The 113436-nt window shown below is 42.6% G+C and overlaps 1 protein-coding gene across 2 annotated transcripts; it reads right to left on the reverse strand.

Moving 5' to 3' along the window:
• Nucleotides 1-28396: 28396 nt before the first annotated feature.
• MSANTD4 (Myb/SANT DNA binding domain containing 4 with coiled-coils) lies at nt 28397-72295 on the reverse strand. 2 transcript variants are annotated; one of them, XM_073613121.1, is made up of 4 exons: nt 72060-72288; nt 42259-42843; nt 41911-42012; nt 28397-30799 (listed from the first exon to the last, which is right to left on the reverse strand). In XM_073613121.1, the coding sequence occupies exons 2-4, from the start codon at nt 42724-42726 to the stop codon at nt 30224-30226; spliced, it is 1146 nt and encodes a 381-aa protein (XP_073469222.1). In that variant the 5' UTR covers nt 42727-42843; nt 72060-72288; the 3' UTR covers nt 28397-30223. The 2 variants fall into 2 exon arrangements, with proteins under 2 accessions (XP_073469222.1, XP_073469223.1); XM_073613122.1 differs by lacking the exon at nt 41911-42012 and having other exon boundaries at nt 72060-72295.
• Nucleotides 72296-113436: the final 41141 nt, after the last annotated feature.

Consider the following 113436-nt stretch of genomic DNA (forward strand, 5'->3'; position numbering starts at 1 on the left):
TCTCCTCCCTCTTTCACAAACTCAATAGAACACTTGAGAAAAAATCAGCACTGTTTTGGCACATTAAAACTTTAAATAGATACAAAGAAGATAAAATTAATCCTTTGGGTCTACGGATCCAAATATTTCCCAATTTGGACCAAATTAGTGCTGAATGTAAAAATGAATGGGAGGCCAATCTAAATGCCTGTTCCCAGGAAATGATGGCCATTCTCACTAGAGAATATAACAAACAAATGGGGTCATTAGATAAAGAGATTGACAGCATAGACACCGCTTTGAGAACGAATCCTTCAGTGTGATCAATTTGTCCTCCCATTCGCTATCTGTAGCGGAAACTAACGTGTTGTCACGCGGTTTGACTTTCTGCCCACAAGGAAACTTCGATTTATTCGAAGTAATCACTGATCTACAATTATTCGCACGTCGGCTACTCTTGAAGAGCCTACATGCAAAGACTGACACTAACTTAGATATGACAGATTGGGCCACCTTCACCATGAAGGAATGTAAAGCCTTACGTGACTTAACACTTCAGAGAATGGTTGAAATTGGCAACCAGGTCCTGTTCCCTCCTTATGCAGTTTTTACTGCTCCACCCCCTCCCTGTTGTTGTTGATCCAATGATATCTACCATTACTCTGTCTTGATCTGTTTTTGTTGTTGTTTTCCTGTTTTATTTTTATTTTTAAGCGATGGGATAAAATTATCCACACATATGATTGAGTTGTTCCTGTTTTTTCACTGAAGCTCCACATACGATCTTATATATATAAGATATACAACAATGTTGTTAATTTTGAACTGTGAACAAATGCATTGTGTATATTCTGTATCAATTCTCCTTTTTTTTTTTTTTTTTTTTTTTTTTTTCCCCTTTGAAGTTGCTCCTCTTTTTTTCGCCACTGGGGGAGCTCGAGCACCCTCCCTGCTGTCATCCCCGGGGCGGGGGTGATTTATGACGTGCCTTCCCGGCAGGGTGAGGGAGGTGGGACGAGCCTACCCGCTATTAGGCGGCTCCTCCCCCCCCCCCATGTTTTTCCCCTTGGACGCCCGGCCGGCCACCGAGCGCTGCATTGGGAATTTCTTTCTCCCTGCCGGCGGCATTCCGGAACATCCTCGGATGCCTGGCGTCACCGCGCGTGCGCGGGGCCCCGCGCGAGCGTCGTGACGTCATAGACATCGCGAGTTTTCGGCGAGGATGACGAGAACTCGGAGCGTAGCTTTTCCGGAACGCCGGGGAGACCACACTTGGCTGCCATGTTTGGCCGCCTTACCGCCCACCAGGTGACCATCACCGGACTGCACACACCTGGAGAGATAAGAGTCAAGGTATACACGCCCCTTTAATCATGGGTATAAAAGCCTACATCTGTGATATAGTTTCAATTTCCTCCTGCCTGGCGAACTGCAAACACATCTTGCTGTCTGTCACTCCCTTTGCTGCTCCTTGCGTTCTATCACACAGTAAGTACACTTTTATAGCCCTGTGTTGTATAGCATCATGCTGCCCCAAATTATAGGGGTTATCTACCCCTATGATTTATAACAACATACAGTCTTTTGACCACCTATGATATATGTGGCTAGACTCTTTACAACTATATACTCTCTTTATTTTTAGACTGGCTGACTCAGCTTTTGGATACCATCACCTGAGTCTTATACAGCCTATGACCACTTTCATGTTGGCCAGTAGGCAACAGTTTAGATATATGGGATAACTTGATGCATCCACATGTGCCATCTAGCACTTTTTTAAGGTAATGCCACTACAATACAACCCTCCCCTTTCCTTCCCCTTCCCTCCCTTCCTTCCCCCTCCTCCTTTCCTCCCCCCTCTCTCCCCTCTCCCCTTCCCTTGTCCTTCCCTCACTTTTTCTCCCCTCCACACAAACCACCCCCCCCCCCATCCCTCCTCCCCCCCTTGTTTCACGCACTGGCACTCAATTGTATTTCACACACTTCCCCCCTTTTTTCAAGCACCACTACACCTCTTTTTAGTGTTCCCCTACTACCATCATCACTCCCCTTTTTTAGCACAGGCACAATGTCTATTGCCTTTACCACATTTGTTCTTTGTGGTTCAGAATTCCCCAGCTGGCTTGGGCTATATATATATCATACTTACAAAGTCTTTGATACCATAAAGGCTTTCTTAGACCATAGATAACACCCAATTATCTTTATACGGATTTTTTAGTTATTATGTTTCTTTCTTTGCCAATTTCCATCACAGGTAATTGGTGCTCTCCCGTTGGTTGTCTGCTCTGGTGGGCGGTGCTCCAAAGTGTGGCCTCTCGTAAGCCACGTTGTCTCTCGCCATCCCGGTCTGGGTTGTGGCAGCGGTAGAGGAGGTTGGAATCACCCTCTGGCGGAAGAGGATAAAGCATTTTAAACTTTTAAAAGGGACATCCATGTGGGAATTTATGTTTTTCATTGGACATACGTTTATTTGGTAACTATACTATACTGTACTGTTGCATTGCACAATTAATGTAGTTTCTGCTAGATATATACTTTTTAGAATATGTATATGTAGACCAACCTTATTCTTATGTTCTTCCCAGCAGACCTATCCTCTGAAGAAGACCCCAGTCATAGGGGTTGAAACGCGTCAGGTCTAATGTTCATGACACAATATTGCTATGAACAAATGTCTGCTTTGTATGTTCAGCTTAAAATCTTTAGATAAATACCCACTGAAGCTCATGGCTTTTTAACTCTGATGATACATGTTATCTATTCAATAAAAGTGTATATTTTTTCATACTATAGTGACTAATTTTTTTTCTTGTGCTGCCTAAAAACCCCAATGCGGGGAAACATTTCTTTTCGTTCCAATTTCTAAGGGGTGAGCAGCAATCCTTTCTTCCCCTCCCTAGTGTCTCTCCATTTTTTCGAATATATTTGGGTGGTTAAACACCCTTTCCCCAATGACACATGAGAGTGGAAACATGAGCTTCAGTATATAGGACTAATTGTCTATGTGTTGTGATAATTTTTGCAAAAGTACTCTGTTTTCATTGTTAATATGAGTCATTTTCAAGGTACAGAATGGGTAAACCTAATGTCAGGCTTCGAAACAGATTTCGAACAAGGGGACAGAGCAAAAACCCAGATCTCCTCCCTCTTTCACAAACTCAATAGAACACTTGAGAAAAAATCAGCACTGTTTTGGCACATTAAAACTTTAAATAGATACAAAGAAGATAAAATTAATCCTTTGGGTCTACGGATCCAAATATTTCCCAATTTGGACCAAATTAGTGCTGAATGTAAAAATGAATGGGAGGCCAATCTAAATGCCTGTTCCCAGGAAATGATGGCCATTCTCACTAGAGAATATAACAAACAAATGGGGTCATTAGATAAAGAGATTGACAGCATAGACACCGCTTTGAGAACGAATCCTTCAGTGTGATCAATTTGTCCTCCCATTCGCTATCTGTAGCGGAAACTAACGTGTTGTCACGCGGTTTGACTTTCTGCCCACAAGGAAACTTCGATTTATTCGAAGTAATCACTGATCTACAATTATTCGCACGTCGGCTACTCTTGAAGAGCCTACATGCAAAGACTGACACTAACTTAGATATGACAGATTGGGCCACCTTCACCATGAAGGAATGTAAAGCCTTACGTGACTTAACACTTCAGAGAATGGTTGAAATTGGCAACCAGGTCCTGTTCCCTCCTTATGCAGTTTTTACTGCTCCACCCCCTCCCTGTTGTTGTTGATCCAATGATATCTACCATTACTCTGTCTTGATCTGTTTTTGTTGTTGTTTTCCTGTTTTATTTTTATTTTTAAGCGATGGGATAAAATTATCCACACATATGATTGAGTTGTTCCTGTTTTTTCACTGAAGCTCCACATACGATCTTATATATATAAGATATACAACAATGTTGTTAATTTTGAACTGTGAACAAATGCATTGTGTATATTCTGTATCAATTCTCCTTTTTTTTTTTTTTTTTTTTTTTTTTTCCCCTTTGAAGTTGCTCCTCTTTTTTTCGCCACTGGGGGAGCTCGAGCACCCTCCCTGCTGTCATCCCCGGGGCGGGGGTGATTTATGACGTGCCTTCCCGGCAGGGTGAGGGAGGTGGGACGAGCCTACCCGCTATTAGGCGGCTCCTCCCCCCCCCCCATGTTTTTCCCCTTGGACGCCCGGCCGGCCACCGAGCGCTGCATTGGGAATTTCTTTCTCCCTGCCGGCGGCATTCCGGAACATCCTCGGATGCCTGGCGTCACCGCGCGTGCGCGGGGCCCCGCGCGAGCGTCGTGACGTCATAGACATCGCGAGTTTTCGGCGAGGATGACGAGAACTCGGAGCGTAGCTTTTCCGGAACGCCGGGGAGACCACACTTGGCTGCCATGTTTGGCCGCCTTACCGCCCACCAGGTGACCATCACCGGACTGCACACACCTGGAGAGATAAGAGTCAAGGTATACACGCCCCTTTAATCATGGGTATAAAAGCCTACATCTGTGATATAGTTTCAATTTCCTCCTGCCTGGCGAACTGCAAACACATCTTGCTGTCTGTCACTCCCTTTGCTGCTCCTTGCGTTCTATCACACAGTAAGTACACTTTTATAGCCCTGTGTTGTATAGCATCATGCTGCCCCAAATTATAGGGGTTATCTACCCCTATGATTTATAACAACATACAGTCTTTTGACCACCTATGATATATGTGGCTAGACTCTTTACAACTATATACTCTCTTTATTTTTAGACTGGCTGACTCAGCTTTTGGATACCATCACCTGAGTCTTATACAGCCTATGACCACTTTCATGTTGGCCAGTAGGCAACAGTTTAGATATATGGGATAACTTGATGCATCCACATGTGCCATCTAGCACTTTTTTAAGGTAATGCCACTACAATACAACCCTCCCCTTTCCTTCCCCTTCCCTCCCTTCCTTCCCCCTCCTCCTTTCCTCCCCCCTCTCTCCCCTCTCCCCTTCCCTTGTCCTTCCCTCACTTTTTCTCCCCTCCACACAAACCACCCCCCCCCCCCATCCCTCCTCCCCCCCTTGTTTCACGCACTGGCACTCAATTGTATTTCACACACTTCCCCCCTTTTTTCAAGCACCACTACACCTCTTTTTAGTGTTCCCCTACTACCATCATCACTCCCCTTTTTTAGCACAGGCACAATGTCTATTGCCTTTACCACATTTGTTCTTTGTGGTTCAGAATTCCCCAGCTGGCTTGGGCTATATATATATCATACTTACAAAGTCTTTGATACCATAAAGGCTTTCTTAGACCATAGATAACACCCAATTATCTTTATACGGATTTTTTAGTTATTATGTTTCTTTCTTTGCCAATTTCCATCACAGGTAATTGGTGCTCTCCCGTTGGTTGTCTGCTCTGGTGGGCGGTGCTCCAAAGTGTGGCCTCTCGTAAGCCACGTTGTCTCTCGCCATCCCGGTCTGGGTTGTGGCAGCGGTAGAGGAGGTTGGAATCACCCTCTGGCGGAAGAGGATAAAGCATTTTAAACTTTTAAAAGGGACATCCATGTGGGAATTTATGTTTTTCATTGGACATACGTTTATTTGGTAACTATACTATACTGTACTGTTGCATTGCACAATTAATGTAGTTTCTGCTAGATATATACTTTTTAGAATATGTATATGTAGACCAACCTTATTCTTATGTTCTTCCCAGCAGACCTATCCTCTGAAGAAGACCCCAGTCATAGGGGTTGAAACGCGTCAGGTCTAATGTTCATGACACAATATTGCTATGAACAAATGTCTGCTTTGTATGTTCAGCTTAAAATCTTTAGATAAATACCCACTGAAGCTCATGGCTTTTTAACTCTGATGATACATGTTATCTATTCAATAAAAGTGTATATTTTTTCATACTATAGTGACTAATTTTTTTTTCTTGTGCTGCCTAAAAACCCCAATGCGGGGAAACATTTCTTTTCGTTCCAATTTCTAAGGGGTGAGCAGCAATCCTTTCTTCCCCTCCCTAGTGTCTCTCCATTTTTTTGCAATTATAACCTCGACTTTTGTGTCAGTGAATGTAAAAAAAGCCCCCTACATTGGTGTCACTGAATGCAATATTAACACCTGACATTGATGTGGACACAATATTAATCCCTAACATTGGTGTCAGTAGACTCGATATTAATCCCCCAAAATTGTTGTCAGTGAATGCAATAATAACTCTCAGCATTGGTGTCAGTGGAGACAATAGTAACCTGCAACATTGGTGTCAGCAGATGCAAAATGAACCCCCAACATTGGTATCAGTGCTTGTTGACACAATAAAAAACCCCAACATTAATGTCAGTGCTTGTTGACACAATGATAACCCCCAACATTGTTGTCAGTGGATGCAGTATTAACCCACAACGTTGATGTTAGTGAACGCAATACTAACCCCCAACATTGGTGTCAGTGGACTCAATACCAAACCCCAACATTGGTGTCAGTGGACTCAATAATAACCCCCAACATTTGTGTTAGTGGACCCAATAATAATCCCCAACATTTGTGTTAGTGGACCCAATAATAATCCCCAACATTTGTGTTAGTGGACCCAATAATAATCCCCAACATTGGTGTCAGTGGACACAATGATAACTCTCAGCATTGGTGTCATTTGACACAATAATCCCCCACACTGATGTCAGCGAACACAATAATGACCTGGAGCTGGATATCCACAGGGGCTAGGTGACTCTCCTGGGAGACGTTAAGTGTTGCTTTTGGGTACCTACAGCCCTTATTCCTCTCTCCTTGTGTGCTAAGCAATAAAATCCTTGAAAACACACTTAAAGTGACTGACGCTCAATGTTTCCCAATCCTTTTTAGCTATGGACTCAGCCCTGGGGTAAATATCAGCCCACCCAGGCACTAGGAGTCCCGTGGGCATTGGGTGGAGGGGAGCTACAGACATAAGCCCTTAAATCTGGTACACACGATGAGATTATCGGACGAATGATCGTCTGTTTTTTTTTCTTGTCAGTCTCCATATCGAAAATGAAGAGGTTACTAAAGTTTGAAAATTCTCGAACGACAGAATAAAAATTCAAAACTGATGTAATATATTGTATTGTGTTTGTATTGTGTTTTCAGACAAAAGTGCTGATTAAATGAAAATCATATGATCTGGTATCGTACAAGAAAATTTTTCGTGTTTGTCCCTTTGGATAATTTCGGACGAAAGCTGTGTACTAACGATTAGATAATCGTACAATTGCTTTGAAAGCGGTATTTTTTGTACGATTTTCTGATTGTGTGTACGGTCCTTTAGTCAGCTGGTAAAATCAGACCTGTCCACCAAGTTATCTTCACTACTGTAGATGAATTCAAGTAAAGTGATATAGACACGGCAGACACATCCAACCACTGATGCCTGCAACATAGTGTTCTGAAGGTTATCAACAAGTGAACCACAAAGGATCTCCCACAAGAATGTATTTAGTGGAAAGTGAAGACATCCAGCCTGATGAAGTGGAATATTACTAAATAAAGTCCATATATGTAACATGGATCTTTCCAAACAGCAAAGGCCCCAAGAAGTGGACCATGTGTTCCACAGTCACTGTACAAGTCCGCTCAAGAGTACATACATACATGTGATACTCGTGCTGCATATACCTTGCATGTCTATTATTTGTTTTATCTCCGAGTTCCTCAATGAACTCCTAGAAATTAATTTGACAGTACAGTACTGAACCCTGTTCTCATTTATAATGAAAGACTTATGCCCTGTACACACGATCGGACATTGATCAGACATTCCGACAACAAAATCCATGGATTTTTTCAGACGGATGTTGGCTCAAACTTGTCTTGCATACACACGGTCGCACAAAGTTGTTGGAAAATCCGATCTTTCTGAACGTGGTAACGTAAAACACATACGTCGGGACTATAAACGGGGCAGTAGCCAATAGCTTTCTTCTCTTAATTTATTCTGAGCATGCGTGGCACTTTGTGCGTCGGATTTCTGTACACACGATCGGAATTTAACCGATCGGATTTTGTTGTTGGAAAATTTTATAGCCCGCTCTCAAACTTTGTGTGTCGGAAATTCAGACGGAAAAAGTGCGATGGAGCCCACACAGGATCGGAATTTCCGACAACACAATCCAATCGCACTTTTTCAATCGGAAAATCCGACCGTGTGTACAGGGCATAAGGCTCGGTTCTCACTGGAACCGGCTGCGGACCACACAGGAACGCTGTATGTCCCCATTCTCTGGTTCAGGGACGAATCAGGGCCGAATCTGTGCCTGAATTTGGCCCTGAAACTGAGCCAAAGACACACTGTGCTGTGCGATCCGCAGCCGCCCCGGAAATATGTGAACTGGCTCCATAGAGAGCTGATCACATTCTCCTGCTATGCGAACTTGATGCGGGGAAACCCGCATCCAATTCACATAGGTGTGAACCCAGCCTCAGGCTGACATGAACGTTATCAACAGATGGGAGCTACGTATTTTTGGAGTGGCGATCCATGGAGTTATCCAGTTGCTGTCAGGGGTCAGGAGGGATTTTTTTTCCCTCATTGTAGCAAATTGGTTCATGCTTCATAAGATCCAAGTTCACACTGAGGCAGCACGACTTGCAGCGCGACTGCCTCAGGTGACCTGCACACGACAGCAGCGGCGACTTGAAAAACGACTTCTATATAGAAGTCAATGCAAGTCGCCTCAAGTCGCCCCAAAGTAGTACAGGAACCTTTTTCTAAGTTGGAGCGACTTGAGTTCCATTGTACAGAAGGGAACGCGACTTGTCAGGCGGCTAAGTCGCCTGACAAGTCGTCCCAGTGTGAACCGGCTGTAAGGGTTTTTTCACCTTCCTCTGGATGTGGCTATGTAACAGCAATCCAGCAGTTGTTGCATACTTGACCTAAATTTAAAAAAAAATCTTAATGTATTTATGAATATTGGAAACTTATTTGTAGAATACATGAATCGTCTGATTTTCTAGAATACAAAGGGAACTAAAGTAAACCCATGTGCTCATCAAGCTCTAGGTATCCAATTATGTTAAGGGGAATCTAAAACAAAAACAAATTCTTTGCATTCAGGAGAAAAGGAGTCTGCACTGGACAATAAATGTCCATCCGTGGAGGCCTGCCACGTAATTGTTTGATGGAGTTCAACCAAAGCAAAGTAAAGCTAGCCGTAGACGGATCAAAACTCTGCCAGTTCAGCAGGGATCGGCTGAATTTTGATCCATCTATGGCCGCATCCGCCACAGAGAAGTCAATCAGCTTTTCTCGAATGGAATTGTTGGAAAAGTTTCACTTGGTCAGTGCATACAGTCAGTGCATATAGCCAATGGCTGCAGAGCTGATCAGTGTATTCTGCTGTCTGAATGCAATAACACAGTGGGGAGGATTCCTTTATCCACATCGAATGTGTTGATGGAGGAATCTGTTTTTTTTTGTGATCAGCCAGCCAGTTGATAAAAAGAAAGGTCCATCTTTGGACAGCTTAATGCTACTATTGCTCCAAGATCACGGGGTGTTCTATGTTGAAAAGTTATCAGTTAAAGTTTCTTAGCATGATGGAAAGTTTGTGCCTGTATGTTGGATTCAGAGCTGTAAAACAAAGAATCTTTTCTGTAGAAAGTGGATGACAAATAGGGGATGGGAATCGGGCCAGATGCAAGGTGTTCAGCAGCCATACAGTAGTGTCCAGTCCACATTGACAGAGGGCAGTACACCTCTCCAAGTGAAAGTCACAATGGACTAGACACCTGGAGTAGGAGATATAACACCTCACAAGTAAAGAGATCAGTGTGGGAACTGTGTCTGCCGAGGACGGAGCTGAGTCTCATGCACCCTCATTGGACCATTGGACACTAGAGGATGTAGCCTGCAGGACTGGCTAATTATGCAGTCCATAGGTGCCTGCTGTGCCTCAGAAAATAACTGTGTAACTGTGCTACAATAAAAAATGTGCATTTTTGCAAATGTCTAAAAAATTTAAAACTGGTCCTGCAGTGAAAGGCTTAAGTTATATGTAAACCTTTACATACAGTGCCTTGAAAAAGTATTCCCCTTGAAATTTTCCACATATTGTCATGTTACAACGTAACGCCTAAATGTATTTTATTTGGGATTTTATGTGATAGATGAACACAAAGTGGCGCATAACTGTGAAGTGGAAGGAAAATGATAAATGGTTTTTAAAATTTTTTACAAATAAATTCCTGAAAAGTGTGGCGTGAATTTATATTCAGTCCTCTTTACCCTGATACCCCTAACTAAAGTCTAGTGGAACCAATTGCCTTCGGAAGTCACCTAATTACGGTAGTAAATAGAGTCCACCTGTGTGTAATTTAATCTCATTATAAGGATATTCTGTGAAGCCCTCAGAGGTTTGTTAGAGAACCTTAGTGAACCAACAGCATCATGAAGGAACACATGAGACAGGTCAGGGATAAAGTTGTGGAGAAGTTTAAAGCAGGGTTAGGTTATAAAAAATATCCCAAGCTTTGAACATCTCATGGAGCACTGTTCAATCCAGCATCTGAAAATTGAAAGAGTATGGCACAACTGCAAACCTACCAAGACATCACCGTCCACCTAAACTGAGAAGCAACCAAAAGGCCCATGGTAACTCTGGAGGAGCTGCAGAGAGCCACAGCTCAGGTAGGAGAATCTGTCCACAGGACAACTATTAGTCATGCACTCCACAAATCTGGCCTTTATGGAAGAGTGGCAAGAAGAAAGCCATTGTTGAAAGAAAGCCATAAGAAGTTCTGTTTGCAGTTTGTGAGAAGCCATGTGGGGGACACAGCAAACATGTGGAAGAAATTGCTCTGGTCAGATGAGACCAAAATTGACATTTTTGGCCTAAAAGCCAAATGCTACGTGTGGCGGAAAACTAACACTGCACATGACCCTGAACACACCATTCCCACCGTGAAACATGGTGGTCGCAGCATCATGTTGTAGGTTACATAGTTACATAGTAGGTTACATAGTAGGTGAGGTTGAAAAAAGACACACGTCCATCAAGTCCAACCTATGTGTGTGATTATGTGTCAGTATTACCTTACATATCCCTGTATGTTGCGGTCATTCAGGTGATTATCTAATAGTTTCTTGAAGCTATCAATGCTCCCCGCTGAGACCACCGCCTGTGGAAGGGAATTCCACATCCTTACCGCTCTTACAGTAAAGAACCCTCTACGTAGTTTAAGGTTAAACCTCTTTTCTTCTAATTGTAATGAGTGGCCCCGAGTCTTATTAAACTCTCTTCTGCGAAAAAGTTTTATCCCTATTGTGGGGTCACCAGTACAGTATTTGTAAATTGAAATCATATCCCCTCTCAAGCGTCTCTTCTCCAGAGAGAATAAGTTCAACGCTCGCAACCTTTCCTCATAACTAAGATCCTCCAGACCCTTTATTAGCTTTGTTGCCCTTCTTTGTACTCGCTCCATTTCCAGTACATCCTTCCTGAGGACTGGTGCCCAGAACTGGACAGCATACTCCAGGTGCGGCCGGACCAGAGTCTTGTAGAGCGGGAGAATTATCGTTTTATCTCTGGAGTTGATCCCCCTTTTAATACATGCCAATATTCTGTTTGCCTTATTAGCAGCAGCTTGGCATTGCATGCCATTGCTGAGCCTATCATCTACTAGGACCCCCAGGTCCTTTTCCATCCTAGATTCCCCCAGAGGTTCTCCCCCCAGTGTATAGATTGCATTCATATTTTTGCCAACCAAATGCATTATTTTACATTTTTCTACATTGAACCTCATTTGCCATGTAGTCGCCCACCCCATTAATTTGTTCAGGTCTTTTTGCAAGGTTTCCACATCCTGCGGAGAAGTTATTGCCCTGCTTAGCTTAGTATCGTCTGCAAATACAGAGATTGAACTGTTTATCCCATCCTCCAGATCGTTTATAAACAAATTAAATAGGATTGGTCCCAGCACAGAACCCTGGGGAACCCCACTACCCACCCCTGACCATTCTGAGTACTCCCTATTTATCACCACCCTCTGAACACGCCCTTGTAGCCAGTTTTCAATCCAGGTACTCACCCTATGGTCCATGCCAACGGACCCTATTTTGTACAGTAAACGTTTATGGGGAACTGTGTCAAATGCTTTTGCAAAATCCAGATACACCACATCTACGGGCCTTCCTTTATCTAGATGGCAACTCACCTCCTCATAGAAGGTTAATAGATTGGTTTGGCAAGAACGATTCTTCATGAATCCATGCTGATTACTGCTAATGACATCGTTCTTATTACTAAAATCTTGTATATAGTCCCTTATCATCCCCTCCAAGATTTTACATACTATTGATGTTAGGCTAACTGGTCTGTAATTCCCAGGGATGTATTTTGGGCCCTTTTTAAATATTGGTGCTACATTGGCTTTTCTCCAATCAGCTGGTACCATTCCAGTCAATAGACTGTCTGTAAAAATTAGGAACAACGGTCTGGCAATCACCTGACTGAGTTCCCTAAGTACCCTCGGATGCAAGCCATCTGGTCCCGGTGATTTATTAATGTTAAGTTTCTCAAGTCTAATTTTAATTCCGTCCTCCGTTAACCATGGAGGTGCTTCCTGTGTTGTGTCATGAGGATAAACACTGCAGTTTTGGTTACTGAAGCCCCCCGATTCACTCGTGAAGACTGAGGAGAAGAATAAATTCAATACCTTTGCCATCTCCCCATCCTTTGTAACCAGATGTCCTTCCTCGTTCTTTATGGGGCCAATATGGTCTGTCCTCCCTTTTTTACTGTTTACATACTTAAAGAATTTCTTGGGATTTTTTTTGCTCTCCTCCGCTATGTGTCTTTCATGTTCTATCTTAGCCGTCCTAATTGCACCCTTACATTTCTTATTGCATTCTTTATAAAGTCTGAATGCTGAGGATGATCCCTCAACCTTGTATTTTTTGAAGGCCTTCTCCTTTGCTTTTATATGCATTTTTACATTGGAGTTAAGCCATCCAGGATTTTTGTTCGCTCTTTTAAATTTATTACCCAATGGGATACATTGGCTAAACCCATCTCTCCTCCGTATTCTTTGTTCCTAATATTTTATCCCAATTTATGCCTTATAGCAAGGTTTGTAGTTTAGTGAAGTTGGCTCTTTTGAAATTCAGTGTCTTTGTATTCCCTTTATGTTTCCTATTTGTGTGATTTATACTGAAACGAATTGACCTGTGATCGCTGTTACCTAAATTGCCCCGTATTTCCACATCTGTGATCAGGTCTGTATTGTTGGTAATCAGTAGATCCAGTAATGTTTTATTTCTAGTTGGTGCGTCTACCATCTGACCCATAAAATTGTCCTGCAAGACATTAAGGAACTGGCGAGCCTTAAATGAATGCGCGGTTCCCTCCGCCCAGTCTATGTCTGGATAATTAAAATCCCCCATTATGATAACACTTCCCATCCTTGCTGCTAATCCAATTTGTGATAGGAAATCCGTCTCCACTTCCTCCCTCAGGTTAGGGGGCCTATAGCATACTCCCAGTATTATTTTCCCCTTACCTTCATCCCTTTGGAGCTCTACCCATAAGGATTCCACCTCCTCTCTAGCTCCCTCAGTGATGTCATCTCTCACATTCGCTTGTACATTATTCTTGATATATAGGCATACCCCTCCCCCTTTTTTACCCTCTCTATCCTTGCGGTATAGGGTATACCCTTGAATGTTTGCCAGCCAATCATGAGAGCTGTTGAACCAGGTCTCTGAAATTCCCACAAAATCCAAATCCTCCTTGTACAACAGTATCTCTAGTTCACCCATCTTGTCTGCCATGCTCCTGGCATTGGTGAGCATGCCACATATTTTATCCCCATATTGTGGGGATGCTTTTCTTCAGCAGGGACAGGGAAGCTGGTCAGAGTTGATAAAAAGATGGATGGAGCAAAATACAGGGCAATCTTAAAAGAAAACCTGTTAGAGTCTGCAAAAGACTTGAGACTGGGGCGGAAGTGGTTCACCTTCCAGCAGGACAACGACCCTAAACATACAGCCAGAGCTACAATGGAATGCATTAGATCAAAGCATATTCATGTCTTAAATGGCCCAGACCTAAATCCAATTGAGAATCTGTGGCAAGACTTGAAAATTGCTGTTCACATATGCTCTCCATCCAATCTGACAGAGGTTAAGCTATTTTGCAAAGAAGAATGGGCAAAAATGTAAATCTTTAGATGTGTAAAGCTGGCAGAGATATCCCCAAAAAGACTTGTATGTGTAATTGCAGTGAAAGGTGGTTCTACAAAGTATTGACTCAGGGGACTGAATACAAATGCACGCCACACTTTTCAGATATTTATTTGTAAAAAAATATTGAAAACCATTTATCGTTTTCCTTCCACTTCACAATTATGTGCCACTATGTGTTGGTTTATCACATACATTTCCAGTAAAATACATTTAGGTTTTTGGTTGTAACATGACAAAATGTGGAAAATTTCAAAGGTTGTGAATACTTTTTCAAGGCACTGTATAACTTATCTTTTTTAATTTATGTTAAACTATTAATATATAAACTGAATGTATTTTGTTATATCTAAATGGAAACAATGTCTGGATGATCCTGCCAGAAATCTAGAGCTGTACCGTGTATTTGGCAGGTATAGCAATTCTGTATAGTCACAGGACCAGGGGAAAGCTGAGGAGCAGCAAAGGGTACCAGTCTTTACCAGCTGGTCGGACATGAATGCTCATTAAAGGGTAACCAGGCTTTCCCCTTGTCCCCTTATGGTGTAAACAGACCTGTGCTGCTGATAACCCTAGACAGTGAAGTGATGATTACTTTGCTGGCAGCGGGATGTGGCACACAGGGTTAATCCAGGGAGTAGTTGGGGAAAGGCCATAGGTAAAAACCAAAGAAACAAACCAGAATGAGGTACTCGGGAGCAAGAGTGAGAGTAGTCAATGAGGCTAGCCAAGGTCTTTGGTGGGGGTAATGAGCCAAATGATAAGTCACATAGCTTGAGCAGAGAGTAGTCTTTAATTAAGCCAAGGTCAGGTCAGGAGGCATTCTAGTGGGGTCAAGTCAAGTGGGTGATCAAATCCAGGGTGACCAGCAGGTCAGGGACAACAGGCAAGGCTGATAACAGGGATTAGAATGATACAACATATCAGGAACAGAATCTAGCTTAACAGTATAACGGACAACTGTAGCATTGATAGTTGTGTCCTTTTAACTTTGTAGAGCAATCAGGAGGTGTGTTCTCAGCCCTACCCAAAGTTCATCTGAACAGATAAAGGGGCAGGAGCTCTTGTGCCAGAACACAGTGAGAAGATAAAAGAGCAACTCCATCACGACATGTCATTGGGACACTGATCACTCATCACTGACGAGAATACTGAGTAATGCAGAGTAGTGCACTCCTGTCCCTTCACTGTATACCTCCGGTCCTCTTCTCCAATATACAGACATCCCAGGCTGCTACTGTTGCAGTGGATACAAGCTCACCTCTCTTAAACCCCATCAATATTAATAACTATAAATATAATAAATATTTGTTGGTAATAACTTCACTCTAACAACTATCCACCGTTCCTTGTTCACTTGCTGCTGTGTCACTTTCCACTTTGTTTACATCTCCCCCATGGTGAAAAGCTGGCTTTGCCAAGAACGATCCAGTAAGTTCCCAGGTATGTGTATTTAAATATATCTTTATTTACAGTCGTGTCACAAAGTAAACACATTTAACTTGTTCCCTTTTTACAGTCACATGGAAAAGTAAGTAAATGGAAATTGTTGACTGGTTCAATATATTTGACAGGCCTACAGATAAATGTGATATACCTAAACAAAAATATATGAAATTAGCATTGTGTATTCATTTTCATAATATAAATGAACAAAATACAGGCATGTCATATTGAAAAATAATTGGAGTTTTGGCTTACATGTAAATTCCTTCTATTGGAGTACAGTACAGGACACAGGACTTGTATTCATAGAATATGTATATGCAGTTTTTTTTTCAAGTGAATGGACACTAGCAAATAATTTGCTAGGGTCACCCCTAGAATGTATTCATATAACCAGGCCACACCATGAGACTCCAGTTTTTTAGCAAGCACAAATAAATTATCAAAACACAGAGGGGAAAGGCCTGTGTTTTGTACTGTACTCCAGGATAAGGGATTTACTGGCAAGTCAAAATTCCTATTATCTTAATCGTACAGACCATGGGACATACCCAAGCAATAAACTGTGGGGTGGGCAACAACATAACAAATAGAGATGCCAACAGGCCTACAAAGAGGCCAAAACAAAACACTAAGATAACAACTGGAAGCACCTGTGGCTGAAGTTCGCATCAGCTTAGGCCTGAACATCCATCTAGTAGAACTTGGAGAATGTGTGATCAGAGGACCTGGTGGTGGGCTTGCAAATTTGGAAAGCAGAAGCTTGATGCTGAAAGGCCCTAGAGACACCAACAGCCCTGGTAAAATAGGCTCCGAAAAAGGAGGAACTCTGTCTCTAATGGTACAAATCCTGGAGATAAGTTGCCTGATCCACCTGGCAATGGGGGAGCAGAAAGCAGAATGCCCTCTACGAGCGCCCACTGGCAAAACAAAGGGCAATTACCCTGTCATGTTTTAAAGCAGGGCAAAGGGAAGGAAGAACAATGTCCTTATTGAGTTGGAAAGAAGAGACCACTTTAGGTAGCAAAATATCAGTCTCAACCACCTTGTCCTTGTGTAAAACAAGAAAAGACTCTTTAAAATAAAGACCTGCCAACTTCAAAACATGCCCAATGTAACGTAATGCCCACCAGGAAGGCAACCTTACAAGTGAGGTCTTCCAATGAAATGTCTCAAAAAAATCTGGATTAGCAATTGAGGTTTCTGTAATAAAATGAATAAGACATAAACCTGTCCCTTAAGGGTACTCAGGGCCAGACGCTGTTCAAGACCAGACTGAAGAAATGCCAAAATATGAATGATAGAGTATTCCCTGGGACTCAGCTTTCTGTCCTTGCACCAGACAAAGTAAGCCTTTCGTGTATAATGGTAAGTCTTGCAGGAGTAAGGTGGGAATAACAGTCAGAAATACCCATATCCTTCAGGGCTTGGATTCCAACAGCCACGCCAAAATGCCAAAGCCAGTGACTAGGAAGCAGGATGGAATGAGGGGGCCCTGGGTCAGTATGTCTTGTCTGTTTGGAAGAGACCAAAGCCTGTGCACCAGAAGTCTGTGTATGTATAAGATTTGTTTCTCTTAGGACAGTTTAGCTTCCGATGCCCCCCCCCCAGGTAGGCCACTGCAGTGACATCATCCAACGGTACTGGGTGACCCTAATGTTGAAGAATTATTTGATGGCTCTCAGTTCCAGAATGTTGATTGGGATTTTCGACTCCTCTAAGGATCATGTCCCCTGGACAGTTAGGAAATTGTATACTCTGCCCCAACCTGTAAGGTTGGCATCCATCGTCATCACCTTACAGGCTATGTGAAGGAATGACTTTTACAATTCCAGGGCAGAAATGGAGATCCACTAGACATGTGAAATTTGTTTTGGTCCGAATCTACAATCTGACAAATTTTCGGTTATTCGTAGATTTGGATGTATCCAAATCTCCGAATGACAATAGTAATGAATTTCATTGAAATTCATTTAGTTTAGTTTCATTTATTTATTTTCCAACCAATTCCAAACTTTTAGAACGATTCAAATTCAGAACGGTCGAAAAATCATCTACTGACCTGAATTCTGTGTGAATAACTGGTTGTTCAGGAGCGTGCATGGAAGCTGGCTGCCATGTCCTTAACCGATGACTCATCAGATTTTAAGAGGAACCCCACGCCAAAATGAAAAAAAATTGTGTGGGGACCCCACCAAAATCCATACCAGACCCTTATCCGAACATGCAACCTGGCATACCAGGCCGCATACACTGAACATGGAGGGGTGCTTTGGAGCAGGGGGCCCCCCAAAGCACATTGTCCCCATACTGATGGGGAAAAGGACCCCTTTCCCACAACCCTGGCCGGTGGTTGTGGGGGTGCGGGTGGTGACTTATCGAAATCTGGAGGCCCCTATTAACAAGGGGGTCCCCAGATCCTGGCCCCCCATGTGAATTTATAAAAAGATTTATAAAGTCCCATTAGGTGATGAAACAAAGTGCTCGTGCTTAAATTGACATAACCTGTGCAATGGTGGTCAGACTGGGTGCCCCACATAGATGTACACTCACCCTGGATGTTGACCAACTATCGCTAGTATGGTCGCTTAGGCATGTGGAGATATCCTAGGGAGCCTGTTGAAATGATGTCTCATGCATGAATGCACCTCATAAGTATGGATGGAAATGACAAAGGAGAACCTTCATTGCGCAATGCCGTAAAATTGGGTTTATTAAATACAAAAATTAAAATAATTCACTCACATTTAAAAGTGCCTTATAGTCCTGGCACTCGGTGTGTGTAGCAGGTGATTATTAAGGGTAATCAAGGTAATAAGGGTATCAGAATCTGATAGGAAAAGTTGCTGTTTGCGGCGTTCAGCTCAACTTCCTGATGATGGCTTTGTGATAGGCCGAAACGTCGAAGGTTACAACACGTCATTGCGTTACTTCCGCCCATATGTAACTACCCGGGAATTAAGCTGAATGCCGCAAATGGTGGCTTTTCCTATCAGGGCCGATTACCCTTAATGATCACAAGCTACACACGCCGAGTGCCAGGACTATAAGGCACTTTTCAATGTGAGTGAATTATTTTAATTTGTGTATTGCGCAATGAAGGTTCTCCTTTGTCATTTCCATCCATATTTATGAGGTGCATTCATGCATGAGACGTCATTTCAACAGGCTCCCTAGGGGTATCCCCACATTGCCTAAGTGACCATACTAGCGATAGTTGGTCAACATCCAGGGTAAGTGTACATCTATGTGGGGTACCCAGTCTGAACACCATTGCACAGGAGATGTCAATTTAAGCACGAGCACTTTGTTTCATCACCTAATGGGACTTTATAAATTTTTGTGTGTTCTGCATGTTTACATGAATGTGATCAACCCTAAGCACAGCAAAGTTTTTATAGTCGTGTTTGGCTGGCTTTTTTTTTTTTTTTTAAGCTCGGATCAAGGTTTTAATGTTTCTTTTTTTATAAAGGACTTGTCAAAAACTGAAGTTGTGTTTTTATTAACTCTCCCAGCATTTTTTTGCGAATGAGTAGGGGTATTATGTACCTCATAATAATTCACATAGGGGGGGCTGTGATATGAGGGGCCCCTTGTTAAAGGGGGCTTCCAGATTCTGATAACTGGGCCAGGGTTGTGGGAAAGAAGCTCCTTAACAACCAGCTTTTCATCACACAGAATTCGGATCAATCAATCATTTTTGGAAATTCATTAGAAAATTAATAAACGAATTACGAAACAAAATTAGTAACATAACAAATCTATCTCAAACTAAACTAAACAAAATTTTTGGTTCTGCATATGTCTAAGGTCCACTATGCCAGTGAAAACTTTGTCTGGCTGGATGGCAGCAATGGACAATCCAGGGATTGGATTTGCTTGATTCATTTTGTGAACATGTTGGATTAAGAAGTCTGGAGTGAAATTGGGCAAATGAACTGCTACCATTAAGCCCAGAACCCTTATGTAAAAGTAAATTTGGAGCGGCAGTTTTGACCTGAGGGACCTTGGGAAAACAACTTTCTCCTGAAGAGGAAGATTCTGGCTTAGGCAGTGTACAAGATGAGATCCTGGTACCCCATATGGAGCTTTCAGAGCAGACTTTGGAAAATTCATTATCTAGCCAAAGGTATAAAGGAACTGAATCGTCCTTGGGATGTTATTAGCCAAGGTGAGGAGTCTTTCAGTAGGGGGTCATCCAGGTAATCTGGACATATCAGAAGTTAAGGCCTTGTCTGTTATGGTGGGTATATTCCCAAAGATATCTTCAGAGTCTGGGAACCATAGAAATGGACCACTGTCTTGGACATACAGTGGGGCAAAAAAGTATTTAGTCAGTCACCAATTGTGCAAATTCTCCCACTTAAAAAGATGAGAGAGGCCTGTAATTGTCATCATAGGTATACCTCAACTATGAGAGATAAAATGTGGAAACAAATCCAGATAATCACATTGTCTGATTTTTTAAAGAATTTATTTGCAAATTATGGTGGAAAATAAGTATTTGGTCAATATCAAAAGTTCATCTCAATACTTTGTTATATATCCTTTGTTGGCAATGACAGAGGTCAAACGTTTTCTGTAAGTCTTCACAAGGTTGTCACACACTGTTGCTGGTATGTTGGCCCATTCCTCCATGCAGATCTCCTCTAGAACAGTGATGTTTTGGGGCTGTCGCAGGGCAACACGGACTTTCAACTCCCTCCAAAGGTTTTCTATGAGGTTGAGATCTGGAGACTGGCTAGGCCACTCCAGGACCTTGAAATGCTTCTTACAAAGCCACTTCTTCGTTGCCCGGGCAGTGTGTTTGGGATCATTGTCATGCTGAAAGACCTAGCCACGTTTCATCCTCAATGCCCTTGCTGATGGGAGAAGGTTTGCAGTCAAAATCTCACGATACATGGCCCCATTCATTCTTTCATGTACACAGATCAGTCATCCTGTTCCCTTTGCAGAGAAACAGCCCCAAAGCATGATGTTGCCACCCCCAGGCTTCACAGTAGGTATGGTGTTCTTTGGTTGCAACTCAGCAACCAAAGCGTTCTACTTTGGTTTCATCTGACCATATGACATTCTCCCAATCCTCTTCTGGATCATCCAAATGCTCTCTAGCAAACCTCAGACGGACCCGGACATGTAATGGCTTAAGCAGGGGGACACGTCTGGCACTGCAGGATCTGAGTCCCTGGCGGCGTAGTGTGTTACTGATGGTAGCCTTTGTTACGTTGGTCCCACCTCTCTGCAGGTCATTCAATAGGTCCCCCCGTGTGGTTCTGGGATTTTTGCTCATCGTTCTTGTGATCATTTTGACCCCACGGGGTGAGATCTTGCGTGGAGCCCCAGATGGAGGGATATTATCAGTGGTCTTGTATGTCTTCCATTTTCTAATTATTGCTCCCACTGTTGATTTCTTCACACCAAGCTGCTTGCCTATTGCAGATTCAGTCTTCCCAGCCTGGTGCAGGTCTACAATCTTGTTTCTGGTGTCCTTTGATAGCTCTTTGGTCTTCACCATAGTGGAGTTTGGAGTGTGACTGTTTGAGGTTGTGGACAGGTGTCTTTTATACTGATAACAAGTTCAAACAGGTGCCATTAATACAGGTAATGAGTGGAGGACAGAGGAGCCTCTTAAAGAAAAAGATACAGGTCTGTGAGAGCCAGAAATCTTGCTTGTTTGTAGGTGACCAAATACTTATTTTCCACCATAATATTGCAAATAAATTCTTTCAAAAATCAGACAATGTGATTATCTGGATTTGATTCCACATTTTGTCTCTCATAGTTGAGGTATACCTATGATAACAATTACAGGCCTCTCTCATCTTTTTAAGTGGGAGAATTTGCACAATTGGTGACTGACTAAATACTTTTTTGCCCCACTGTATATAGCACCCTGCAGCTAACTACACATGCTGCACTACGTACCAAGATAAATACTTAACACCAGATCTAGTGCCTGAAGCAAGCATTACAAGCCAGCCACACACAGTGGGGTCCAGGTACAGCAAGGTCCCAAGGGTACACACTGAGGATAACCGATCTGGAAACTGCCAGATATAGTCCAGGGCAATAAGCAGTGAGATCTTAGATTGTAAGCTCCTTGAGGGTAGGGATTGATGTGAATGTATAATATATATGTAAAGCGCTGCGTAAATTGACTGCGCTATATAAGTACCTGAAATAAATAAAATAAATAAATAAGATCTTGATAGGATTCAGGAATAAAATTGAATTGTTAGAAAAAAAACAGACCAATTACCTAAAGAAACTAGGAAAAAATTGGAGCCTCGCTGAGTTGGCAGGGTTATTTATTGTGCTCTGAGGGTGGCCCTAGAAAATTTTCTGCCAGTGTCCAATCCCTGAAGGTAGCTATATATATAACCCATGGTCTACTATTAGGATTAAGATTTAAAAGCTTGTTTTAATGTGTTTCATGATTGTATATGTGTTTGATCTCTCTCTTTGGGGACAGGATCTTTTTTTATTCTCTAAGTGAGCGAAATACATTAGATATTTTTTTTTTTAAACATTAAACTCTTCTCCAAATTTCTCTGGTTTTAGCCTCTATATGACATATTAGTTTGCGAAATATAGAGTGTTGATTCCTCGTGTATGCTTACCTTTGTGTAGATCTGTGACTTTACAGAGTTTTCCATGTACATTCTGAATTTAAGAATTGAATTCAAGAATAAATAAAAAAAAAAAGCACTAGAATAGAAAATAATGGATATAAATCTTTCAATTTTATCTACTTTTAATACTCCAGGATTTTGGATGGCTAGTTGTAAAAAGCTGGATATTACACACTAACCCAGCAGAATACAGTGCTTTGTAAAAGTATTCACCCCCTTGGCATTTTTCGTGTTTTGTTGCCTCATAACCTGGAATTAACATGGATTGTTTGAGGATTTGCATCATTTAATTTACAGAACATGCCCACAACTTTGAAGATTTTTTTTTTTTATTGTGAAGCAAACAACAAATAGGACAAAATAACAGAAAAAAGTCAATATGCATAACTATTCACCCTCCTAAAGTCAATACTTTGTAGAGCCACCTTTTGCGGCTATCACAGCTCCAAGTCGCTTTGGATAAGTCTCTATGAGCTTGCCACATCTTACCACTGGGATTTTTGCCCATTCCTCCTTGCAAAATTGCTCCAGCTCCTTCAAGTTGGATGGTTTGTGCTTGTGAACAGCAATCTTTAAGTCTGACCACAGATTTTCTATTGGATTGAGGTCTGGGCTTTGACTAGGCCATTCCAACACATTTACATGTTTCCCCTTAAACCACTCAAGTGTTGCTTTAGCAGTGTGTTGGGGTCATTGTCCTGCTGGAAGGTGAACCTCCGTCCTAGCCTCAAATCATACACAGAGTGGTACAGGTTTTGCTAAAGAATATCCCTGTATTTAGCACCATCCATCTTTCCCTCAACTCTGACCAGTTTGCCAGTCCCGACTGCTGAAAAACATCCCCACAGCATGATTCTGCCACCACCATGTTTCACTGTGAGGATGGTGTTCTTTGGATGATGTGTTGGGTTTGCGCCAGACATAGCGTTTTCTTTGATGGCCAAAAAGTAAAATTTTAGTCTCATCAGACCAGAGCACCTTCCTCCAAACATTTTGGGAGCCTCCCACATGCCTTTTTGCAAACTCAAAACGTGCCATTTTGTTTTTTGCTGAAAGTAATGGCTTTCTTCTGGCCACTCTGCCATAAAGCCCAACTCTGTGGAGCGTACGGCTTATTGTCGTCCTATGTACAGATACTCCATTCTCTGCTTTGGAACTCTGCAGCTCCCCCAGGGTTACCTTAGGTCTCTGTGCTGCCTCTCTGATTAATGCCCTCCTTGCCCGGTCCGTGAGTTTTGGTGTGCGGCCATCTCTTGGCAGGTTTGCTGTTGTGCCATGTTCTTTCCATTTGGTTTTGATAGATTTGATGGTGCTCCTAGGGATCATCAAAGATTTGGATATTTTTTTATAACCTAACTCTGACTTGTACTTCTCAACAACATTGTCCCTTACTTGTTTGGAGAGTTCCTTGGTCTTCATGGCAGTGTTTGGTTAGTGGTGCCTCTTGCTTAGATGTTGCAGCCTCTGGGGCCTTTCAAAAAGGTGCGTATATGTGATAACAGATCATGTGACACTTAGATTGCACACAGGTGGACATCATTTCACGAATTATGTGACTTCTGAAGGTAATTGGTTGCACCAGAGCTTTTTTTGGGCTTCATAACAAAGGGGGTGAATACATAAGCACATGCCAATTATCAGTTTTTTATTCCTGAAAAATAGTTTTATGTATATATTTTTCTAATTTTACTTCACCAACTTAGACTATTGTGTTCTGATCCATCACATATAATTAAGATTAAAAAAACACCGAACTAAAGGCTGTAATGTAACAAAATAGGTAAAAAGCCAAGGGGGGGTGAATACTTTTGCAAGGCACTGTAACTCATAAGAGAGACACCCAATTTACCCCTTTCACCAAGCAAAGATAAGAAAAGAGCTAGCTTTGGAAGTTTTCAAATGAATGAAAGCACATTTGACCAAAATGCACACTGTTTTCACTTTGAAAATACACTCTACCCAAATTTCTTAATTAAAGTCATTAAATCAAAATGTTTTTTTACCTTAATGCATGCTCTACATTAAGGTAAAAAATGCACCACTGCCTGTCCTACTACCTCCATCCCTAAACATTTTTTTTTTTTTGCCACTTCAGCGAATTCACTTGAGGGGTTTAATTCACCATTATAGTTCATTTTTATCCCATCTCATCATCACATCATAGTAGCTTGGCCTTTTCTTTCCTTATTTATTTACTTGTTTTTTCTTATTTTTTATTTATTCAATTATTATTTCCCTTCCCCTTTTCTTTCTCCAAGAGTTGATAAGTCAATTAAAAAGCAAGTACACAAACATTCTCTTTCACAGTAAGGCTAATAAATAATCAAAAAGCGAGGGCATATTGTACTAAAAGACAGCAAGACGAGTGACAAAAACCAAAGGGATCAAAGAGCTCCTCCATCCCACTCTCCCCACCTGTTAGCGCAACAAACCCCGCACCACCCCTTAATCCCTCCCCTCTCTCCCACCCCTCGCATTACCACTCCAATTATCTCAAAGTAGGTTCATAAATCGAGTCTCATCATTTCCATAATTCCACGTATTTTACAAAAAAATGCTTAAATGAAGTGTGATATCTAATAAATAATTTTCCTGTCAATAAGTCTGTTTTTTTGTTATTCTCTGAGGTTATTGTTCATTTTTCACTCTATAGGGGGGAACCCATTTTTCCCAACCAACGACTCCACATCGCGTAGAATTCCTTGAGATTACCTCTCTTTGTATATACCGCCCTTTCTTTACATATAGTCTCATTTATTTCCCTAATCCAATCTCTCACAGTAGGGGCTATTCTAGACTGCCATCTAGTTGCAATGATTTTTCTGGCATGAAACAAGCGCCTTAATATTGCAATTGTGGTACTCTTCCTCTCTCCCCGTTCCTTCCTGTACCCCAGAATGCATCCATCTTCAGTGTTATTTCAAATGTATTGCTTATGGTTTTAAGCACTTCCTCCCAGTAACGATACAGTTTGGGGCATCTCCACACCATGAGTATAAGATCGTTGGTTCCCTGACATCTAGGGCATTTGTCATCTGATCTCCTGACAAACTTAAACAACCTCTTAGGGGTGTAATAAGCTCTATTTATCAACATCAGGTGGGATATCCTCTGCGGGGGTGAGACCGATACCATCGGGCCCGTTTCTAGAATTCTTCTCCACTGTTTCTGTGTTATTACCCCTATATCCTCTTCCCATCTTTTTTTCTCTTTACGGAGTATCACCTCCCCATTGGCTTCTTTGCTTATCTGTCCATATAATTCAGATATAAGTCCCTTAGTGGAACCTACCTGCAGTATACTATGAAAAAGGGGCATTTTATTCCATACTAGGGGCTGCTCCCTAAATTTAGCTTCAAGAGCGTGCCTCAGCTGCAAGTAGGTATAAAATGAACGCTGCGATATATTGAACTCTCGTCTCAAATCTAAGAATTTTTTAAAGATATTACCCACATACAGTTGACTCAACCTTCTGATGCCACATATTTCCCATTCCCTTGCTTTTCCTATCAGAAGGGTTTCCCGCAACTTATAGTTATTCCAAAGGGGAGTGTATTCATTTAACCCCTTATATCCCATCTGCTTTTTAACAGTTTTCCATATTTTAATTATCATTACAGGACTGAAGGAAATCCAACACTTTTAGACAACCAATTGTATGACTCTTTCAGATCAGTGACTCAAAAGCATTGATGCCAGACACAGCTAGGCAAGCAGCATTTTGGGAGGTGGTCAGTAACCACATTTCTCATGACAAATTGGCAGTGTTAGCTTCTGCATTAGCAACTACCTGTGCAGAAAGTACATCAATACAGGAAAAATGCATACAGAAACCATTAGGATTATTCATTTATTGTACATCTTTCTCAAAAATCACAAACAACATTGTCCAGGCATGTTGTATATATTTTTTAAATATATATGTATTTTTTTTATATCTAAACAGAAAGGTGCACATTTTTACTGAACATTCCATGTTAGTAAGCTTGTATCTATCTTTCTGCATGGTAATCTACAGATGAGGATAAATTCACAGCTTGAAAAGGTGTAGTAACTACAAAACCACAAAGGTTTAGTGCTCTAGATAACAAATATAAATATCTTATTACTTACTACATGGAATACTGCACCCATAACAGCTTATTATTACTGAATGCAAAACACCTATCATGGTGGCATGTTTTGGCGAAAATATGTATCCATTTAGCAACAAATGACACACAGATTTCATGGTTTAGACAGTTAAGCTATTGACTGTTGCAAAAGCTTATCTACCCAGATGTCCAAAAAGTCTGGCATTAATAATAAAATACGTTGAAACAAACTAAAACATGACTTAAAATATGGAAGCCAACAGCTACCGGTACCTGTCACTATACAACTTTTCTATAAGAAAATCCAGTACCAGATTAACCTGTTCCCACACGTACAGGGCTTTATAACAGTCAAATCAGCATTGCTTTTCTGCTAGCAATCAGAAATCAGCTTTTATCAGTATAACATAGTCATTGGTGGGCAAAACTTGAAACATGCTTCCAGTTATCAGATTTTTGTTGTAAGGGCTCTTAATTTAAAGTTTCTCCTGTAGTTCACTTAGGGGAGGCTTTAAAATAGGCTTGAAATCTACAGGTGAAATTGTTCAAAAAGTATTACAACATAGGATGTTGTGGACACTTACATTTACACAAACCACATTACCATGTTGGTTGTGATCCCTGTGCTTCAAGTAGATTCATCTACATGTAGGAGATACCAGTCAATTGCTGATGCAAGCATAGTAGTCATACAGCCATGCTGAGGAATCCTCTCTTTCTTGCATGTTCCCGTGTTGCTAAGGCAGGAGAGGCCGTAACGTACCATTGCTACATGCCAAGGCCACTGAAGCAAACTCCTGTAGACATGTTGACTGTCTAATAATCGAATCAGACTGGTTACCTAAATACAGATAGTTTATACTCTAGAACTGAAACTCCAGTTTTCTGAGGTAAAGAGTTACTAGCTGAGCAGTTCTGCCTACACAGGCACATCATAATCCAAAGGTCCTTTGCCTGGCTTAAGATAGCCCCTCCAAGCCCTGGTGATATCCCATGTGATCACACTCCTTTGTTGTAGAAAAAATATTTTTGGGCAAAATTAAATTGGAAGCACTTTTAGGATAATTAGCTGGGTGACTAATTAAAAAATGCATACTTTTTATGCACTTTAGGCCCACTTTGAAAAAAGAGAACAATGTCTATAAGAACAATGACAATAGACATTGCAGGCTTTGTTCACTATACTACCAATTAGTTGAGAAATATTTACAAAGTATTTGTCAACTGTTCATTAAGTTCCCAAAACTCTTAAGGTTATGGCACTTCTGTGCATTTGGCAGGTATTATGAACACACACTGGCTTACTGTTATGTTAGTATGTATGATGTCTAATACTAACTCTGCTTTCTCTGGTCCAGCTGGAATCTGGGTATCTTGTTTGTAACTAATTCCAACCCCCAAAGTCTATGCCAACATCTCCTGCACCCCCTAGTAGCACTGGGAGGAACACCAATTGTAGATGGATAAATCTTCACGCACATTTAAGACTGAATGCTGTTCACTTAGGGACGGTTGCCTGAAAAATTGTACTTCTTGCATCCTGCTGTAACCAAAAAGTAGCTAGCAAGGATCCACTGACACTTCTGAAACGGCTGGAAACCAAATCAAGGATTGAAAGAGAAAGATACAGTAAAATAAATAATAGTTTTAGAGTTTAGTGGTCTCTCAGTGTTACAAAGTCGTAGTTTGTCCTCTCATTATTAGTAGCATCATAAAAAACACAAATCCACTTTTGGAGGTCTGCAGAGAAGACTCTGCTCTTAGTTTCTATTTCTAAGACGCCAGAATCTTTGTGCTGGTCCAGAGGATCCATTTACATCTTTGACAGTTAAACTGTTAGAAGCTGATCTGTGATAGTATATTTAGATGCTGCTCTACCCTACTGCATCATTAAAGGCAAAATAAATAATAGGGTGCAATGTGTTATGTATCCATGACCCCAAGAAGTGCTATTGTTTAATTTCTTATGCCAAAATAAATATATACTGCATTTTTTTTTCTTGGTGGTAAAGCATTTTTGGTTTATCTTTAAATTACAGCAAAAATTCTACTTTTCAAGAAATTCAGGAATACGGTATTTCAACGGAATAGTGTAATGTTCTTTCTTTTCCAGTCAGGTTGGATCCCTAGCTTTGGAGGGGGGATCCAGCCTCCATCCATGGTCCTGCAACCTCTACATGCCTTAGAGGAAAGCACTTAAGGTCTCCTTTAAACAGTCTGCACAGGAAACTAATATATGACAAAGTTCATATTTAAAACTAACCTTTGTGGCCTGTTCCAAAAGGTTAATACCAATCATAAAAAAGGTGTACTTTAAAACAAGTTAACCTGATATGAAAATATTTTATAACACACAAATACAAGTCTTTAGCATACATTCTAATAATGAGAAAGAATTGTAAAAACTTAAAATTGTACAGTAGGCTTGCTGTTATCAAAAATAACCGTCTGCATTTAATGCATTTGCGAAAATATTCAAATATTTTAATGGCAATTATGCCTCCCTATGGTCCTGGTATACCTCAAACTGACTTTGTCAAAGCTGTTGACAGGGGTAAAAGTGTAAACCAGAGGTGCCTGCATACATCTGCAATAGCTTTCAGTCCTCCCTGTCCACCCAAACGCTGAGATGTTGTATATTAGAGCTTTTCCCTTATGAAAACAGTCCAGCGTTCTGGCACAACAAGAAGCTTAAAAAAGCTAGTACAGATATGTGTACCTCTAGGCGCCTGCTCTTTATAATGGTCAACAACTTCTTTGGTTCGAGTTACAGAGTCATTTTAATGACTAGATTTTTGTCAATAGAACCATATCAGTACAGGTATATTTGTACTTATTATTCATTGTCCCTTTACATAGCACCGATTTGCCAACATTTTGCTAAAGTCCGCTGTCAACTTGGAAATTCTCTGGAGATCTTTTATGGGAAGATGTGATGAAAGTGCGGATGTGCATTATCTCATGGAAACCTATCAGCACAGTCTCTCGTACTTGGTTCTCCTGTTTTTTTTTTTAATGCTATTAACACCACTTTCTGAAAGATCCAGCATCCAATTGATGTTCTCTCAAAATGGCCATCAAAGCCAAAGAGGGCACATTTGGTCTGGTGTATAAAACTCCATGATCTGTCGAATACTTGGTGGTATATACTATAGCGAATGAGAATAATTTCACTTTTGTTATAGTTGCCGGTCTGGAAAGAAACTCTATAATAAAACTGAACACTAGAAGTGTCTTTTCTACGGGCTCCTTTCTGTCCTCATAGAGATGACAAGCTCCACCAAACCACCCGGATTCTGTCTGTGTGACACCAGTGGTATATATCCCTAATTCACTGGATTTTTACTGCTCTATTGTCAAGATCTCCCTGTTAGAGTTCCGTTGTCTGCCATTGGCCTGTTATAAGCCATACTTTCACAATTTTCTGATGGGGGCTATCTGAGGGACAAAAAGAAGTATTCAAGCAATTCAATTTGTCATTGTTTACAGAAAACTGAAATATAATTTTGGGCGGACCTGGTCTCTAATATGTGGTTCTAGTTGGTAGTATCATTAGAAGAGGAGTGTGGGAAATAGAACAGTCTAATTGTGCACACAGTCTAACACATATATGCAGGCACATCATAGAATTTAAGAACACCATTTGGCTGAACGCTACACACTACGGTGTTTCGTGTTCACTGTTTGGCTACACAGTAAACTATATCTGTCAATAACACCAAAGGAACGTACCTGCATAAGGCTTTCTTGGTTGACAAACAAAGATCAAAGTCTACAGACTAAGCAACAAAGACAATGCTAAACAAAGTCACTAGAAAACTGATGTAACTCTATGACACATTACTCTTTTATTGTAGGTGCCCCCCTTCTCTTTGAATTCGTAGGCGTTCCTTCTCGACCTGCAGACGCTCCTTCTCTATGTGAAGCTTCTCAGATTCAAATTTTAAGAGCTGAAGCCTCTCCTTTTCTAGCTGCAGGTGCTCTCTTTCCAGTTTTAATTTTTCTGCTTCTATGTCCAAGGGCTGCAAAACATTTTTTTCTGCTGAAGCAAAATCATTCTCCATGTTGGCTTTCTCAGCGTGCATGACTTGGAGCCTCAGCTTTTCTCTTTCAATTTGCAGACGCTCTTTTTCAACCTGTAGTCTCTCATGCTCCATGTCTAAGTGTCTCAAACGCTCTCTTTCAATTTGAAGTCTTTCTTTTTCCACTTGGAGCCTTTCAGCTTCAATGCTTAATCGCTGTCTTTCTAGCTCTAGCTTCTGCTTCTCTAGTGTTATGAGGAGGTGGGAATCCTTGTATGGGATTCTGGCTATAGAACTCAGGGTGCCAAACTCCTCAATTCTGGGAAATTCCTCGGGAAGATCATTCTCCTCTCTAGAGTCAGGTAAGACCGCAGACAACATTTCATCCTCTTCCATCTCAAACTATATGTGAAACACAGAAAAATAGTTTATACAGAAAAGTGCAAAATTGAATAAAAAACATAGTATCCAAGTTTCACTATGAAAAGCCTCCAGTATCAACATAAAATGTGTTGAGAAATATCCTTATCCTTTATTATTTGTGTGCCTGGTCTGCAATTTGCCTAAGGATGTAATGTTAAAGTTAAAGCTGAACTCCAGCCTTACCTTCAGTCTTGCACAGCTGTACAGGGTCTTCTAATACAGGTGTGTATTAGAAGCCCCAGCAAGTTAGATATAGCCCACCTCATTTCCTGGCTGGAGGATGTCCAGCGTCATCTCACTATTTCTTCCCCACTCTTAAACTAGAAAAATTTGGTTAGAAAACTTTTGTTTTAGGAATGTTTTTTCGATTTTGTAATCCATAGTGGGGTCCAATGGACATTTGTTTTCGACTGCAGTGATGAGAAAATTCCAAACAACAGAATGGCAAATTGTTCTTTAACGGGTTTCTAACAGTAAATGTGGTTTTCATTCTGAAAATTACATTAATTCCAAAACAAATCTAAAAGGCAAACTAAATTTTGAAGCACTTTCAAACGACATTCATCCCGTCATTGAATGTAATGATAATACGAATGTTTGTATGATGGTTCGAAAAATATACTAATATATTGGCCAGCTTTAAGCCTAGTACACACAATGAGTTTTTTTTTTCGGTCAACTCTCGATAGGAGCTGCTGTACTAACAATTTGAATTTAGTACAGTGTTCTCCTTGCTAGGCTATTGTGTTCTGACAGGGAGACAGCTCCCCTGCCAGAACACACCGGTCAGCGCTCTCAGCCATTGGCTGTCAGCGCTGACCGGATGCCAATTGGCAGACCTTTTTCGGTCAAGCCCCTTTGACAGAATCTGGCCGAATAGCTTGCTTCTGTTGGACCAGCTGCCGTACGCATGGGCCTAATGTCGGCCGGTTTCTATTGAGCTGGCCGATGTCCCCCGATATTCGGCCCTTTACCGTCCCTGGCCTGCCCTCTTCATTCATTGGATTTCACTTTTTTTGAATCACAAATACTTAGCATTACATGTGGGCATTAACCATGGCAGTCTACAAGCAAATGCAGCATGCCAAGGAATGCCCACTCCTCCAGGCTGATGTCCACCCATCAAGACATTTTTATATTTGCATAACTCCTTCCAAGAGTCAGCCCACTGCTTGCATCAGGGCCAAGGGCTCTTCAGACAAGTACTTTGGCAGGGAGCTGTGGCAAATTCAGAAAACTATGTATAACAACCTGTATAACATTATAAAAATATAAAAAACTTAGGGTCCTTTCACACGGGCGGTCTGCCTGGTGGACTCTGCTTTGAGACAGATTGGATGAAAACAGACCGCTTGTCCATTTTCACCCGATCTGATTCGCCAGATGGATGGAAAATAGGGTCTCCATTCGTCTGGATTTCATGGACAGGATCAAATCGGATAGCAGCCGGTGTCAGCGGACATGTCACCGCTGACATCCGCCACTCCATAGGAGTGAATGAAGGCTCTGATCAGCTCCAAAGAAAAAAAGCAGTACAGCGCATAAATTAAATTGAAAAAAAATATATAAATAAACAAAGCTAAAAGTCCAGTATAAACAAGATGCAGGCAAAATCCAGTGATTCTTCCAGTGACACTAGTGACATGAGAAAAAAAATGCAGGGTGACTGTGGTGACAAACGTGGACCTCCACCTTCGGTGATACTAGCCGCTCACCTCAATAGATGGACCCCTGAGTGAATCAGTCAGGTCAAACACAGCGGTTCCCTCACAAGGGAATTAACAGGAGGAGATGAGTGCACGGTAAGGCATCAGCAGCAGCAGCTTTCAGTAACCAACATACAGGCAGTATTCACATGTAAAAGATAAGGAAGGAATCTAGTGCTCTCTGATTCACTTCCGATCAGAGGTTGGTTTGCAAAATGTTGAATAAATTCTTTTATAGATGAGAATTCATTGAATCCAAACTTAAGACTTGTTCCACATTGGTAGACTTGAAAGTGTTTCACTGAGTCCTTGTCCCTTACTGACAATGAGTACACGTTGGCCTTGGAGTCACTTTTCCTCAACAGATAACTGCCATCCTGTCCATTGGTAAGCAAAAGAGCTTCTGCTGAATGTCGGGTCAGATTCTCATGAAACCACCATGAAACCACCAGCATGCCCCATGCTCCAGTGGTGAACTATCCTTTGGCATCATCACATCCAATGCAGGCCTATGGTCTTGAGGTCCTAGTGCGGAGGATTTGGTGGTTTCATGAGAATCTGACCCGACATTCAGCAGAAGCTCTTTTGCTTACCAATGGACAGGATGGCAGTTATCTGTTGAGGAAAAGTGACTCCAAGGCCAACGTGTACTCATTGTCAGTAAGGGCCAAGGACTCAGTGAAACACTTTCAAGTCTACCAATGTGGAACAAGTCTTAAGTTTGGATTCAATGAATTCTCATCTATAAAAGAATTTATTCAACATTTTGCAAACCAACCTCTGATCGGAAGTGAATCAGAGAGCACTAGATTCCTTCCTTATCTTTTACATGTGAATACTGCCTGTATGTTGGTTACTGAAAGCTGCTGCTGCTGATGCCTTACCGTGCACTCATCTCCTCCTGTTAATTCCCTTGTGAGGGAACCGTTGTGTTTGACCTGACTGATTCACTCAGGGGTCCATCTATTGAGGTGAGCGGCTAGTATCACCGAAGGTGGAGGTCCATGTTTGTCACCACAGTCACCCTGCATTTTTTTCTCATGTCACTAGTGTTACTGGAAGAATCACTGGATTTTGCTTGCATCTTGTTTATACTGGACTTTTAGCTTTGTTTATTTATATATTTTTTTTCAATTTAATTTATGCGCTGTACTGCTTTTTTTATTTGATGCAAATTTTGGGATTTGATAAATTTACCCTCAGTATCACAGCTGCTGTTTGATTAGGGTTTTTGGTTTGCGCTGGTTGACTTTGTCTATACTTGTCTGATCAGCTCCGCCTGAAAAAATTAAAGGTGGACCTGATCGGAAAGCCCGTGTGAAAGGGGCCCAAGTTGAAGAATGTAAATGCACAGATAACAGTTTTAGGATAAGAACCCTGATGTTTTATCACAATTTTTGAGGTCCTAAAATGTTAGAATTTTTTTTTCTAGTTTAGGTAGGACAGCATACAGTGGGGCAAAAAAGTATTTAGTCAGCCACCAATTGTGCAAGTTCTCCCACTTAAAAAGATGAGAGAGGCCTGTAATTGTCATCATAGGTATACCTCAACTATGAGAGACAAAATGTGGAAACAAACCCCAGACAATCACATTGTCTGATTTTTGAAAGAATTTATTTGCAAATTATGGTGGAAAATAAGTATTTTGTCAATATCAAAAGTTCATCTCAATACTTTGTTATATATCCTTTGTTGGCAATGATAGAGGTCAAACGTTTTCCGTAAGTCTTCACAAGGTTGTCACACACTTTTGCTGGTACGTTGGCCCATTCCTCCATGCAGATCTCCTCTAGAACAGTGATGTTTTGGGGCTGTCGCTGGGCAACATGGACTTTCAACTCCCTCCAAAGGTTTTCTATGGGGTTGAGATCTGGAGACTGGCTAGGCCACTCCAGGACCTTGAAATGCTTCTTATGAATCCACTCCTTCATTGCCTGGGCGGTGTGTTTGGGATCATTGTCATGCTGAAAGACCCAGCCACGTTTCATCTTCAATGCCCTTGCTGATGGGAGGAGGTTTCAACTCAAAATCTCACGATAGATGGCCCCATTCATTCTTTCAGGTACATGGATTAGTCGTCCTGTTCCCTTTGCAGAGAAACAGCCCCACAGCATGATGTTGCCACCCCCATGCTTCACAGTAGGTATGGTGTTCTTTGGTTGCAACTCAGCATTCTCTCTACTCCAAACAGGACGAGTTGTGTTTCTACCAAACAGTTCTACTTTGGTTTCATCTGACCATATGACATTCTCCCAATCCTCTTCTGGATCATCCAAATGCTCTCTAGCAAACCTCAGATGGGCCCGGACATATACTGGCTTAAGCAGGGGGACATGTCTGGCACTGCAGGATCTGAGTCCCTGGCGGCGTAGTGTGTTACTGATGGTAGCCTTTGTTGCGTTGGTCCCAGCTCTCTGCAGGTCATTCACTAGGTCCCCCCCCGTGTGGTTCTGGGATTTTTGCTCACCGTTTTTTTGATCATTTTGACCCCACGGGGTGAGATCTTGTGTGGAGCCCCAGATCGAGGGAGATTATCAGTGGTCTTGTATGTCTTCCATTTTCTAATTATTGCTCCCACAGTTGATTTCTTCACACCAAGCTGCTTGCCTATTGCACATTCAGTCTTCCCAGCCTGGTGCAGGTCTACAATTTGGTTTCTGGTGTCCTTTGACAGCTCTTTGGTCTTCACCATAGTGGAGTTTGAAGTGTGACTGTTTGAGGTTGTGGACAGGTGTCTTTTATACTGATAACAAGTTCAAACAGGTGCCATTAATACAGGTAATGAGTGGAGGACAGAGGAGCCTCTTAAAGACAAAGATACAGGTCTGTGAGAGCCAAAAATCTTGCTTGTTTGTAGGTGACCAAATACTTATTTTCCCCCATAATTTGCAAATTAATTCTTTCAATAATCAGACAATGTGATTGTCTGGATTTGTTTCCACATTTTGTCTCTCATAGTTGAGGTATACCTATGATGACAATTACAGGCCTCTCTCATCTTTTTAAGTGGGAGAACTTGCACAATTGGTGGCTGACTAAATACTTTTTTGCCCCACTGTATATAGTGCAGCAGTCAAGTACTATCTAATGCACAGAAAATCTTGCAGGCGGATGTCCACTCAGTTTCTGTAAGCAGATAGGGTTCGCTCTGCTCTATGGGCAGGCGGGTGTAAATGGACTCTGCTGATCTAATTACCATAGACAGAGGGAGATGGATCCACTTTAGTTTATTTTTAAGTGACCGGATTGGATCAGAGGTAGGTGGGTGTAAACAGACACAAGTCCGTGTACACCCTCTGGTCCATAGGGGTGAATGGACTGTCCAATCAGGTCCACCTGAAAAACAGGACAAGCGGACCTGATCAGAATGGTCGTATGAAAGGGTCCTAAATGTATGATGATCAGTGGTGAGTTCCCCTATAACTGTTGGTGGTCAGTGATGGTTTTTCCTCCAAAACACTAGTGGTCAGTATGCCCTATGTATCTCCTTGCTGCTCAGTGTACCCCTCTTTTGTTGGTGGTCAATGGGAGCAGTGTTTCGTACATTAAGGATTCGCATGGAAGCAATGAGTGGCAGAAGAGGAAGGGGAGGGATCTCAAATGTAAACACTGGCACTGGCCACCCGTGTGTGTGTTCTTTGCAGCGCTCCAAAAACATTAGTTTGCTTCTCCAGTGTTTTTAACTCTATGGCAGTATTGAGGTGGTTAAGCCACAGTTTATGTAATGTGTAACAACCTGCTGTATCTAGATTCTCTTCCTTGCTATTTACTAGATGACATTTAGCACCGTGTTGGAGTTATGCTGGAGCTGCACACCTGACCTTTACAACCTGTACAGCTTGTACTCTAGTATCTGTCCCTCATCTCAACTTTAGAATCCACAGGTTCTAGTTTGCCTCCAATCACAAATCAAGTTTTTAGTTTATGCTTTCTGCCTGCCCTGACTTTCTACTTGCTCTTCGACTATGGTTATTTGAAGACAGCATGCCAAACAGTACAAACAGTCAGTAAGTGCCTCACTGACAGCTTTTTGCTACCAGTAGGTAATAGAGAGGATCCCACTCATTCCCTGACAGTTTGATCCAGTCATATATACTGCCAGCAACCAGTTTTCCGGGACCCTGAAGCCTCTAACTCATTATCTCAGCCTGCTAGAGGTTAACCAGAGTGGCATTTTTTCAGAGATTTGGAATTATATATGCCTGCCCAGGTCAGCTTAGGTCTCTACTGGGAACTTTTACATCATTAACTTCACCTGCTTTGGTGGCTCTTGCTCCATCTCTGAAAGCTGCTCTGTTCTACAAAATCCAGCAACCTTACACGTTAAATTAAATCTTACAGCCAGTTGTGGTAGCACTAAAGAGTACATTGTACAATGCCTGTTGATAGTAGTAAGAAGTACAGTTGGACTCTTGTTAAACTGAACAAATACATGATAAACTACCACATATTTTCCATACTAGATACTTAAAGTGTTACTAAACCCAGGACCCTACATTCACTATATCTGGTCTCCCACAGTACACAAAACATAGGAATGCAATTATTTTAGTAAATATAAACTGCTAAATACCTTTTCTCATCAGCGGTATATAGCAGTCAGTATATAGCACTAGTTAAAGCTTGTAGGAGGAGTTTTCATTCTCCTCTGACTGTCCTATGAGGCTGCATGACCCTTGACCCTCTGTTTGGACAGTGCTGATTGGCCCTGTGCCGATCACACGCACCCTCCCAAAAAAAAAAAAAAAAAACTCTCTAGCAAAACACATCAAATGGAGCATGTGCAGAGTGCCCCCAAAGCTCTGTTCTATGGATTGGGAACAGTAAAAGAAGGGGAGGATCAGAGAAAACAGGATCAAACAACCTATTTAACACAATGCAGAGGGTTTACGTCTTAGGATCCGCAGTGAGTATAGAAAGCATGCTTTACTGCATATACAGACTGATTTAACTGGTGTGAGTTTAGTAACACTTTAACATGCATTAATTAAAGTCAAAAGTGAATTAACCTAATTGACATTGTTTAAATAGAAAAACCGAATATGTAAGGACATCCAATGGCCAAACAACCCTGGTATTTACATCTCTGGCAATCAACATCTGATCTTCATCACGTTTGTTCTTGGATATGCAGCCAATAGCAGCCTATAAAGCTAATTTTGACAAATGATGAGGTGCATAGAAGTGTGTGCCCCTTTCTGATACTGTGCATCAATAATAGTTCCATTCCTCTATAGAGCTGAACAGGGTCCATCATTCCTATGGGAACTAACACCAACATGTAGGTGGTGAACTGCACCTCTAGGACACAGCTTATAGATCAAATGAAGCCCTAAAGCCAGCTCTCATTATTTCAGCAGAAAATGCAGGTAATCCTACATAGATCCATTTAGGTGCTGAAAACATATTGAGACCACATAATACAAAGGCTCCCATTGCTGACATCATTCTGAAAAAAAAAAAGTTACTTGGCTATTTCTAACTTCAATAAATTCAGGTCACAATCCCACAATGGGTATACAGATCAGCAGACTGCATACTGAGTGAAGCCAGAATTCATGATCTGCAAACCTATTCTGTGTCAATGGCTTACTCTAGGTTTACACCTATGTGTTTTTTGTGCGTTTTGTGGTTTGCAGAAAAGCCCTAGAAAGTGGTTTCCTATAGGACACGTTCATATCTATGAGTTTTTCAGGCGCGGGATTTTTGGAAAGGGTCAGGGACTTTTTTCCCGCAGTAGATTGCGTTTTGCGTGTGATAGACTTCAATGGACCCGCTTTTTTCATGCGTTTTTTTTCTTCTTAACAAACTGTAAATAGCTGGTTGTTAAAGAGGAGATGAGTCATCAACTGGGTTCCCGCAAAGAACAAAATAAAACAAAATAAAAAATAATTTAAAAAACGCCCCCCCCCAATCCATACCAGGCCTTTCAGGTCTGGTACAGATTTTGAGGGAAACCCACTCCAAAATGTTTTCTTTAAATGGCGTGCCCACCCCCACAATCCATACCAGACCCTTATCCGAGCATGCAGCCCGGGTCACCGGGTGGCCTCGCCCCTTAGTTATTTAAGAACAGTCAGGCGGCGGGAGCCTTCAGTGGAAGAGTACCTTTTTTTTCTTTTTTTCAGGTTGACGGTGGTGTCGGGTGTCGTGATTGGTGATGGATCTACACCGGGGGGGGACATTTACAATTTTTTTTTTTTAAAAAAAGGACTTGTCAAAAACTGCCTACAGTCATTTTTTACACTACACTTTTTTTTTTTTTGGTGAATGAATAGGGGTACCCCACACTCATTCACATAGGGGGGAGCGGGATCTGGGGGCCTCCTTGTTAAAGAAGGCCCCCACCCGCACAACCCCACAAACACCAGCCAGGGTTGTGGGGAAGAGGCCCTTGTCCCCATCAACATGGGGACAAGGTGCTTTGAGGGGGAAGAGACCCCCCTGCCCCAAAACACCGCCCCATTATGAGGGCATGTGGCCTGGTATGGTTCAGGAAGGGGGGGTACTCGCTCCTCCTCCCCTTTCCTGGCCTGCCGGGCCGCATGCTCGGATAGGGGTCTGGTACGGACTGGGGGGGGCAAACCATTTTTTTCTTTTTTTTTCTTTGCCGGCAATTTTTTACATTCCGCTTATGACTCATCAGTTGTTATGGATGCAGCGGCCGCCCACTCCTTAACAACTGGCTATTCACAGTTTATTAAGGAGAAAAAAAATGCAAAGTGCATGAAAATCGTATGCAAAAATGCATCAAAATTGCGTGTTCAACAACGCACTACAAAACATGCAGGAAAAACTGCTAAGTTTTTCCATGTAGTGAGGCTGTGCCCACTGTCCAGGGCAGAGGAGAAAGATGTATACTTGCCTGCTCCTCTGCTTTTCCCGCAAATGACGCTTCCCCACGATCCAGCGGTGGACTGTTCCTGATATCCTCACATCTAAAGCAGGTCTATGAGCGTGATGAGGTCAGGAACAATCCACAGTGGGGGCGTGGTCTGGTGGGGGTCCAGGCTGAGACTGCCATTTACTATCATACAGCAGGTCTTAACTTGATGTGTGGCTCCTGGGACATCTAGTCAGGAAAAGTCCACAGCACAAGACTGCTAGACTGGGGGGGGGGGGGGGGGGTAGGAGCCACAGGGACTGGTTTTGTGTGGGGAGGATCAGAGGATTAAGTAAGTATATCTCTCTTCTTCAATCCCTTAGACAAAAATAAGCAGTTGACTCATGCAGTGTGGGCACAGCCCCACTACATGGGAAAACTTTTTTTTCCCAGTGTTGGGCTCTAAAGGATAATGAAGTCACTGGATGTGCAGTACAGCCAACTGGCATATTTAGGAGATGCAACCTCCATACTTTCTTAGGAGGTTTCCTCCAATTTTCTCTGAAATTGTTATCAATTCTGTGTGCCACATCAGCTTTAGACTGGACATAGATTGTTTTTCAGCCCAAACAAACAAATTCCCCCATCCACACATGCAAGGTGGATGGAGGAATCCTTCTTCTGCTGTGCCATTGTATTCTGACAGCAGGACTCCTCTACTATCTGAATACACTGTGCTGCAACCACTGATCGACAAAAGTATTCCAACAGTCCTGTTCAACAGAAGGCGATCTAATGATTGACTTCTGTTGATGGGGAACAACCATAGATGGATTGAAATGTGTTCGGTCCATGCTGAACCAAAGGAACTTCAGTCCATCTGTGGTGAGCTTAAGTCACCTTTCTTTCTCTGGGCTGCTGATTAGATTAAGAAGGAAAGTGACACTTTAACCGGGTCATCCCTATGCCCTCCCTCCTACAAGCATCTTCAAGTGTTATGCTGAGTACACACGGGCGGCCTTTTTGACCGGACTGGTCCGACAGACTTTCCAGCGGACTTTCGACGGACTTTTGATGGACTTCCGACGGACTTTCTAACGGACTTGCCTACACACACTCACACCAAAGTCCGACGGATTCGTACGTGATGACGTACACCGGACTAAAATAAGGAAGTTGATAGCCAGTAGCCAATAGCTGCCCTAGCGTCGGTTTTTGTCCGTCGGACTAGCATACAGACGAGCGGATTTCTGGGTCCTGCGGAGTTACGACGTAAAGATTTGAAGCCTGTTCCAAATCTAAAGTCCGTCAGATTTGCGACTGTAAAAGTCCGCTGAAGGTCCGGTGAAGCCCACACACAATCAGATTGTCCGCCGGATTTGGGCCATCGGCGTCCGTCAGACCAGTGCAGTCGAAAAGTCCGATCGTGTGTACGCCCCATTAGACTAATAGCCCTGTGTAAACCAACAGAGCCCTGTTACTCATACCACTTAAAGTGCAACAATGCATATTTCTACATTCACTTCCATCAGAGGATTGTTCATAGAACCTGTGCACCAGAAACTAGTATATTTTGTTCTTGTATAGAATTACTGACAAATTCACAGTAGCAATCCAAGGTAGTTTTGCTTTATCCATGCAATTGGCTTTTAGGTTGATATGCAAAGCTCATACCATTACCATATTTATATTATAGAATAGTAGAGGAGGAGAAGATTATTATCCACATTATAAACACCTATTAATGCACCTGAAAAAAAAGTGATGTTCCTGCTTTGTAAATAAAAATAATCCAGAAATTAATAACACAATGGGGTTGATTTACTAAAACCGGAAAGTGCAAAATCTGGTGCAGCTGAGCTAGATTTTGCACTCTCCAGTTTTAGTAAATCAACCACAATGTTTATAAAATACGGAATTCATAAATCTTTATTTTCCACACAGCTGTTTTTTCCCCTAATTCTCTTTTGTCTGTTATGTTTCAAAAGTCTAATACTGATAGAGGTACAGAGAGGCCATTTATGTCAAAGCAATAATAGACCCTCTGGAGCCATGGCCACTATTGAAGAGGGAACTCAAGGCAAGAATTACAGACTAAAATATACATTTATGCTGTCTTTTGCTTGAAAACTGTTTGCTACCAAGAGCAGGCCAACGTTCTGTTACTGCATAAAGATCAATGACCAATTTTCATATTATGGACCATTATGGACAAACCATTATGGACAAGAATAAGGAAGGAGAGAAAATCAGCCATAAAAGTTTTGTCTATATTAGATCCTAGCTATAATTTTTACGAGAGACACTTGGAAAATACAAACTCTGCACAATTTAAGATGTATGTTTGTTCAAAGCTCTGAGGCAGTGCTGGTCGTTGATGCTAATGATCTTAATTACCATGTAACCTCAGGCACTTGTCTACTTCTTGACAGACAAATGGATAACAGTTGTAGTATTTACAAACCAAAATTTCATAAAAAATGCACCTTGGCCTGGGCCGATCGTGCTTAGCTAAGTTGCAGCAGAGCTCATTGATCTCTCTAACATTAAGGGTCACATACCTGCTCATCACTAGGCGTCTGATTATACACAATTCTATTTTGACGGGAGTTGAACTGGATTCCCAAGCAAGGATGTGACATTCTCTTTTTCCAGCTAGTACCCTGTAATGCCAGAAGAGGTCAATGTAGTTTTCCGGTCGTACACAGAAGGTCTACAGAAGTGTTAGGACTAGAGTTTGGATATTTCACTGGTGATTCCAGGTCAATCAGGGATAATTACGTTACACAAAGATCTGGCTGTTAGCAAAAAGGGGTCTATCAGAGTTAGTGGTAGACACAACACAAAGAAATTAGGAAAGATAAAAGGTAGAGAGAAAGAAGAAAAAAACTGAAAGTAGATATTCTTACTTCGAAATTTTGATGTTCATCCTCTTCGACCTTGATTTCAGCCGTTGAATCGCTTGCATCTTGGACATTTTTCCACTCCAAACTGGAATCATTGGTTAATACACTTGGCTTGTCATCGGTGTCATCAATGATGGAATCTAGGTCAGATAATGGAAGGTGCATTCCAGAGCTTCCAAGTTTCACATCTGAATTTAGGGTCTTTCTTTTTATGAGGGACCTCCAATCTAGATATCTTCTTTTGACCTCCGTTCCAGTTCTTTGCTCCCCCTCGCCCAGTGCATTTACACATTCAGCAATTTCTTCCCAGGCCTTGCGCTTCATTTCATTGATTGTGGTGTTCAGCTGTTTTGAAAATATGACCTCCCTCCTTTTTTTGATTTCCGTTAGTAAGGTCTGCGTTTCCTGCACGCTGAAGTTACTTTTCCTCTTTCTTTTAAGTTGCTTCATCATGGAGGGCTGTAGCGTCATTTTTTTCTCATCAGTAGGAATATCAGGAGTCCTAGATGGAAAAATCTGTGGCAACTGCTTCTTCCTGCTGAATTTTGCCAGGTTTAATGATTATGTATTTGCCTCTCTAGGAGAATTCTAAGGATAGAGAGAGGAACATTTTGCTGAAAAGAAGTTCACAGGCCTTAATTTAATTATACATCATGCAAAAACTTATTATGGCCAGTTACCTAAATCAGGCATTGTATTTAGAGGCGCCACAAATTGTTGACTTCTGTCTGTGTTGAAGGATTTCCCCCCTGAAGCCAATAAGGTTGACACATGGTTTTGGCTAGTCAAAAAGTGGTAGCAGCAAGGGAATAGCCTGCTGAAGAGACTTCTAAAAGCTTCATTTTCTGAGCAGGGATGTATTTTAACCACTTCCTGACCACCCTATAGCAGTTTTACTGCTACAGGGCGGAAGCTCTGTGCATGATCACGTATATATACATGATCCTGCACTTCTGCCTGCAGGGGGCGTGTGCGCACCACCAGCGGGCCGCTTCTGCTGTGATAATTCACAGCAGAAGTCGATCTGCGGGTGCCAGGCACTCGATGTCCTTCAGCACCTGCCAATTGACGGTAAACCACACAGAACGGGGATCTGCCTATGTAAACATGGTAGATCTCAGTTCTGACAGGGGGAAAGGGATGGATTCTTTGTTCCTGCAAAGTAGGGACTAGAATTCCTCTCTTCCACTAGTAAAAGCAGCACATACAGTACACAAAAACACTGGCTAGACACACATTTAACCCCTTTATCGCCCTAGATGTGTAACCACTTGCCGCCAGCCCACCGTCAAATGACAGCTGGGCAGCGCAGCTCTCGTTCTGGGTTGATGTCAGAAACGACCACTCCAGAACGACCGCTCTTGCGCGCCTGTGGGGGCGTGCATCACGGCGATCGGTGGTGCGGTGTGTCAGTCTAACACACCGCAACACCTATCTCGGTAAAGTGCCTCTGACGGAGCTGATCACGATTTAAACAGGAAGAGCCGTTGATCGGCTTTTCCTCACTCGCGTCTGACAGACTCGAGTAGAGGAGAGGCGATCGGCTGCTCTACTGACAGGGGGGGTCTGTGCTGATTGTTTATCAGCGCAGCCCCCCCTCAGATGCCCACCCAGGACCACCAGGATGCCGCCAGGACCACCAGGGATTGGCACCACACTGGACCACCAGGTATGCCACCCTAGACCACCAGGGAAATGCCAATCGCTGCCCAGGCAGCTGTCAATCGATGCCCAGGCAGTTGCCAATCAGTGCCCATCCCCAATGCCTGCCAGTGCCATCAGTGATGCCTATCAATGCCATCTATCAGTGCCGCATATCAGTGCCCAGCAGTGCCGCCTATCAGTGCCCATCAGTGTCCATCAGTGCCATCTATCAGTGCTACCCATAAGTACCCATCAGTGTCGCCTATCAGTGCCCATCAGTGCCCACCAGTGCCATCCATGAGTGCCCATCAGTGCCGCATATCAATGCCCATCAGTGCTGCATATCAGTGCCCATCAGTGCTGCCTATCAGTGCCCATCAATACCACCTCATTGGTGCCGCCTTACCAGTGCCCGTCAGTGCCGCGTTATAAGTGCCCATCAGTGAAGGAGAAAACTTACTTATTTACAACATTTATAAGAGAAACAAAAGAAAAACTTTTTTTTTCAAAATTTTAGGTCTTTTTTTTTATTTGTTTAGCAAAAAATAAAAAACGCAGAGGTGATCAAATACCACCAAAAGAAAGCTCTATTTGTGGGAACAAAATGATAAAAATTCTGTTTGGGTACAGTGTAGCATGACCGCGCAATTGTCATTTAAACAGCGACAGCGCTGAAAGCTTAAAATTGGCCTGGGCAGGAAGGGGGTATAAGTTCCCTGTATTGAAGTAGTTAACCCCTTCCCAGCCAGTGTCATTAGTACAGTGACAGTGCATATTTTAGCACTGATCACTGTATTAGTGTCACTGGTTCCCACAAAGTGTCAAAATTGTCAGTTAGTGTCCGATTGTCTAACGCAATATCACAGCCCCACTATAAGTCGCTGATCGCTGCCATTACTAGTATAAAAAAAAATAATAAATAAAAATTCTATAAATATATGCCATAGTTTGTAAACGCTATAACGTTCGCATAAACCAATCAACATATGCTTATGGGGATTTTTTTTTTTACCAAAAACATGTAGCAGAATACATATTGGCCTAAATTAATGAAGAAATTAGATTTTTTACATTTTATTATTGGACATGTTTTGAAGCAGAAAGTAAAAAAAAACCAAACATTTTATTTGGGTACAGTGTTGCATGACCGCGCAATTGTCAGTTAAAATAACGCTGTGCCGTATCGCAACAAAACAGCCTGGTCAAGAAGTGGGGTAAACCTTCTGGAGGTTAAATGGTTAATATAAACCTGTGGTAGCTAATATGGATGAAGTTCAAGCATGCAAAGATCTAGATTACCCCGGGAGTCCCAAATACAGAACATCATCTCTTCAACTCTCATCTAGAAAGGGGCTACTTGGCCCTATCTTCTCCCTCCTTCCTGTAATGATAATGAAATGATAGACCACGAGGTGTGTTTGAGAGGTAAATCGAAGCACCAAACCTCTACAAGCTATTTACACAAAGCAATGCCACTGGTTTTGAGACTCTTTAAGCACTCTAGAAAACGACCTCTAGGTGCTTGCATTTCATCAACATTACCAATTTAGGGCCATTACAATAACCACAGAATTTACACGATTGCCTGTATAGCACACTGTTTAAAAGGATGTACAAAGTTGAAAACACATGGGTTTACCGTTGTATATGCCAAAGGTTTGGAATCTGTTTAAAGTTTGCATGAAATGTTGTAATTTACGTGCGTTTTGCACATTGCAAAGCCACACTAACCAGTTCCGGACCGCCCCATAGCAGATATACTGCTACAGGGCGGCCCTCCTGCGTAGAATCACATATATATATATACATGATTCTGCACTTTTGCCTAGGGGGGGCGCGTACCGCCGGCGGACCGCTTCTGCTGTGATTACTCACAGCAGAAGCCAATCTGTGGGTGCCGGGCACTGGATGTCAGCCGGCACCCGCCGATTGTCAGGCATAGACACAGAACAGAGCTCTGTCTATGTAAACAAGGCAGAACTTCGTTCTGACAAGGGGGAAGTGATGGGTTTTTGTCCCTGTAAAGGAATAAAATCCATCACTTCCCTAGTAAAAGCACCTAACACAGTACACATAAACACTGGTTAGGCACAGAGTTAACCCTGTGATTGCCCTAGATGTTTAACCCTTTCCCAGCCAGTGTCAATAGTACAGTGACAGTGCATATTTAGCACTGATCACTGTATTAGTATCATTGGTTCCCGGCCCGCAAAGTGTCAAAAGTGTCAATTAGTGTCTGATTGTCCACTTTAAGTCACTGATTGTTTTTTTTTTTTTCAATTGTCGGTCTTTTTTTGTTTATAGCGCAAAAAAAAAATGCAGAGGTGATCAAATACCACCAAAAGAAAGCTCTATTAGTGCGGGAAAAAAGGACACAAATTGTATTTGGGTACAGTGTTGCATGGTCGCGCAATTGTCAGTTAAAATAACGCAGTGCCGTATCGGAAATAATGGCCTGGTCATTAAGGGGGGTAAATCTTCCGGAGGTCAACTTTGGGGTTGATTTACTAAAGGTAAATAGACTGTGCACTATTGCAAGTGCAGTAGCACCAGAGCTTTGTAAATGAGAACACCCAATCACATGCAAGGAAAATTAAAAAAAGAACTGCATTTTTGCTTGCACGTGATTGGATGATGGAAGTCAGCAGAGCTCGCCCCTATTTACTAAGCTCTGGAGCAACTGCTCTTGCAGAGTACAACTGAACTCGCCAAAGTGCACAGTCCATTTGCCTTTAGTAAATCAACACCATAGTTGCTAATTAAAGCGGGGTTCCACCCAAAAGTGTAACTTCCGCTTTAAGCACTCCTCCCCCCTTACATGCCACATTTGGCATGTCATTTTTTTTGGGGGGGGGGGGAGTGGGTGACTACTTTAGAGAGGGACTTCCTGTCCCACTTCCTCCTTCCACCCACGGGCCGCCAAGGCGACTCCTCCTCTCCCCTAGGCGGTCCCTCCCTCTCAGCAATCTTCTGGGACACCTGACAGGTCCCAGAAGATTGCCTGTCCACTGGGAGAGCGCAGAGTGACTTGCGCATGTGCAGTGTGCGCCCGAGCCGTGAAGCCGCAAGCTGTCATGGCCGGGTGCCCATAGTTCCAATGGATGTGCCGAGGAGAGGAGGGGAAGAGGAGCGGCTCCGTGCGGCTTTTTGTAGCTGCTGACTTGTAATTTAAAAAAAAGCCTGGAACTCCACTTTAACCACTTCAGCTCTGGAAGGTTTACCCCCCTTTCATGACCAGGCCATTTTTTGCAATACGGCACTGCGTTACTTTAGCTGACAATTGCGCGGTCATGCGACACTGCACCCAAATAAAATTTATGTCCTTTTTTTACCACAAATAGAGCTTTCTATTGGGGGTATTTGATCACCTCTGCGGTTTTTATTTTTTGGGCTATAAACAAAAAAAGACAATCAAAAAAACAAAACAATATTTTTTACTTTCTGCTATAAAACATACCCCCCCCAAAAAATTTAAAAAAGTTTAGGCCAATATGTTTTCTGCTACATATTTTTGATAAAAACAATCCCAATAAGCGTATATTGATAGGTTTGCGCAAAAGTTATAGCGTCTACAGACTATGGGATATTTTTATGGAATTTTTAATTTATTTTTATTACTAGAAATGGCTGCGATCAGCGACTTATATCAGGACTGCGACATTGTGGCAGACAAATCGGACACTAAGTGACACAATATTGGGGACCAGTGACACCAATACAGTGATCAGTGCTAAAAAACATGCACTGTCACTGTACTAATAACACTGGCAGGGAGGGGGTTAACATCAGGGGTGATCAAAGGGTTAAATGTGTTCCTAGGGGGTTTTTACTAACTGTGTGGGGGATGTACTTTAACTGTGGGAAGACAGAGATCTGTGTTCCTGCTTAGCAGAAACACAGGATCTCTATCTTCCCTTGTCACAGAATGGCGATCTGCCTTGTTTACATCGGCAGACTGCCGTTCTGCCTCTGTTGGAAACGATCAGCGGGTCCCGGCGGACATCGGATCCGCCAGACCTGCTGATTGGCTCCCGCTGTATGCAGTCACAGCATGAGCGGGTCGCCGGCAGTGCACGTGCGTGCCGCAGACCCGGAAGTGCAGAATCACGCACAGGTACGTGATTCTGCCTGTAGCAGCAGCCGCCCCACAGTATATGTATGTGGGGCTGGCGGCAAGCAGTTAAAATGGTTGTAGAGGCAGAAGTTTTTCGTTTTTTTTAGCTTAATGCATTCTATGCTAAAAACCTTCTGTGTGTAGCAGCCCCCCTAATACTTACCTGAGCCCCATCTCTATCCAGCAACGTACACGAGTGCGTCGGCCGTCTGGGACTCTCCCTCCTGATTGGCTGAGACACAACAGCATGTGAGTATAACATCTTTATTATTTTTGAAGGAAAAAAAATTTAGTATCACTTTAAGCTTCTTGCTAAACGAATTGTGCTGCCTATGTTCTCACCACTCTGACTCCAGCCTTCTCTCTCAGCTCAATCCGGTGAGCAGAGAGCTGATCCAAGAAACAGTAAAACTGCCATAGGAAACAGTAATGCTAAACCAAGAAGCAGCAAAGTGACCTTAAGTGGAGTTCCACCCACTTTTACAACTCTTCAGCATCCCTCACTAAACTGTGCACTGTAAACGAATTGGATATTTTTAAATTTTTTTTCTCAGCACTTACTGTATATCTACTATATTCATTTTTCACTTCCTCCTCCCTGGCCATGGCCCATCGCATCATTTCCTATTTGCAATGCCTTCTGGGAAGGGGCGGCAACTTCCTCTGACACTGCCATTACTATGGAAACCTGACCTGAAACCTATTACACTGCTTGTGCTGCACTGAGCATGTGCAAGATCTGCAAGGATGAGATCCAGGAAGAAATACAGTCTGGCTTCAGATGCCCACACTTAAGATGGCCACGGCCTGCTGTAAGTTTATAAAATAACAAACTACTGCTAATAACTAACAAAACAGACCTTAGTTTACAGATTAACTTTACTAAAAGACATTAAGCTTGTGTATTATAGGGGTATTTTTATTTAAAAAGTATCGTTTCGGCCGGAACACCACTTTAGTGAATGGCACTGGATCACAAGAAGTGCTTGCCACAATTTCTGTACATATCCTTTTCGCAGGCAAAACAGCTTATTTATAGGTATTTTGATGGTTGTCTGGAGTTCTTAACTATCTTGAATTTTTATACCTAATATAAAATAGTTTACAACTTCAAATATTTTACATAGGGATAGTTAGGTAAACCATGACATAGATATCAACATTTGCTGATATAATGGCTGAAATCAAGAACTTTGCAAGAACTATGTGTTCTCATCTTTAAAGGGTAACGCCACTTTTATGGGGGGGGGGGGGGGGGGACAAATAAAAAGATAATAATATAGCATAAGCTTTTGCTACAGAAGCCATATTATAATTTAATGTTATTAAAAATTATCTTAGCATTTCACTTTTCAGCTGCTGTGATTTTCTTTAAAATTCAATGCATTATGGCAACCTGGAGGTGTTTTGTACACAGTTGGTGTACACACCTCCCCCAGAAATGTTATTTCCTGCTTGTTGGAAGAACTCTGCACTAAGATACAAGTCAGGCTTTGGACCCCATTCACACCTGATCGCGGGCGGAATCGCTGCGACTCGGCCCTCGATTTCAAATCACTGCAAAACACAGGACGCATAACAATGCCATTACTTCCTAATGACACCCTAATTGTGCCGTGATTGACGCGCTGATTGCCCGGGTGTGAATGGGAATGTCATTTTAGCTTTTAGCTGAGATATTCCTTAAAGGGGTTGTATGCATTAAGGTGAAAAAACTTCTGACACTGACCAGCCCCCCCCCCCCCCACCACCTGTTTTACTCACCTGAGCCCGTTCGTTCCCTCTCTGCCCGGTGTTCTCGGCTCTTGATTGGATAGATTGATAGCAGCGCAGCCATTGGCTCCCACTGCTGTCAATCACATCCAACGATGGGGGCGCCGGGGGCGGAGCCGAGTCCGGCGTTCTGTGTCTAAGCACGCAAATGCTGGACTCAGGAGAGCGCCCGCAAGGTAACCCCCAGGGAGACCGTTTCTCCCAGGGGGTTTACCGATGCCAGGAGGAGCCACGAGTGCCGCCAGGGGACCCCAGAAGAAGATGATCGGGGCCACTCTGTGCAAAACGAACTGCACAGTGGAGGTAAGTATGATATGTTTGTTATTAAAAAAAAAAACAAAAAAAAAAAACGAGGGTTTACAATCACTTTAAGGGTAAATTACTGCTAAAGGAATGCTGACATTGCAACCTTTCCGATTAGAATACTGAAAGTGCATCAGTCCTGCACAAGTTATAATCTAAGGCTAGGCTCACATCTATGCGTTTCTGCATGCCGTGTACCTGCGTTTCCTGCAGGAAAAAGGACATCTTTTCTAAAAGGCGCCGCACAGAAACTGTCCCCTGTGTTTTTTTAAAAGCAGAGGGGTTTATTTACTAAAGGCAAATCCACTTTGCACTACAAGTGCACTTGGAAGGGCAGTCACTGTAGATCTGAGGGGGACATGCAAGGAAAATAAAAAACAGCATTTTTGCTTGCACATGATTGGATGATAAAATCAGCAGAGCTTCCCCTCATTTCAGATCTTCAGCAACTGCACTTTCAAGTGCACTTGTAGTGGACAGTGGATTTGTCTTTAGTAAATAAACCCCAGAGTGTTTTAAGTGTGGCTGTGGGACCGCATGCAATTTACACGCACACCCGCACATATGTGAACCTAGCATTACACAGAGCTATTTTTACACAGTCAAGAATCTGCAACAAAGTTTGTTAACCACTTGACCTCCGGAAGGTTTTACCCCCTTCATGACCCCAGGCCACTTTTTGCTATTTAGCACTGTGCTACTTCAACTGGTAATTATACGGTGATGCAACACTGTACACAAATTAAATTTATATCATTTTTTTCACACAAATAGAGCTTTCTTTTGGTGGTAATTAATCACCACTGGGGTTTTTATGTTTAGAGATATAAACAAAAATATACAGAAAAGTTTTTCTTAGTTTCTGTCTTAAAATTTTGCAAATAAATAATCTTTCTTCATAAATTTAGGCCAAATTTTACTACATTTCTTTGATAAAAAATAACCCAAATCAGTGTATATTATTTAGTCTGTGTAAAAGTTATAGGTGTTGATTTACTAAAGGCAAATAGACTATGCAAATTGCAAAGTGTAGTTGCTCCAGAGCTTAGTAAATGAGCAATAGCTCTGCTGACTTCCATCATCCAATCACATGCAAGCAAAAATGTTGTTTTTTTTTTTTTTCCTTGAATGTGATTGGATATTCTTTGCCAAATGAAGCTTTACCTTATTTACTAAGCTCTGGAGCACTTTACAAAATGCACAGTCTCTTTGCCTTTAGTAAATCAACCCCCTAGAGTCTATAAACTATGGTATATATATATATATATTTGAAAATTGATCAATCCTGATTTACTGTGGGTCTATCTAATTTCTTGAGACCATTAAAATGTCAGGACAGTACATTTACCCCCCAAATGACACCTTTTTGGAAAGTTGACATTACAAGGTATCTAGTAAGTAGAATGGCAAGTTTTTTGAAGTTGTATTTTTTGTCACAACTTTTGAGAATATGAAGAGGTTAAATCAAATTTGTTTGTATGTTCACATTTTTGTTTGTTACATACTATCATCATATGACTGGTGTGGCAGTGATCAGGGATACTAAGACCCCTTTCACACTGGGGCGCATTGCAGGCGCTACAGCGCTGAAAATAGCACCTGCGAAGTGCCCTGAAAGAGCCGCTGCTGTGTCTCCAATGTGAAAGCCCCGAGGGCTTTCACACAAGAGCGGTGCGCTGGCAGGACGCTAAAAAAAAGTCCTGCTAGCAGCATCTTTGGAGCGGTGAAGGAGCGGTGTATACACCGCTCCTTCACCGCTCCTGCCCATTGAAATCAATGGGGCAGCGCGGGTATACCGCCGGCATAGCGCTGCTGCAGCAGCGCTTTGCGGTGGTTTTAACCCTTTCTCGGCTGCTAGCAGGGTGAAAACCGCCCTGCTAGCGGCCGAATACCTCCACTAAAACGACGGTAAAGCGGCGCTAAAAATAGCACCGTTTTACCCCCGACGCCGCTCCCGCCCCAGTGTGAAAGGGGCCTTACTGGTGACAGTATGTAAAAAGAAATAAATACATTTATTTTTTATTAATTTTTTTTTCTATTTTTTTGTTACTATTTTTTTTTTTTACATACTCTCATCAGAGTAGTTCAGTGTCACCATAGTGACAGGGATTTTTTTTAACACTGGTATTGCTTTTAACAGTGATGAACAAGCAAAGTTAAAGTGGTTGTAAACCCTCTGGGACCACTTTTACCTACAGGTAAGCCTAGATTAAGGCTTACCTGTAGGTGCAACAAATATCTCCTAAACCTACACAGTTTAGGAGATATTTGCAAAAGACTGGCACCGATGTCTACAGCGCATGCGCCGTAGACAGCAGCGCGCAAGCGCACTGAGCATGCCGCTGCTAACGGCGATCATGCCGTTAGTGGCGGCTCCCTCGCGCATGCGCAGGAGTGACATCATTGCGGCTCCGGCCAGTCACAGCGCCGGAGCCGCGATACCCGGAAGTCACTCCGGGATAGATGGCAGCGATGAAGGAGAAGAACGAGGGTCGCTTCGGGGGCTTCCATCTCAGGTAAGTTATTCAGAATGAGCTAGTATGCTATCCATACTAGCTCATTATGCCTTTGCCTTACAGGGTGTGTTTTTCTTTTTCTGCCTTTACTTCCTCTTTAAAGTGGTTGTTAAGCCACTCTAACCTTATTGCACCATCAGCACTGTCTACTATTGTAGTGTCCCCCTCTGTGTATGCTTTCTAAAAATAAATGCTGCAAATACCTTATTTCAGAGCGGAGATCGCAATCACATGACCGGCCAGATCGCTCCTTTCCTCCTCTGAGAGATGCAGCGGGCGGGCCGAGATTCCCCCACTGATGTCAGTCGAGAGGGGAGGAGGGGAGATCCGGCCAGTCATGTGATCGTGATCTCCGCTCTGAAATGGGGTATTTGCAGATTTTTTTTTTTAATCATACACAGAGGGGGACACTACAATAGGTGGTAGCATGGATGGTGCATACAGGTTAGTGTTATTCAAGCAGCAGGAGTGGGGGGGGCACTGTCACGAGCTGACAGGCAGGGAGGAGAGATCACAGAGGGGAAAGAGAGCAGGGCTGCGGGTGACAGAGGCACGTAAACTGACCACAGTGTCAGGGCTCAGCAGCCATGATACACAATGGTCAGTTTATATAGGGGAGGGTAGAAACTGGCAGGATCAACCAGTTTTTTTAAGTGTTATAGGGGGCCAAATGACACAGCACAAGCACTTTGCCATATTACATGCTTTAACCACTTGAGGTCCGGGCCATAGCCGAATGACGGCTACAGCGCGGACCTCAATTTCCGGGAGGCCGTCCTCCCCTGTGCACGCGCACCGCTCACCCTGCAGGGCGCGCGCTGTGATCACCGAGTCAGCCAATGACAGCTAGCGTGAGGAGAAAAAAAAGCCGATCACCAGCTTATGTTAAAGGGACATCGGTCCAGAAGAGGAAGGAGGCACATATGCCTCATCTGTGCCTGCCAGTGCCATCTGTCATTACCACCTGCCAGTGCCCACAGTGCCCAGCAGTGCCACCTATGAATGCCCACAAGTGCCACCTATCAATGTCCACCAGTGGTGCCAATCAGTGCCACCTAGCAGTGCTGCCATCAGTGAAAGCAATCTGTGCCCATTATTGCCACCCATCAGTGCCCATCACTGCCACCATCAGTGCCCATCACTGCCACCTATCTGTGCCCATCAGTGCAGCCTCATCAGCGTACATCAATGAAGGAGAAAAATTACCTGTTTGCAAAATTTTATAACAAAATATAAAAAATATATAATTTTTTTTTTTTTTAATTTGGTCTTTTTCAATTTTTTTAACAAAAAATAAAAACCGCAGAGGTGATCAAATACCACCAAAAGAAAGCTCTATTTGTGGGGAAAAAATGATAAAAATTTCATCTGTGTACAGTGTTTTATCACTGCGCAATTGTCATTCAAAGTGCAACAGCGCTAAAAGCTGAAAATTGATCTAGACAGGAGGGGGGTTTAAGTGCCCAGTAAGCACTTGTGTAATGCCCAGTTGTGTGGTTAACAAATGCTTTAACTGTCATGAATTGCTTTTCATTAATGATAGCTTGATTTCTTGTTGACATGCTATTAGGGTTGCACCGAAACCGATACCGGTATCGGTTCTGATACTAAATATTTGCACGAGTATCGGTACTCATGCAAATGCTCCGATACCTGAAACCGGTACTTTCAGGCTTGGTTATTTCATCTGTCAGCGGGATTCCCCCACTGACTGCTGAAATGTAAAAAAAAAAAAAAAAAGGCGGCAATCACCGCTTGTTAAGGAGCAGGGCCATCACTTGCTTAACAACCAGTGACTCATTCAACAGTCAGAGGAGTTCACCTGCTCACAGCTGTCAAAATAAAGCAGCCGGGCAATGTTTATCAACAACATTGGTCAGTGGCTGAAAGAGACAGATAAAAAGAAACATTGGGGGTTATTTACTAAAGGTTAAGCCACTTTGCACTACAAGTGCAAACTACAAGTGCAAAGTGCACTTGAAATTGCACTGAAAGTGCACTTGGAAGTGCAGTCGCTGTAAATCTGAGGGGTACATGCAAGGAAAATAAAAAACAGCATTTTAGCTTGCACCTAACTGGATAATAAAATCAGCAGAGCTTCCCCTCATTTCAGATCTACCCCTCAGATTTACAGCGACCGCACTTCCAAGAGCACTTTCAGTGCAATTTCAAGCGCACTTTGCACTTGTAGTTTGCACTTGTAGCACAAAGTGGATTTGCCTTTCGTAAATAACCCCTATTGCTTCTTCTTATCTGTCCTTCTGTTTATTCATTTACAGATCAAAAGAATGAACTTTAGTCTGCAAATGAAGTCAGTTTAAAGCAACCTTGTCAAGTAAAACTTTTTTCTTTTATTACATTTTTCCTCTGTTTAACCCACTATTAACCCTTAATTTACTCTAATGAGCCTTATTAACTCCTTATTGTTCTTTTCCATTTAATTATTATTTTCCAGATTTTTTTAAATTCACTTCTATTTTATAAACTATTAATTAAAACTTTTTTGTTTGCTTTGTTCATTAATATTTTTACATCTTTAACATACCATATTTATCGGCGTATAACACGCACAGGCGTATAACACGCACATTCATTTTAAGAGGGAAGTTTCAGGAAAAAAACTTAAATTTTTAATAAGGAACTTTGAAGCAAAATAAGGGTCAGTGCCAATCTGCAGCCTCCCAAGTGCCATCAATGCAGCCTGATCAATTCCCATCTGCAGCCTCACAAGTGCCATCAATGCAGCCTCATTAGTCCACATCAATGCAGCCCCACCATTGCCATCAATGCAGCAACCTTGCCATTGCCATCAATGCAGCAGCCTCACCATTGCCATCAATGCAGCAGCCTCACCATTGCCATCAATGCAGCAGCCTCACCATTGCCATCAATGCAGCAGCCTCACCACTGCCATCAGTGCAGCCTGATCGATGCCCATCTGCAGCCTAGAGGTGACAGGGAGGGGGGCGGGACGAGCGCCGACAGATTACATACAGTGAGAATCTCCTATGATAGACAGAACAGTGGTCCAATGGCGGCCCAGGAGACAGGACTTTCTATTACAGAGGCCTCCAAGTAAACAGGAGATTCTCACTGTAGGTAATCTGACAGCGCTCGCCCCGCCCCCCCCCCCTCCCTGTCCCCTCCCTGTCCCCTCCGAGGCAGCTAAAACTGAAGTATTGGCGTATAACACGCACACGCTATTTGCACCCGATTTTCATAGTGAAAAGTGAGTGTTATACACCAATAAATACAGTATATTTACACATTTCACATTGAAAAAAGCGCAAAATTTTAAAAAATGTATTTAATTTCTAAATAACTTTTCAATGCTTTGTACCATTACTGAGAGCTGAAGTATAAACAAAAAAGTTGTGGTAGGTATCGGTAATTGGTATCGTTGAGTACTAAAGAAAAAAAAAAATTGGTGCATCCCTACATGCTATGATTGGCTACAGCTAATCACATGAAACTTGGTGTCAGATACCATGTGGTAGCTGTGGGCCAATCACAGCTTCACAACATAAAGCAAGCAGTCATGAATGGAAACAATTCATTACTGTTTGTTTACATTGTAATCATGTGATCGCTATGACCAATCATTTCGATCACATGATACCCCAGCCGCCGTGAACCGCTGTGTCCACTGGTCATGGGATTGTGCCACTTGGCAGTGCCACCCGTCTGCATTAAAACTACTGTGAGCGAGCAACAAGTGGTTAAAATCCTTGCACTGGAGATTGATCACCGGGGGGGGGGAATGTTTTTGAAGTTGAACGGTTGAACACTAAGCAGATAAAAAATAATGCAGGTATGTGTTCATTAAGACCTCATCTACACTTGAGGTTGTGGGGAGCAGCAAAATCACTGCCCGGCAAATGCGACCCATTAAACTGAATGGGGCTGCGACACAATTGCTGTATGAGGGGTTTTTTTTTTGGGGGGGGGGGGTTAAAACAGACAAAGACAAGGCAACACAATGCCTCCTCACCGCTTGTCAAACACTCTCTGAAGAGCAATCTACCACGGCAGGCTCTTAAGAGGGCATCGCAAGTGTAAACAAGCTCTAATATATTTCTTTTCAAATGCAACTAGTCTAAGCACCTGAATTCAGCTGCATATAGGTATTCTGTAATCAGCACTCAAACTGGTAGAAGGGTAGGGCCAATCATAGCAGTCGAACATAATCAGCCTTTGCTAAAATTTATATGTACTGCTGCTCCTCCAAAGTCCAATCAGCAGGCTGGGTTGTGTTTTTGACAATGGTGTGCTACTGCCATAGAAGAGACCAAGGAGCTCTGCTGAGGTGACTGGATCAAAAGACGGGTACACAGAAGGTACACAGTTGCCCGTTTGCCACTTGCCTGGAATTCGGCTTTAATGAGATGTTATAACCAAAAATATTCATGGGAAACATAAAAGCGGTAAAGTGACTCCTATAGCATCTGCTACTACAGCACAGTAAATCTCCTAAGCTGGCCTTAAAGAATTGAATTCTGCCAGTTTCCTGACCAAATTCAATCCATGGGTGACTGTGATGGCACCACCCAGCTTGAGAAACTTCGATCCAAGGATCAAATGAGCCGGGGAGTGTGTGAGAAACAAAGAAGGATTTGGCTGCTTCAGAGGAGGTAAAGGAATTTTTTTGGGACTTTCTGAGGCTTGTGCATCACACATAGGTGGATTGCAAACTGCCATAAAGATGCCTCCATAAGTACTATAAGCTACCACATGTCTATCTTTTAGCCCTCACTACTTGTTTTCAGGTCCCTGGTAGTTCATTGGCCTTTGACTCCCCATGGCTTAAGGTATATAGCCAACTCACAACTAATCAGTGACAACAAGAAAAGGGTCATCTACCATTCTTCAAAGCTTGACTATAAAAAAAATGCTGATGAAGACTACAAAATCTGTTGGGTTTTTCAATAATGATTTGTAGACAAAAGATGATTTCACCAGATCAATCGGTGATTATCATATCAATGTGAAGTATTCAACTAATGTGTCCAAAGGTTTTCAGGGCAACAGTCTGTAGGCAGGGCCATACTCTCTAGTCTCTATGGCCAATGGACTTTTTGTGCCATTGAATTTGGGGCTTGATGCCAAAGTAACTCCCAAGGGTACCACGGTAGTGACTTGGCCCTGGCCCTGTGAAAAGGACAGCTTTTCCATATCCTGCTGGCTATGCCAAATGTAGGCAGGACCTCAGCCAAGGTACCCTATCTGGTAGAAAATAACACACAATCTTTTGTTGCCCTGAATTATCTTGTATTAATCTGTACAGGTTAACAGTAATAATAAGCATATACAACTTGGTAGGCAGTGATAAAAGGCGATCCAAGAATTGTGTTCTCACATTGTTATCAGGCTCTGGTTTGTAATACCGGAGGACGGCTTTTGTTGGAAGGGTGGCAGTTTGTGATGTACCAAGACAGCACTGTATTTACTGCAGGAGTTGCCCCGATTCTGGCCCTCCTCGCCAGAAACCTTCCCTTGTGCTACTCTCTTTCCTTAACCTACCACTAGCTTTAGGAGAACCTGAGTAACGCAGGACACCCTACTTATCAGGTCCCTCGTTAAGATGGCCAACTGAGACCTTGAAGGATTTCAGTGTCCAATCAGACTGCTGTTTTCCCTGAGAATACTGATGGATTCCATAAGGGGTCAATTCCCTTAAAGCGGAGTTCCACCCAAAAGTGGAACTTCTTATCTGATCCCTGCCCCACTCCAGTGCCACATTTGGCACCTTTCGGGGGGAGCGGATACCTGTTTTTTACAGGTACCCTGTCCCCACTTCCGGGAGAACGGGTCACGGCGAATTACGTCCCCCTCAGTCAACGTCCTCCTCCCTCCCCTTCAGCTGGGCCAGTGAGAGAGCGCAGCGCGCTTTGCGCATGCGCAGTATGGACCCGGTCGTGAAGCTGAAAGGCTACACTGCCGGGTTCCCCTACCCGCAATGGCGGCAGCACCTGACCAGCACCTGACCAGCTGATGGAAACATCAACTATGGTGCCGACATTGCTGGACTCCAGGACAGGTAAAAGTCAGCAGCTACTGTATGTGTAGCTGCTAACTTAAAATTTTTAAAGGGGCGGGTGGAACTCCGCTTTAACAAACTCCTCTCCACTAGTAACTGTGGCACAATGCCCCCTACAGGTTGGAGGAATGCCTGCACCTGCATACAAGTCAATGCTTGGCTTGCATTATTTTATTCAATTTTTCTTCTCAAATATGACCAGTGCCAGAGGTTTGTACTCCCCCTACTCCATTGCATTATCATACCAACAAACCAAGTAAGAGATCATCCTCAGATGTCTAGAGCCATCTGAAGAGTAGTATGACTAGAGTTAAGCCTAGTACACACAATGAGAATATCAGTGAATGATCTTCTGTTTTTTTTTTCTTTTTGCATGCTAGTCTCATATTGAAAACCAATAGGTTACTAAAGTTACAAAAATTCTCGAAAGACAGAATGCAACTTCAGAAGTGATGTAATGTATTGTATTGCATTGTAATGTATTCTTTTGTTTCCGAACATGCGTCGTCTTGGTCACATGATTTTTTACTACAAATACTATACTAATTACACGAAAATCGTTCATTCTGTTATCCTACAAGGAAAAAATGTTGTGCTTGTCCCTTCGGATATTTTCACATGAACTGTCGTGACTGGTGCTCGAAAGCTGTGTACTAACGAATAGATTATCGTTCGATCATTCCGAATGCGTTTTTTTTTTTTTTTTGTCTGATATTCTCATCATGTGTACAGGCCTTAAGGTAACCCTGCTGTTATCCTAAAGCATACATGTCAAACACAAGGCCCGTCGTACCTTGTCACATGGCCCTCACACCCAGTTTTGCAGCCAGAATGTGGCAGAACTACATACCGTCACTTCCGGCTCTCGCCTCAGCTCCCTCTCCCCAATCCTTCTGTTTATACAAGGGACAGCATTGCTCTCATCGGCTCCCAGATGTAAGACCCCTTTCACACTGGGGCCGCCCGTGCGTGTGTTTAAGCTGCGCTTTTTGGCCTCTATAGAGGGGCGTTTTTAACCCCAAAAAAAGGGGTTAAAAACTCCCATGTTGCTGCGCATCCGAAGCGCTTTTTAGGTGCTTCGGAAGCGCTGCCGATTCATTGCAATGGGCAGGGGCGTATTGGAAGCGCTGCACTCCTAAACTGCCTCAAAGATGCTGCTTGCAGGTCTTTTTCTAACATCCCGCAAGCGCACCCCTCCGCGTGTAAAAGCACCCATTGCTATTTCTAGCGCTTAAACGCCTGAAAACTGCCTCAGTGTGAAAGGGATCTAACAGATCCCTGCATGCACTCATGGCAGGGCAAGGAGGAGAAAGATCTCCAGAGAGAGAGAGAGAGAATGATTTCCCTGCAATGTGGTGCCTACATAGGGAGGTACTAGAGCTGGACCAGACAGTAGAGATGCAAGGAAGCTTGGGGGGGGGGGGGGGTTGCAGTTGGGGTTGCACACTGTGCATCGCTCCCCCATAAACCCTGCACTCTGTACTTAGCGTACTCCTGAACTTTGCACTCTGTATGTAACGCACACCTGAACCCTGCACTCTGTGTGTTGCACACCCCTAAACACTGCACTCTGTACGTAGCGTACTCCTGAATTCTGCACTCTGTACGTGATGCACTCCTAATCTCTTCACTCTGTACGTAGCGCACCCCAGATACAACTGGCCCTAATGCCGCATACACACGTTCGGACTTCTTGTCGGAAAAAGATATGACGGCTTTTCTGACGGGATTCTGCTCAAGTTAGCCTTGCATACACACGGTCACGCAAAAGTTTGCTGAACTTACGACCGCCAATGAACACGGTGACATACAACACTGCGACGAGCCGAGAAAATGAAGTTCAATGCTTCCGAGTATGCGTCGAATTGTTTCCAAGCATGCGCAGAAATTTTGTGCATCGGAATTGCCACAGACGATTGCATTTTCGGATAGGAACTTTTTCCACCCGAAAATTTGAGAACATGCTCCCAATCTTTTGCTGGCTGGAATTCAGCCAGCAAAAGTCAGATGGAGCATACACACGGTCGCATTTTCCGACGAAAAACTCTCATCGGTCTTTTGCAGGCAGAAATTCCGATTGCGTGTACGCGGCATTAGAGTGTAACCATACTGCTGATGCGGCCCACAATAAAATTGAGTTTGGCACCCCTGTCCTAAAGCTATGAATTGTAGCCAACCTGTAAAAGCAAAGACTGAGCGGTAACGTTACAAATATTTGTATGCTCCATAGTTTCTGGCAGTGCTGAACCACAAAGTGCTCAGGTTAGTTTTCAATTCAGCTGAATTCTGGCACATATCCTTTGCCATGCAAGCCTCTCTATTGCCTGGAGATGGATGTGGAAGGCGGTTTGCATGGCAAAGCTCTAATTTCAGAGCTGGAAGCTAACAATTGTAAATCAAGCCCCCTAGATTACTGATGAGCTAAGTGTCTGCTTTTGACTGGTAAGCTCAACTTTAGGACAGTGTCAGATAAGCGTCGCCAGTCACACTTCACCACTTGGCAGAATTACTGTAATCTGTTTTCCATTTTTAACACAAATGCAAGATGCTCCATCACTGCATAAAAATCCTGTAGAAATTCAGTCACTAGCAAGAAGAGACATTGCTTGGCCAGTGAGGGAACACCAGTCCCCATTCCCTACAAAAAAAATTCTGGTTGCCAGGGGGCTTTTTTCCTAGTGACTTGGCAGCTGGGAATTTTCCATTCTGCCATAGAATTATCAAAGTTGAATTTTGGTAATAAACCCCAGAGCAGGAATCAGATTTTGGTACACTGTAGTCAGATCAGTGAAAGTTTTATTCTGACTGTTTGCTATGGGGAACCACTAAGTCCAGGGTTGCCAACCGCCAGTAAATTTACTGACAGTTTGTAAAAAAGAGATTTTTTTACAACTGCCAGTAAATATCAGGGGCTAATAATTTCATGCTGTGTTGACTTTTTAAATGTAAATCAAGCAAATGACTTTGTTATAGGTATTGTCAGTGTTTCCATATCATGTTTATACTGTTCAAATATTCTCTGTGTTAGTTTTCAATAGGAGTTCTGTAATTTTTCAGGTTGCCAGTAAAAAATGTGCTCCACCAGTAAATTTCCCAGGTTTTGTCAGTAAAAAATGCTGCGGAGGTTGGCAACCCTGACTAAGTCTATTTTTTCCTGACTGAATTTACTAAACGCGAATAAGCTTGCAAGGGCATTTTCCCTAAGCCTGGTGAAGGAGGTGAAGCTCTGCTGACTGCCATCGTCCAATCATGTGCAAACAAAAATACCCAAGTGATTGGGAATTCTTTGCAAAGTGATTTTTCACTGCATTTACTAAACAAAGGTAATATTCTCTTGCAAAGTGAACAGCCTATGTGCCTTTAGTAAATCAACCCCAATAAGTGCAACTGTAAGGTAGTTTGCATATTCTATATTAACCAGCTCCACTATAATTCAGCAACTATTTTGAACGAAGAAGAAATCCACTTTGCCCGTCTAAGGCCCCATACACACTATTCGATTTTCTGCAGATTTTTGTCTTCAGATTTACCAAAACCATGAAGTGCAAGGGACTGTCTGATTGCATACAAAATAAAACTCTTAAGGTTTGACCTCATATAATATGGTTTTGGTAAATCTGAAGACAAAAATCTGCAGAAGATCTGATAGTGTGTACGGGGCTTTAAAGTAAAGCTAAAGTGCCAACTTTAAAGACTGAGAGCAGGCAGATCTTTACAGAGGAAGAGACATGAAATTACATTGATTTCCTAAAGGCAAATAGACTGTGCACTTTGGAAGTGCAATTACTCCAGAGCTTAGTAAATCAGTGGACGTTCTGCTGACTTCCATCAAACAATCACATGCAAGCAAACATGCTTTTTTATTTTTTATTTTCCTTGCATGTGATTAGGTATTTTTTGAAAAGTGAAGCTTCACTTCATTTGCTATGGTCTGGAGCAACTGCATTTGCAAAGTGCACAGCCTATTTGCCTTTAGTAAATCCACCCAAACATCTCATTTGCAATACAAATGAACCTACCTGCCTGCTCACAGTCTTCTTTGGGACGTACCCTAAGCTGTGCAAGCGCAACTCAGTTTACATTCTGGCACATCACCTGCGTGCCGGGATAACTGAGCCCTTGCACATGCGCAGGAGAGACGTCATCCCATACCGACCAATGAAGATGATCACAGCCTGGCAATCAGAAGCAGCCGGGTAAAATATGCCCTGCCGGAGAGGAACATTGGACCATTAAAATAAAGATCCATATCGGGACTTTAGTTCCTATTTTGGCCATACTTCTCCTATAGGTCACTGCACTCCTGTGACCAGTTTTTAGCCGACAGCAGGCTAAAGTCATCTGTCGGCTGACGTCACTCAGCCAATCCAGGGTCGGGATCCACCCAGAAGCCTGAACCGGCACCTGGCTCAGCCTCTCATTGACCCGCCGAGAGCCGGAGCCAGCCTCTCCAGCCTCCTCCACAGCCCAGCACTCCTGTAAGCGCTGGAGGGGAGAGCAGGGACCCGGTGACTGACAGTCACGGCTCTCAGCTCAGAGTGGAGGGGAGAACTGAGTGATCAGCTGTGTTTAATCGCTCAGTTCTAGCTGCAGAGCCAGCCGGTGACAGATACAACATCGGATCGATGCTGCATTCACCTAGGTGAGTATGATTGTTTGTTTTTTTTGGAAGTCCATATCTCTCTTTTAGCCTAGGTTCACACTGCCGTGATGCAGCACATTGCAAGTGATTCGCACAGGAAACGCACCACATATCTGTGCAAATCACATGCGATGTCTGTGCGTTGAAATTTGAGCCATTCATTTTGTATGGCTCAAATCACTCCGTATCTGCACCAAAATGGTGCAGGACCCTTTTTTTTAGCAGCACTGGAATCGGGTGAACACCCATGCAAGTTGACTCAGGCAAACACATTGGGGGTTTTTTTACGAAAGGCAAATCCACTTTGCACTACAAGTGCAAACTACAAGTGCAAAGTGCACTTGAAATTGCACTGCACTGAAAGTGCACTTGGAAGTGTAGATCCGAGGGGGACATGCAAGGAAAAAAAAAACAGCATTTTAGCTTCCACATGATTGGATGTTAAAATCAGCAGAGCTTCTCCTCATTTCAGATCTACCCCTCGGATCTACAGCGACTGCACTTTCAAGTGCACTTTCAGTGCAATTTCTAGTGCACTTGTAGTTTGCACTTGTAGTGCAAATTGGATTTGCCTTTTGTAAACAACCCTCAATGTGTTCTGCAACCTGCCTTTGGGGTGTTGTTAACTTTTATTGACACCCGCAGCAGATCGCATGAACACAATATGATAGCTATGTGTTTCCCACATCGCATCAGTGTGAACCAGGGCTTAACTGAAATTTTTTTTTTTTTTTTTTACCAATATCGCTACACCACAGTGAAAATTCAATCTATTCCTAAGGCCTAATGTGCCAGGTTTGGTGCATTTGCATTTTATTTGAGAGCATACACCAGTGGCCGTGCTTTTAGTGCAGCCAGCTAGTGTAACTAGCTGGCTGCACTGAGCGCATGGCCACTGGTATATGCTCTCATATAAAATGGCAATGCACCAAACCTGGCACATTGCACTGTTTACTTTTTTTCTGGATTCACATTTTTATTGTTATGTTCCTCTTGACATTTCAATACAGTTCTAGTCACCAGAGTGGAGTTGTGATGTGGTGGTTCATGACGCAACCCGCGTGTGCTGAAAAAAGTTCTGCATGCATTCTTGTGGTGTGAACTGACACTATTGGAAAGAAGGCATTTTGCCTTGTCTAAGCCTTAGGGCTGCACTGGAAATAGGGGCTAATGTAACCCCAATTGCATCTAGTGTGAACGAGCCCTAAAAGATTCTACTCTATTTTCAATATCTTTATGCTAATTAGATTAAGAGGGCTTTCATACCGAGCCGCCACCGGCGTCAGCGGTAAAGCGGCACTATTTTTAGCGCTGCTTTACCGTAGTTTTAGCGGCGCTATTCGGCCGCAAGCGGGGCGGTTTTAACTAGAGGTCGACCGATATATCGGCCGGCCGATATATCGGCCGATATTTGGCGTTTTTTACTTAATCGGCATCGGCCGATTGTGCTGATAAAAAAGGCCGATTATAACTTCAGCCGTGACTTGCAAATGACTTCTGTAATAGAAGTTAATGCAAGTTTCCCTAAGTTATCTGTGGAGAGGATTCTCCCCTCCTCTGGGCAGCCTGCCAAGTCTGATAAGAAGATACATTTGTATCTCTTTCAGGTTCTTTTTATCAATAGACTGAACTCCGTGGAGAAGTTTTCAGTTTAACCATTTAAAGACTAAATCTTTTCTGACACTTGTTGCTTACAAGTAAAAATCCTGTATTTTCTGCTAGAAAATCACTTAGAACCCCCAAACATTATATATATTTTTTTAGCAGAGACCCTAGGGAATAAAATGGTGATTGTTGCAATATTTTATGTCACACGGTATTTGCGCAGCGGTCTTTCAAACGCAATTTAAAAAAAAAAAATACAGTAATGAATTAAAAAAAAAAAATAAGCAGTAAAGTTAGCCCATTTTTTTTCGTCCAAAAGTTTTGATTACCTGTTTTTGTGTATTTATTATTTAAGATAGGGTTTTTTTTTTTTTTTTTTTTTTTTTAGGTTTTTTTTCTAAATTATACATACAAGTGAACTGATTGGAGGTTTGTTTTGTTTAATGTTTAAATGAAAAAAAATTTCTGTATTACTTAAGGCTGCTTTCACACTGGAGCGGGCAGGCGTTGATGGTAAAACGCTGCTAGTTTTAGCGGCACTTTACCGTCATTTTAGAGGCGCTATTCGGCTGCTAGCGGGGCGCTTATAACCCAGCTAGCGGCCGAGGAAGGGGTTAAATGCGCCCCTGAAGCACCGCTGCCAAAACGCTTTGCAGGCGCTTCGGTAGCGGTGCGCATTTATTTCAATGGGCAGGAGTGGTGGAGCAGCAGTATACACCGCTCCAAAGATGCCGTTTGCAGGACTTTTTTTTACATCCTGCCAGCGCATCGCCTCAGTGTGAAAGCACTCGGGATCTCACACTGAGACTGCAGGGGAGCCGTTTTACAGGCACTTTACAGGTGCTATTTTTAGCCCAAAAGCGCCTGAAAAACGCCCCAGTGTGAAAGGGGTCTAACTGTTAGATTTTATGAGATGAAGGGAAAAAAGAAAGGGAAAAAAAAAATCGGCCAAATATATCGGCCCAAAAAAATCGGCATCACATATCGGCCATCGGCCACCGCGATTTCTAAATATCGGCATCGGCATCGGCCAGAGAAAAACCCATATCGGTCGACCTCTAGTTTTAACCCTCCGCTATCGGCCGAAAAGGGGTTAAATCCGCCCGCAAACCGCCGCCGGAGAGGCATTTTGCCGGCGGTATCGTAGCGCTGGCCCATTGATTTTAATGGGGAGCAGCGGTGGAGGAGCGGTGAGTTCACCGCTCCTTCACCGCTCCAAAGAAGCTGCTGGCAGGACTTTTTGTGACGCCCTGCCAGCGCACCGCTCCAGTGTGTAAGCCCTCGGGCTTTCACACTAGAGCCGCTATTTCAGGCGCTATTTTTAGCGCTGTAGCGCCTGAAAAAAACTGGCAGTGTGAAAGGGGTCTAAACATGATCTTGATTATTCAGAGATAAGGCCTCCTTACCTTGTGGTGTAGTTTACCCCTGTACTATCTCATTGCTATTTGGGCTCTGCAAAGCCAACTCTACTGCCATCACTCTTGTTCTAGATGGCAACTGGTTTGAAAGTTTATTGCAAAATCTTAAATAAACATCTTTAAAAAAATTATAATAATTTCTTCCATTAAATGAAAGAATAATAATGTCCCTTTGTTTACTTTTATACCAGTTGTGGAAAGATAAAATCACTAGCAGTTCATTTTAGACCCTCCGGATCGGCATCAGACATGACAAAGGTCCTCATTCATTAGAGGTAGTAAAAGCCCCACTGTGTCCCATTACTGCCTCTTCGAGATCCAGAGCTAGCTCTGCATGACTAACAAGCAGTGTTGTATACAGTGTAACGTGCTTGTAAACGCACACAACATTATACAAAATGATTGAAGGCTAGCATCTGAAAACACCAATCCTATTCAGACCATAAACCCCGATTCTTAGATGTTCATGTCATAGTGATGCATTAGACATGTCTGTGGTGTAAAGAACCATTTTTAGCACAGTACAGAGCAATGTGTTAGATGCAATGACCTAAGGCACCAAATCAGAAATCAGCTCCCATTGCTAGAACTTCTCTAAGACCCCTTTCACACTGGGGCAGTTTTCAGGCACTTTAGCGCTAGAAATAGCCTCTGCTAAGCACTTGAAAACCGCCTCCCATTCATTGCAGTGTGACTTTCCACACTGGGGGCGTTGTGCTTGCGGGACGTTCTGAAAAGTCCTGCAAGCAGCATCTTTGGGGCGCTGTATTTAGCCCTCCCAAAACGCCCTGCCCATTGGAATGAATGGTTAGCACTTCCGGAGCGCAACAACATGGTAGTTCTTAACCCCTCCTATGAGGTTAAAAGCGCCCCCCACCCCTAGTGGCCGAAAGGCGCAGCTTAAACAGCGGTAAAGCGCAGCTAAAACGAGCAGCTCTTTAGCGAGAACGTGGCCACGGCCCCAGTGTGAAAGGGGCCTAACACTGTTCGAAGGTTACACCTGATTGGTGGACATCATTTTTATTGGCATCATTAATTAATAATTTTTGAAAGCAGTGAGCAAACCCCGAATCTGAGGGCACTGCAGTCATATGTGATCTGCAACACCGTGTAAAGAAAAATATACATCTGATGAGAATATCCAACTGTTGACCACCTACAGTATATGTCATCGGCATGTTGTTAGGCAGAGTAGTAAAAATCTGTATTGTGTAGAATTATCTCATCTCTATGAAGAACACGCTCTGCATGGAAATGAACCAGTCTGGGCAAAATGACAGCTAAATTACTATGCAGTTGTTCTTCTAAATACTGCTTGAAAAATCATTGCATACATACTCAATTTACAAGAAAGACGAAATCTAAATTTGGATATTTGTATAAATAGAAGAACATTTTTTTACTTTTTTTTTTTTTTTAATAGTTCAAAGAGCAATGCTAATAGCTCATAGCAATCAGATGACACCTGATGTGGGTTCACAGTAATAGTAGAGATGTCTTCTATGGGTTACTAATGCTTCGTACACACAATGAGATTATCAGATGAATGACCGTCAGGTTTTTTTCCATGCCAGTCACCAATCAGAAAATGAAGAGGTTACTAAAGTTACGAAAATTCTCATACGACAGAATAAAAATTCAGAAGTGATGTCATGTATTGTATTTTCAGGACAAAGACTGCACTGATTAAACAAAAATCGCACAATCTGTTATCGTCGGAGAAACATTTTTGTGTTTGTCCTGTTAAATAAAATTGATTGAACTGATTGATTGAGCTCTGTACTAACCATCAGATTATCGTACGATCGCTTTGAAAGCGGTATTTTCCGCCTGATTTTCTAATTGGGTGTACAGGCCTTCAGTGTTGCTATGGGCTACTGTGTGTTGCTATGGGTTACTAAGGACTACTATGTATTGCTATGAGTTACTATGGGGGTTATTTACTAAAAGTAAATCCACTTTGCACTACAAGTTCAAACTACAAGTGCAAAGTGCACTTGAAATTGCACTGAAAGTGCACTTGGAAGGGCAGTCGCTGTAGATCCGAGGGGGACATGCAAGGAAAATAAAAAACAGCATTTTAGCTTGCACATGATTGGATGATAAAATCAGCAGAGCTTCCCCACATTTCAGATCTACCCCTCAGATTTACAGCAACTGCACTTCCAAGTGCACTTTCAGTGCAATTTCAAGCGCACTTTGTACTTGTAGTTTGCACTTGTAGTGCAAAGTGGATTTGCCTTTCGTAAATAACCCCCATTGTGTTGATGTGGGCTACCAGGTGTTGCTATGGGCTACTAGGTGTTACTATGGACTACTATGTATTGCTATGGGTTGCTATGTGTTGCTGTAGGCTACCATGTGTTGCTATTGGTTACTAGGCGTTACTATGAACTACTATGTGTTGCTATGGGTTACAGTGGGGGTTATTTACTAAAGGCAAATCCACTTTGCACTACAAGTGCACTGCAAGTGCACTTTGAAGTGCAGTTGCTGTAGATCCGAGGGGGACATGCAAGGAAAATAAAAAACAGCATTTTAGCTTGTACGTGATTGGATGATAAAATCAGCAGAGCTTCCACTCATTTCAGATCTTCCCCTCAGATCTACAGCGACTGCACTTCCAAGTGCACTTTTAGTGCAGAGTGGATTTGACTTTAGTAAATAACCCCAATGTGTTGCTGTGGGCTACCACACGTTGCTGTAGGTTACGAAGTGTTCCTATGAACTACTATGCATTGCTATGGGCTTCCATGTGTTGCTATGGGTTACTAAAGGGGAGATTTACTAAAACTGGAGCACTCAGAATCTGATGCAGCTGTCCATGGTAGTCAATCAGCTTCTAACTTCAGCTTGCTCAATTAAGCCTTGACAAAAAAAAAACCTGGAAGCTGATTGATTTCTAAGCAGAACTGCACCAGATTTTGCACGCTCCACTTTTAGTAAATCTTCCCTGAGGCCTGGTTCACACCTATGCATTTTTTTTGTGCGTTTTCAGTTCTGCAGAAACACACTACAGTCCATTTAACATGGTTTCCTATGGGTCATGTTCACATCTGTGCATTTTATGAAAAGGGCCAGGGACTTTTTTCTTGCTTTTGGTTTCATAGACTTCAGTGGATCAAAAACGTGCATTGAAAAACGCAAAATGCATCTGGGATATGCAAACTGCAACCTACATAGGTGTGAACCAGGCCTTAGTGTTGCTATAGGTTACTGCTCTTTGCTTTATGGGCAATGCTTCCAGGTGCAAATTGTGAAAGGCACAATTAGGAGCCAATACAACCTACAGACTACAAATCATTGCATGTGATCTGCGACATTGTGTAAAGCAATTTGTATGGGGTTATGCAATTTAAAGCTACAGGGTGCAAACTAAACTGTGAATGTAAAAATGTAAATCAGTGTGCAGCCCTCTGATTGCCTTCTACATGGGGATGTGGTAACACATGTTCTGCACAGCTGTGCATGTTCTGCTGGCTTCTGTATGTTGCTATGGGTTACAAAGTGTTGCTAAAGGTAATTAACTTAATATAGGTTACTATGTGTTGCTATGGGTTACTGCTCTTTCCCTTATGGGCAATACATCCAGTCAGGAGCCAATACAACCTGCAGCCTGCATGTGATCTGCAACATTGTGTAAACAATATGTATGAGATAATGCAATGTAAAGCTGCAGGGTGCAGACTGAGCTGTGCATGCAGTATAAAGCAATCCTCTGATGATTGACCTCTACATGGGGGTGTCAGGCATAGCTGTGTATTTTCTGCTGGGTTACAATGTGTGTTGCTATGGGTTACTAGAGCTTACTATGTGCTGCAATGGGTTACTGCTCTTTGCTTTATGGGCAATACATCCAACAAGGAACCAATACAACCTGCAGACGGCAGGTGATCTGCAACGTTGTGTAAAGGCCCCGTACACACTCAGAAAATTATACAAAAAAATACCGCTTTTGAAGCGATCGTACAATAATCTGATTGTTAATGTTTCCGAAGGGACAAGATTGCGAGATTTGCGTTTAACCAGCACAGTTTTCATCTGAAAATACAATACAAATACATTACTTCATGTCCGAATTTTTATTCTGTGGTACGAGAATTTACATACTTTAGTAATCTGGTTGTTTTCTAAATGGAAACTAGCATGCAAAAAAATCTGAATGATCATTCATTCGATAATCTCAGTGTGTGTAATAGGCTTCAAGCAACATGTATGGGGCAATGCAATGTAAAGCTACAGGGTGCAGACAGATTTGTACATGCAATGTGTAGCCTTTTGATGATTGCCTTCTACATGGGGTGTAGTACAGCTATGTCAAATATAGTTGTGCATGTTCTGCTGGGTTACAGTGTGTATTGCTATGGGTTACTAAGTGTCCCTATGGGTAAGATGTGTAGCAATGGGTTACTATAGGTTACTAAGTGCTAGTAGGGCTTACTGTGTGTTGCTATGGGTTACTGTTCTTTGCCTTATAGGCAATACATCCAGTCAGGAGCTGTGCATGTTCTGCTGGGTTACTATGTGTTGCTATGGGTTACTAAGTGTTGCTATGGCTTGGTATAGGTTACTGTATATATCGCTATGGGTTACTGCTCTTTGCCTTATGGGAAATACATCCAGCCAGGAGCTGTGCATGTTCTGCTGGGTTACTATGTGTTGCTATGGGTTACTGATTGTTGCTATGGCTAGCTATAGGTTACTATATATATCGCTATGGGTTACTGCTCTTTGCCTTATGGGCAATACAACCAGCCAGGAGCCAATACAACCGGCAGACTGCATGTGATCAGCAACATTGTGTATAGCAACATGTATGGGACATATGGGACAATGCAATGTACAGCTGAGGGTGCAGACTGAGTTGTGCATGCAACGTAGAGCAGTGTGATGATTGCCTTCTACATGGGGGCGTAGTATTGCATGTCAGGCATAGCTTTGCATGTTCTGCTGGGTTACTGTGTGTTGCTATGAGTTAAGTGTTCCTATAGGGTACAATGTGTTGCTATGGGTGTTACTGCTCTTTGCCTTATGGGCACTACATCCAGGTGCAAATAGTAAAATGCACAGCCAGGGGCCAATACAACCTGCAGATTGTAAATAAACAGTATGCAAATGCCTGCACTTGAATGTGATCTGCAACATTGTGTAATGCCGGGTGTATGGGATAATGCATTGTAAAGGTACATGGTGTAGTCTGAATTGTGCATGCAATGTAATGCAGAGTGCAGTCCTCTGATTGCCCTCTACATGGAGGTGTATTAATGCATGTCTGGCACAGCTGTGTAGGCTCTGCTGGGTTACTATGTGTTACTCTGAGTTGTGTTCCTATGGGTTAGCATGTGTTGCCTATGGGTTACTATAGGTTAACATATGTTGCTATGGGTTACTGCTCTCTGCCTTAGGGGCATTACATCCAGGTGCAAATAATAAAGGCACAGCCAGGAGCCAATACAGCCTGCAGAGTGTACATATGTGTGCACCAGTGTGTAAAGACAGGTGTATGGACAATGCAATGTGTGGTAGATGGTCCATGCAGTGTGTTCCTCCTCTCCATGGCAGTGCAGTGTAGCATGTTGTGCTGTGCTCAGTCCTCCCTACACTCACTTGTAGCCCAGACATGATCACTTTGCAGGGCAGGCAAGATGGCGGTATGGAGCTAAGGGAGAGCCAGGCCGGGCTGTGTGAGGGGAGCCCGGGCACAGGAGCTCCCTACAGCTTGCAGCGTGCAGTAGACGAGGGTGGCTCTTACCTGCTGCAGTGGCTGCACGGCCCCCCTGGAGACCGCAGTGCGCTGAGTACAGACAGTCCCTCGGGCATCCAGGGATGCCCAACCCCAGAGAATGGCACAGGGAAGGGGGGGCACACTGCTAGCTAGGCACCGGAGCTGGCAGACACAAGAAGGAGGAGGCTGCAGCAGCAACACTGGGGAGAGGGGAGGGAGGGAGACTGGCTGTACTGACATACAGGAGGAGGAGGAGGAAGGGCAGACCTCTACTACAAGGAGGGAGAGAGGAGAAGCAGCCTGTGTGTAGAGGAGACACAAAGGAGGCGCCTCTGTGTGCACTGAGGATGCTGATGGCTCTGACAGGAACACTGCTACTCTGTGCCAGCCTGCCCAGTACACACTCTATTCCTACACAGTGCCCACCAGCATGAACCGCTACTACCTCATTGTACACCCTCTGTGCCAGCCTGCCCAGTACACACCCCATTTATACACAGTGCACAGCATGGATACCTACTACCTCATTGTACACCTTCCACACCCCTACTACCTCATTGTACACCCTCTGTGCCAGCCTTCCCAGTACACACCCCATTCATACACAGTACACAGCATGAAACCCTACTACCTCATTGTACACCTTCCACACTCCATACTACCTCATTGTACACCCTCTGTGCCAGCCTTCCCAGTACACACCCCATTCATACACAGTACACAGCATGAAACCCTACTACCTCATTGTACACCTTCCACACTCCATACTACCTCATTGTACACCCTCTGTGCCAGCCTTCCCAGTACACACCCCATTCATACACAGTACACAGCATGGATCCCTACTACCTCATTGTACACCCCTACTACCTCATTGTACACACTCTGCCAGCCTGCCCAGTACACACCCCATTTATACACAGTGCACAGCATGGATCCCTACTACCTCATTGTACACCTTCCACACCCCTACTACCTCATTGTACACCTTCCACACCCCTACTACCTCATTGTACACCCTCTGTGCCAGCCTTCCCAGTACACACTCCATTCATACACAGTACACAGCATGGATCCCTACTACCTCATTGTACACCTTCCACACCCCTACTACCTCATTGTACACCCTCTGTGCCAGCCTTCCCAGTACACACTCCATTCATACACAGTACACAGCATGGATCCCTACTACCTCATTGTACACCTTCCACACCCCTACTACCTCATTGTACACCCTCTGTGCCAGCCTTCCCAGTACACACTCCATTCATACACAGTACACAGCATGAAACCCTACTACCTCATTGTACACCTTCCACACCCCTACTACCTCATTGTACACCCTCTGTGCCAGCCTTCCCAGTACACACTCCATTCATACACAGTACACAGCATGGATCCCTACTACCTCATTGTACACACTCTGTGCCAGCCTGCCCAGTACACACCCCATTTATACACAGTGCACAGCATGAATCCCTACTACCTCATTGTACACCTTCCACACCCCTACTACCTCATTGTACACCTTCCACACCCCTACTACCTCATTGTACACCCTCTGTGCCAGCCTTCCCAGTACACACCCCATTTATACACAGTGCACAGCATGAATCCCTACTACCTCATTGTACACCTTCCACACCCCTACTACCTCATTGTACACCTTCCACACCCCTACTACCTCATTGTACACCCTCTGTGCCAGCCTTCCCAGTACACACCCCATTCATACACAGTACACAGCATGAAACCCTACTACCTCATTGTACACCTTCCACACCCCTACTACCTCATTGTACACCCTCTGTGCCAGCCTTCCCAGTACACACTCCATTCATACACAGTACACAGCATGGATCCCTACTACCTCATTGTACACCCCTACTACCTCATTGTACACCCTCTGTGCCAGCCTGCCCAGTACACACTCCATTCATACACAGTGCACAGCATGGATCCCTACTACCTCATTGTACACCTTCCACACCCCTACTACCTCATTGTACACACTCTGTGCCAGCCTGCCCAGTACACACTCCATTCATACACAGTGCACAGCATGGATCCCTACTACCTCATTGTACACCTTCCACACCCCTACTACCTCATTGTACACCCTCTGTGCCAGCCTGCCCAGTACACACTCCATTCATACACAGTACACAGCATGAAACCCTACTAACTGATTGTACACCTTCCACACCCCTACTACCTAATTGTACACCCTCTGTGCCAGCCTACCCAGCACACACTCTATTCCTACACAGTACACAGCATGGAGCCCTACTACCTCATTGTACACCTTCCACACCACACAGGACCAAGGTCCTCCTTCATGAGGGGGAATAATATTACCTCATTGTACACGCTCTGTGCCAGCCTGTCCATGACACATGCCATTCCTACACAGTGCACAGCATAAAGCCTTACTACCTCGTTGTACACCCCTACTACCTCATTGTACACCCTCCGTGCCAGCCTGCCCAGTACACACCCCATTCATAAACAGTGCACAGCATGAAACCCTACTATCTCATTGTAAACCCCTACTACCTCATTGTACACCCTCTGTGCCAGCCTGCCCAGTACACACGTTGTGTAGGTGTATAAATACATCCATAGCATTACACAACTGTATTATTACTAGGTGCCGTTCACATATATGTGAATTGGATGCGTTTTGAACTGCATCCGATTCGCATGACATGTGTATCAAAACAGCTTTCTGTGGAGCCCTTAGGTCTGGTATGGATTGTGAGGGAAACCCCTACGCCAGAATTAAAAGAAAAAAATGGCATGGGCCCACCCAAAAGCCATACCAGACCCTTATCCAAGCATGCAGACTGACAAGTCAGGAAAGGAAGGGATGCGTGAGCGCCCCTCCCCTCCTGTACCATACCAGGCCACCTCTGGACCCCCTTACATTACGCAGCCCCGCACCTCTGGACCCTTTTACATTACACAGTACCCGCACCTCTGGACCCCTTTACATTACACAGCTCCACACCTCTGGACCCCTTTACATTACACAGCCCCCGTATCACTGGACAACTTTACATTACACAGCCCTGCACCTCTGGACCCCTTTACATTACACAACCCCCGTACCACTGGACAACTTTACATTACACCCCCTGCATATTACACAGCCCCCTGCACATCACAAAGCCCCCCCCCCTCCCCTCCATATTACACAGCCCCCTGCACATCACAAAGCCCCCCCCCCCCTCCCCTCCATATTACACAGCCCCCCCAGCTGTGTAAGCACGAAGGGATGGGGTGTTTAAAAAAAAAAAATCTGATCACTTTCATTGCTGTCAGAATGAATGTAAACATCCCTTGTGACAGTAATAGGCACATGACAGGTACTCTTTATAGAGGGATCTGGGGTCTATAAGATCCCCGATCCCTCCTTTGCACTTAAAAGCATTCAACGGCAAGTTTGGCTGTTTTGAATACTGTAATTCTTTTAAAATTTGGCACCTTTAAGCCTTCTGTAAAACGAAAGTGATGTTATGACATCACTTCTGGGTTACTAGATCCTAGACCCGATCGAAGCAGATTCTGGCTTCATTCGGGTCTCCGGACAGCCGGCTGACATGTTGGCCGCCTATTTGCGTTCGGTCGGCACAAAGGGGTTAAAATGTCTGTGGGCCGGGTGCATGTGAATTCATCATGTGCACTGACGGGCTAAACTTTTAGCGGCGGTAGGCCGGGTTGTAGGTTGCTGAACCCTGCTCTAACAGGAAGTCTGATCACAGCAGCAAAAAAAAAGGAATTAGAAGAAGGCTGAATACAACAGAAATTATTGTTTTGAGTTAAGAAAACATACTTAAATTGGATTTCAGTGCCATTTTAAAAGCTAATTCCACCTTTTACAAAAAGATAAAAAAAGAATAAAAATAATCACCTTTATTTAAAAATTGCAACTTATTTATTTATTTATTGCATTGGAGCCTGTAAAACCTTACACCTGCGATGTACAGGCTACTGCAGACTCTTCATCCAGTCATAGGTCCATACTGAAGTACAGACCTTCATTTGTGGAGATGGAGGAAGCAATTAATAGACTACAAGTAGGGTGACATCAGCACACTTGTACTCCACTGAGTTCTAGGAGTCCCTCTGCCATGGTGGAGGATGGGACTTGTAGTCTTCTCAGGTACATATTCCTGTGATTTTTTTTTTTTGTGCAAAAATTTGTGTTTTTGGCTATATAGACTTCAAAACCAAAAACACATAAAGAAAAGCATGAAAAACGCATAAGGCCTCATGCACACTCTTTTCCCTCCTCTGGATGCCTTTGCTCCTGGCAAGAAAAAAAGCAGCATTAAAAATACATGTTGCACAAACGTTTAGGTATGTTTAGATGCATCAAGCGTTTGGACATTCATTTATTCTGGTCACTGGAATGAATGAACGCTTCAAGTGGTTGTAAACTTCAGACATGAGATATGAACAAAGCATATCTTTTTTTTTTTCTTTTCTCACATCTGTATCTATAATTGTATCTTGTGTATGTGCACTTTATAAATTGTAAATGTTTGATGCTTTTTGATCAGGCGGCAGCTTTTTCCTTTTAGACACCTATTCACCAGGGTGACCACATTTCCAAACTGCCATTCAGGGACACCCCCCTGCCCCCCTTCCCAAAAAAAGGTGGCGGGGGTTGGGGGAATGTAGTCTCGGGGTTGACGGGGAATTTGGCGGCAGGGGTGATTTGTCGGTGAATGGCTGGTGTTGTACTACATTGTAATGTATAATGAAATTGTTCAACTCACCATAATGCAGAATCAGTGGGGACGCTGAGCTTGTCACTTGCCACCTGATGCAGTGTGCCACTTGCTACAGTTGCCTGTCACTGGATGCAGCTTGTTACTTGCCACTGTCGCCTGCCCCCAGATGCAGCTTGTCACTTGCCACCAGATGCAGCGTGTCACTTGCCACCAGATGCAGTGTGCCACTTGCCACCATTGCCTGCCACTAGATGCAGCTTGTTACTTGCCACTGTCGCCTGCCCCCAGATGCAGCTTGTCACTTGCCACCATTGCCTGCCGCCAGATGCAGCGTGTCACTTGCCACCATTGCCTGCCGCCAGATGCAGCGTGTCACTTGCCACCAGATGCAGCGTGTCACTTGCCACCAGATGCAGTGTGCCAATTGTAACCCATTGCCTGCCACCAGATGCAGCGTTTCACTTGCCACCATTGCCTGATGCCAGATGCAGTGTGCCACTTTCCACCCATAGCCTGCCACCAGATACAGTGTGCCACTTTTCACCCATAGCCTGCCACCAGATGCAGTGTGCCACTTGTCACCTATAGCCTGCCACCAGTCTGATACACCGGAGCCCTGGGAAAGTGAACACCCCTCCGCTGGCTGCTGATGTTACTTCTCCCATGGGGGGCCGGGGGGGTGTCATATCTTCAGCTCTGAGGGGGTTCATGCTGGGACCTGTTGTCCTTCACTTTTGGGGGGGTCACATCCTCCAAAAGTGAAGGACTGCAAATCCCAGCATGAACCCCTGATATCTAAGGATGTGATCCCCCACCCCAAATTGAAGGACTGCAGGTCCAAGCATGGACCCCTAAGAATTAAGGGTGTGACCCCATAGATTTCACATACTAATGCTGGGACCTGTAGTTCTTCATTGATTGGGGGGGCATCACATCTTCAGTTCTATGGGGTTCATGCTAGGACCTGTAGTCCTTCACTTTTGGGGGGGTCACATCCCAGCATGAACCCTGTCCTGATATCTAAGGATGTGTCCTCCTTCCATAACTCCAGGGTGTCATCTCATCTATCAGTGTCCTCTCCTCTTCTGCAGACCCCTTATCTGCCAACCATCCTCTTAATTAGTGCTATGTCCAAGCTGACACACACTCAGAGCTCCTGTGAAGTGCTGACAGTTCAGCACAGAAAGCTGGCTGCTGGGGGAGAGCTGACTGAGGATTTTAACCCCGATCTGTTCATGGTGAGTGTTTTGGATTCACTTGCCTTTCTACAAAACTCATTTCTCCTTCGTGCACTTCGGTATGCTGCTGGCTGAATGATGCAGGGAGGAGGTGGGTGGAGCTAATCAGTAGGCACAGAGGAGGAAGTTAAATCTTCCCGCTGTGAATGCTAGGGCTCTGTCTCTCTCCTCCTCATGACATCACTGGTTGCTAGATGCGAGGCGGGCAGTGACTAGCAACCATTTGGGCACTGAGCCAGCGGCTCATGTAAAAGGGGTCTCACCAGCCAGGGGTCCACCACAGGCTGTCAGTGAGTGACAGCAGCGATGTGAGGGATATTTTAGAGGGCATCAGAACGGTCCAGGGCAAGGGGGCGTTTCCGGGACACTGTATTGTCCCGGAATGAGGGTGCCCGGGACCCGGGACAGACCTGCTAATTGTGGGATTGTCCCGGGCAATCCGGGACATGGCACCCTACTTTTCACCCCTCATCGTTTTTTCTTTCCCGGTCCCATGAGCACACGGCACAGGATCAGGGGGCTGCTTTGTTTGGTGAGGCTTAATGTGGGGGTTCCTTCCGGGATCTCTGTATTCCGCCTCCCAATTCTTGGAATGGTGCAGTCCTCCTAGTGTCCCCGGACTTTTTTTTGTGTCGGCACCTGTCCTCCGACACTTTCCACCTTTTTTCAACATGGTGGCTGCAAACTTTCCTGTTCCTGGCTGTGACGTCATCGGCGCATGTCCACCGCACACCGGAAATGATGTCAAATGCGGCCATTTTCTGTGTTCAGAAGCCATGGCAGGGGATATGCGAGTTCCTGCCCCTGATGCCACATAGGGGCGGCTCTATCCCCTCACTTATGCTTCATCTTCATGGCCAAATATAGCAATTTATTGGATGGACTGCACACATGTGACTTGGTTCTTGGCTATATCAAGACATGGCCTCAGACCTCGCCTCTGCATTTGGCTTTTTACCTGGAGACTCTGCACAGGCAATAACCATCCACATGTCTGCTTTCCGTCTATACATATGAGAACAGTTCCCTCATAGGTAAGATTTTTATCCAATGGCCCTCAGTTTATTATTTCCTAGAACATTCATTACTTATATGGTTCTCATTCAAATTCTTTTTTGTAATTTAGTTCTAGATTTGTTTCACTTACCCTATTTGGCCAAAAGCTTCATTTCTCCTCCCCCGTTTTGCTTTGGGGGGTCATTTACTATTTTGGGTCTATTGATAATACACCCACCCTAGGTAAGACTACTAATAATTCAGCATATAAGGATTTTTGACACTGGTTTGTTCAATGCCAGTGTATTTTAATTATATAATTATTGCTCCAGTATTTACGTTTTTCATTTACATTGTAGGATTTCACATGGTTTTCGCGACCCAATGATATCCCTTGTGCTCCTACCGGGACTAGTTGAGGGGTATTTTTCTGCCCTAACCGTCTGCTCCAGAAGCATCTCTGTCCAATCTGTGTTACTTACTTGATCCTCGTCTCGTTTGGACTGTTCTTAAATTGTAAGTGAATATACAGGTTTTTCATGTTTCTTGCAATGAGGGATATTGCCACAAGAGGTTAACAAGGTGTGTCATATGGGATGATTTAGGGCATTTTTGGAGTAGCCCTTGCATATTCTCCTCATCTTTTTCATTATGTTTCTTGCATTGTGTTGCTATTACTGAACACTTATTTATTTGGTATACTATTGATATACAATGGATATAAAAAGTCTACACACCCCTGTTAAAATGTCAGGTTTCTGTGATGTAAAAAAATGAGACAAAGATAAATCATTTCAGAACTTTTTCCACATTTAATGTGACCTATAAACTGTACAACTCAATTGAAAAACAAACTGAAATCTTTTAGAGGGAGGAAGTAAAAATGAAAAAAATAAAATAAGTGTGCACACCCTCCTAAACCTGGGGATGTACCTGTGTTCAGAATTAAGCAATCACATTCAAACTCATGTTAAATAGGAGGCAGTACACACCTGGCATCCTTTAAAGTGCCTCTGATTAACCCCAAATAAAGTTCAGCTGTTCTGGTAGGTCTTTCCTGACATTGTCTTAGTCGCATCCTACAGCAAAAGCCACGGTTCGCAGAGAGCTTCCAAAGCATCAGAGGTATCTCATTGTTAAAATGTATCAGTCAGGAGAAAGGTACAAAAGAATTTCCAAGGCATTAGATATACCATGGAACACAGTGAAGACAGTCAACATCAAGTGGAGAAAACATGGCACAACAGTGACATTACCAAGAACTGGACGTCCCTCCAAAATTGATGTAAAGACGAAAAGAAAACTGGTCAGGGAGGCTGCTACGAGGCCTACAGCAACATTAAATGAGCCGTAGCAATATCTGACAAGTACTGGCTGTGTGGTACATGTGACAACAATCTCCTGTATTCTTCATATGTCTGGGCTATGGGGTAGAGTGGCAAGACTGAAGCCTTACAAAGAAAAACATCCAAGCCTGGCTAAAATTAGCAAAAAAAAATCTGAAGTCTCCCAAAAGCATGTGGGAAAATGTGTTATGGTCTGATAAAACCAAGGGAGTACCTAGAGCATTTGGCACCCAGGGTGGATCCTATATCTGGCAAACCCGAGGCAGGCAGCGCACCGCACATTGATGTCAAGTGACTTTAGGGTAGTATACCGGTAGGTTAGGTGATATAGTGCCAGGTTAGGATGGTATATAGTGTCGGGTTAGGGTTGTATATAGTGCCGCTTTAAGGTGGTATATAGTGTCAGGTCAGGGTGGTATATAGTGTCAGGTCAGAGTGGTATATAGTGCCAGGTCAGGGTGGTATATAGTGCCAGGTCAGAGTGGTATATAGTGCCAGATCAGGGTGGTATATAGTGCCAGGTTAGGGTTATCTATAGAGCAAAGTTTGGGTGGTATATAGAGACAGGTCAGAGTGCTATATAGTGTCAGGTCTGGTTGGAATATAGTGCCAGGTCAGGAAGGTATATAGAGCCAGGTCAGGGTGGTATATAGTGCCAGGTCAGGGTGGTATATAGTGCCAGGTTAGGGTGATATATAGAGTAAGGTCAGTGTGGTATATAGAGCTAGGTCAGGGTGGTATATAGTGTCAGGTCAGGGTGGTATATAGTGCCAGGTCATGGTGGTATATACTGCCAGGTCAGGGTGGTATATAGAGCCAGGTCAGGGTGATATAGAGACAGGTTAGTTTGGTATATAGTGCCAGGTCAGGGTGGTATATAGTACCAGGTTAGGGCGATATATTGAGACAGGTCAGGGTGGTATATAGTGCCAGGTTAGAGTGGTATATAGTGCCAGGTCAGTGTGGTATATAGAGCCAGGTCAAGGTGGTACATAGAGCCAGGTCAGGATGGTATATAGTGCCAGGTTAGAGTGGTATATAGTGCCAGGTCAGTGTGGTATATAGAGCCAGGTCAGGGTGGTACATAGAGCCAGGTCAGAGTGGTATATAGTGCCAGGTTAGGCTGGTATATAGAGCCTGATTAGGTCTGCATGTAGTGACAGTGTGCATTGCCAGTCACTTACAGCATGTCAGAAGATTCTGAGGCTGCTGTGGTGTGTGGCCTCTCCTCCTCTTTGTACTTTAGCTGTGTGAAGGGGTCAGCCTGAGGGGAGGAGTCTGTAGAAGGATTGGAGAAGGCAGCCACACCCCAACCCCGCCTACCACCTCCGGCTGCCTCGGGAGATAGTGAACATCCCGAGGGACAGCCTAACTTGATGAGATGACGGGGGAGTTACGGACAGCTTCCCCCACACCTCTGGGCTCTCTGCTGATTGGATCAACTATTTACAAAGGTGCAATGACAGGGAAAGTGCAGGGGCCCCACATGCACCTGGGGTCCCTGGGCAGTGCCTGACACCCCCCCCAATGTGTGTCACCCAGGGCGGGTAAATAAGTCTGCATGCTTTATGATAATATTTTTATCTTCTACACCTTTTAGTGTTTGTTTTGGTGTACTATATGGTCCCTGCTGTTTCAGGGCTCATTTAAATGTTGTCCAATAAAATTATGCAATTTTAGATTTTTTTCGTACATTATTCATATTCAAACTTTTTTCTTGGTATCGGGAAGTCCCAAATCCTCACATTTCTCCACTGATGAGGGTTTTGCTCAGGAATATGGTTTACCTTTTGTATCTCTTGACCCTCCCTCTTAGATTGTAAGCTCTAATGAGTAGCGCCCACTGATTCCTACTGTATCAAATTGCATCAAAATTGTACTGTCTGTCCTCATGTTGAAAAAACGCAGCGTAAAATGTTGGCGCTATATAATCCTCAATAATAATAATAGACACTGTGTACGCAGTATTTCAACAATCTCTTGTTGGTCTGGTTGACTAAACCACATCACTTATTTAGCTTTTGATGAAATAAAAACATTTTAAAGTGTATATTTTCACAGTAAAATATTAATAAAAATAGAAGTAATATGGAACACACTGCACTTGCAGTATTCAACCATCTCTGTGGGCTTCATTGTTTATATCACACCCCTCATTTAGATTTGGAGGACAAAAAAGTTGGTATACATAAGCATAAATTTAAAGGGTAAGTTCACCTTTGTACACTTTTTTTTTTCTTTTTTCTACATTTCTAAAAAAGTACATGAATGCTAATGGTTTTTATCTGAAACTACAAAAAAAGGTCCAATGAATAATTATGTTTAGTAAATTGTTATTTGTGTTTAAGGATTTAAAACTTATAATTTTGTAAAGACCTATTAATAGGAAAGAACTTCCGGTTCGAGGTTGACCATGAGTTTGACCCAAACTCTAGCTGTGCGTAGCCCAGAAAAATAATGCAAGTGTAATATGAGCTCTATAGCAACCACTTACCAGTCATACAATTTCTGGCCTATGAATTGTGTTCAGGTAACTTCAATCATGGGGTTTTTCAAACGTTCCAGTGTGCTCTGTAGAAAGGTCAACTTTCCCAGAATAGCAAGAAATGCTGGCAACTTCTTCTTACAAATCTTTATTTGGCACCAACAGCAGTGCTACATCTATAGTCCTAAACGCGTTTCGGCCAGAGCATTTCTAACAGCATACAGGTTTACATTAAAATCAAGTTTATATAGAAAAAATTTCCATTCCTCCTAAAAAGGAAGCGGTACAATCCAATTTAACCCCTTCAGATCCGCGCTATAGCCAAATGATGGCTACAGCTCGGATTTACTTTGCCGGGAGGTCGTCAATAGATGTCCTTCCCTTTGCACGCTCCCGCGTGCCCCTTGCAGGGCGCACGCGGCGCGCGCTGTGATCACTGAGTCAATGAGACTCGGGTGATCACAGATCAAAATTAAGGGGTTGATCCCGGCCCCTTACCACGTGGTCAGCTGTCAGCCGATCACATGATGTAAACAGAAGATCAGTAATCTTTTTTTTTTCTCCTCACACTGACAGCGTGAGGAGAAAAAAAAGCTGGTCACCGGCTTCTGTGCAAGGGACCCCGGTCCCAAAGAGGAAGAGGCGAAGCCGCCTCATCTGTGCCCACCAGTACTGCCTGCCAGTGCACACAGTGCCCTGAATCAGTGCCCACCAGTGCATAAGTGCTAGCAATCAGTGTCACCTATCAATGCCCATGAGTGCCACCTATCAATGCCCACCAGTGGTGCCAATCAGTGCCTCAGGCAGCATTGCTAAGTGGCACTGATATCAGTGTCACCTACCAGTGCCGATCACTGCCACCTATCAGTGCCCATCAGTGCCACCTATTAGTGCCCTTCAGTGCCACCTATCAATGCCCTCCAGTGCCGCCCATCAGTGCCACCCATCAGTGCCCACCAATGCCACCTATCAGTGCCCACCAATGCCACCTCATCAGTGCCCACTAGTGCTGCCTATTAGTGCCCATCAGTGCCGCCTTATCAGTGCCCATCAATGCAGCCTATCGGTGCCCATCAGTGCACCCAATCAGTGCCCATCAGTGCAGCCTCATCAGCGTACATCAAAGAAGGAATAAAAAAGGTTTTGTATTTTTTAATTTCGGTCTTTTTTATTTTTTTTAACAAAAAATAAAAAACCCAAAGGTGATCAAATACCACCAAAAGAAACTTCTATTTGTGGTAAAAAAAATTATAAAAATATAATTTGGGTACAGTGTTGTATGACCACGCAATTGTCATTCAAAGAGTGACAGCGCTAAAAGCTGAAAATTGGTCTGGGCAGGAGGGGGGATTTAGGTGCCCAGTAAGCAAGTGGTTAAAATTGACAATTAAAAACATTTGAGGTTGGTGGAACCAGTGAAGGAGGGGAGGGAAAATGGAGACACAGACTGAAAAACTCTAGGGAAGAAATTAACCCATAGTGGAATCAAATTGTATTATTTTACAAACAAATTCACATCCATTGTACTGTTGATTCTACTAGGGAATCTAGTGTTCAATCTGTGCATCCACCACATCTCCCGCTGAAGTAGGGTATGGTGTGTATCCCCCCCCCCAACAGATCTTCTCACCTGTTCCAGACCACAAAAAGAAAAGGACTCTAAATTACCACCATGAACTGTTCTAAAGTGTTTAGACACATTTGAAATATTTTTTTGCATTGCTGTTAAGAGTGTCATTGTAGTGTTCTGATATTCTAATACGTAGGTTGCGAATAGTGCATCCCATATACTGTACTCTACAGGTACTACAATCAATTAAATAGACAATCATCTTTGCGTTACAATTTATATAACTTTTAACTGGATATGTTCTACCTGTTAAAAAAAATAAATAACAGACTTGCTTTTTCTGTGTCTTTTACACCGTTTACAGGTGGTATAACCACAGGGATAGGAGACCACTGTCCCTAACCATGGCGTGGCAGGGGGAGTGATACAGGGACAAAACAAAGAGGGGGAAAGCATTGTGCCTAAAGTAGGAGCTTTCCTACTAGAAAAAGTGAACATCTCCCCTCCCACGGGACCATGTCCTCTTGCTAGAGGCAGAAGAGTTCCCAATCAGATCACTATCTCTATTTTCTGCCAATTTCCTGCCTCTATCAAATGTGCAATATATCCCCATTCTGTCAACCTGTTGGAAACAATGTTACATTGGCAAAATCCTCATAAGAGGAACAATTCCTCTTTGCTCTAATAAACTCAGCTGTTTGCAACGCCCGTACCGTATGGGCTGGATGACAACTCGATGCCAGCAGATGTGAGTTGCCTGCACATTGTTTCCTATAGGTTTTGGTAGAGACTACTCCACTATCCACACATGCCACCAAAGTCAAATCCAAATAGTCAATGCTGACTGGATCTGCAGTGTGAGTAAAATCTAAATTCAAATGATTGGTATTGAGATAAGCCAAAAATGAACCCAATGCATGGGCTGGCCCTTTCCATAAGAAGATCAGATCATCTATAAAGTGACAAGTTGTCTTGGGAGAAGAGAAAAATCTTTCCCAGAAGCCTTTTGACAGTGAGTGTGGAGACATGCAGTAGGGACAGCCTAATCACCTTTGGAAAATCAACTCCGATGTCTCTTGAACCACTTCAGCCCCGGAAGATTTGGCTGCTCAATGACCAGGCCATTTTTTGCGAAATGGCACTGCGTCGCTTTAACTGACAATTGCGCGGTGGTGCAACGCTGTACCCAAACAAAATAGAAGTCCTTTTTTCCCACAAATAGAGCTTTCTTTTGGTGGTATTTGATCACCTCTGTGGTTTTTATTTTTTGCACTATAAACAAAAGAAGAGTGACAATTTTGAAAAAAACACAACATCTTTTACTTTTTGCTATAATAAATATCCCAAATTAAAAAAAAAAAAAAAACACAATTTTTCCTCAGTTTAGGCCATTTTTAGCCTTTTTTCCTCCCCGGTGTCATGTGACTCGTTAGTGTTACAGGGTCTCAGGTGTGAATGGGGAGCAGGTGTGTTAAATTTGGTGTTATCGCTCTCACTCTCTCATACTGGTCACTGGAAGTTCAACATGGCACCTCATGGCAAAGAACTCTCTAACAATCTGAAAAACAAGAATTGTTGCTCTACATAAAGATGGCCAAGGCTATAAGAAGATTGCCAAGACCCTGAAACTGAGCTGCAGCACGGTGGCCAAGACCATACAGAGGTTTAACAGGACAGGTTCCACTCAGAACAGACCTCGCCATGATCGACCAAAGAAGCTGAGTGCACGTGCTCAGCATCATATCCAGAGGTTGTCTATGGGAAATATGAGTGCTGCCAGCATTGCTGCAGAGTTTGAAGGGGTGGGGGGTCAACCTGTCAGTGCTCAGACCATACGTCGCACACTGAATCAAATTGGTCTGCATGGCTGTCGTCCTAGAAGGAAGCCTCTTCTAAAGATGATGCACAAGAAAGCCCGCAAACAGTTTGCTGAAGACAAGCAGGCTAAGGACATGGATTACTGGAACCATGTCCTGTGGTCTGATGAGACCAAGATAAACTTATTTGGTTCAGATGGTGTCAAGTGTGTGTGGCGGCAAACCAATGAGGAGTACAAAGACAAGTTTGTCTTGCCTACAGTCAAGCATGGTGGTGGGAGTGTCATGGTCTGGGGCTGAATGATTGCTGCCGGCACTGGGGAGCTACAGTTCATTGAGGGAACCATGAATGCCAACATGTACTGTGACATACTGAAGCAGAGCATGATCCCCTCCCTATGGAGACTGGGCCGCAGGGCAGTATTCCAACATGATAACTGTGACGAAAATATAAGCGTAGGATAGTTTTGCCTTAACTAGATGTGGTGTGATCTGTAGAAGTAGTGTAATTGTAGATGTAGTTTAATTCTGGGTTATTAAAAATATAGTATTCTATGTCAGTCATGCACATATGTTCTTTCATTAGCATTGGAAAAGGACAGGGATAGTTTTTTTTTCTAGGATGGAAGTGACACCTAGATGCCAATAAAAGTTCCCATTAGAGTAAACATAGATTGCCACCTTCCTGAGGCTCAAAGAAACTGCTAGTCATCTTGGCTACACAGATCTGCAGGGGGCATTCACAAGGCTCCGGACAGTCTGTAAGCTTTGATTAATATCAAGAGATCTAAGGAACCTATTTTATCTCTCATAAAAGCTAAAATATTAATGGCAGAGAGATGAAAATAATTCCTTTTGATCGTACACCTGATGGGTTAAGTGTACATGTAACTCTGTATGTTTAGCAGGTGTGGAATCCTAGAGAACCACACAAAACCGTTATATGGCGCCTGATTGCGGCAGGCAGGCAGTGATTGGTACTGTTGCGATCGGCATGATGCGCTGGTATCGGAAATCCTATCCATGACCCAGCAATCAGCGCCGTTCTGGGCCAATTTGACTCTGGTCATTTCAGAACACAAAACATTTGTGGGCTGAGACAGGAACACCCCCCAGGGTTGATTGGCCAAGGGCTAGAGTGCAGCCCGCATCCATATTTCAATAAATTGGGTAGCCTGAGATATGGACATTGTTCTTCCACGAAGCCAGTTCGAAACTGGGGAGTTCCCACATGTTCCAGTATGCTTCTACTAACGAATAGACTTGGGTAAAGTTTATTTCTGTTTTTATCCCTTTTTATTTTCATAGCAAATTGCCAATTGTGTGTCTTTCTGCATTTTTTGTATCTTTTTTGGTAAATCCTTTTTCTTTGTATATCGTATATGCACTGCCCACTTTTGGGATATTAAATGATAAAATTAATAAGTGACTTCTGTGTACTAAGCTAGGACTCATATCTCTGGAGAGGTTGTTGTATTTTAGTGCCTAAGTACTCGGTTTTATTTACATGCCAATCGGTATGCAATTGCACTGTGTGTTGGCAGATTGCATGCAGATTGTAAGCTAACAGATCTGCCAGACAGAGATCTGTGTGTGTGGTGGCTCAGCAGACCAGTCTGCGGACAAACTGTTGGGTGGTGGCAGGCTATCGTTTATTGTGTGTCTGGTGTGTGGGTGTGGGGACAGTGGGAAGAGTGATTAACACTGGGGTTCAAGCTTGCAGGATAGCTGGAGGAATCCTAGAAGTGTGTAGTAATTGCTAGACTGCTCCCCAACCCTTAGAGTGCACCAGATTGTATGTAAGATTTGTATCTGCCTGTGTGTGGTCAGCTAGCTGGATTGGAGTGGAGTCTCCCTCTAGTGGTGGCCAAAGGTAGTGTAGGCTGTGAAAGTACCGCAGCCAGTCTTACATGCGCAGTATAAGTTCCCCCTTATTCCCTTAGTTCCTCATATCCCCGGTCACGGTACGCGCGTCGCGGTTAGTTAGTCACCGTGGGCGTGCAAATTCGTGACAATAACGACCCTAAACACACCTCCAAGATGATCACTGCCTTGCTAAAGAAGCTGAGCATAAAGTTGATGGACTGGCCAAGCATGTCTCCAGACCTAAACCCTATTGATCATCTGTGGAGCATCCTCAAACGGATGGTGGAGGAGCACAAGCTCTCTAACATTCACCAGCTCCGTGATGTCATCATAAAGGAGTGTAAGAGGACTCCAGTGGCAACCTGTGAAGCTCTGGTGAACTCCATGCCCAAGAGGGTTAAAGCAGTGCTGGAAAATAATGGTGGCCACACAAAATATTGACACTTTGGGCCCAATTTGCACATTTTCACTTAGGGGTGTACTCACTTTTATTGCCTGCGGTTTAGACATTAATGGCTGTGTGTTGAGTTATTTTGAGGTGACGGCAAATTGACACTGTTATACAAGCTGTACACTCACTACTTTACATTTTTCTGAGATACTGTATATATATATATTAGAAGGCCAGTATGCTGTCGTGAATTTATGGGAGGAGCCCGGAGGGTATTTAAGCTGACCACTTCCCCTTCCTCTTTGTCAGTTCTAGTGCATGATAACCTCCCTCCCATTCCCCTTTTTACAGCACTTCTCAGCAAATTCTCCTCCACATTCATCCATTACTTATCTTGGGTATGGCCCCTTTTCTTGCCATACCTACCAGACGACCAAAAGCCACACCTCAGGTCTATTTATGTTGCGAGTCTTGTCGCGTGTTTATGTGATCCACATTTGTCTCGGTCTTAGGGCCACAACCATAAATATATATACAGTGGGGCAAAAAAGTATTTAGTCAGCCACCAATTGTGCAAGTTCTCCCACTTAAAAAGATGAGAGAGGCCTGTAATTGTCATCATAGGTATACCTCAACTATGAGAGACAAAATGTGGAAACAAATCCAGACAATCACATTGTCTGATTTTTGAAAGAATTTATTTGCAAATTATGGTGGAAAATAAGTATTTGGTCACCTACAAAAAAGATTTCTGGCTCTCACAGACTTGTATCTTCTTATTTAAGAGGCTCCTCTGTCCTCCACTCATTACCTGTATTAATGGCACCTGTTTGAACTTGTTATCAGTATAAAAGACACCTGTCCACAACCTCAAACGGTCACACTCCAAACTCCACTATGCTGAAAACCAAAGAGCTGTCAAAGGACACCAGAAACAAAATTGTAGACCTACACCAGGCTGGGAGGACTGAATCTGCAATAGGCAAGCAGCTTAGTGTGAAGACATCAACTGTGGGAGCAATAATTAGAAAATGGAAGACATACAAGACCACTGATAATCTCCCTCGATCTGCGGCTCCATGCAAGATCTCACCCCGTGGGGTCAAAATGATCACAAGAACGGTGAGCAAAAATCCCAGAACCACGTGGGGGGACCTAGTGAATGACCTGCAGAGAGCTGGGACCAACATAACAAAGGCTACCATCAGTAACACACTACGCCGCCAGGGACTCAGATCCTGCAGTGCCAGACGTGTTCCCCTGCTTAAGCCACTACATGTCCGGGCCCGTCTGAGGTTTGCTAGAGAGCATTTGGATGATCCAGAAGAGGATTGGGAGAATGTCATATGGTTAGATGAAACCACAGTAGAAACACTGTTTGGTAGAAACACAACTCGTCCTGTTTGGAGGAGAGAGAATGCTGAATTGCAACCAAAGAACACCATACCTACTGTTAAGCATGGGGGTGGCAACATCATGCTTTGGGCCTGTTTCTCTGCAAAGGGAACAGGACGACTGATCCGTGTACATGAAAGAATGAATGGGGCCATCTATCGTGAGATTTTGAGTGCAAACCTCCTCCCATCAGCAAGGGCATTGAAGATGAAACGTGGCTGGGTCTTTCAGCATGACAATGATCCCAAACACACCGCCCAGGAAACGAAGGAGTGGCTTCGTAAGAAGCATTTCAAGGTCCTGGAGTGGCCTAGCCAGTCTCCAGATCTCAACCCCATAGAAAACCTTTGGAGGGAGTTGAAAGTTCGTGTTGCCAAGCGACAGCCCCAAAACATCACTGCTCTAGAGAAGATCTGCATGGAGGAATGGGCCAACATACCTGCAACAGTGTGTGACAACCTTGTGAAGACTTACAGAAAACATCTGACCTCTGTCATTGCCAACAAAGGATATATAAAAAGTATTGAGATGAACTTTTGATATTGACCAAATACTTATTTTCCACCATAATTTGCAAATAAATTCTTTCAAAAATCAGACAATGTGATTGTCTGGATTTGTTTCCACATTTTGTCTCTCATAGTTGAGGTATACCTATGATGACAATTACAGGCCTCGCTCATCTTTTTAAGTGGAAGAACTTGCACAATTGGTGGCTGACTAAATACTTTTTTGCCCCACTGTATATGTTAAATGTTGAAGAATCATGGACAAACAAAAATTAAAGGGGGCTGTCAGTGTTTACAGCTCAGAGTAGATTCCCTTTTCCACTGGACTCTGCAATGTTACTCCATACCATGGCCTGCATTTTCTGTCCTATTCATGAAATTCAGGCCGTGGTGTGAAGCCTGCAGTGTGTCACAGGGTTTGGTATGCTGAACACTCCAGAGAGAACTTCAAAATTGAAGGAGAGATCAGTCACATGAATTTTAACAGGACATGTGACTCGGTTCTCCTACCAACTTTTTTTTTTTTTTTTTTTACTCATTCTTTTGAAAAGCATTTCAGTTGCTTTGGAGTGCAATGCACATTTTAAAGCACAGTACTGTGTAGGTATTTCTAAAAGTTACATAACATTGATTTTAGAGTATTGCTGAAAGGCCTTTTGTATTACTCTTCTCCCTCACCTAAGTTATTTAATGAAAAAAAATGAGCTTTATGGCCTTATCCAATTAGAATTATTATCACAAACTATAAAAATAACGAAATATAAAGCAGGCTAAGGACATGGATTACTGGAACCATGTCCTGTGGTCTGATGAGACCAAGATAAACTTATTTGGTTCAGATGGTGTCAAGTGTGTGTGGCGGCAAACCAATGAGGAGTACAAAGACAAGTTTGTCTTGCCTACAGTCAAGCATGGTGGTGGGAGTGTCATGGTCTGGGGCTGAATGATTGCTGCCGGCACTGGGGAGCTACAGTTCATTGAGGGAACCATGAATGCCAACATGTACTGTGACATACTGAAGCAGAGCATGATCCCCTCCCTATGGAGACTGGGCCGCAGGGCAGTATTCCAACATGATAACTGTGACGAAAATATAAGCGTAGGATAGTTTTGCCTTAACTAGATGTGGTGTGATCTGTAGAAGTAGTGTAATTGTAGATGTAGTTTAATTCTGGGTTATTAAAAATATAGTATTCTATGTCAGTCATGCACATATGTTCTTTCATTAGCATTGGAAAAGGACAGGGATAGTTTTTTTTTCTAGGATGGAAGTGACACCTAGATGCCAATAAAAGTTCCCATTAGAGTAAACATAGATTGCCACCTTCCTGAGGCTCAAAGAAACTGCTAGTCATCTTGGCTACACAGATCTGCAGGGGGCATTCACAAGGCTCCGGACAGTCTGTAAGCTTTGATTAATATCAAGAGATCTAAGGAACCTATTTTATCTCTCATAAAAGCTAAAATATTAATGGCAGAGAGATGAAAATAATTCCTTTTGATCGTACACCTGATGGGTTAAGTGTACATGTAACTCTGTATGTTTAGCAGGTGTGGAATCCTAGAGAACCACACAAAACCGTTATATGGCGCCTGATTGCGGCAGGCAGGCAGTGATTGGTACTGTTGCGATCGGCATGATGCGCTGGTATCGGAAATCCTATCCATGACCCAGCAATCAGCGCCGTTCTGGGCCAATTTGACTCTGGTCATTTCAGAACACAAAACATTTGTGGGCTGAGACAGGAACACCCCCCAGGGTTGATTGGCCAAGGGCTAGAGTGCAGCCCGCATCCATATTTCAATAAATTGGGTAGCCTGAGATATGGACATTGTTCTTCCACGAAGCCAGTTCGAAACTGGGGAGTTCCCACATGTTCCAGTATGCTTCTACTAACGAATAGACTTGGGTAAAGTTTATTTCTGTTTTTATCCCTTTTTATTTTCATAGCAAATTGCCAATTGTGTGTCTTTCTGCATTTTTTGTATCTTTTTTGGTAAATCCTTTTTCTTTGTATATCGTATATGCACTGCCCACTTTTGGGATATTAAATGATAAAATTAATAAGTGACTTCTGTGTACTAAGCTAGGACTCATATCTCTGGAGAGGTTGTTGTATTTTAGTGCCTAAGTACTCGGTTTTATTTACATGCCAATCGGTATGCAATTGCACTGTGTGTTGGCAGATTGCATGCAGATTGTAAGCTAACAGATCTGCCAGACAGAGATCTGTGTGTGTGGTGGCTCAGCAGACCAGTCTGCGGACAAACTGTTGGGTGGTGGCAGGCTATCGTTTATTGTGTGTCTGGTGTGTGGGTGTGGGGACAGTGGGAAGAGTGATTAACACTGGGGTTCAAGCTTGCAGGATAGCTGGAGGAATCCTAGAAGTGTGTAGTAATTGCTAGACTGCTCCCCAACCCTTAGAGTGCACCAGATTGTATGTAAGATTTGTATCTGCCTGTGTGTGGTCAGCTAGCTGGATTGGAGTGGAGTCTCCCTCTAGTGGTGGCCAAAGGTAGTGTAGGCTGTGAAAGTACCGCAGCCAGTCTTACATGCGCAGTATAAGTTCCCCCTTATTCCCTTAGTTCCTCATATCCCCGGTCACGGTACGCGCGTCGCGGTTAGTTAGTCACCGTGGGCGTGCAAATTCGTGACAATAACGACCCTAAACACACCTCCAAGATGATCACTGCCTTGCTAAAGAAGCTGAGCATAAAGTTGATGGACTGGCCAAGCATGTCTCCAGACCTAAACCCTATTGATCATCTGTGGAGCATCCTCAAACGGATGGTGGAGGAGCACAAGCTCTCTAACATTCACCAGCTCCGTGATGTCATCATAAAGGAGTGTAAGAGGACTCCAGTGGCAACCTGTGAAGCTCTGGTGAACTCCATGCCCAAGAGGGTTAAAGCAGTGCTGGAAAATAATGGTGGCCACACAAAATATTGACACTTTGGGCCCAATTTGCACATTTTCACTTAGGGGTGTACTCACTTTTATTGCCTGCGGTTTAGACATTAATGGCTGTGTGTTGAGTTATTTTGAGGTGACGGCAAATTGACACTGTTATACAAGCTGTACACTCACTACTTTACATTTTTCTGAGATACTGTATATATATATATTAGAAGGCCAGTATGCTGTCGTGAATTTATGGGAGGAGCCCGGAGGGTATTTAAGCTGACCACTTCCCCTTCCTCTTTGTCAGTTCTAGTGCATGATAACCTCCCTCCCATTCCCCTTTTTACAGCACTTCTCAGCAAATTCTCCTCCACATTCATCCATTACTTATCTTGGGTATGGCCCCTTTTCTTGCCATACCTACCAGACGACCAAAAGCCACACCTCAGGTCTATTTATGTTGCGAGTCTTGTCGCGTGTTTATGTGATCCACATTTGTCTCGGTCTTAGGGCCACAACCATAAATATATATACAGTGGGGCAAAAAAGTATTTAGTCAGCCACCAATTGTGCAAGTTCTCCCACTTAAAAAGATGAGAGAGGCCTGTAATTGTCATCATAGGTATACCTCAACTATGAGAGACAAAATGTGGAAACAAATCCAGACAATCACATTGTCTGATTTTTGAAAGAATTTATTTGCAAATTATGGTGGAAAATAAGTATTTGGTCACCTACAAAAAAGATTTCTGGCTCTCACAGACTTGTATCTTCTTATTTAAGAGGCTCCTCTGTCCTCCACTCATTACCTGTATTAATGGCACCTGTTTGAACTTGTTATCAGTATAAAAGACACCTGTCCACAACCTCAAACGGTCACACTCCAAACTCCACTATGCTGAAAACCAAAGAGCTGTCAAAGGACACCAGAAACAAAATTGTAGACCTACACCAGGCTGGGAGGACTGAATCTGCAATAGGCAAGCAGCTTAGTGTGAAGACATCAACTGTGGGAGCAATAATTAGAAAATGGAAGACATACAAGACCACTGATAATCTCCCTCGATCTGCGGCTCCATGCAAGATCTCACCCCGTGGGGTCAAAATGATCACAAGAACGGTGAGCAAAAATCCCAGAACCACGTGGGGGGACCTAGTGAATGACCTGCAGAGAGCTGGGACCAACATAACAAAGGCTACCATCAGTAACACACTACGCCGCCAGGGACTCAGATCCTGCAGTGCCAGACGTGTTCCCCTGCTTAAGCCACTACATGTCCGGGCCCGTCTGAGGTTTGCTAGAGAGCATTTGGATGATCCAGAAGAGGATTGGGAGAATGTCATATGGTTAGATGAAACCACAGTAGAAACACTGTTTGGTAGAAACACAACTCGTCCTGTTTGGAGGAGAGAGAATGCTGAATTGCAACCAAAGAACACCATACCTACTGTTAAGCATGGGGGTGGCAACATCATGCTTTGGGCCTGTTTCTCTGCAAAGGGAACAGGACGACTGATCCGTGTACATGAAAGAATGAATGGGGCCATCTATCGTGAGATTTTGAGTGCAAACCTCCTCCCATCAGCAAGGGCATTGAAGATGAAACGTGGCTGGGTCTTTCAGCATGACAATGATCCCAAACACACCGCCCAGGAAACGAAGGAGTGGCTTCGTAAGAAGCATTTCAAGGTCCTGGAGTGGCCTAGCCAGTCTCCAGATCTCAACCCCATAGAAAACCTTTGGAGGGAGTTGAAAGTTCGTGTTGCCAAGCGACAGCCCCAAAACATCACTGCTCTAGAGAAGATCTGCATGGAGGAATGGGCCAACATACCTGCAACAGTGTGTGACAACCTTGTGAAGACTTACAGAAAACATCTGACCTCTGTCATTGCCAACAAAGGATATATAAAAAGTATTGAGATGAACTTTTGATATTGACCAAATACTTATTTTCCACCATAATTTGCAAATAAATTCTTTCAAAAATCAGACAATGTGATTGTCTGGATTTGTTTCCACATTTTGTCTCTCATAGTTGAGGTATACCTATGATGACAATTACAGGCCTCGCTCATCTTTTTAAGTGGAAGAACTTGCACAATTGGTGGCTGACTAAATACTTTTTTGCCCCACTGTATATGTTAAATGTTGAAGAATCATGGACAAACAAAAATTAAAGGGGGCTGTCAGTGTTTACAGCTCAGAGTAGATTCCCTTTTCCACTGGACTCTGCAATGTTACTCCATACCATGGCCTGCATTTTCTGTCCTATTCATGAAATTCAGGCCGTGGTGTGAAGCCTGCAGTGTGTCACAGGGTTTGGTATGCTGAACACTCCAGAGAGAACTTCAAAATTGAAGGAGAGATCAGTCACATGAATTTTAACAGGACATGTGACTCGGTTCTCCTACCAACTTTTTTTTTTTTTTTTTTTACTCATTCTTTTGAAAAGCATTTCAGTTGCTTTGGAGTGCAATGCACATTTTAAAGCACAGTACTGTGTAGGTATTTCTAAAAGTTACATAACATTGATTTTAGAGTATTGCTGAAAGGCCTTTTGTATTACTCTTCTCCCTCACCTAAGTTATTTAATGAAAAAAAATGAGCTTTATGGCCTTATCCAATTAGAATTATTATCACAAACTATAAAAATAACGAAATATTTTGAAACTGAAAATGAGCCAATTTTTATATACTGTACACCATTTAACCAAAGACCCCTGAAGTGACCCAGTCACTACTTTCTTTTAACAACTTGAGTACTAGCCTGTAATACTAGGGTGACCAGACATCCCCGGTTTCCGGGGACAGTCCCCGGATTGAGGACGCTGTCCCCGGAGCCCGTCTGTCCCCAGATCTGTCATCTCAGCAGGGGGGCCCGGAGGTAGAGTGGGCGGGGACTCCCAAATCCTGTCCACCAATAGGCTAATCCCCCACAGTGCAGCTATTTAAAAAAAAAATGTCTCCGGGCCTCCTGTGTTCAGTGGGGGCCGGGGGACAGTAAGCGGACTATTTCTTCATTTTTGGGTTTTGGCGGATTAATCTGCTGCTGCGCGCTACACAGTTGAAGCCCGGCCTCTGCGATATGAATACATGGCGGCCAGTCGGGAGCGATGCGGCGGATTAATCCGCTTAAACCCGAAAATGAAGAAATAGTCTGCTCTCTGTCTTTCGTGCGAAGTGAAGGACTGGACGTGCGCAGTGTAGGCAGGGGGGCTGCGGGCAAGCGCATGGGAGTGTGCACACACATAGGGAATGCTTGTATTCGTCTGAGAGCGGCACACACAGCACCGACCTCCGGTGTACAGGCAGCGTGCTGTCTCAGCTCACTTACCAGCCAGCCTACAACAAACTGAATTGACCCTGTCTAACAGTTCACTTTAAAACCAGAGGTTTAGTTTGCACACATTTGCAAATATATACATAAGCTGCAGCGGCCACATCACAGCACCCCAGTGTACCGCAGTCCTAACTCTATCATTTTGACAGTCTCCTGAGTTGGAGCACATATAAAGTGTCTTGAAAAGGTATTTACACGCCTTGAAACAGCTGCAAGTCTTTTTGGGGATGTCTCTACCAGCTTTGCACATCTAGAGAGTGACATTTTTGCCCATTCTTCTTTGCAAAATAGCTCAATCTCTGTCAGATTGGATGAAGAGCCAGCAATTTTCAAGTCTTGCTACAGATTCTCAATAGGATTTAGATCTGGACTTTGACTGGGCCATTCTAACACATAAATATGCTTTGATCTAAACCATTCCATTGTAGCTCCGGCTGTATTTTTAGGGTTCCTTGTCCTGCTGGAAGGTGAACCTCCGCCCCAGTCTCAAGTCTTTTGCAGACTCTAACAGGTTTTCTTCTAAGATTGCCCTGTATTTGGCTCCATCCATCTTCCAATTCAGCTCTGACCAGCTTCCCTGTCCCTGCTGAAAAAAATCATCCCCACAACATGAGGTTGAAACCACTATGTTTCACGGTTGAAATGGTGTGTTCAGGGTGATGTGCAGTTTTAGTTTTCCGCCACACATAGTGCTTTGCTTTTAGGCCTAAAAGTTTAATGTTGGTCTCATCTGACCAGAGCACCTTCTTTCACGTTTGCAAACGGGACTTCTTATGGCTTTCTTTCAACAATCGCTTTCTTCTTGCCTCTCTTCCATAAAGACCAGATTTGTGAAGTGCACGACTAATAGTTGTCCTGTGAACAGATTTTTCCACCTGAGCTGTGGATCTCTGCAGTTCCTCCAGAGTTACCATGGGCCTCTTGGCTGCTTCTCTGATTAATGATCTCCTTGCCCAGCCTGTCAGTTTAGGTGGACGGCCATGTCTTGGTAGGTTTGCAGTTGTGCCATACTCTTTCCATTTTCGGATGATGGATTGAGCAGTGCTCTGTGAGATGTTCAAAGCTTGGGATATTTTTATTAGTGCTGCGTAAACTGTTGGCGCTATATAAATTCTGTATAATAATAATAATAATAGTTATAACCAAACCCTGCTTTAAACTTCTCCACAAATTTGTCCCTGACCTGTCTGGTGTGTTCCTTGGCCTTCATGATGCTGTTTGTTCACCAGGGTCTTCTAACAAACCTCAGAGGGCAACACAGAACAGCTGTATTTATACTGAGAATAAATTACACACAGGTGGACACTATTTACTTGTAAAAAATGTTGAAAACCATTTAGCATTTTCCTTCCACTTCACAATTATGTGCCACTTAGTGTTGGTCTATCACATAAAATCCCAATAAAATATATTTACGTTTTTGGTTGTAACATGACAAAATGTGGAAAGTTTCAAGGGGTATGAATACTTTTTCAAGACACTGTATAATAATGGATAGATTAAGGGCAGATATGCCTGGAGGGAAAAAGGAAATTCCAAACATTGAGAATTACCTATCACTTTAACTGAAGGAATCGCTTCTTGTAGTCAATAAAGGCAAGACATTGGAAGCAATAACACACACCAACATAGGATTATACAACAGTGTTTATTACATTGAGGTCAGACTTTCAAAATCTCAGTCTTAGTACATTACATTGCCTTAATACTGTTTGGGGGGGGGGGGTGTTAAGGTGGTTTTGTATATATTTCTTTTTGTTTTTATTTTTTATGGCTTAGGAATAAAAATAAACTAAAATCATGCTAATGTCACATATTTTTACAGTTTGCAGAAAAATGTCATTGTTTTAGGATGCCTGTGTAAAATGGCTTGATACATTTTACCTATCCAATGCATACTGTCCATGTCTTTACAGAATATACTCATTAATATGTCTTTCCTGACGCCAACATGGTAGCATACTAGTGATAGAGCTCCACCTCTTGACCACTCCCTCAGGACCAGTGAATAGCATAAATGAAAGGCCTAGTTAGGCCCCACCCCATTCTTCTTTTTTTCCGCATACCTCAACGCACCAGTGAAGAGTAGGCAGTACTATGTCCCCTCCTCTGCCTCAGTACAGCATCCGGCTGGGTTGAGCCTCTCCCAGTGCGAAGTCCCATCGCTCAGGCTGCTAACATGTGCTATATAGTCTGGGAGCCCCTTCTGTGGGTCTTATTGGGGCCCCTGCAGTGTTTCCTCTTTAGGAACCAAATCTGCTTTTAAAATTGGTATCTGCAGTGCTTGTGGAATATGGGGGGGGCCAGCTAATCTTTATCTCTCTCTTAGTCCCTTGTGCCATACAGGGTCGCCTGTACCTTTTTACCCATGTCTCCTCTTTTGTCTTTCATTACCTTTCCCATTCCTTGCTGTCCTCTGCAGGTATTGCATGTGTGTGTAGGTATGTATGTATGTGTGATATGGGTGTGTGTATACGTATATACACTTTAAAAAAAAAAAAAAATGTGGAGGTGTGGGGGTGTATGTAAATACATGTATGTATTGTAGGGGATCAGAGGGGTGAAAGGCTGGTTCAGACAGTTCAGTAAAAGGTGCAGAGATAGGAAAAGTTCAGTCTCTTTAGCCAACAGGCTGATATATAGTCTCTGATATGGTTTTGCTCACCCTAGCAGGTTCACAATCCAGCAATGGATCCTCACACAGCCGTCTCTCTCTCTCTCTCTCTCTCTCTCTCTCTCTCTCTCTCTCTCTCTCCCTCCCTCTCCCTCTCTCTCTCCCTCCCTCCCTCCCTCCCTCTCTCTCTCTCTCTCTCTCCCTCCCTCCCTCTCCCTCTCTCTCTCTCTCTCTCCCTCTCTCTCTCTCTCTCTCTCTCTCTCTCTCTCCTCCTCTCCTCTCACATCTTCAGCTCAGCTGACAGTAAGCAGGTCTGAAGGAGAAGTTCCTACCCTCTTTAACCCTTTCCTAACCCGCCCCAGACTGACCCTCTGCAGTATATGTGTAAATGGTCCCACCCTTATACGTTTCGGTATGTAGCTAATTACAGAGAATGGGGTGAGGCCTAACTAGACCTTTCATTTATGCTTTTCACTGGTCCTAAGGGAGTGGTCAAGAGGCGGAGCTCTATCACTAGTATGCTGCCATGGTTTGGCGTCAGGAAAGGAAAATTATGGTAAGTATTTGATACAATTTTCCGTTTTCTTGTTAAACACTTCACAGAGATTTAACGATACTAAAGTGGCATTTCAAAAGCAAAACAAAACGGTTTTGCACACTGAATGGTAGGTGTGGCCAAACAGTGGGAGGGTCCTAAAGGGGTGTGGTAGCAGTTTTAAACCCAAAACTAAAACTATAATATATTGCAGCTTACCAATCATTAGATGTGGTGGTTGCATTAGATTTATTATTTTATACTTTCCCCGCTGTTTTCACCTGGTGATCTGGCCGGAAACACACCTCCTGTATTAGAGTGCTACACTCTGGATGAAGGAGCACAGGGGCATAACAGACAGTATCAGTCTGGGGGAACAGGAGTGTTAGATGAACTAGCAAATTTAGATACACTAACAAATTGGAACCAAACTACAGATAACAAGCTAAGCAGTTACAGCAACACAATGTTTTCCTTTTGGGATAAAGATTTTACATAATAAATAAAAGCTGGTCATGTGTAAGCACCCCTGTTTATGTTAAATGGCTTTTCACATCCTCCTAACTGCTATATCTGCAGGAGAGCTTGTGCTTTTGACAAACAACACATTTACAGGCTGGATCACCAGGTAAAAATAAGGGAAATAGGACCAAAAAAAAAAATAAACGAATACACCCACCACATCTAAGAAATGGTAAGCTGCAATATAATTATTGTTTGCTTCTGGGTTTAGTATTGCTTCAAACTCCACTTTAAGGGACTGTAATCACAGATTACTACTGCACCCCAGTAAGGTGTATATATAGGCAAAACTTTTTTATTGTAGTTTCGGGTAGAGTAGGAAAGGATTAGAATATCAATCAAGTTTTATTGCTGTCTGTGTCTCCCTTGGGGTATTTTTTTTGTAGAGACTTCCTCTCACTTCCTGTTGCAACTCTGAGACAGGAACTGCAGTTAAATCACCCCACCTAGATGAACCAACACCATTAAAAAAAAAAGTTATCATTTATTTAGTACAAAAGTAAAAATATCCACATTAATTAGCTGCACAGTGTAGAAATTATATTTCGACAGTGTAGAAATTATATTGAAAGCCATGGGAAGCTATCAGCTGACCCATTGAGGAGGTGTAGTTCGAGAATAGGAGAGTTTCAAGGACAGAACCTTGGGGGACCCCAACGGTAAGAGGAATGTTGTAAGTGATGGTGCGGTGAGATAGTTTAGATTCAAACCAATGGATAGTACAGTCACGGAGACCAAGAGTATAGAGTTTTTGGAGGAGGAGGGGGTGGTCAACTGTATTAAAGGCAACTGAAAGGTCCAAGATTAAGAGTACATAATAGTGGCCATTGGTGTTAGCTGTGAGTTTTAGAAGAGCAGTTTCAGTGGATTGTTGTGGGCGCAATCCAGACTGAAGAGGATCAAGAAGGTTATTTTCAATGAGGTGGCAGTTTAGTGGGTTGTAGACTAGACGTTCAAGGAGTTTGGAGGCAAAAGGATATTGGTCGTTAATTAGGTTGTTAAGATTGGAGGGGTCCAGTGAGGCTTTTTTAGGTATGGGGGTGACCAGTGGATGTTATAGTGGGTTGGGGAAGATGCTAGTAGATAGGGAGAGATTGAAGATATGAGTTAAAAAAACCTTCTGCCTTTACAACTCCTTTATCTTAATGCATTCTATGTGTGTAGCAGTCCCCCCAATTACCTACCGAGCTCCTTCTCTCTCCAACGATGTCCATAATCCACTCAGCCATCCAGTACACTCCCCCTGATTGGCTGAGACAGAGCAGCGGCGCTATTGGCTCCCGCGGCTGTCAATCAAAGTCAGTCAGCCAATCAGGAGAGAAAGGGGGTGGGGCCAGGTCTGGGCTCTGTGTATAAATGGATACACGGAGCTCTGACTCGGCTTGGGTGACAACCTGTAGCAAGCTGCTGGCTGAGGGGCACTCAAAGGAGGGAGGGACTAGGAACAGCAAAGAGGGACCCGAGAAGAAGAGGAGGATCTGGGCTGCTCTGTGCAAAACTAACTGCACAAAGGAGGTAAGTATAACAAGTTTTTTCATTTTAAAAAAAAGGGAGCCTTTACAATCACTTTAACCGCTTCAGCCCTGGAAGAATTTACATAATATATAAGGTCCCACAAGTAACAGTGGGGGGGGGGGAGTCAGGGAGGTGACCAAAAACCCAATGGTCACTCTGACAGAGCTCCAGCATTTCTCTGTGGAGAGAGGAGAACCTTCCAGAAGAACTACTGCAGCACTCCACCAATCGGGCCTGTATGGTAGAGTGGCCAGACAGAAGCCACTCCTCAGTAAAAGGCACATGACAGCCTGTCTGGAGTTTGCCAAAAGGCACCTGAAGGACTCTCAGATCATGAGAAACAAAATTCTCTGGTCTGATGAAACAAAGATTGAACTCTTTGGTCTGAATGGCAAGCGTCATGTCTGGAGGAAACCAGGCACTGCTCATCACCTGGCCAATATCATCCCTATAGTGAAGCATGGTGGTGGCAGCATCATGCTGTAGGGATGTTTTTCAGTAGCAGGAACTGGGAGACAAGTTAGGATCGAGGGAAAGATGAATGCAACAATGTACAGAAACCTCCTTGATGAAAACCTGCTCCAGAGCGCTCTGCACCTTAGAATGGGGCGAAGGTTCATCTTCCAATAGGACAACGACCCTAAGCACACAGTCAAGATAGCAAAGGAGTGGCTACGGAACAACTCTGTGAATGTCCTTGAGTAGCCCAGCCAGAGCCCAGACTTGAACCCGATTGAACATCTTTAGAGAGATCTGAAAATGGCTGTGCATCAACGCTCCCCATCCAACCTGATGGAGCCTGAGAGGTCCTGCAAAGAAGAATAGGAGAAACTGCCCAAAAATAGGTGTGCCAAGCTTGTAGCATCATACTCAAAAAGACTTGAGACTGTAATTGGTGCCAAAGGTGCTTCAACAAAGTATTGAGCAAAGGCTGTGAATACTTATGTACATGGGATTTTTTATTTTTAATAAATTTGCAAAGATTTCAAACAAACTTTTTTCACGTTGTCATAATGGGGTTTTGTATGTAAAATTTTTGAGGAAAATAATGAATTTAATCGATTTTGGAATAAGGCTGTAGCATAACAAAATGTGGAAAAAGTGAAGCGCTGTGAATACTTTTGGGATGAACTGTATATAGACATTAACTATTAAGCCTCATGCACACAGGACGTTTTTAATATTGTTACTATAAGCATTTGCCATTTTTTTCACTTTTTTTTTGCTTCTAAACACCTCTGCATGTTAGCCTATGTGTCCAAGCATACATAAGTGTTTAGATGAGTTTAGAGGCAGGGGCATTTAAAGGCAGACATGCGTCAAGCTTTTTTTCCTTGTCAAAAGAAGTTTATTGAGTATACACTGTTATAAAGATACATAAAGTAAGTTTACAAGGATCTATAAAGTAAGCTCATTGTTTTACAGTAGGGTTTATATAGGTAAATATTATGAAATTTCAAATATTAAACATTGGGTTCACGTAAACCTAAATTAAAGATATATATCATTTCCTTAGTTACTTTTGTAGGTATTTAAATGATTTATACCTACTATACATATTGTTTACAAGTAGAGTGTATATAGGTCAAATACATTCTGATAATGAGCTTTAATCGTAAGGTGGAGAAAAGGAAAGAGAAAGAAGAAAAAGGGTTGAAAGGTAGAGGTATGGTCCGCAAGGTTGTCCCGCTCGTCAGTTTATTATTCTTTTTAGTTCTCTTTGAAGCCTTAGAATGGGTGTCTCTGTAAGTCATTTAATCTGTTACCATGGCAACAGGACAGAGTCATTGAAGTTTGACAGGAACTGTTGTTTTATCCAAGGATGCCAAAGTTTTTCAAATTTTGGAATTTGATTTTGATCGATGGCTACCATCTTAGCATGGGACATTGTATTATTCATTCTGTGAATTGTTTCTGCTAGTACCAATGTAGGAGATTTCCATGCCTTGGCCACTGTTTGTTTTGCAGCCGTTATTAGTTGGATCATAAGTTTGAATTGAGAGAGTGTTAACCATTCCGGTTTTAGATTAAGTAAAGTTAAATATGGATCTGGTTGTATTATTTTTTTAAATATTTTAGATGCAATCACGAAGACTTCCTTCCAGAAGGTTTGGATTACTGGGCACGTCCACCATATGTGTAAATATGTGCCTATTTCTGGGCATCCTCGAAAACAAAAAGTTGAGGTATTAGGTGAATATTTTGCCACTCTAGCGGGTACAAGGTACCAGCGAGTTAGGACTTTATAATTTGTCTCCAGTGCTAAGATGTTGGGTGAAGATGACTTAGATGTGAGCCATATGTTAGACCAGTCCGTGTCTTCTAAAGTTCGTCCCAGGTCCTCCTCCCACCTCTGAACATAAGAGGGTCTATTAAGATTTGCTACTCCATATAATTGATTATAAAGTGATGAAATTGTACCTTTAGCAAATGGATCTTTTGTACAGATTGATTCAAAAATGGATAATTGGGATAATGGTGTATCCCCCTTTAGGAATGGTGAATAGAAATTTTTGATTTGGAGATATCTAAATATCTCAGAGTTTGGTAGATCATATTTTTCTCTAAGCGATGGGAATGAAAGGAATGATTTAGATGCTATGAAATCATTTAGTGTCTGAATGCCTGATGTTGTCCAAGCTTTAAAAGAATTTGGGTAGATCCATGCCGGATAAAAGGCCGGATTTCTGATAAAAGAAAGGAGAGGATTGTGTGGAGATTGTAACTGATATTTGGTTTTTAGTTTATCCCAGAGAGATAAGAAGTGTTTAGTTATGGGATTATGAATTTTAAAGCGGTCTTTAGGATCAAGCCATAATAAATTTGATATTAATAGAGGGTCATTTTCTGAAGCCTCTATAAATACCCATAATGGGATTTCCTGTTTTGCATGGTATTTGGACAGACTGGCCAAATGTGCTCCTCTGTAGTAGTTAGTAAAATTAGGGTATCCCAGGCCTCCTTTATTTTTGGGAAGATGTAGTGTGTGTATAGGTATACGTGGTTTAGAAGAGCCCCATATAAACGAAGTTGCTCTTTTTTGTACTATTCTCAAAAAATAGGAAGGAATTGGAATAGGGAGAACTCTGAATAGATAAAGCAATTTGGGTAGAATAGTCATTTTGATTGCATTAATCTTCCCTATCCAGGATAAAGGAAGTTGCGACCATTGTTTTATTAGATTTGTGATCTGTCTTAATACAGGAGGATAATTGGTTGAGAATAAGTCAGAATGAGATGCTGTTAAATGAATTCCAAGATATGGGATTGATTTTTCTGCCCATGTGAATGGGAGTGCAGCCCTAGCCGGGATCAATTCCATGTTTGTGAGTGAAATATTAAGCACTAGGCATTTCTTAGGATTAATCATAAGGCCGGATAGGGCTGCAAATCCATCAAGAGCTGGTATTAAGTTAGGACCAGAGACCTGTGGTGATGATAGAAAAAGTAATATATCATCTGCAAATATACATAATTTGTGTGTAATACCTCCTACTTCAATGCCAGTTATAGTTTGGTTTGTTCTGATGTATTGGGCCATGGGTTCGAGTATAAGGGCAAATAATAAGGGAGATAATGGGCAACCCTGCCGGGTACCTCTTTCGATATTAAAGGCTTCAGATTTGTATCCAGCATATTTTATATAGGCTTTGGGTTTATTATATAATGCTTTGATCCATGTTAAAAAGTGGGGTCCAAAACCCCATTTTTGTAATGAATATTGCATATATTGCCAGGATTCTGTGTCAAATGCCCTCCTAATATCGAGAGATAGAAAACATAAAGGGATTTTCCGTTTTTTAGCAATATGTGCCAATAACACTGCCCTGCGTATATTATCGCCTGCCTGTCTATTTGGCATGAAGCCTACTTGATCTCTATGTATTAATTTTCCTATAATGCTATTGAGGCGTTTTGCTATTATTTTTGCTAATAATTTAATATCGAGGTTTAACAGAGAGATAGGCCGATAATTCACACAGGAAGTATCATCAGAAAGGGGTTTTGGGATCATACAATCAATTGCCATTAGTGTTTCTTGCCGAAAAGAATGTCCATCTAGAAGTTTGTTAAAAGTTTCAGTGAGAATGGGAGAGAGTATTTCTGAGAATGTTTTATAGTATAAAGCCGAGTAGCCGTCTGGGCCTGGTCTTTTGTTAAGTTTTAGGTCTTTTATGGCGTTAGCAACTTCATCTATAGTTATAAATAATGATATTTGAAGCGCTTCACAATGTGCATGAAAATGAATATATAAGAATAAATATAAATAGTCAAATAAATCCAGCGGTGAGTAAAAATTCCTATAAAATCCAGCAATCAAAATAGTGTAAAATTATTAAAAATTAGTGACACCAAATGTGTAAAAAATTCACATAAAAAATCCACATAAAAATAAATATATAGGGATGTATTCAGAAGGTTCAATTATACAGGTGTAGAATCCTGATTGGTATAGAGCTTTTGATCACTAGCAAAGCTGTTTAAAAACACTTGCTTAATTAAGGTGCTCATTGATAGTACCAATGTGTTTTTTGCTTCTATTCACAACCAATGTGGGAATCATAAACAGGCAGATAAGAGAAAAAAACCAATCATTGTGCAATAGTTAGGATACCAAGGTACACAGGCAAACTTCAATCCACTCACGTGTGCCTTATAATGATAAGGCATATGCAGGTTTTACTATAGCAGTCAGCCGCCTTAGACAGGAGCAGATTCAGTGCAGTACACTGTGTGAAACTGCTGATCTGCACAGAGCTTCCTTGGCTCCTCCCACGCGTTACATCACAGTCACGTGACTTTTTCAAGGTCCTTGAAAAAGTCACGTGACTGTGATGTAACGCGTGGGAGGAGCCAAGGAAGCTCTGTGCAGATCAGCAGTTTCACACAGTGTACTGCACTGAATCTGCTCCTGTCTAAGGCGGCTGACTGCTATAGTAAAACCTGCATATGCCTTATCATTATAAGGCACACGTGAGTGGATTGAAGTTTGCCTGTGTACCTTGGTATCCTAACTATTGCACAATGATTGGTTTTTTTCTCTTATCTGCCTGTTTATGATTCCCACATTGGTTGTGAATAGAAGCAAAAAACACATTGGTACTATCAATGAGCACCTTAATTAAGCAAGTGTTTTTAAACAGCTTTGCTAGTGATCAAAAGCTCTATACCAATCAGGATTCTACACCTGTATAATTGAACCTTCTGAATACATCCCTATATATTTATTTTTATGTGGATTTTTTATGTGAATTTTTTACACATTTGGTGTCACTAATTTTTAATAATTTTACACTATTTTGATTGCTGGATTTTATAGGAATTTTTACTCACCGCTGGATTTATTTGACTATTTATATTTATTCTTATATATTCATTTTCATGCACATTGTGAAGCGCTTCAAATATCATTATTTATTCTTTTTAAGTGACTCTGAAAACACTCTCTTTTGATAGCAGCCTCACTTGGTTTCATGTGTAATTATCAGCTATTTAGCATCACAGCGCTTTGTGTTTTATATATATTTTTTCCATCTATAGTTATAGGCTCATCCAAACTGCTTTTTTGATTCTGAGATAACTCGGGTAAGGTTATTTTTGAGAAGAAGGATTCAGCTTCTGTAGGATTAAATTCATTGTTTGTCTTGTATAAAGTTGCGAGATGCGAGTGAAATTTATGGACTATTTTAACTGGATTACAAGTGTAAACATTTTTTGATCATTTCAAACGTATTGGTTTGAAAGATTTGTTAGTTGAATTTAATGCCCGAGCCAAATATGTACCTGGTTTGTTTGTATTCATGTAGAAATTGTGTTTGGAGCGTTTGAGGGATTTATCAACTGACTCAGTGAGAAATAGATCGTATTCCAATCTAGATTTTTCCAGATGAGATTTTGTACTCTGAGATGGATTATCTTGAAATGATATGTAGGCTGCATTAAAATTGAGTTCTAGTTTTTTTGCTAGATTTTTGCGTTCCCGTTTAAATAGTGCCATTTGTCTTTGTATTGTACCACGCAAGACAGGCTTATGAGCTTCCCACAGTGTTATTGGGGAGATGTCTGTTGTATTATTAATTGATATGTATTCCTTTAAAGCTTGTTCAATGACCATCTGATGTAGTGGGTGTTTGAGCATTATGTCCGGTAAGTACCACGTTGGGTCATGCGCTTTTGGTATGGCTGAGGCTATAGTAGTGTATACTGCATTATGGTCAGACCACGGAATCGGAATTATATCTGATGCAATAATTTCTGGTATCATTCCTATTGTTAGAAAAATATGATCTATTCTGGTGAAGGTTTGATGAGGGTGTGAGAAATAAGTGAATTTCTTTTTCATTGGGTTACTTTCTCTCCATGAATCTACCAGATTGTATTTGGAAAGAAGTTGAGCAAAAAGGTAATCTAGAGGTTATTTTGGATGGTGTAAAAGGTGATTTATCTAGAAATGGGAGGAGGACCTGGTTCGAATCCCCACACATTATCACTGTTCCTATTTTGTGTGTATTAATCACTTGTAATATACGTGGAGGAATGGTGTAGGTTGTTTGTTAGGAGCGTAGTAGGAAATCACCGTGATTGCTGTATCCATTATATAACCCATGAGTATCAGGTATCTACCTTCTGGGTCTTTAATTTCTGATGATAAGGTGAATGGTGTGGATCGGTGAAATGCAATTAGAGTTCCCCTTTGCTTAGTACAGGCAGAAGCCATGTAAATCTGTTGATAAAAAGGAGAAATATATTTTGGAGTAGAATCTTTGGTGAAGTGTGTTTCTTGGAGGCATACTATGTGAGCCTTCTTGTTATGGAAAGTACGGAAGGCTTTGGTCCTTTTTTGAGGGACATTTATTCCCTGAACATTCTAGGGGAAGTATATTCAGTGGTGCCATGGCAATAGATCAAATAGTTTTGACTTACTTTTTGTTATGCAGAGCTGACTGCGCAGATCAACCTGTGCGGACTGAAGAGATGAATAGATAGAAAAGAAACCAGTGAATTCTGGAGTAAAGAGTAAACAAAAAACATATGAGATTAGATGATACATTGTATAAATTATTTTTTGCAAGTAATCACAATTTACCCGTGAAAGAGAATAAATATCTCTCTCAGGGGAATAAGTGCCTTCGTCACACTCCCACATAATATGGTTGGGAGAATGAGGAGGGCTAATGGGGGTACACGGATCTTCCGCTTACAGGAGAGAAGTGCTATGTCAAAAGACATCAAAATGATGTTTCATTAATTGGAGTGCAGAATATAGTTTTTGTTGAAATTATTTATTCCAGGGTGGTTGTATATGGTTAGTCTTGCCCTAGGCTAAATAATTCAGTTAGAAAGGTACTGTTAATAACTTTGGTATTGATGAAGATAGTTTGAATTATTTTGGGATTTTAACCCTTTTAGAGTAAACAATTACATATTTTATTCATATGTAACTGTTTAGATATGTTAACTCAAAAAATTGAGGTTGTATTGCTTCAGATTAGAATAAACAAAAACATAATTCTAGGAACTAGTTAGGTAATAATATATTTGTTTTAAGAAAAGAAAGAAAAAGCTGCCATTACTTCTGGATTATTGAACATATTTGTCCTAAAAAGTAATAAATCTATTGTTATTACCTGATAATATATAACTGAACAAGAATTTCCTTATTTCACTTATATATTCTAAGGCTATATGAATCAGAAGTAATAAGAAATATAACTGGAATGTAACATGATCTCACACAGTGTGTGACTATCAGAATGCAGTTACATTCAGTTATAAATATAGGTTTTTTATAGAGAACCATCTCTTAGTATAATAAATGAAGAGATATCAGGGATTAGGATGTCAGTCCATTGAATCTTCTTGGTCCATGGATGATGTGGCATAACGGCCTCTTTTGTGAGAATGATGATTCCCATTTTGTTCTGAAATTTTCTGGGTGCTGCCTGAAGGTGAAGATGACGCCATTCTTCTGCGTGTGGGAGTGTTGCTGCTTGTGGGTTCTGTCAGATTTAATTTTAAAAGGGTTTGTTGTAGTTCATCTGCTGATCTGCTTCTGTAAATTGTACCTTGGTAGTTAAATCTGACTGAAAAGGGGAAGCCCCATTAATACATAATGTTGTGGCGTTGCAGTTCCATTAGTTGGGGTTTCATGGATCGTCTTTTAGTAATAGTAAGTTGGGATAGGTCAGCAAAAATTTGATAATTGTGTCCTTGAAAATTAAGTTCCTTTTTTTCTCTTGCAGCAATTAGTATTTGTTCTTTCGTTCTGTAATAATGAAATTTTGTGATTATATCACGTGGGGGTCCATCTTTCTTTTTGGCTGTGAGGGCTCTGTGTACTCTGTCCAGTTCTAAACGTTCAATAGGGATATCTGGCTTTAGTTCTTGTAATAGAGCAGTAATAGTAGATTGCAGGTCTGTCACAGTTTCATGTATTCCCCTTATGCGCAAGTTTGAACGTCTGGCTCTATTTTCGTAATCTTCGAGCTTAGTTTGAAGTATTAAATTCTCTTTTTTTAATTGTTCCAATTCTGTTATATTTTCTTGGGTTGTAATTTCAATTTCATCCATTTTTATTTCTAAGGCTGCGGTGCGGTTTCCCAGCTCTCTTATTTCTTTGGTTAGGCTTTTTGTTATTTGGTCTGAGGTTTGTTTTAAAGCCTTATGAAGCATCTTTTCAAATTGTAATAATATTACTGGGGATACTGAGGAGGCTTGTGGAGAAGTTTGTGAGAGGATTTGTTCTGTATCTGACTCAAATGGAGAGTCTTGCTGTGACATTTTCTGTCTGTGAGAGCGCCCTGATGCTGTATCTTGTGAGGTGACTGGAGCTGCTTCAGCTGCAGTGAGTGCCTGTGAGCTCTTTGTGAGGTGATTTTTATTTCTGCGACGGTTTCCTCCCAGTACCATATTTCCTTCCCAAACTTTCACAGTTTGTTCCCTGGGGCAAAAAGGTTCAAATGGATACCTTTTGAGCCTGCAGGCTCCGCTTTGTCCTTCTCTTCTCTCCTCAGCGGTGTGGAGCTCTAACAATGCATGTCTGCTCTGCTAGGCTCCGCCTCCTGCCGCGTCAAGCTTTTTTTAAGCCTAAATGCTGCCGCCAGAAGAAGAGGCGTCTACATGAGCTAGCAAAACATCCAGTGTGCATGAGGCTCTACTCACATAATGGAAAAATATCTGCACAAAATTAGGTATTTTTTACAAAAACTGTAAATTACATTCTAATAGCATAAATAAATTGATTCACAGACAAAAAACTTACTGCAGCTGTATTATTTTCAATAAAAACAAAGTCCCAGTAATAGTATGAATTGCAGCTGAAATATAATGCATGATGTCCAGTTTAGTGGACAGATAATTAATTGTAACTTCCGCCCAAGATAAAATCGATACTAGTAAAATTTTATTACAATATGTTGATGTTACCATATTTTGTTTACCTTCAAGGGTCTCCTCTTATAGATGTATTGGCAAGATATTCCTAAGCTGCTCAGCCTTTCTGGGTTTTCATTGGCCTTCTTGGTTTTTAAGAAATATTTGTTGCACTTACAATGGCTTTCCAGTGGGTGGCACAGTATAGGGTGACACGCTTGTGTCCATTGTAATGGGTGATATGCAACTATACAATCAGAACCCATGCATATACAAGAAAACAGATTTTAAATAGCTGTCCACCATGCATGAAAGGGTTAATCAACAAAAATATAACTGAACAATTCCACCTCCCCAAATATTTTTAAAAACATTTTTTTGGCATCAGCTGATTATGAAGGTCCAATTGTGCAATCGATCCTTATAAAACATTGGCGTTAAATCGCCTGTTTCTTCAGACCACTAATGTATGTCTTTGGGTAAACTAAGCTTTAATCACATCTTACATTCAGACGATGGGATCCTAACACTGGTATCTGTACATTAGGAGGTAAAAAGTATGTGGTGCCATTGAACAATCTTTTTTTAAACAGTCATCAATGGAATCCAGCTGTATTGCAGAGCATTAAAAGGGACTGTGTTGGCTAATTACATGAAGTGATCATAAAAATGAACACATTGGATAAAAATGCTACGTGCAAAGTATTTTAAGCTCCATTCTTATTTCAGTTAGTATGTGTACAGAATGTCTATAAAATGGCAGCTTAAATTTAAACAATCACTTAAACAATGTGCATCATAGGCAAGATTCGTTTTTATCTTTTATTTTTTTTTGTTTCAGATACTTTTGAAAAGTGTAATGCCGCGTACACACGAGCGGACTTTTCGACTGGACTGGTCTGACGGACCAAGTCCGGCGGACAATTCGACCGTGTGTGGGCTTCATCGGACCTGCAGCAGACTTTTTCAGTCGAAAATCTGACGGACTTTAGATTTGGAACATGTTTCAAATCTTTACGTCGGAACTCCGTCGGATCCAGTTCCTATCGAAAAGTCCACTCATCTGTATGCTAGTCCGATGGACGAAAACTGACGCTAGGGCAGCTATTGGCTACTGGCTATCAACTTCCTTATTTTAGTCCGGTCGTACGTCATCATGTACGAATCCGTCGGACTTTGGTGTGATCGTGTGTAGGCAAGTCCGTTTGTTTGGAAAGTCCGTCGGAAGTCCGCCGAAAGTCCGTCGGATAGACCGTCGGACCAGTCCGGTAGAAAAGTCCGCTCGTGTGTACACGGCATAAGACTAATTGTGAGGTTTTTATTTCTCTCTGCCAGGAAGATTGACCCTCTCTATCTGTCCTGGTAACAATTTTCAACATAGCATAAAAAAACAAAAAACTTTTGAGTTGTCGTTAGAATAGGAACAGAGGGGAAATATTCCCATGGTGACTAATTCCAGTGACAACTGAAACTCGAGCGGATTTCCATTAGTTTGAATTGATTTTCCCTCAATTCTTGTTGGTTCTACAAGACTGGAAGTAAATGGAAATCTCCTCAATGGAACACAGGGTTTAAATTATTCCCTACTCTAGCCAAAACAAAAGGAAAAGTTATGGCCTATATTGGTACAGTAAAACCTTGGTTTGAGAGTAACTTGGTTTGAGAACGTTTTGCAAGACAAGCAAAATTTTTTAATACATTTTGACTTGATATACAAGTAGCATCACGTCACAACTGAGTATAAAAGAGAAGAGAGGCACCTCTAATGCCCTGTACACACGATCAGACATTGATCGGACATTCCGACAACAAAATCCATGGATTTTTTCAGACGGATTTTGGCCCAAACTTGCCTTGCATACACACGGTCGCACAAAGTTGTCGGAAAATCCGATCGTTCTGAACGCGGTGACAAAAAACACGTATATCGGGACTATAAACAGGACAGTAGCCAAAAGCTTTTGTCTCTTAATTTATTCTGAGCATGCGTGGCACTTTGTGCGTTGGATTTGTGTACACACGATCGGAATTTAAACGATCGGATTTTGTTGTCGGAAAATTTTATATCCTGCTCTCAAACTTTGTGTGTCGGAAATTCCGACGGAAAAAGTCCGATGGAGCCCACACACGATCGTAAAATCTGACAACACTATCCGATCACATTTTTTCCATCAGAAAATCCGACCATGTGTACAGGGCATAAGTGTAGCAATATGGTTACATTTAATGAAGGTACAACATTTAGCAACAT

Source organism: Aquarana catesbeiana, linkage group LG02 (genome assembly GCF_042186555.1).
Source record: "Aquarana catesbeiana isolate 2022-GZ linkage group LG02, ASM4218655v1, whole genome shotgun sequence".
Classification (NCBI taxonomy): Eukaryota; Metazoa; Chordata; class Amphibia; order Anura; family Ranidae; genus Aquarana; species Aquarana catesbeiana.

Bases quoted from the DNA above. Each gene is read 5' to 3' on its own strand.
- MSANTD4 (XM_073613121.1), bottom strand. From the start codon at position 42,726: ATGACGCTACAGCCCTCCATGATGAAGCAACTTAAAAGAAAGAGGAAA. The intron at 42,013-42,258 runs GTAAGAATATCT...CTGGCATTACAG, and splicing joins ATGAACATCAAAATTTCGAA to GGTACTAGCTGGAAAAAGAG. The intron at 30,800-41,910 runs GTATGTGACCCT...TTTCACATATAG, and splicing joins AGACGCCTAGTGATGAGCAG to TTTGAGATGGAAGAGGATGA.